At 38.8% G+C, this 131,871-nt stretch overlaps 32 protein-coding genes and 2 long non-coding RNA genes across 51 annotated transcripts in view; 13 read left to right on the top strand and 21 right to left on the bottom strand.

Annotated features, from left to right (window-relative positions):
• LOC111596978 (solute carrier organic anion transporter family member 4A1) overlaps positions 1-10,370 on the bottom strand; it is a 15,376-nt gene extending 5,006 nt beyond the window's left edge. Inside the window, exons 1-3 of the mRNA XM_030224457.1 lie at positions 9,995-10,370; positions 5,049-5,356; positions 4,802-4,955 (exon numbers count right to left, since the gene is read on the bottom strand). Of these exons, the coding sequence (XP_030080317.1) occupies positions 4,802-4,955; positions 5,049-5,356; positions 9,995-10,292 (760 nt within the window). The 5' untranslated portion in view covers positions 10,293-10,370. The remainder of the gene's footprint in view (positions 1-4,801; positions 4,956-5,048; positions 5,357-9,994) is intronic.
• Positions 10,371-11,576: 1,206 nt separating this feature from the next.
• LOC111596981 (troponin C) lies at positions 11,577-12,535 on the bottom strand. The gene is made up of 3 exons (XM_023311465.2): positions 12,379-12,535; positions 11,859-12,276; positions 11,577-11,791 (listed from the first exon to the last, which is right to left on the bottom strand). The coding sequence occupies exons 1-3, from the start codon at positions 12,379-12,381 to the stop codon at positions 11,763-11,765; spliced, it is 450 nt and encodes a 149-aa protein (XP_023167233.1). The 5' UTR covers positions 12,382-12,535; the 3' UTR covers positions 11,577-11,762.
• Positions 12,536-19,002: 6,467 nt separating this feature from the next.
• On the bottom strand, positions 19,003-41,362 carry LOC111596980. The gene is made up of 7 exons (XM_023311464.2): positions 40,506-41,362; positions 28,730-28,929; positions 28,345-28,663; positions 27,405-28,280; positions 25,101-26,395; positions 20,949-22,512; positions 19,003-19,955 (listed from the first exon to the last, which is right to left on the bottom strand). Exons 1-7 carry the CDS (start codon positions 41,311-41,313, stop codon positions 19,297-19,299), a joined length of 5,721 nt encoding a protein of 1,906 aa, XP_023167232.2. The 5' UTR covers positions 41,314-41,362; the 3' UTR covers positions 19,003-19,296.
• Positions 36,797-38,228, top strand: LOC115483199. The gene is made up of 3 exons (XR_003944282.1): positions 36,797-36,891; positions 37,321-37,467; positions 37,789-38,228. It is a non-coding gene; the product is annotated as an uncharacterized LOC115483199 (long non-coding RNA).
• Positions 41,363-41,461: 99 nt separating the features above from the next.
• Positions 41,462-43,812, bottom strand: LOC111596982. Of its 3 annotated transcripts, none has more exons than XR_002751277.2 (2): positions 43,636-43,812; positions 41,462-41,619 (listed from the first exon to the last, which is right to left on the bottom strand). It is a non-coding gene; the product is annotated as an uncharacterized LOC111596982 (long non-coding RNA). The 3 variants fall into 3 exon arrangements; XR_002751278.2 differs by lacking the exon at positions 43,636-43,812 and adding an exon at positions 42,812-42,886; XR_002751279.2 differs by lacking the exon at positions 43,636-43,812 and adding an exon at positions 42,765-42,842.
• A 103-nt stretch (positions 43,813-43,915) lies between these two features.
• LOC111598786 (transport and Golgi organization protein 1) lies at positions 43,916-49,960 on the top strand. The gene is made up of 8 exons (XM_030224422.1): positions 43,916-44,249; positions 44,401-46,376; positions 46,455-46,794; positions 47,273-47,697; positions 47,758-47,890; positions 47,956-48,580; positions 48,767-48,868; positions 48,945-49,960. Exons 1-8 carry the CDS (start codon positions 44,099-44,101, stop codon positions 49,672-49,674), a joined length of 4,482 nt encoding a protein of 1,493 aa, XP_030080282.1. The 5' UTR covers positions 43,916-44,098; the 3' UTR covers positions 49,675-49,960.
• A 500-nt stretch (positions 49,961-50,460) lies between these two features.
• LOC111598782 (retinol-binding protein pinta) lies at positions 50,461-52,728 on the bottom strand. Of its 2 annotated transcripts, XM_023314196.2 has the most exons (4): positions 52,582-52,728; positions 51,333-51,645; positions 50,895-51,267; positions 50,461-50,836 (listed from the first exon to the last, which is right to left on the bottom strand). In XM_023314196.2, exons 2-4 carry the CDS (start codon positions 51,641-51,643, stop codon positions 50,576-50,578), a joined length of 945 nt encoding a protein of 314 aa, XP_023169964.2. In that variant the 5' UTR covers positions 51,644-51,645; positions 52,582-52,728; the 3' UTR covers positions 50,461-50,575. The 2 variants fall into 2 exon arrangements, with proteins under 2 accessions (XP_023169964.2, XP_023169965.2); XM_023314197.2 differs by lacking the exon at positions 52,582-52,728 and having other exon boundaries at positions 51,333-51,814.
• A 1,300-nt stretch (positions 52,729-54,028) lies between these two features.
• Positions 54,029-57,496, top strand: LOC111598785 (ubiquitin conjugation factor E4 A). 2 transcript variants are annotated; one of them, XM_023314198.2, is made up of 4 exons: positions 54,029-54,121; positions 54,208-54,994; positions 55,047-55,435; positions 55,510-57,496. In XM_023314198.2, exons 2-4 carry the CDS (start codon positions 54,217-54,219, stop codon positions 57,382-57,384), a joined length of 3,042 nt encoding a protein of 1,013 aa, XP_023169966.1. In that variant the 5' UTR covers positions 54,029-54,121; positions 54,208-54,216; the 3' UTR covers positions 57,385-57,496. The 2 variants fall into 2 exon arrangements, with proteins under 2 accessions (XP_023169966.1, XP_023169967.1); XM_023314199.2 differs by having other exon boundaries at positions 54,079-54,145.
• Positions 57,497-57,819: 323 nt separating this feature from the next.
• LOC111598780 (ZZ-type zinc finger-containing protein 3) lies at positions 57,820-59,216 on the bottom strand. Its single transcript, XM_023314193.2, has one exon. It carries the CDS (start codon positions 59,175-59,177, stop codon positions 58,065-58,067), a length of 1,113 nt encoding a protein of 370 aa, XP_023169961.2. The 5' UTR covers positions 59,178-59,216; the 3' UTR covers positions 57,820-58,064.
• A 278-nt stretch (positions 59,217-59,494) lies between these two features.
• On the top strand, positions 59,495-60,659 carry LOC111598781 (hydroxymethylglutaryl-CoA lyase, mitochondrial). 2 transcript variants are annotated; one of them, XM_023314194.2, is made up of 3 exons: positions 59,495-59,594; positions 59,648-60,106; positions 60,167-60,659. In XM_023314194.2, exons 1-3 carry the CDS (start codon positions 59,544-59,546, stop codon positions 60,644-60,646), a joined length of 990 nt encoding a protein of 329 aa, XP_023169962.1. In that variant the 5' UTR covers positions 59,495-59,543; the 3' UTR covers positions 60,647-60,659. The 2 variants fall into 2 exon arrangements, with proteins under 2 accessions (XP_023169962.1, XP_023169963.1); XM_023314195.2 differs by having other exon boundaries at positions 59,526-59,594; positions 59,653-60,106.
• A 21-nt stretch (positions 60,660-60,680) lies between these two features.
• On the bottom strand, positions 60,681-63,453 carry LOC111598778. Of its 2 annotated transcripts, none has more exons than XM_023314191.2 (4): positions 63,353-63,453; positions 62,637-62,995; positions 61,161-62,437; positions 60,681-61,063 (listed from the first exon to the last, which is right to left on the bottom strand). In XM_023314191.2, coding segments are annotated over exons 1-4 (1,884 nt in total). In that variant the 5' UTR covers positions 63,355-63,453; the 3' UTR covers positions 60,681-60,817. The 2 variants fall into 2 exon arrangements, with proteins under 2 accessions (XP_023169959.2, XP_023169958.2); XM_023314190.2 differs by lacking the exon at positions 63,353-63,453 and adding an exon at positions 63,168-63,343.
• Positions 63,454-64,085: 632 nt separating this feature from the next.
• Positions 64,086-65,504, top strand: LOC111598779 (oxygen-dependent coproporphyrinogen-III oxidase). Its single transcript, XM_023314192.2, has one exon. It carries the CDS (start codon positions 64,197-64,199, stop codon positions 65,355-65,357), a length of 1,161 nt encoding a protein of 386 aa, XP_023169960.1. The 5' UTR covers positions 64,086-64,196; the 3' UTR covers positions 65,358-65,504.
• A 725-nt stretch (positions 65,505-66,229) lies between these two features.
• LOC111605027 (small ubiquitin-related modifier 2) lies at positions 66,230-66,919 on the bottom strand. Its single transcript, XM_023323358.2, has 2 exons — positions 66,806-66,919; positions 66,230-66,697 (listed from the first exon to the last, which is right to left on the bottom strand). Exon 2 carries the CDS (start codon positions 66,624-66,626, stop codon positions 66,354-66,356), a length of 273 nt encoding a protein of 90 aa, XP_023179126.1. The 5' UTR covers positions 66,627-66,697; positions 66,806-66,919; the 3' UTR covers positions 66,230-66,353.
• Positions 66,920-68,247: 1,328 nt separating this feature from the next.
• LOC111605009 (U1 small nuclear ribonucleoprotein 70 kDa) lies at positions 68,248-71,005 on the bottom strand. The gene is made up of 3 exons (XM_023323324.2): positions 70,827-71,005; positions 70,290-70,757; positions 68,248-70,181 (listed from the first exon to the last, which is right to left on the bottom strand). The coding sequence occupies exons 2-3, from the start codon at positions 70,705-70,707 to the stop codon at positions 69,241-69,243; spliced, it is 1,359 nt and encodes a 452-aa protein (XP_023179092.1). The 5' UTR covers positions 70,708-70,757; positions 70,827-71,005; the 3' UTR covers positions 68,248-69,240.
• Positions 71,006-71,371: 366 nt separating this feature from the next.
• Positions 71,372-83,701, top strand: LOC111605039 (protein cup). 2 transcript variants are annotated; one of them, XM_023323374.2, is made up of 7 exons: positions 71,372-71,512; positions 71,582-72,115; positions 73,100-73,996; positions 76,672-77,280; positions 77,341-78,361; positions 78,414-79,256; positions 79,427-79,458. In XM_023323374.2, exons 2-7 carry the CDS (start codon positions 71,585-71,587, stop codon positions 79,441-79,443), a joined length of 3,918 nt encoding a protein of 1,305 aa, XP_023179142.2. In that variant the 5' UTR covers positions 71,372-71,512; positions 71,582-71,584; the 3' UTR covers positions 79,444-79,458. The 2 variants fall into 2 exon arrangements, with proteins under 2 accessions (XP_023179142.2, XP_023179143.2); XM_023323375.2 differs by lacking the exon at positions 79,427-79,458 and adding an exon at positions 83,597-83,701 and having other exon boundaries at positions 71,373-71,512.
• LOC111605042 (probable galactose-1-phosphate uridylyltransferase) lies at positions 74,439-75,707 on the bottom strand. Its single transcript, XM_023323378.2, has 3 exons — positions 75,689-75,707; positions 75,202-75,577; positions 74,439-75,135 (listed from the first exon to the last, which is right to left on the bottom strand). Exons 1-3 carry the CDS (start codon positions 75,705-75,707, stop codon positions 74,478-74,480), a joined length of 1,053 nt encoding a protein of 350 aa, XP_023179146.2. The 3' UTR covers positions 74,439-74,477.
• LOC111605041 (serine protease inhibitor 27A) lies at positions 81,069-82,777 on the bottom strand. Its single transcript, XM_023323377.2, has one exon. It carries the CDS (start codon positions 82,577-82,579, stop codon positions 81,227-81,229), a length of 1,353 nt encoding a protein of 450 aa, XP_023179145.1. The 5' UTR covers positions 82,580-82,777; the 3' UTR covers positions 81,069-81,226.
• Positions 83,702-84,119: 418 nt separating the features above from the next.
• Positions 84,120-86,111, bottom strand: LOC111605040 (protein cortex). Its single transcript, XM_023323376.2, has 7 exons — positions 85,942-86,111; positions 85,748-85,876; positions 85,465-85,693; positions 85,224-85,406; positions 84,674-85,051; positions 84,466-84,615; positions 84,120-84,406 (listed from the first exon to the last, which is right to left on the bottom strand). Exons 1-7 carry the CDS (start codon positions 86,059-86,061, stop codon positions 84,147-84,149), a joined length of 1,449 nt encoding a protein of 482 aa, XP_023179144.2. The 5' UTR covers positions 86,062-86,111; the 3' UTR covers positions 84,120-84,146.
• Positions 86,112-86,903: 792 nt separating this feature from the next.
• On the bottom strand, positions 86,904-87,893 carry LOC111605034 (non-structural maintenance of chromosomes element 1 homolog). Its single transcript, XM_023323369.2, has 2 exons — positions 87,869-87,893; positions 86,904-87,790 (listed from the first exon to the last, which is right to left on the bottom strand). The coding sequence occupies exon 2, from the start codon at positions 87,637-87,639 to the stop codon at positions 86,941-86,943; it is 699 nt and encodes a 232-aa protein (XP_023179137.1). The 5' UTR covers positions 87,640-87,790; positions 87,869-87,893; the 3' UTR covers positions 86,904-86,940.
• Positions 87,894-88,450: 557 nt separating this feature from the next.
• Positions 88,451-97,649, bottom strand: LOC111605010 (sodium/hydrogen exchanger 6). 8 transcript variants are annotated; one of them, XM_023323325.2, is made up of 15 exons: positions 97,345-97,649; positions 96,936-97,234; positions 94,268-94,392; positions 94,000-94,179; positions 93,648-93,937; positions 93,076-93,217; positions 92,683-92,991; positions 92,510-92,621; positions 92,297-92,450; positions 92,184-92,235; positions 91,274-91,309; positions 90,823-90,998; positions 90,657-90,765; positions 90,473-90,589; positions 88,451-88,543 (listed from the first exon to the last, which is right to left on the bottom strand). In XM_023323325.2, the coding sequence occupies exons 1-15, from the start codon at positions 97,491-97,493 to the stop codon at positions 88,466-88,468; spliced, it is 2,328 nt and encodes a 775-aa protein (XP_023179093.1). In that variant the 5' UTR covers positions 97,494-97,649; the 3' UTR covers positions 88,451-88,465. The 8 variants fall into 8 exon arrangements, with proteins under 8 accessions (XP_023179093.1, XP_023179101.1, XP_023179095.1 ...); XM_023323330.2 differs by lacking the exon at positions 88,451-88,543 and adding an exon at positions 88,977-89,061; XM_023323331.2 differs by lacking the exon at positions 88,451-88,543 and adding an exon at positions 89,181-89,202.
• Positions 97,650-97,832: 183 nt separating this feature from the next.
• LOC111605011 lies at positions 97,833-98,902 on the bottom strand. The gene is made up of 2 exons (XM_023323334.2): positions 98,473-98,902; positions 97,833-98,412 (listed from the first exon to the last, which is right to left on the bottom strand). The coding sequence occupies exons 1-2, from the start codon at positions 98,669-98,671 to the stop codon at positions 97,844-97,846; spliced, it is 768 nt and encodes a 255-aa protein (XP_023179102.1). The 5' UTR covers positions 98,672-98,902; the 3' UTR covers positions 97,833-97,843.
• A 52-nt stretch (positions 98,903-98,954) lies between these two features.
• LOC111605012 (glutathione S-transferase 1-like) lies at positions 98,955-99,745 on the bottom strand. Its single transcript, XM_023323335.2, has one exon. It carries the CDS (start codon positions 99,685-99,687, stop codon positions 99,025-99,027), a length of 663 nt encoding a protein of 220 aa, XP_023179103.1. The 5' UTR covers positions 99,688-99,745; the 3' UTR covers positions 98,955-99,024.
• Positions 99,746-100,388: 643 nt separating this feature from the next.
• LOC111605026 (acyl-coenzyme A thioesterase 9, mitochondrial) lies at positions 100,389-102,296 on the top strand. The gene is made up of 4 exons (XM_023323357.2): positions 100,389-100,523; positions 100,627-100,947; positions 101,006-101,245; positions 101,305-102,296. Exons 2-4 carry the CDS (start codon positions 100,764-100,766, stop codon positions 102,276-102,278), a joined length of 1,398 nt encoding a protein of 465 aa, XP_023179125.2. The 5' UTR covers positions 100,389-100,523; positions 100,627-100,763; the 3' UTR covers positions 102,279-102,296.
• LOC111605024 (mini-chromosome maintenance complex-binding protein) lies at positions 102,294-104,359 on the bottom strand. Its single transcript, XM_023323355.2, has 3 exons — positions 103,062-104,359; positions 102,760-103,003; positions 102,294-102,699 (listed from the first exon to the last, which is right to left on the bottom strand). Exons 1-3 carry the CDS (start codon positions 104,258-104,260, stop codon positions 102,316-102,318), a joined length of 1,827 nt encoding a protein of 608 aa, XP_023179123.2. The 5' UTR covers positions 104,261-104,359; the 3' UTR covers positions 102,294-102,315.
• Positions 104,360-104,393: 34 nt separating this feature from the next.
• On the top strand, positions 104,394-106,432 carry LOC111605025 (zinc finger BED domain-containing protein 4). Its single transcript, XM_023323356.2, has 3 exons — positions 104,394-104,702; positions 104,768-105,751; positions 105,810-106,432. Exons 1-3 carry the CDS (start codon positions 104,466-104,468, stop codon positions 106,413-106,415), a joined length of 1,827 nt encoding a protein of 608 aa, XP_023179124.2. The 5' UTR covers positions 104,394-104,465; the 3' UTR covers positions 106,416-106,432.
• Positions 106,433-106,811: 379 nt separating this feature from the next.
• Positions 106,812-107,222, bottom strand: LOC111605037. The gene is made up of 2 exons (XM_030224488.1): positions 107,060-107,222; positions 106,812-106,997 (listed from the first exon to the last, which is right to left on the bottom strand). Exons 1-2 carry the CDS (start codon positions 107,159-107,161, stop codon positions 106,827-106,829), a joined length of 273 nt encoding a protein of 90 aa, XP_030080348.1. The 5' UTR covers positions 107,162-107,222; the 3' UTR covers positions 106,812-106,826.
• A 2,987-nt stretch (positions 107,223-110,209) lies between these two features.
• On the bottom strand, positions 110,210-112,935 carry LOC111605043. Its single transcript, XM_030224560.1, has 6 exons — positions 112,670-112,935; positions 112,431-112,604; positions 112,215-112,373; positions 110,701-110,997; positions 110,471-110,644; positions 110,210-110,409 (listed from the first exon to the last, which is right to left on the bottom strand). The coding sequence occupies exons 1-6, from the start codon at positions 112,925-112,927 to the stop codon at positions 110,236-110,238; spliced, it is 1,236 nt and encodes a 411-aa protein (XP_030080420.1). The 5' UTR covers positions 112,928-112,935; the 3' UTR covers positions 110,210-110,235.
• Positions 112,936-114,150: 1,215 nt separating this feature from the next.
• Positions 114,151-114,882, top strand: LOC111605018. The gene is made up of 3 exons (XM_023323348.2): positions 114,151-114,408; positions 114,469-114,642; positions 114,709-114,882. Exons 1-3 carry the CDS (start codon positions 114,151-114,153, stop codon positions 114,880-114,882), a joined length of 606 nt encoding a protein of 201 aa, XP_023179116.1.
• Positions 114,883-115,598: 716 nt separating this feature from the next.
• Positions 115,599-116,308, bottom strand: LOC111605044. The gene is made up of 3 exons (XM_023323380.2): positions 116,066-116,308; positions 115,831-116,004; positions 115,599-115,772 (listed from the first exon to the last, which is right to left on the bottom strand). The coding sequence occupies exons 1-3, from the start codon at positions 116,306-116,308 to the stop codon at positions 115,599-115,601; spliced, it is 591 nt and encodes a 196-aa protein (XP_023179148.2).
• A 766-nt stretch (positions 116,309-117,074) lies between these two features.
• On the top strand, positions 117,075-117,790 carry LOC111605045. The gene is made up of 3 exons (XM_023323381.2): positions 117,075-117,323; positions 117,385-117,558; positions 117,617-117,790. Exons 1-3 carry the CDS (start codon positions 117,081-117,083, stop codon positions 117,788-117,790), a joined length of 591 nt encoding a protein of 196 aa, XP_023179149.1. The 5' UTR covers positions 117,075-117,080.
• A 1,643-nt stretch (positions 117,791-119,433) lies between these two features.
• Positions 119,434-123,913, bottom strand: LOC111605030 (cohesin subunit SA-1). 2 transcript variants are annotated; one of them, XM_023323361.2, is made up of 11 exons: positions 123,692-123,913; positions 123,315-123,630; positions 122,957-123,130; positions 122,597-122,896; positions 122,105-122,538; positions 121,213-122,048; positions 120,723-121,081; positions 120,371-120,661; positions 119,751-120,291; positions 119,625-119,692; positions 119,434-119,500 (listed from the first exon to the last, which is right to left on the bottom strand). In XM_023323361.2, exons 1-10 carry the CDS (start codon positions 123,766-123,768, stop codon positions 119,631-119,633), a joined length of 3,390 nt encoding a protein of 1,129 aa, XP_023179129.1. In that variant the 5' UTR covers positions 123,769-123,913; the 3' UTR covers positions 119,434-119,500; positions 119,625-119,630. The 2 variants fall into 2 exon arrangements, with proteins under 2 accessions (XP_023179129.1, XP_023179128.1); XM_023323360.2 differs by lacking the exon at positions 119,434-119,500 and having other exon boundaries at positions 119,615-119,692.
• A 76-nt stretch (positions 123,914-123,989) lies between these two features.
• Positions 123,990-124,880, top strand: LOC111605031 (YEATS domain-containing protein 4). Its single transcript, XM_023323363.2, has 2 exons — positions 123,990-124,619; positions 124,684-124,880. Exons 1-2 carry the CDS (start codon positions 124,094-124,096, stop codon positions 124,839-124,841), a joined length of 684 nt encoding a protein of 227 aa, XP_023179131.1. The 5' UTR covers positions 123,990-124,093; the 3' UTR covers positions 124,842-124,880.
• Positions 124,881-125,290: 410 nt separating this feature from the next.
• Positions 125,291-128,619, top strand: LOC111605016 (interference hedgehog). Of its 3 annotated transcripts, none has more exons than XM_023323346.2 (2): positions 125,291-125,591; positions 125,730-128,619. In XM_023323346.2, exon 2 carries the CDS (start codon positions 125,739-125,741, stop codon positions 128,445-128,447), a length of 2,709 nt encoding a protein of 902 aa, XP_023179114.2. In that variant the 5' UTR covers positions 125,291-125,591; positions 125,730-125,738; the 3' UTR covers positions 128,448-128,619. The 3 variants fall into 3 exon arrangements, with proteins under 3 accessions (XP_023179114.2, XP_023179113.2, XP_023179115.2); XM_023323345.2 differs by having other exon boundaries at positions 125,727-128,619; XM_023323347.2 differs by having other exon boundaries at positions 125,712-128,619.
• A 734-nt stretch (positions 128,620-129,353) lies between these two features.
• LOC111605020 (FGFR1 oncogene partner 2 homolog) lies at positions 129,354-131,071 on the top strand. The gene is made up of 2 exons (XM_023323350.2): positions 129,354-129,511; positions 129,571-131,071. Exon 2 carries the CDS (start codon positions 129,656-129,658, stop codon positions 130,694-130,696), a length of 1,041 nt encoding a protein of 346 aa, XP_023179118.2. The 5' UTR covers positions 129,354-129,511; positions 129,571-129,655; the 3' UTR covers positions 130,697-131,071.
• Positions 131,072-131,871: the final 800 nt, after the last annotated feature.

Here is a 131,871-nt window from a genome sequence, read left to right as displayed (position 1 = left end):
AAAGTATAAAGTGTTGGGCCTAGAACACTACCCTGTGGTACTCCAGCCATAATTGGTCTAGTCAAGGATACTGTTTGCCCCCTTGACACTTGGAAGGTTCTTCCAATAAGGTATGAGGATAGCAACGCGAAAAATGGGGCTGGAAGGGTGGTCCTCACTTTCTGCAGCAGTCCCAGGTGCCAAACTCGATCAAACGCCTGTTTGATGTCTAAAAAGACGGCAGAGCAGTACATCTTTTCTTCAAAGGCTCCAAGGATATGGTGCACAACTCTGTGAACCTGTTCCGGTGTTCCATGCTGTCTCCTGAAGCCAAACTGATGGTTTGGAATGGCCTCCTGGCGTCCCAGATGTGTCAGTACTCGTTCCAGAAATATTCTTTCGAATATTTTGGAGAGTACTGGCAACAGGCTAATTGGTCTGTACGACTCAATTTCTCCCACGGGTTTGCCAGGCTTAGGAATCATCACAATCACGGCGCGCTTCCAGCAGGCTGGAAAGTGCCGGATGCGGAGCATGGCGTTGTACACCATAGTTATGTAGTCTATGGTGGAGTCAGGCAGTGCTCTAAGGACTCTGCCGTTTATTAGATCATATCCAGGGGATTTTTTTGCCTTCACTCTTCTGATGTGTTCAAGAACCTCTTCTTTTGTACATCCAGTTATCTGGTCTTCAGCTGGGAGGGGCGAGAGAACGATGTCTTCTGTTGCTTCGATTTCTGAGGCCTCTGCGGTAATCACCGGCGTGAATTGGTCTTGAAGGTGGTTTGCAAAAGCCTCAGCTTGAGCTTCGTCTCCAATGTGCCAGGAACCAGAAATGCTCCGAATGGGATGACGTCGTATTGGCTGCCGTTTGAGCTTTCTTGTAAATTTCCATAATTGAAACTCTGCGTCAGTGGGCGATTCAGCTCGTACCAGCGCATCGCTGATACACCTCTTTTGAAGCAGGGCGAGAGCAGCTTTAAGATGCCTCGTGGCTTCGTTGTACATGGATTTGGCATCAGGCGTGCGTAATCTTAACCAGCGTCTCCTGGCCCATCTTTTGTGTATTAGTAGGTGTTGGGCCTCCAAGGTGAGGGGGATGTTGTACGGAGACTGTTGTCTTGTTTGGCAAGATGGTGGGGCGGCTTGGTGCGCAGCTTTGACTATTTCTTCCTGCAGTTTGTTTGCTGCGTAGTCCACGTCTTCAGGAGTGTTAAGTTCCATTTCTATGTGCAAAGAGTAATGGAGCTCGCGCCTAAAGACTCCTAAATCTGATCCTGCTGGCAGTAGTTGTTTCCTAATGGGCAAGGGCTGTGGCTGCGCGTGGATTGTGACTATTAGTGGCAGGTGGTCAGAGGATAGGTCCAAGGATTCTTCAATGGTCAATTGCCGGTCACAGATGCCTTTGTAGACAGCGAAGTCGATTGCCGAGGGCCTGTGTCCATTAATTGGGTAACGGGTGGGGGCTCCAGTCGCCAATATGCTGAATTGTAAGTTTTGAATCGCCTCAAATATGACTTCTCCGCGACGATTCGCACTATTGCTTCCCCAAAATGGGTGCCATCCATTCCAGTCGCCGCCGATGAGGGTCTTATTCAACCTTTGGCCTAGAACCTGTTCCATGTGATGATCACACAGACCAGTGTTTGGCGGAAGATAAATTGACGCAACTTCGATCGCTCCAATAGACGTAGGCAGGGTGATGGCTGAGACCTGCATTGTTGCGTTGCAAATTGGCAGTAAAGGTGTATGCGGTATTGTTGCTCGTATGAGGATTGAGGATCCACCAAAGCAGTTTGCTCCTTCACCATGAGCCTGATAGTGTTCGTATCCGAAAATTTGTGTAGTGGGGCACTCATGAGTTTCTGTTATTAACATTATATCTATGTTTTCTTGTGAGAGAAACGCAGCCAGTTCCTGAGTCTTGTTTCTCAGGCCATTGGCGTTCCAGATACCCACACGTAAAGCCATTATTTGTAGGCAAGCTTGGTTATGATGGCCATTAAACTGTTTAGCATGGTTGCTTGTTGGGATTGTACTTCTCGCATCGCTTTGAGCTCGGCATTAATTGCGTCAAACTGACGTTGTTGTTGCTGAAGCATTTCAGTGAACAAAGTGTCACTTGTGGTATTCTTATTTGACGGTCCACCTCTAGCGGCCTGTGCGTAAGAAACACCACTAATAGGCGTTGCAAAGCTCGTGGCTTGGGTAATGCTCCGGGGCCTTGTAATTTCGGAAGCAGTACTCGGACCCGTAGACGGTGTTTGTGTGGGACTCCTTTTTTGTGCTGGGGATTGCAATTTGCGCAACCGCTTGTATACTTGGCAGCCCTTATAGTTGGCTGGGTGCTGTAACTCACAGTGCACACAAGTTGGTGCCTGGTCCTTTTCGCGGGTGCAGTCTTTGGATGCGTGTTTCCCGGCGCAACGCACACATCTGGGAGCTTTGTGGCAGTAGCGTTGTGTGTGTCCAAATTCTTGACAGCGATGGCATTGTGTCAGGTCGTTGTATCTTCTTGGCAGTTCCACTGTGCAGCGTTGCCTGCAGACAACTCGAATGTCCAAAATTTCTTTGTTGTTGGGGGCCTGAGCCACGTCAACAAAAAATATATTTAGCGGTGTTTTGTCCATACGGCTCAGTGGGTTGTGCACATTTGTAATTGTGTGGCCTTTGGTTTCCAATTCCTTTTTAATTAGTGTTGTATCAGTGCTGGAGTGAAGCCCTTTGAACACGACTCTATATGGTTTGTCCTCCTTAAGCTGGTAGCAGTGGAACTCCAATTCCAGCTTAGTAAAGTGGTCTATAACTCTGCGATAGTCCTCACTGCATTGGGTTAATACACCTATGTTATTCTTCTTTGGCTTAATTACGTATGATTTAGCATCAATTACTTTATCTATTATCTGTTGAAGTAGGGCCACAGACTTGATGTTTGGACACCATATGGGGGGCGGACGAGGTTTCGGTGTAGTTTGCTGGTCGGTCAATACTGGGGCTTCTGGAGCTACAGGTGATTCGCTGTAGTCTTCATCTTCTTCTACGAGCAGTGAAAATCGATTTTCTGATATTAATGCTGCATTGCTGGTGCTTGGTTCGTCGAAGATGAGCCTTTTCTTGATGGTTTTTGGTGAATTTGGCTGTTTACGTTTCGTGTTTTTGTTGTTAGTGATGCCTTGCACGGAGGCGATATCTATTTTTGAGTTTATTGGCATGATGGAGGCTTGCCTATTTGCCATCACAACGTTAAGCTGGGCTTGCATTTCTGCATTTACCTTTACAGCTGTAGCGAGGTTATTGACATTAGATGTCATCGCGGATTGTGCTTTTGAGTGCAGGCGCACTCGCGCCAAGCGACGAAATTTCGTAAATTGCAATTAAAGCAATTGAGTTACGCGGAAGCAAGCGATAAGAAAACGCTGCGTGTGCGGTTTTTGTTGCTGTTGCGTTGAAGAATGCACCGCAAAGTTCTATTTTTAGAACTCTGCAGCAGTAGAGCTTAAGCGAAGGCTGTTCGAATTCACGTCTTTACAGGTCGAACGACTGATCGCGATTGTGATCAAATTTGACTATATAAAACATAAAACATTATGATATCCTTAAAGCACGACTGGACTCTTGAGCTGGCTAGAGTGCAACCTTTTTACAGCTTGGCAGTAGGGTATAGCCAGTTGAGTGATACTCTACACAAAGTCTTAGATAGTTGAGAGCAACTTAGAACTGCAACGAAGCAAAAACTCTTTGCATAAAACTCTAAACTGAACAATTTTGATAGATAAAAGTTCTACAAGCTAGAAGGGAAATATGAAACTAAATTTATAATATTTTAATCAAAAAATGAGCTGTGCATAGATCTCCCAGAATTTGTTAAGTAAATGAGACACTTTTCAGTTGTGCCACTATTTGTTTGCGTCGTTTGGCATCAATTATTTTGTCAGGCCACAAAGAGGCTGCCTTCTGCCTGCCAGGAGAATGAAGGGCAGAGGGCTGACTAGCTGGCTGGCTGACTGTTTTGGCAATAAGTCGATGCATGTCTTATCATTTGGCTGCATCTTAATTTGCATGACAATAGCCAAGAAAGGAAGAGCAGGCACGAGTGTCATGGCAGAGGCAGGGCAAGGGCAAAGGCAACTGTGAAACTAATAACTTGGCTGCTCTGTGCGAAAGTGTTTATCCTTTTCGAATGCTGCTGCTGCTGCTGCTGCAGGCGGAGTAACAAATAAATAAATGAAAAACGAGCGAAAAGAAAAATATTGAGAAAATCCCCAAAAACGAAATTCAATTGTTTCAAAGGGCGCAGACGACGTAGCTGGACGGGCTTTGATAATTCCGAATCCTGTCGGATGGGAGGCACGATAAACTTAACTAAGAGGCAATAAATTTCGCCTGCTGTCTTCAGGCTTAGCGCGTGTCCTGGGCCCTTGGCTGACATCAGGTCCTGGTACTGGTCCTGGCCCCGCCAAATTGCGCCTGACTCAGCTTTAAAATTGGGTCAACAAGCGACGTGGAGGCGGCCAGGGGTGGGGCAGGCGGTAGAGGCCAGACGCAGATGTGCAAGCAGGAATGGGGAAGATACTGGGGCCTGGGGTGCAAATAGTAAATAGTATATTCACTTCCCTTTGTAGCTGGCATCGTTTGGAATATAGCAAATAAAAATAAATATGCATGTGTGTGCGTGAGTGTCTGTGCGTGTGTGTGTGGAACTAATAGATCCTTTGATATGCCCGCAAGGAGCTGGCGTTTTGCTTATTTGAGCAGACAGACTGCGCAGCAGCCGTCTCAAAGTTTGCCCAAAAATGTCTTATCAATGCGACAGTTAAACTTACCCAAGTAAACAGATGACATCTTTGTGGATACGTTCTCATCCAGATAGGTTACGCCCAGCGTAAAGAGCGGCGAGGCGCCGGCGCCATGCAAAAGTTGTGCCGCAAAGAACAGCCAAACCGTCCAAGTTAGACTCTCGCCCAGCTCCAGTTCCGCCTCATCCAGGCCAGCGCCGCAACCCAGCTGCAAGACGCATCGCATTTAGTGCTATTTGACCAGCCCCCAACACAAACCTGTCGCATTGCCCACCATCGTCTCATTCGCTTGGCCATCCCGTTCGCATAGATTCGCCTCGGCTATGGTCGCTCGGTAGCTGCCGACCAGAAAGTGCGGCAGCGAGAAGATCAACGAACCGAGTCCCATCAGCAGCAGCCCAATGGCAATGAAGCACGGCTTCGACGCGCCCTTCCGCCCGCCATAGTACGTCACGGGCACCAGGCACACAAACGACGCCAGATCGTAGCCACTGGCCACCAGACCCGTCTGACGCGAACGCAAGCCAAATCGTCGCTCGATGGTCGAGATGTTCACGTTCACAAAGCCATTCACAATTAGACCTGAAATGGATTTGTGTATAATTATTTATTTATATTTTATATTTTTAAATTATTTATATATATATTTATTTTATATATTAAACAAAAAATAATTTCGACAATCTATATAAAAATAAATTTTAAAAATCACAAAGTTGTTTATAAAAAATAAATTTAATATAATATATTATTTTCTAGGACTTCCCTTTAAGATATTTATTAACTTAAAAGGAAGTCTTTACTATTATTTAAAATTTTACTTTAATATTATATAATTGAAAATATACAAAAAAATCTTTAAAAATGCACAAAAAAAATAAATCAAATATATCAATATAAAAATTTTTTGCACAGAGTAAATCATTGTGAACTGTGACGAATTCGGAATTGTATTTGAAGCCAGTCGCATTTAACCTGGCTCAAGTCAGAGCCCAAAACCCCCCAACACTATTCAGGACTATTACCAACATCATCCCTCAAGGCGGATGTCATAAAAAATAAGACCAGCTAAGATGATTTTATGACTCGATTTGTTGGCAAAAGCAACAGATTGAAATACAATATGAAACGGGGATAAAGTAGCAGCAGGGGGCAGGCTGGGGGAGTTATAAATTAAATATCTGTACGACAAATTGATTTTACACATAAATATATATACAAATATATATATATTTATATATATATTTATATGCTTATAGAATAGATATTTGTAAGGTGTTTGAGCTCATTGTGTTGACAACAAATTCAATTTATTTTCCAATAATCGAGCTGCTTGAAAAATGTCCTTTTAGTCACACACGCTGGACACACGGACGACAATTGGGATGAGCCCCCTGCAGAGTGGGCAAAAGTGCCTCGGGTTGAGGATTGGGGAGACTTAAATGTCTCAAGCACTCATAAGTCATTTACCCCTGAAAAGTGCTGTAATATGGATCAATTTCCCTATGTCTAATGCCCCTTCCAGCTGGAGGTGGGCCTCGATTCGGGGCGAAGTCAAGTGAAGTGTCCTTTGTGTCGACTTTGCTGCATACGTGACAATCAACCGATTGGCCTTTGAGCGTCTTTAGCTGTGACAGCCTTTAATTAGCAGAGTTTGCTTAAAAAAAAAAAAAAACAAATTAATTTCCTCACGAAATTTACATTAAATTGTAACTGAAAATGAATCTTAGGCTGTGCAACATTCAGATTGCATTAAAGCCAAAAATGATTCGAGTCTTAAGCGGCGAAATTCTCTGAATATTTGAAACTACGAATTTCCATAGAATTTATTAACAAAATAATTATATAAAAAATATCTCTAATTTTGAGAACAAGCAAAGCCGTAAACACATCAAAACTATTTCCTTCCTTCAATATTAAAACTCCCTTCAAAAAATATTTTTAAAAATACGTTTGAAATGTTTTATTTATAAAAAATTATAGAAAATTAAAAGTCTTCTTAAAGCACATTTAAGAAAAATTCTTTTAAGTGTTTAAAAAAATTATGAAAAATAGAAACAAAAATTTAATGGAAATAAAATTTGAAATCTTCGAATGTTTTGTATTAAAATTATGATAAACCAATTAAAGTTAAAATTTATAAATAAACATATATTTTTGCTAACTAATAAAATATAATTCACAAACCGTTTAAAACTGTTTTATATAATTTCTAAGCTGAACAAAATAATAATTTGCTTTAATATTAAAAAAAAAACTAAAAAAAAAAACATTTTTATTATTCATATTTTCGTCTCTCAAGCCTAACTTATTTTTTTTAATTGATAAATTTTTAAAACAATTTAAAAGATCTTTAATCTCGTTAATTTGATTGGAGTTTGTATAAATATTCTGTCTAAGACTTTAAATCCTGGCTTAGTTTTCCCAGCTGAAATCTCACAGCAAACACTTATTTCTATTGCTATCTACTTAGGTATAGTTATAAGTATTGGAAGCCGGCTAAACACACAGTGAGCACACGCTTTGTAATTAAAACAATAAAGCGTTAAAAACTGTTGTGATACAAGAGCAAGTGGAAATGGGAAAAGCCGTAGAGGAAGCGAGCGATGGCTGTAATCCCAAATCGTAGCGGATGATTTATGTTAATGCCATGTCAACTGATTAATATTTTTGGTCACGTGCCGCCATTCATAACCGAACTGCACTGTACTGGACAAACACGACCAAAAAACCAGATGAGAGAGAGCGAGGGGTGGGGAGAGAGAGAGACGCAGAGTGGAAGGGCTGGCAGCAGGGAGATTTATCGCTGCACGCGACCTGGCAAACACTTGGAGGCTGGGCGTTCAGCCTTGTCATCACTTTGACACCAGTCCAAGAGTCGACAGAGAGAGAGAGAGAGAGACGAAGGGAGGCCCAATCCAAGTCGGAAATGCGCTCACGTAGCGCAATGTGCAACAGATGCCAAAACTGTGGGAATCCATGCATATAATCTGTGCGGGCTTGTTTATGGCACTAGCAAGACATAAATACAGCAAGCCCCTGTAGCTGGGGGCAACCCAAATGGCCGAGCTAATCCCTGGAACAGTGCCTAATCCGTGCAGCCTTTCGCAATTGCTGAATTTTAATTAACCACATGAATATGAAGCTGCCGTAGCGTTGTCATGGCTACCAGCTCCACGATTTGCATTGCCCCGATTTACGCCTATGACAACGCGCACTCAGCTAGCCAGCGACAGTGCCAGCGCCAGGCAAGCTTCCCCGTTAGACATATCCTTTCAAACTATTCACAGTCGACAGTTTCTTCCTTTTTTTGAGGTTAATGCATCCTCAGGCTAGATAGAGAAAAAAAACAGTGTCTGTTGACTGCTTCGGGGGCTGATATTAATTATTAACTCGTTTCCCATTCAGCAAAATGCTTTTGCCTCGCCAAGGCGCTTATCTGTTGCACACAGCCTTCGGCTGGGAGCCCAAACTCCACGGAAAGCCGGAAAATTGCCCGTGCAATGCTCAGCGATGCTAATGAAGCGTTCCACTTGGCCCAGCCTCCGGGCTCGCGTCACACTTTCAGTTTATCAACGAGTTCTAAATCCAGCCTTTTGCCACGAAGTCTATTTAAGACTTTTGGGCTCGACCAAAGCTGCCAGCCTTACACCCAATTACTGCAGAGCTTTAATTAAGCTGGGCTATACTTTTAACTAATTGATATAATTTGTGGATAAACAATTTAATTGAAATTGAAATTAAATGTGTTTCCCATATTATGATAATTATTTATGAAAATTGATTTAACTTCCTTAATGTCATTAAATGATAGCAAGGGCAGCTTCTTGAATTAGTTAAGCAGACTATCAGCTTTCATTTATTTCGTAGCTTATTATTGAATAATATACTTTACTTTACTTTATATAAAATCTCAGTATTTCGAAATACTTTAAAGTGACTTGAATCGTCTAACCATAATTTTTGAAGGCTGCGTCCTTTAATTTTGACATTGAGCACAGTCCCAAGCACAGGAAGACAAAGTGGCCTTAACTTAAAAAATCCCAAGAAATATTTCTATAATGCTCTTTAACATTTCAGATTTGAAATTTGAATTAGCTTCAAAGTAGACGCTGTTCTGTACTTCTTTTTAAGCATCCAGAACTTATATATATTTTACATATTAAATATAGTTAAATAAGAATATTTTTTAATATTCAGCATTTTCAAAAATAAATATATTTAAGTATAAATACAATTTTAAAAAATTTTAAAATGAATATGTTTTAAATTTAAAATATATTTAATATTAATATTAATATTAATATTAACTCAGCATAAATATATTTAATATATGAAATATATTTAAATATGAATATATTATAAATATATTTCAAAAAAATTTACATAATACAAATTTAAAAATAAAGATTTATTAATTTTCTAGCAATTTAGTTGATTTTCAAAATAATAATTGGGGACAGAAGAAGGTGCGGCAGACGCCATAAAGTATATACTTCATATAAATTTATGATACTTAATGATTTCTTTCTATATATGTATATAATAAAATATATATAATATAATATAATAATATAATATGATATAATATATATATATATTATAAATACATATATACATAATAATTTCTGCGTATAAATGCATATATCTGTTTATATATAGGAATTATCTAAAGTCCTGTCACCTGTCACGTGCAAGAAATCGAATAGTTTTTCCACGTTTTCAATTGCAATTTAAATAAATGCAGCATTTCACAGCAGCAACTTTATCAACTTTAACTTTTAATAAATTTGCATTTTATTTGCATAGCAATATGGCCCAATTTAATTAAGCACGATAAGATAATATTATCAGATAACTGATAAGCTTGCATTGCCATCACAGTTCATTGAGTTGCACTGGGTAGAAATTTTCATAAAGAACTGCACTGCCTTAAACAGTTCACAAAAATAATTGCTTAATGAATAAATATTTAAATTAAATTTATGTTTATTCAATTGAAGTTTTTAACTATTATAAATATTATGTACGAGGTGTTTCACACTAGGTCTTAAGACACAAAGTTTATCTTTGATTCTCATGCTAAAGAAACAAAAAACTGAGAAGCATGTGGGCGGATCAGCGAGACAGAGCTATTAAATGAATTAAGCCCGGGCCACAATGAGAATTTGTGTGCCAAATATCCCCCATCCCCTTCCGACCCACTCGACCCCCACTTACCCTGCAATGCGCCGCCCCAGCAGAGCCAGAAGAGCGCCCACTTGGCGGTGCAGAAGCGTTGCAGCCATTGCGGCTGGAATCGTCGCCAGCCAAAGCGTGGCTCCTCCAAGCATGTCGAATCCGTGCTCATGCTCGTACTGTTGCCCGTGGAGCTGCCCACGCGGCTGGACCGAGCACTATTGTTGTTATTCATGTTTCCATTTCCATTCCCATTCCCGAGCTTTGCCGCACTCGCGTCCAATGAGCAAATGGTTGACATGTTACTCGAGTCCTCATCAACTGCCTGAGATGTGGACATCTTCTATTCAGAATTTGGATTTGATAACTGTTTGATAAATTTGACTGGAACTCGCGACTGCTGCGATCCGCATCGAACGAAGCGCCAACTGCAACTGAACGCACAGATTTGAATTGCGCCAAGCCAGAGCTCAGCCTCTGCCTCAGCCTCAGACGTTTCCTGATGCTCGCCGCTTAACAGCGCAGGACTTAACAGAGCTCTGTTAGCTAGCCAAAAGCAACCCCATTCACACACACACGCGCACACAGCCACTCACACACACACACACACACATCTACATTCACATCTGCTGGCGTAAACAAACTTTATGAATGAAATTTTATGCCTGACGCTCGCCTTCCCCTGCTTCCGTATGGTTCGCATATCAACAGTTGTCAAGATATTTAATTTGATTCTAATTTAAAAATATCTTAATGTGTGGCGGCAAATATTATTTGAAGAGCTCGCCAAGTATTTGTAAAATATATTATTTTTGTTTTATATCTACTACGAATGACTGAAATTTGTTTATCTAATTTAAGTGCTACTTAACATTGGCTTAGTACTTTGAAATTTAGCTATTAGTTGGGCTGACTTTTTTAATTTTTGCTGTTGAGTATGTGCACTTGCATTTCTATTGGCAGCAGCTTACTAAAGGGTATATCTGACATCTAAAGAGCTAGTTCGCCAAACTGAAAATCTCAAGCTTGAGAATCTTTAAGCTTATATATAAAATTGACCAGAATTTAGGAGTACTAAGGGAACAGCATTCCAGATACTTTAGTTCTATATCCTATATTAAAAACAAATAAAAGATAATAATATATATATATATATATTTTTATATATAGGATATATACTATATATATATATATATATTATAGTATACGAGCTTAATCTTGACATGGCATCTACCAAGAAATTTCTATACATTTATGTTAATTTATATAATTTATTCTTTATATTTTCTTCAAGTTTACATCTTCCTTGAGGCCAGCCTCGTATAAGCGCACTATAGCGGACACTATAGTACCCGAAAGCTAAGCAACCTCATAAGAAATATATGTGAATTTAACTAAACTATTATTTGTTTATTTGGAATATTAATTCCAGCTTTGTTTATATTCAAATAAAGTAAGACACTTCTAAGACGAACCTAAATCTAAATGTTTTATAGACATTTTCCACACTGCTGCACTAGTATACCATATCTGGGCTTTGTCTATATATATCTATAAATACTAATTGAAGAATTAAAACTTAAGCTTAAGTTTAGAATAACTTTAAGATAAACTTCATTGAAAATTTCAATAATATTTGATTTAATTCCACTGTACGACGCACTGGCAAGCCACAAGAGCTAAAATCTTGAGTTAATTTATTTAAATATATTAAAAAGCTATTCTCAGCAAGGTAGAAGAAGAACAAGAAGAAGAAGAAGCAGTTCTTAGATTGTCTTTCTCTAGAATGGGCCTCAATCAAATGGAACCTCTAATCGCCCGTCATCATTTCCATGAACTCTGCAAGCGGAATAGATATTTATATATATATATATATATAGATTAATTATTCAGTTTTAAGAATTACCATCAAAATCGACGGTGCCTGAGCCGTCGGTATCAATTTCGGCAATGATGCCATCGAGATCGCTGGATGATAGCTTGTCGTCGAGGGCGGCTAGAATCTCTTTGAGTGTGGATGTGGTTATGTAACCGTTGCCCTCGCGATCGTACAAGCGAAATGCCTCTTTCAGCTCCTTCTGTATGGCCTCGGCGTCCTCCTCCTCGAGGAAATGGGCCGCTATGTTGCAGAAGCCATCGAAGTTCACTTTGCCCGTGTCCTCCGGATCGTTCTCGTCGATCAGATCCTGCAGCTCGCTCTCCTCGAACATCTGACCCATGCTATTCAGGATGGTCTTCAGCCGCAGCGTTTCGATGAAGCCCGACTTCTGGGTGTCAAACATCTGGAATGCCTTGCGCATAATGTCCATTTTCTCATCGTCCTCCTAATATCGAATACATAATACGCAAAATATGTGTGCTCACTATATACATATTAAATGATATAATAGCCGACGGCAGGCAGGCAGCGGGCCTGCGATTCGTACCATTTTAATATTATTTCGCTGCCGGTTGTTCCGTTTGGATGAGCGATGCGACTATGAATGTGGGGTATACCGAATGCGAGTGGTATTTGGCCAACTGACTTTGTACATCAACGAGTTGCTGCTGCGTTGGACCGCGAACGTGCACTAATCCGTTCGTCTGGCCAAGATCATTATTTATAAACAACAAAAAAAAGTTTTTTTTCGTTAAGTGACTACGTCATCAGCACGCAGCACGCTGAGCACAGAGCGCACAATTCAACCCCACCCGCACTCACACACATACACACACAAGCACACACACTCTCACACCTTAGCCATTTGGCCATCCTTCATGTTGTTGGGGTTATTGTTGTTTGTTAGGCTTTCGGCCGCAACGCCTTATTGAAGCTGACCAAAAATATAGCCAACATGCATATAACTGTTGGAATGTGCTGGCGGAGGCTGGCCAGACATTCGACCAGATCAAAGTGGTGCATGACCAGGTTGATCGCTCGATCTTTCGATCTTTCTATCGGTCAGACTAAGGTCGCCCACTGCCACCAGCCCGGATGGCGACGTCATCTACGAGTGCCGGAAAAAACCAAACAAAATGCAGCGAAAACGAAGCAAAAACAAGTGAATCTGCAGCAACATCGAGCGTATTCGATTGCCTAATACTCGTTCACGATTCAGTGACTTCAAATTGAAATTTGTACTCAATTGCAGTGGGTACAAAGGACTTTTCTTTCGAGCTCTTGTGATGTCTGCACCAATGCCTTTTGAATCAGTTTTCCAAGCAACTTAAATCTCAGTCGAACTAATTTCCAAGGACTTGAATCGTCTGAGCACAGTTTCGGTCGACTGTTGACTGTCAGTTGTAAAGTTGTCTTTGAGAACAAACAGGACGAAGATCTTTTTAGCTGGCTGGCTGGCCCAAGTAAAGCTCTCTCTATGTCTATGTGAAGAACTTCTTAGCGACCTATGCCGTAAAGGAGCTAACTGAAAGTATACCAAGATTTATTTCTCTTTAAATTAGAATCTTATTTAAAATGGAATTCAGCTTCGGCTATACATCTGTCGACTATCTAACTGTACTTGGGTCCAAGCATCCATAACATGAATAGAATTTGGCGCATATCACCTACATAATATTTGCCTTATTAATGTGAAGTCTTCTAGGCTTAATTTATATAGATAGATAAGCAATATTTATCATTTAATGAAGATTTCATCAGTAAACTTTGTTGTAAATTGAAGCCTTAAATCTAGCTTTAAATAATTCTAATGACAAATGGAGAAGTCAATTGCATATCCTTGAAGGCTAGATATATGATAATTATAAATAAGTATAAAATATATAATATATTATAGTCTAGTATAGCATAAAGTAAAGTATGCCCGAGCTTAGCGCTTATAAATTCAAGCTTTAACTAATCAAATTTCTCCACCAGCATTAGAGGTATTATCGATTCTAGTTACAACTCGAGTTCATTTGAATAAATGGCTTAACGATCGAGGCATAGAGATTGCATAATCTCAGCACAGTTAGTGGACACTGCAAATATACTCATTTTACAGTTTGTTCGATTTATGAACGCGTATAAAATTCTACAATGTCGAGCCGAAGAGGCGCAGCACAGATTGCCCAGAAGATCGCCCCCAGAGTCAGTCACTAAAAATCGGCTATAAACGTCCTCACAATCAGTCACAAAATCAGCGCAAATTTCTCACGGTAATTGTATTTTTAGTACTTTATAGCAATTTTTGTCCAAATGATCATGAGCAGTGGGCCAGATGTCGATGACGATGCCGATGCTGATGGCGATGGCGATGGCGATGCTCTTGCTCTGCCGCCATAGTTACGGAGCGCTTAAAATTCACCTCTCCTCCGGGCGCGTAAATTGTTTTCAGAAAAAAAAAACAACAACAACAAAAACATACACAAAAATGTTGATGTGGTTTTAGATTTTTGCGTTAAAATAAACAAACAGGCATTTCAGCTCTGGCAAATGGACATCAGAATTGTTGGACGTGCACCAAGCCCAGTGGACAGGTCGAGCGGGAGGCATGGTGTTGCAGGCGGCCTTAACGTGTGTGTGTGCGTGTGTGTGAGTGGGTGGGTGTGTATATGCTCTATATAACCTTCTGACGAATTGGTTTGGTTTCTGTGCGGCATTTTTGGCAATAGCCAAAGGCAATTTGATTTTTATTATTTATGACAAAACGTGAAGCACTTTGGAAAGCACTTGTATGTAGTTGGCTACGTATGTGTGTGTGTGCGCGTGTGCGTGTGTGTGGGTGTCGATGTATGTGGCATGGCAATGAGTGCACTTATACACAAACCCACTCACACTCAGACAACGGACTGTGTGTACCTGCCAGATACTTTGCTCGATTGTTTTTGAATATTTGTGTTGAAATATATCGTATAAATATAGCACATTCTCGGTAGATGTACATATGTCGAAAGTTTCTAATTTGGCCGCTGACAGTTGGTGGCTAAATTTGCGGTTAATTAACAAAAATAAATTGTATAATCCAGCGGCGTTTGCGTACCTTTTGAATATTTCACAACATTTCACACAGTTCAAGCGTCAAATCGTTTCTTAAAGTAATACAAAAACTGAACAACTGTAAAACTATAAATATCTCGTATATATATTTTAATACCTTTTACTTACATCCTCGTGCAGCTTTTGAAAATGTGAATTTTTCTTTCACTTCTTGACTGAGTTCATATGAACTGGGATTTCATATGCATATTTATTGATTATCCAAAAACTAGATATTAATATAGTACAAAAATATTTAAACAAAAAGTTTCAATAAAATAATAATAAAAATGACAAATTTAATAAAATAATAAAAATAATAATAAGCTAGAGCAGCTTGTTTAGATTTAAAAAATTATATAAAAAATTGACAAAAATATAAATTTTTTTAAAGATTTTTAACAGATTAAAAAATATATACAAATTTGAAAAATTAAATACATTTAAAAAATAACAAAACGCTTTATTTATTATTATTAATAATTTTTTTTTATATATTTTATTATTAATAATATTTGTATAATCTCATATATAAAACGGTATCTATGAACTATGAATTCTAAGACTTGCAATATAGAAAAACTCATACCAACTATATAGAAATTTTCCGCTTGTTTTCAGCTTAAGCTAAAAGATGAAATCATCAAAGGAAAATTTGAAAATGTTCAAAAAAGCGACAATGGATAACAACAGAAACTAATAAATGTTTTTGTTTCTGCATCTTTCTCTATTTTTAAAATCATTTCGATATTTAAGTTGCTCTTCCCATAGAATCCTCATGGAATCCTAAATTTATGGATTTTAAAATCATAAAAATATATTTAATATATAAAAATATACAAAACAATTATTATATAATTTAATAATTTTTAGAAATAATAAAAACAAAAAAAAATTTTTAAAACATTTTTGAAAACATTAAAAAATAATTGATAAATAGTAATATTGAGATAAATTATTAAGATTTGATAGGGAAAACTTAAAACTGTTTTTTTGTGTTTTCTCAAGCTGTTCACTATGGCATTATAATTCGACTTAAATAAATACACGATTTTTACCACGCACAACATACGGCATTTGAAGGTCTCCGAGAATCCAGTGCTGCTATAATCTCAAATCGTAGAGCATGATTTATGTTAATGCCATGTCAGCAGTTTAATATATTCGGTCACGTGCCGCCATTCATGAAAAAACACACACATAAGCACACACACACATAAGCACACACACACATAAGCACACACACACAAATTGAATACTTTTTATTTTCCTCTAACAAGAATCTTGTTGATCTTTTATTAAAAAATGCACATGCTAAAAGAACAGAATTGAAACAGAAACGACATGGATGTGGGCGGATCAGCGAGACAGAGCTATTAAATGAATTAAGCACGGGCCACAATGAGAATTTGTGTGCCAAATATCCCCCATCCCCTTCCGACCCACTCGACCCCCACTTACCCTGCAATGCGCCGCCCCAGCAGAGCCAGAAGAGCGCCCACTTGGCGGTGCAGAAGCGTTGCAGCCACTGCGGCTGGAATCGTCGCCAGCCAAAGCGTGGCTCCTCCAAGCATGTCGAATCCGTGCTCATGCTCGTACTGTTGCCCGTGGAGCTGCCCACGCGGCTGGACCGAGCACTGTTGTTGTTATTCATGTTTCCATTTCCATTCCCATTCCCGAGCTTTGCCGCACTCGTGTCCAATGAGCAAATGGTTGACATGTTACTTGAGTCCTCATCAACTGCCTGAGATGTGGACATCTTCTATTCAGAATTTGGATTTGATAACTGTTTGATAAATTTGACTGGAACTCGCGACTGCTGCGATCCGCATCGAACGAAGCGCCAACTGCAACTGAACGCACAGATTTGAATTGCGCCAAGCCAGAGCTCAGCCTCTGCCTCAGCCTCAGACGTTTCTTGATGCTCGCCGCTTAACAGCGCAGGACTTAACAGAGCTCTGTTAGCTAGCCAAAAGCAACCCCATTCACACACACACGCGCACACAGCCACTCACACACACACACACACACATCTACATTCACATCTGCTGGCGTAAACAAACTTTATGAATGAAATTTTATGCCTGACGCTCGCCTTCCCCTGCTTCCGTATGGTTCGCATATCAACAGTTGTCAAGATATTTAATTTGATTCTAATTTAAAAATATCTTAATGTGTTCAGAAGAGGCAGCAAATATTATTTGAAGAGCTCGCCAAAAATTCGAAATGAATTATTTAAAAGAAATTTATTTAGGCATAAAAAATGCAGAAATAAGACATTCATCATAAAATCACAATTTTGCTAATTAGCTCAAATTATTTTTAAATTGAAAACAATTAAGATTGTGACAGATTTTGATGCAATCAGTTGAGGTTTAAGTTGAGTAGAATTCAATTTTTAGAAACAAAAAAGTTTAACTCTTACCCATTCATTTTATTAGTCTTTTATAATTGTTATTAGGTTCTTTCAGCAAAATTCTTTCAAATTGAATCAACTACTGCTCAACTCTTTATCTTCGCAAGCCCAAAGAAAACGCATTAAATCTTGACTTCATTTTAACTTTCAAAAGTTTATTCAGTAATTTTTTAGTAGTTTCTCTTGGTTTCACTAAACATGATCTTAAATTATACAAAAAATGTATGCACAATTATTTAGCCAATCAAAGTGTATTCGTTTTCAGAATGGTCGATCTAGAAATTATATTTAAATTTATATTTTCTTAGGAAATCAATGAAATCAAAACAAAAAACAATTAATTAATTCATTAATTTACAGTGTCCGAAGGTAGGCAATGAGCACCAAGGAAAAATTAATATAATTTGTAAATTAAGTACGAATGAAAGTAAATCGATTAAACAATAAACTGATAATAAAAAACATAAACAAAAACTTCGCAACATTAACAACAAATATATAAGAAAAACTAAAGAATTTATTTTGTTTTTGTTTTAGTTTAAATTTGGGGCATCATCTAACACATGTATCAGTATTTACAAGATCTTTTTTCTTTTTATATATATATATATCATTCTAATTATGTATGAATATTTTATTCAGTGTTAAGTTTTTCATAGAATTTTTTCAATTTTTTTATTGACAGCTTGAAAAGTTGTATTTCGCTTGTTGTCTGCAACAGGCTGCGCTCAGGCAACAGTTTATTGAACAATTTGTGGAATATGATTTAATATATATTATTTAAGAAAAACAAGAGAACATCGTTTGCTTCTTCTTGGGTTCTGTTCGCTTAGAGCGTACTTAATTCGTATGCTTGGTTTAACATGGATACAGTGAACGCTTTGGGCACTACGACAAATATCACATAATGAGATCAATTGGATTTATTTTGGGTTTTTTGTTTGTTTGTTTGTTTTTTTTTTTGTTTATATATATGTGTGTAAGAATGTACGATGTCATTTGAACTTAACATTGCCTACTGATTGACTGGTGGGTTTATCATTCAATTATATTATTCTTCTTCGAGCAAACTGTTCTTGTTCTCTTAAATAAGGCATATGCACGTTGCCCAATAAAATGTCAATTGTTTGGGGCAGCCTGTGGCAGACTGAACAACAACAAAAGTCTCGTTATAAGGTGTGAGGTGTAAGTATATATAGGCTCTCGTAAGTAATGAATTTGGTGTTCCTTTTTGAACTTAAGTAGGCATTACAATCTTTTCGATGATCATCTTTTAGATAAGTACAAAAAATTAACAATAATCTTATACAACTTTTCAAGTGTCAATCAACGAAAGTTTGCCCGAAACATTAGATATATATATTTATATAATCATATAGTTGTGTATTTTGCTGGCCTAATTTATACATACATATATAAGTAGTTGTTTCATAATTCATTTCATTTCATCTCATTTCAAGTTTGCATCTTTCACTTGCCATTTGATATCATAGTTAAAATATATTGTATATATATTTCGTTTTGTATAATTGGTATATATACGTATATAAAACTTAAAAAGAATTTAACCAAAAAAAATATAGATATATGTATATATGTATACATACATATACATATACGTGTACGTGTATGGGTGTGTATGTGTATTTGTATAGTAAAATAGTAAAATAAAACAAAGTTATGTTTAAAACTTGTGTACTTTTTGTTGTTTCTTATTGTTAACAGTTTATGTGTGTGCGGTTGGGCTGAGGAGAAGCAAAGGGGCACAGCAATAATATGGCCTTTGCTTTTTAGTATCTTGACAGAGGGTGGGCTACAGAGACAGACAGAGAGAAAGATAGAGAGTTACTTGTTAGATAGATAGAGAGAGAGAGGGAATGCTGAGGTGGGTGTTTGCTGATTTGCTGATTTTCCTGCTCAACATTGTCAAATTGCACACGTCATTTTTGTTGCTTTCATTGGGCCAAGTATTTAATGACCCAAACCTGCCCCCAGATCCTCCTGCTGCTGCTGCTGCTGTGGCTGCTGATCGGCTTCTGGCATGTCGGCCAGCTCGCTGTGCATCACAATCTCAATGTCACCCAGCTCGGCGGCAGCCTCTGCTTTCAGCGCCATATCCTCCACACGCGACAGCTTCTGCAGCGTGTGCAACGTCTCCTCGTTGATGGTATGCTCCGGCGAGATGTTCTCCTTGAGTTCACGCTTCAGGCACAACGGCATGTGCACCGCATTGCGTTCAGGTGACGACGGCGACTCGGCAACATTGCTCAATATTGGCGATATCGTCATGGCAACCGCACTGGGATTGACATCCAGTTGGCCCGCACTGCTCACGCTGTCGTTACCAATGTTGAACGAGAGGTTCGGCCGGAACATTTGTTTCCTCAAATCACGCAACTGACGCGACGCCGTGTCCAGGAACGAGCTGCCGCCACCGCTCATCTCCAAGCCAAATGCACCCGTCGCTGCCGACCCTGCACCCATCCCTGCTGCCAAAGACGCTGCTGCTCCCATTGTCGTGTTGCTGCTGCAGCAGCTATTGCTTCTCGATGGCGGCGTTGTCTTTCGCGACGCCATAAACGTTACGTTCACATCGCCGCTGTTACCCATTGCGGTGTTTGTTGTTGTATCTGTAAAAAGCATAAGGAATTAAACAATGCAGCACAGTGGCATATAGAGCATGCTAAATTCTGTTGCAAACATATGGCTTAAAGGTATATTTCTTCTGGCTCTGCTACGCGGGAATAGTAAGTGAATTCTATGAGTTAACTCTTTAACCATTTGTGATAGTTAATAGTTTAATAACTTTTGTCTAAAATTATAGCTACATTATTATAAGTTATCGCCCAGTCTTAGGAAAACCTTTGTATAAACTTTAACTTCGTATAACCATTTGAAGTAAGTTAACTGTTCAAGCATGAACATAGAACTGAGAACAGAACCAATGATTGTGCCAAACTAATAATGCCTGTTGCATAGGATAAGTATACAAACATAGCCGAAGCATATCGCTTTACTCACTGAAACCAAAGTTAGCTAGACTATCTAGAATAGTAAGCAAAAAACTTAATTCAATTTATAAATTTAGTTAATTTTCGTTACAGGCAAAGATTAACAGTTGCAATATATTCTGACAATTACTATAATAAATTTAAAAAATTATAAATTCCTCTCCAATTGAATTTCAAGCATTTACTACAAAATGCTGAACTATGCCTTCAGTTGGTACTGTATTTAAGTAATTTAATAAGAGTAGAATTTCTCTCATGCCATTTGCCACCCAAAAATGCGAATCAACAAGAATTTTTAAATATATCTCTAAAAACCACATCAAATACGAACTCATTGTATGCAAAAGAAACTTTTTACAAACATTTTTTTATACATTTTCTACATTGGGTAAAAGTGCATTGTAACAAGGCCTAGTTCTCAGTCAGAAAACCTTTAAATATTAAATAAATTCTTGACTGCATCATTATTCATGTTCCTTAACAGCAAATGCCAAAATGTCTTGATAAGAGGCAAACGGACAAATTATAATATAATCCTCATATAATCTCATTTTTGCTATTTGTATTGAGCTTGAGAGAAATTCGATATATTTGTAGTGACTTTGGACTAACTCTGTGCGTTGTTTGCGAGCGGAGCCATGGCTGAGGCCGGAGCTGCCGGCGGCTTTGATTCCGGTGATGAACTGCGCTGGAACATGGTGCTCGGATTGAACAGTTGATTGAGCAGCTTGTGAGCAGTGGTTGGATTGACAATTCGTGATGATTTGCGTGCACGTATCGCCGGTTGCAGTTGCTGCTGTTGTGGCAACTGCTGCTGCTGCTGTTGTTGACCCGTTGCTGGTGTAGTCGCTGTGGAGTCTACCTCATTAACAATTGCTGCAACTGCTGAGAGTGCCGCACCGGCTGCCGAGTCTTTGGTGAGCGTGATATCATTGTCACCAAACACAGCAATGGGACAACTCTTGACAGCAACTATTGCCGCTGGCTCTGTGCAGCCAGAGTTATCTGTTAGATCGGTGGAGGCCCCGCTGCTGCTGCTACTATTTGTTGCACTAGATACGGGCGAGGTGCTGCATGAACTAGATGAGGTGCTGGGTGAGTTGGGCGACAGCTTCTGTATCGCCTCCTGCTCCCCATTTGTACTTTGTTGGTGTGCGTTGTCGTTGTTGTCGGCGTCCGCGTCGGCGTCGGCGGCGGCGACGACGGTGGGTGGCGATGGCTCCACAATAATCACGCTGCTGATGGGCATCGCTGTTGTTGCTGTTGTTGTCGCTGTGGCTGTTATTGTGGTCGCTGCTACGCTGCTGGTTGCCTCAGCCAGCTGGGCGGCTGCCTTGCGCGCCGACTTAAGCATCGGCGTTGGGGGCAAGTTAACTGGTGACGTCTGCGGATCCTCGTAGATGCGCGAGACATGAAAACGCGAACGCGGCGACACGGATAGCCGCTTGATGGTCTGTGTGGATGAGGTCACGGATGCCATCGATGGCAGCGAACTGGACGTTGGCAACGGCGACGGCGACGGCAACGGCAACGTGGTAATGGCATTCAGACTGCTCGGACTGAGTAGCTGGCCGCTGCCACCGCCGACGCCTGCGTCACTGCCGCTGCATCCGATGCCGGCGGTGGCCGTCGGTATGGACATGCAGCTGCTGGCCGAGCGCGGCGTGGGCGGATGCTGCGGTGGCATTTGGGCCAGCGGCGAGGTCAGCGGGCTATTGATCTCGTTAACGCGCGACACATGAAAGCGGCTGCGATTAGGCGAGGAGGACGGCGATATCGTGGGCGGACTGGGACCCGGCGAGCGCAGACGCGCATTCGTCTTGCGCTTCACCTCCAGTTGGGCAGCCGGCGTGGGCATTGCGGTTACTGCTAGCGCAGCGGTCACAGTGCCAGTCGCTGCGTCCACCAGCGGCCGACTGTGGCACGTCAGCGATATTTTCCGCGAGCCCAAGTAGTAACCGCCGCGACACCGATTGATGATGCTGTTGCCGCCGATGGCACCGTTGCTGCTGCTGTTGCTGCTGCTATTGTTGTTGCTGCTGCTGCCATTACCGCCCACGTTCGCCGCCTTCTCCGCCAGCTCCAGCTCCTCCGCCTGCATCTTCTCATTGCGTGAGCACATGGAGCGCACCTTGCCCAACACCCGCGTATAATCCAAATGCGCATCGCTGCCAATCTGCAATAACAAAAATCAAAAATATAATTCCATACGGAACGCATTAGTTTTCTTTCTTTCCAATTTGTTTTCGGTTTATTTTTTTTTTCAAGATTTTACATAACGTTCGTCTCAGCAGAGTACGAATATTTGTAGTAAGCATGTGCACAACTAAAGTAAAGATCATTCTGTCACTTGAATGTTTTCGATGCATTTAATTCTTAAATATTTTTAGTAATTTTTGTATTTGAAAACTCTAATTGGAAGTTAAGCAGACTCAACTGCAGCTCAAGAAACGGAGAGAAGTGATATGGAAGTTTAAACCCTAGAGATGCATTGAATACTATTGACTCTCAGATACTCCGTTTCCACTGAGTCATTCGAAAATTCAGATTTGTGTGAGTCATAGAGCTGCTCAGAGTTTGTTTCACATGCAGTCAATAACTCAGATTTTTGTAAGGGAATATCATTGTGAATAAAATGTAACCATTAAGCAACTTCTTAGTGACTTAACAAATCAACTCGAAAATATGAATTCTTGATTCATAGACAATCCCCACAAATGAGTTAACAATAGCTGGATTTTGTTACAGTTCGGCACTGTTAACTGTAAGATATGCTGTTTCCAGTTAATAAACTAATCTAATTTATCTGTTGGGCAGCTCATAAATGACTCAAGTTCTGCTAGTTCATCTCAAGAATTCAATAATCTTTAGATTTTCTATATTTGATTTTTCATATGTTCAATATTCAATCGATTCAATATATGAGCTAGACGAAAATTTGTTCAATTTTTTGTTTTCAGATATTGTGCATATCTAAGCAATACGATTTGCAAACAGAATTTGTAAAGCTCACTTTAACGAACCAGTTTTATGAACCGAAAATTTAAAGTAGCGGTTCAGGTTCTCAATTGAAATTTTTTCGCTTATTTAAAATATAGACAAGTTACAAGCATAGAATATTTAAAAGAAAAACTAGTTCATGGAACTAGTTTTATTTAAATCAAAAATAAAAATTTTTTAAGCAAATTAAATAAAAAAACATTTCGAACTTCAATTTAATTGAATTTGATATCGAGAAATATGATTTTGTGTTTGTCATATGCATATTACTAAACATCAGGGTTAAGTTTCTATTATTTCTAGCTGTTCAGGAAGCGTGTCCTTCAGTTATGCACACTCACAAATAGTTGTCAAAGGAATAATGTTGATCGTGCTCAGTTTTTTGTTTTTCTATTAACTAAGGTGATTTTTAATAAACGAAGTTGCAGCTGTTGAACTATTGCAATGTTAGCATTGTTAGCGGGTTTTTATTAGTGGTAGCAAAGCCAATTTTCGTTGCGATTATGCCTAGCAGGCGGCAGAGAAGTACAGAAAGAGAGAGAGAGAGCAAGAAAGAGCGAGAGCGAGGAACGAGAAAGAAATTGCTTTGATGTTGTATGGGATTTACTTACGCTATCCTGGGGCATTGGCGTTGGCGGTATAACTTTTACTATCGGCACTATTGGCAACTTTGCGATGAAGGAGTTGGTAATATAGTATATAACAACAATAAACAGCACGAAATGAAAATGATTCAATTATAAAAATCAATCAACAATCAACGCAACGCTCAAAGCGCACAACTGCGCGCAACTACTACTATTTGTTCGACAACGATTATCCAATCTTCGGCTAGAGCCAAAGTCTGAAATGTCAATTACACGGCCTGAAGAGCGAACATAACTCTTATTAACTCTTACTAAAACTTTAAAACTATCCTAATTACTAAGCATTGATTATGTTTAGACTTGAGTAAAAGAAACTTTTTGATTGTGATATAAATTCCTAACAATAGTTGTATAATTTATATAAATTTATAATTTAAATTGAATATGATTTTAAATTATAAAAATGTGATTTCAACAATTATCACAGTCCAAAATTAAATTTGTACTCAATTGTAAATATATCTTAATTCCATTTTATCTCATCTTCAAAAAAAAAAAGAAAATATTAAATAAATATTTTTAAAAAATTTAAAGCTGCATAAAGCTTTTGAGAACTGAACTTATAGAGGATATGTAAGAAAACTAAAATATATGTTATCCTCTTTATATGAAAAAAAAAAAACTTCTGGAATTTTTTGAAATTTCAAAAGATGTTTTTTTAGAATTTAGAACTGTTACAGACTTTTTTAGAAATGTATAGAATTTTTGTTAGAATTCTTCGTAGTTATGAAAAATAGAGAAACGTTTATACTATACATTTTACTTACATTTAAAAATAATTTTAAACTTTTTTATATTGTTCATAGAATTATATACCATAAGAAACGAACTTTAAACCAGAGATTTGATTTAGCTATGATCAAGATAAATTATTTATGTCTTACCAAAGAGTTACTTGAGCAAAGCTTTAGACACACTTGATTGTAGATCGTGTAATTGACATTGATATAGACGTAATCAAAAACAAAATTAAACATATTCAACAACTCAGCTTCAGCTCCTGCATTGAAATCGTATCAAAGTGTGAGATATTTATGGCTTATATATTAGGCTGTTCGTTGGGTTCGGCGAGCGTTCAAGGAGAGCTTCATTAAACAGTTATGTTTGGGTGACTTACCGTTAGACGTTTGGGCTCATCGTTGATATCAATTTGGGTGATCGTCTTGTTGGACTTGAGCACCTCGGCAATTATGTTCAGACTTTCCACCTCTAGTTTATTGTCACGAATGTCGATGCGCTGCAGCTTGCTGTTGCCGCCAAAGGTCAGGATGGAGGCGAGCGTCTCGATGCCCTTGGCACTCAGATGGGCGCTCTGCAGGCCGAGAGTGGTGAGCGTTGTGTTCTTGGTCAGGCTATCCTTGATGGTGGCCACGAAATCATTGGACAAGCAGTTCTTGCCAATGTTGAGCAGCTCCAGCGACGAGCTGCGCGAGAGCAGCTCAGCGATGCAGGGACCGCAATCCTTGGTCAAATTATTGCTCCACAGGGCGAGCGCCTTGAGGCCGCTGGGCTGGCGATTGGCCGCTTCCAACATGGGATCGACCAGTTGGCGGCGCGACAGTGTATCGTTCTTGGTCAGCTTCTCGGCGAGATGTGGATCGGCAGCGGTTGTGCTGCAGTCCAGCGAATTCTCGCTGTACAGGCTATCCGAGCTCTGGGAACGATTGCGCGTCGACTGGTTGAGGTAGGTGCAGCTGGTTTCCACGCGACGCAGACCGCTGCTGATGCCGCCCGGTGATGTTGATGGCGGTGGGGGCGTAGGTGTTGGACTGGGGCTTGGACTGGCACTGAGCTCCTTATCAATAGCGGCAATCTTTACCTTTGTCCCCGCCGCCGCCACAATCACTTCGGGTGCCACCGGCTCGACCGGCGGCTTGAGGTTTACAGCTGGTGCGGGCTCGGAGGCAACCGTGGCAGCCGAGGCTGCCTCCTCAGCCACCAGCAAGCACTCTGTTGACTCACTGGCTATAGTTGCCGTCTCAATGGCCATCTCCTTAGCCATATCATCTAGTCGCGTGCTCTCCAGCGACACAGATAGTCGACTAAACTCGTCTGGCAGGTGGCGACTAATATCGCCCTCCGATGCACTCTCAAATGCCGAATCCATGCTGTGCGTATCCTCGAAATCGTCTCCAGTCTTCGCATTCTTATTCATGTCCAGCGGTCGTGAGCCACTCGGCCCCTCGATGCCATTGATGCAGTCGCTCTCTTCGGCGGTTACCTCGTATATGGGTGCTGCTTCGCCGGCTGCGACGTCGGCCTCAGCCGCTGGTATTTGGTTTATAACTTGATTATTATTATTATGATTGTTGTTGTTGTTGTTAATATTATTGTGGGAATTAGCATTGTTGTTATTCTGTACACAGGTTTCATTGGGTTCAACGGTTTTAGCCTCTGTTGAGGGAGTAATATCTGAAAGAAGAAACCATATTAGAAATTTATGAATAATAAGACGGAGCGGGATGAAAGGGTGTTAAAAAAACATTAAAATTTAGTGGTGTAAATATATATGGGAATATAAAAACAATACAATAATATGCTACAATTATCTAATTTGAATATCTAACAACTCTTAAGGTATTTGGGAATATATTATTTAAAGCAAAATTCTCTAAAAACAAATAATTTACTTATTTATAATTTTTTGAAATTTATATTTAGACTCGTGGACAAGTGCCATGTTTGAAACGTGTGTGGAACATTTCCATATGTATTTATATTTGTTTAATATTTCATTGTTCAAGCCTTTTTATGATTAATTTGAATCTTTTCGTACAAATATTATAAGTAAAATGTGTCTAAAAATATTAGTGTTTTGCTCATTGTTTTTAAATATATAAAAATGATTTTTTTTACTTTTTCCTTTGATTTTTTACTTGAATATTTTGTTTAATATATTACCGAATTTAAGAATATTTTTAAAATACATAAACATAAATATAAATATATTCATAAATATATATATGTTTTTAATACTATAATTTTTACTTTTTTTATGAATATTATTAAATCTTTTTTCTAAATAAAAAATATTTATCAAAGCCGAATTTTAAATTCTTTGCAAGCTACTATTACCGTCTCAAAGCCAACGTAATCTATTTTCAAACAGTTACTAAAGCTTATAAACGTCTTAGTGAAAACTTTCAAATATGCTTCATGCATAAGCTTTTGCCACAAACATTACATACATAGAAACTGCTCAAAGCCACAATTTTAAATGCTATTGAAATGTTAACTAATTTGTACAATCTAGGAACAGTTAAAGAAGATAATGTTTCAAAACCCAAAAATTTAAATAGAAATAGGCCCAAAGTGACCTGCAAAATCAGCTGGAAAAATGTCAGTTTCATTCTGTTAGTATTATTATGAGGTATATAAAAAATGTGTCTTGAAGAAACCTTCAATAAAATGCATATATTACCACATAAGTTGCGTTCAGTTTGGGAACTTTGCTGTTGTTGCTGTTGGGTTGGTGGAGTTATTTGCTCCAGGCTAGGGCTAACCAGCGCCACAGGCGACATGCAGTTAGCAGTTAGCGGCATCGCTGTTGACTCATCCATGGATGTTGTCAATGTTGCTGTTGAGGACAATTTGTCAGCCACATCGTAAATATCATTGCTGATCTCGCTAATGTCCTCGGAGCAGCAGGCGGCCAGAGTGTCGGTGGATATGTTGGATGGCGCCTCCTCGCTGCTGCTATCGCTGTTCATCGAAAGCAGTTTGTCCAGCATGGATTGTCCAGTTGCACCCTGACTGCCGCTGCCCCTCAGAGTGCGCACCGTGTCCTCTGTATTGTCATCATCAACATCATTCTCTACATCCACATCCACTAGAACGGCAACGGCTGGTTCACAGTTGCTAAGCTCCTCAGTTGCCAACAGCGATGTCGCCGAAATCGCCGGCGTTGGCGGCAGCTGCTCCACTACGGTCTCCATAATTTCAACGGAATTTGGCGCTGTACTGGCTATTATCGTCTTTGCCTCTGACTGCTCGATGTGGCTGTCCAATGGCACCGGCGCTGTAGTCTCCATGGGCGACACAAGTTCGTCATCCTCAATGGCTCGGGCACGCTGCAGCGGCAAGCCACTGCGACGCTCCAGTTCGATGGCCTGCAGGATCAGTGCCTGCACCAGGTACATGGCTCCTTCGTCTCGTATGTTGTTGTTGCTAATGTCAATTAGCTCGATGCTGTGGTTGAACCGCAGCATATCCGCAATATGTTGCGCATCGGTGCAATCCAAATCGTTGTAGCCCAGCCACAGCTCCTTCAGTACCTTGTTGTGGTACAGCTTGCAGCCTGAAAATGGTTGAAATGTTAAAACCCATTTAACGCACACAGATGCCAATGCGCACACACTTACAGAAATTGGTGAGTGGACGTCCTTTAAGGCCGCAATGCTCCAGCTTAAGCGTATGCAGATTGGAGGTGTTCAGCGCTTTGCCCAAATTCTCGGCGCCCACCTTTGATATCTGATTGCCTTCGGCATTCAGCAGCTGCAGCTCCTGGCTGCGGCCAACCATGTGCGTGCAGAGGCCCCAGCCACGAAGCGTCATCTGTTCCTTATTGTACGAAATATCCAATTCATTGGCAGCCTCATAGTACTCAATCATCTGGCAGAGCGCGCTCAGGCAGCTCTCGCTCAACGGGCACTCTGACAAATCGATGACCTTGTATTGTACCTGCGGGTTTCATGAGGAATAAAGCATTAAGTAATTGCATTCCAAAATGAAAGCTTCGGCACCCACCCGCATGAATATCTCCTCCAGCGGCTCACAGTCGTTGGGCGTCAGCGGAATGCCTTTGAGCGATAGCAGCGGTTGCCGCTGCAGGTGTAAGTCCAGCGCATTCAGGTGTTCCAGAATGTTTTTCAGCGGCTGTGTGCGGTGCTTAGCACAGGATTTCACATACAGATCGGCGATCTCGGCTTTGCTCGACACCTGACAAACTGCAATAAACAAGTATTCATCGTTATTATTAATTGTGTCACTATTTTTCTTAGTTATTTCTACTATTATTATTATTATGACTAACATTAGACAAAGCCAAGCTACTTGATGTTGCTCAAGTGGAGACCTACAGCAGCTATTCCTGCATCTGTCACTTCAAATGGACACACGATTGGGCACTCGTCCAATTGTGAATTGATTCAAAAGTATAAAAGATAGAGAGAACTCTACACAGTAGCTTTTGGGCTACGAAAAGATATCTGGGCTGACAGGCGTGGCATGCGGATACCTCGACTCAGGTGTAACGTCGTTTGGAAATGGCTTCTAAGACAAATACTAAATAAATATCAACAGCCAAAGTCGCCAATACAGAAGCTATAAAATCTTATTTTTGATTTTTTGCTGACATAAGATTTCAATTCGAATCACAAATCAAAAAAATCTTGAAAGCCACAAAAGTAATATGAATATTCAAATGAATTATTAATATTGTATTGTCTAAAAGAGAATTTTTGTCAATTAAGAACTTAATGAGAACATAAAATTGCACTCATAATTCTATAGTTCAAATCATTGTTTAAAAATTTTACAGAGTCTATTGCATTTTCAATAAATCGTATTTAAATTTTTAAATATTTAAATATTTAGTTAATATTTGAATGGTATTCAATAAATGCTTGAAAATGTAGCAAGTTGAGACACATTTCCATTGCTCGCGTATAAAATACAATTTATATTTGTATTTTCTATTTGGCTCAGGCACGCACACGTCATAACTGGAAGTGTATATATGCATATTAGTAATAATATATATATATATATATTATTTATATCTATATACATCTATATATATATCTCAACAGCCGCAGCTGATCAAAATTCCTCAATTTCTGATCAAAAATACATAAAAAACAAAGAACATTGTTGACTCTTCCCGTTTGTCATGCAATGTGACAATTTCAAAGCAACTACGTCGAAATATATACATGCCAACATATTTACAAGCATAACTGATCGACTGTGGAATACCCAGTGAAATGTGTATGACATAATTAGTTAAGGTTTATAAATAACTTTAATTAATTAATTATTTATTACAACTTAAAATTTTTTTTGGCTCAACTGCTCACATATATGCCCCTTGTCGCTTTGGCTGCAGGGTAGATGAAGTCATTCAAGCATTTGTCATAACTAAAACATATTTACACACGAATGTACACGAGACAAGTTGATGGCGCGTGCGTGTCTACCCCAAACAACCAAGCACATTATAATCATCTCAATCAACATCATCATCATCATCTAGATGAGTCGTAAGACGCAGACAAATTGTCCGCAAATGTCAAAAAAAAACAAATATATATATATAAATATAGATAAATGAAATTGCGGCATTTCCAAGTCGTGAACTTGTAATTTGCAAGTCCGAAGAACCTGCTGCTGTCGTCTATTATTTGGTTAGACAAGTAATTTCCAGCTAAATTTAGATACTCTTTATGATAATTTGACAGACGATAACGAAACTTGAATGCAAATGAATATTTCCCCTTTGATAAGAGTGTAGGTGGGGCTCATAGCTAACGTATAAACTATATGTTTGTATGGCACATTGGCGAGAGAAAATGTTCAGCTTTTGGGGGCGTATCAAATCGTATTTAATTTAAACATTTCTAGGCGACAAAGAAACGTAAATTGTGCCAAATGCCAAGTGCATTGAAAGACATAACGACACAAAGCCATGTTAAAAATAGTTCTTCTTGAGAAATGTAAACAGATTAATCTATCATTGCATTATCTAGCCTCAAAGCACAGGCAATTAAACGATCCATTTTAAATCAATGACAAAATTTGATGCCAACACGAAAAATGCTCGCACAAATGTTGTGATACCCTGTATAATGGCGATGCCTAAGCAGGGTATAATGTTATTGCTCTCCAGAACTTGACGATACCAGGAAGTAAATATGTCTAATCAATTTCTATGTGGATGTAATGAAAATATATATAATAAATTTTAAAAAATATTAATAAAACTGGAAATTTTGAGATAAATATTTACTTTTTCTATTTAATCTTGATAACAATTGATTTTGATAACTAGATACCACAAACTTAATGTAAAGGCTATTCTTCCATTTCTTCTATTGAATTTTCGCAGACTAAATATAGTACATTTTCGATATTTTCATATTGTATATAAAATGTATACAGCCACCATATTTCTCAGGCTTGAACCGCTGAAAATTTGTCTACATATTTTACTGATGAATAATTTGTTAATCTACAATATCTTCATACCTCTGCCCATTCAAATGTTTACATATTAAATTCAAATCTTTTTCTTTGACCTAAACTCAGGGTATCTTTTAGTCCTTTACTTCTTGTCCAAATGCACTCTTATTTATTCTTAGTTGGTTTTTGTTATTCTTCAAACAAAAAATATTTTTTTTTGGCAATCATTCAAAATGTGTCTCATACCGCTCAGTTTTCATAGCTTGTGGCATACGAGACGGACATCTGTTAAATGATTCATTAGTGCTCGGATGCACACTAAAAACATCAATTCCTCAGAAACATTATTATATATACATACGATATATATATAAATATATATATATACCATATACTGCTTTTTCATTTTGTGCTGGCAGACAATGTGTCGTCCGGCTTCAGCATTGCGCTTTTTGTGTGTTTTCAGTTAATTGTAAATAATTTTTTTCAACTGATAAAATATTTTCCATGAATGCCTCGAGTGCTCCCGGCGGTTTACGTTTGTCAATTTCACATGGCATTAGTTTGTATTGTTTGTTAGCAATTTTTTTGTTTAGTTTTCGTGTAATTAAATACACCAAATCAAGTAAGAATGTTGCTGTCGGCCGTTATCTACTGCACAATACTCGCTCACTGTCAAAAATCTTATTTTCTCTCCAAAGCTTTAGAAAATATAATTTTTGCCATTCCTACATTGGACGTAGATAGATGTACTATACATTTTTTATCTGGAGATGTTTAAATGAGTATATACTTCAAGTCTCTGACATCTTAGATAATACATGATAAAGTATTTGACAAGTATGTTTCAAATTTCAATTATCTTTATGGATATACGAACAGAGGAGCATCAAGAGAGCACTCCACAAAACCAATATACTCTTTTTACTGTGAGAACGAGCATAAAAATGAACAAAATTTCATAAAACCCATTAAATGATATCCTCGATGTTCATAATAAATTATTCATGCATCAACTAATTTATTAATGTTTAACTGCTTTTGTAGAGGTTTCTAGTTGACTATGATAGAACTACCAATCGATATTTTCTCTGTTTATGGAATAAGTCAAATGAAATGGGAAAATTATAATGAAATTATTCTTCCTGAAAGATCAAGATTAACTCAACTGAGGAACACAAATCTGGTTTGATTAAGCTAGAAATGGTAATCAAACATACAAATATCATGAATATATAATTTATCCAACTATGACGTCATATTTGTTAATTTGTTTACTTTTTAATTATATTCAAATAGTTTGAATAAAGTTTTAAGCAGTATAAACTAGTTTCTTTTAACACTCTAATAAGTGACTTACTAAAAAGAAATTTTGATGTGAAACTCAGTGCTAACTAATAGTTAATAATAGTTTAATTAATCATATTTTGCTCTGTCAACATTAAGTGTATATTTGATTTGATTTGCTCCAGCATTTCAAATAATTTCCGAAATTGTACTATTTGTTTCATTATCAATCATTATGTGCGCAAGGCCTGACTGCCGTCTATTAAAAAGTTATAAAAAATTTGGAATATTTACTATTTAACTGGAAACCAAGTCGTTTGGCATGCCCGCTGCCCGCAGACTCTAAAATACAGGGTATGAGCAAAAACTGGGCCTACACGGCCCAAATAATGCAAAATATATGAAAACAAGATGAAAGTATTTCGCATCGTAAACAGCTTTCAAATGTAAATAAACTATGAGAATTTCAGAAATTAGACTCGAAACACACTTTCAATTCAATTCTACAAACAAAAATACAAAACAGAAAATTAGTTTCTTCTTTTTTGTTACGCTCCTATCGCATTCATGACGATAAAATACATTTTGTTTACTTAAATTAAAATATAAATAAGAGAACTAAAATGAACATAAAAAATAAACTTAATCAAAAAGTTTGCTTACTTTTTGGTTTAGAATATACGCCTGAAGAGGGTAGCATAATTTGATGAGCAAATATGTGACGCTTTGACTCTGATGACAAAATATATTTATACATATATATTTAAACAGTTTCAAAAGTTCTTGAAATTACTACAATTTGAAAAACTTTAATCAGCGATAGCTTGTGGGAAATGTATTAAAATCGATCCATATAAACTTTATGCTTTATTTCTTTTAATGAGAGCTTGACTCACTACATATAATTTGGAAGATTCTATCAAAGTATATAAATATACATAGGAAATACTTCTGTTATTGAACAATTCACATAATTTTGATGACATCAACCCGCTTAACTACGCACAAATATAATCGAGCATCTTTGTAACAGCTGCGCATCCTGCACTGTGAGGTATTTTCTAGTCGAGCATTTCACGTAAAACTTTTTTTCTGCGCTGTGTTTGTTAGTCAGCATTCGGACTGTATATAGCTGATAAATGTCAAATAAATTATTGTTGAATAGGTATAAATATAAGTGTATTTAAGTGCTCATTTCTATTTTAATAGCAGGTCTATTTTTTGCAATTGTTGACGGTGCAAACAAATATTTTTTATACAATTATTTAATAGAGGAAATCACTTGAGATATATATATATTTATATACGATATATTAACATATGTGTATACTTATATTGGATCCTTTTGCTACACTTGACTAAGCCCTGTCGTCTGATTTAATGATTCAATTATCGATCGAATGCGAATTAGCTCATCCAACAGTTCCAACTTAGAAAAGAGCGCGTGCCTGCGGGCAGCTGTTGTGTGTGTGTGCGTGTATTTATTTATATATAAATACGTGTCTGTGTATGTGTGTGTGGCAATTGGCGTATTAAATGCTTTTCAATTTTTTATTATTCTATTGATTTTTATGCGTTATAGACAGGCGCTGCCTTCGAAATGGGCGGACAAAAGCAAAGGCAAAGGCAAGGCATAAAACAAAAGCCAAAACAAAAAGACGAGCGAAAAATTGTTTCAATTAAATTGCTGTTAATTTTCTGCTAAACATTTACAATGTCGGCACAATTCGAGCGAATATTCGTTCTCGAAACTTGTTCTCAACGTTTTTGCCATTTATTGAAATTTGTTTATTTTCAATTTTTGTTGTTGTTTTTTTCGGCCTTTGCCAAAATCAAATTTGAAACTGAGATACAAAATGTGTAGCTGTAGCAAGCACCATTTGAATAAAAAACAAAACAAAATTGGCATCAAGTCGATAATTTCTTTAGGTCGTAGCCAAAGCAAATGTTAAAGCAGCTGAATGAAAGCTTCAATAAAACGTGAATAATTCCGTTTAGATCATAATAAAAACTCTTAAATGTCGTATTCACTTCTGCCACCGAATTTGTTTATCACTCGAAAGATAAGTTACTTCCCTTAATGCAGACTGTAAACCTTGAGAGAAAACAAGTCAGATCGCAATAGTCGGGCGTATCCGACTTGCAAATATCGTGAGCCTAAAGATTCATTCTTTCTACAGCTCATTTTAGTTAGGCTTCAAGCATTTTACGCCTTTATCAACCGTATTCAATGACATATAGCCTCTCATCGCTTTATCTTAAACTCAGGTTCGATTTCCTTTCCTAGAACTAATCAAAGCTTAATAAATCGAACTCGCCTTATCAAACTAACAACATAATTTGTATTTTTTATGCCCCCGAACCGCTTCAAAAAGTGATTTTATTTTTATATTCTTCGTTCGTTATGCAAAATTTCTGCTAAATGAAAACAAATTGTGTACAAAACAATTCTTATCGCGTTTTTTTTCTACTTTTTTCTACGTAAGCAGTTGCTAATCAGCTTGAGTGCCGATGGACTACGAAATTGGGATCGTTTATCATTGTTAAAGAACAAATTCTAAGACAATGGCACAAATAACAAATGATATATGACCTGATAAATAAAAATACAACAAAAATAATGAGAAATTATGGACTTAATACAATTAATTCCAATGTGTTTTCTTCTTCCACCGCTTCTTTAATTAGTTAAGAGAATGGAATTATTTCCGCAACAAGTGACATTTTAGCTAAATGCAAAGATTAGCATTCATATTTGTTTCGTTTATATTCGTGCATGAAGTCAGAAAAGAGAGTTTATTGGATTGATATATTCTCGACAAACTATAACTGGAACTACAACTAGAAGTTAGAGATCGAGAGCTAGAGAATTCATAATTTATACTCAGTTGTTGTCTCGCCATAACAAGTGTATGCCTATCGAGAAGTGCTATATATTTTTCGAAAGGAACAATATTGATTGAAGCTTAGGAAGGATTTTGAAGACGTGTCAAATCGTCCAATTGTCTCATAGTTTTTCAGCAAAAAACTCAGCATATTGTGTACAAGTGTATTTAGTAGATCATCCCATCCAAATAAGCACTTCCACCCAAACTCAAAAAGCTATATCTTTTAAAGCTTTATAAGCCAGTAATTGAGCTGCTCTACAGTCACTATAATATATATAATATAATTTTGCTTATACATTTCTTTTTCTCTGCAACCTTGAACGAGTATTGTGCAGTTGCTTACAGCCGTCTGCAACGTTCTCAGTTGTTTTTCTTTGTGTGTTTGTTTTGTTCTTTGTTGATTTGCTTTATTATGCTCGCTCTTTTCCTTGTTTTGCTTTAGTTTGCTTTGCTTTGCGTTGCTTTGCTGGAATTGCATTAATTAATTACATCGAAATGTGCATTAATCGAGCTCGTGACATTTTTATCATCTTTCATTAGTACTTTGGGTGCCTACAGACAAATATACACACTCAGATATATATATATATATATATATATATATATATATATATATATACATATATATATAATATAAATATTCGCACTTAAGTCTCTTCGGCAAAACGCTGGATTTGCGTTTCAGTTAAAAATGTAACGAATTACAAAAATGCTTAAAGTTTTTTCTTTAAATTTATTTATAATTTTTTTAAATTCAATTTCAAGAAGAAATAACTTCTAAATAGTAAGCAATAAATAGTCAACTAAAAAAGTTGAGATATTGGCAATTTAACAGCCTGTTGAAAGTCTGGCAACGCCATGCATGCAGCAGTTCTTGTTGCTATTATATGTGGTATATATAAATATATATAAATAGTAGTTCAATCTGATTTGTTGCTTTGTTAAAATAATAAGAAATAAAACCTAACACGTGCATGCTTGCATAATCAAAATTGTCACAGCGTTGCCACCTTGTAAAAGTTCTATAAATTTGTCAAGCAATTGAAGTTCAAGCACAAGTTAATAATACGTCAACTATATTTTAAGCACAGTGTTTCTATCGTTTTAAGTCTCTAGTTTGCTAAACTGCTTGTCAAAATTTGACATGTTATTCAAGCAACTCGTTACGAGTTGCCAACGTCTTCAATTATTCTGTTTGTACACAGTAAATATAAATATGAATATAAATATTTACTTTTTGTTTTAACAGCCAGCCGACACGCCCAAGCTCGCCTCTTCAATGCTGATGGCGGTGACAACTCATTCACTTGACGTTCAATTTAAAAGCTTAACTTATTGTCAACAACAACAAAAGAGAAATGACAAAATCCCTATAGATTACTGAAGAGATATAACAAAAATTTTCTTAGCTATTTATCAAATAGCTTGCTTTTCTTTTAACCAACTGTAATGGCCTTTTAGAACTAAAATATTCTACTCTTTTGAGTTTGTTTGGCAAATTTCTTGTACTTTTCATTCAAAAAGTCTCTTCCCTATCAAATGGCATTCAAAAAGGTAAACATAACATTGGCATAGAGTATTAAGCAATGCAAACTGTTTGCAAATCTGTATGTATGTAAGTATATAGAGTTTCAAATATGCATAAGACAATATTTGCATACTGTAGAGCCAGTCTCTATCATAGTTTTACATTGCAAATGGTTAGAAATGGGTATAATGTGTTTGGAACTGACGTATGTAACTGATTATATATATATTCTTCTGTATAATTGCTGATAGATGCGCTTTAGACTTGAAATCTAAAAAATATATTCCTGAAAGGTTTATAATCTTTTTTTAAGCCTCATATAATACAACAATTTGATAAGTTTTCTAAGATTATAAATACGATTGTGGATAACTTTCTTTTCAAATAAAATCAAATCTATCTCTTTATAATAGTTGACTCTTTAGTTTTGATACCTACACACAATTCCATTTCAGTTTTAGTGCTTGCAAATAGCATTACTAATACCCATAGTGGAAAGAACAAGCGCAACTGCGGCATAAGTTGCACAGCCTTTAGGTATTTCCCAGTCGAGCTGGCTACTACTGGAGCACTCTTACTTGTGACAAGGATGACATCACATGGTACGAGTTATTACACCTACAAAGCAAACCAAAGGCGAAAAGGCAAAAGCAAAAGAAAAAACTACTGCAAATCTAGTAAACAAGATATAAACAAAGACAACAGACGAATTCAGGCAAACAAACAAGACATAGAGCTGACACACACATGCTCAAAGTATTTACACGCACACTTATAACTAAATATACATACAATATAGATATATAACAAAAAAAAAAAAAAATATATATATATATATATATATATATATATATATATATATATATATATATATATAGAAACAAACACGCTGAACAAATCGTAATTGTTTCTACAATTTATAGCATTTACGGTGAGAAAACAGATAGCAGACAAATGGCAGACAAAAAAAGTAAGCCTACAAATGGAGCCGGTAAAAAAGCGACAACGAAGTGAATGAGAAAATGAGAGAATGAGTGAACGAGGGAGAAGGCGCAAAGCAAACAAAATTAAAATTTGAGAGCTTTTTGAAGAGAGCGCAAATCTAAACCGTAACCGATCCGAGCCCCAAAAACCGAATCGCTGAAATTCACGAATCGCACAAAATTCGTATCTTATCAGTGATTCTGATGTTGTTCATCTTTATCGCTAACTAGGCAAAAACTAATACGAAAGCGAGTACGAATACGAATGAAGCGAATAACAAAATCAAAGGCAAACCAATAACTCATGGCCAATAACAATAGGAATGGCGACAGAACTTAACGGCTATTGTTTAAATAAGGTATACCAGATAAATACAGATTGTTCAATTGCCGAGCATTGAACTATATAATTTATTTATAAAGGCCTGAGACAGTTCTTTTCACAGACTTGAAAACATTTAGCAGGGCAAAACGAATGAAAACATTCTAGATAATATATTTTCAAAAAGAAAATAGATTGATTTGATAATTATAAAAATAAGTCTAGAATATATAATTAAAAAATAGAAAATGTATATATATATATATATATATATATATATATATATATATATATATATATATATAAATTTTATTTTAAATAAAATAAACCCTAAATGTTAGACAAACTAATTTAAACGAATATTAACATTATCATATTTTTTTATTCATTTATATATCATAGATAGATATATATTTTTTTTCTTCAAGTATACGTAATATTTCTGAACGTATACGTCATACCTACAAGCTGCCCTTAAATTAAAACCTTTTCAAATCACAACTCCTATATAATTATTAAGCTTTTTAAAAGCGTAGAAATCCCCCGTGCTATACACATGTATATGTACTTATTAATATCTGTGTAACGGAACAAAAAACTCGTGAACTAAAAAATCAATCTACTCTAATGCATCGGCAGTCAGACCATTGTATAATGTTTGTGCACACGCACACATATACACAAACAAGAAACACTGCAACACTGCAAAACGGTGGCAACGTCGCCGTCATCATCATCAACGTCGTTGTTACCCGCCCGCACGCAAGTGTCAACTGTCAACAACTCGCACTATGATTGAATTGTGCGCATCACTTCGGCACTGGACAACTAAGTTGGAAAGAGAGCGCAACACAAGAAGAAACGTCAAAATGAAATGCGCTTGGCAACAAACGTCATCATCGCCATTTATTGCGTTCCGTTATTTCGAGTGCAGTGCCATTCAGACATTCACTTAAAGCAAAATGCATAAATATTTGTGCGCACTTCATTGAATTGGCTTCGTTTTTTGCTCTCTTGTGGGGTTTGGCAGCCACCCACACATCGTTCTTGCCGTCTGTTTCTTCTTTACCCCACTTCCACACACTCTCTTTCTCTCTCTCTCTCTCTGCCATACAGTTTTTATTTGTGTTTCGTGCTTTGCGCACTTACCGGCTGCATGATCAATCGCAGTCTTTGGTTGATTGCCTATCCGAATCCTTTTCGCACATTCTCGCATTGCTGTTGCCATCTCTTTCTTGGCTCTCGTTAATGTTCCTCTTACGGTTTCTGTATTTTCTTTAACGTTTCTTTAATTTCTCAATGCATTTCATTCATTTTTGCTTGCAAATTAATCGGTTTAATTGAATTAAATCACAGGAAGTGTAATTTACGAAATGTGTCTCAAGTTTAACTTCCGTTTTTGCACAAGTTCTCGCATAATAAATAAAGTAAAGTAACACAAGTCCAATAACTGAGCGTTGCCTATAAAAACCTAGGGAAATGTCTATCGTATCACGTATGATTCCACCTTTATCTATATATGCAAATCGGAAGCAAAGTAATTAAGACAAGTGTCAATCAAATTAAGCATTCATTTCTTATAAACTTTTGATGAATCGCGAATTGCATTAATTAGCTTAACGAAATTGGCAAAGTAATATAAGAAAATCAATACATAGAGTTAATTTACTATCAGCTTAAAGTACACATTTTATAGGTTTATTAAACAAAGTTATTTATTATTTTAACTTTCGACATTTATTTAAAAGGACCAACGTTAAAATTTCCCAAATATTTTCAAACAATCTAATCTATATCAATATACATATATGTCTATAACATATATAGTCTATAACTGTATTGTTCAGTTAACAAAAAACTAAAGCAAAAAAGTTGATTGATGCTTTTATTATTATTCTATTATTTGTGTATTTTTTCTATTATTTGTATTTTTTATTATTTTATTTTTATTTTTATTTTTTCAATAAAAAAAACTTACGTAATATTTGTTATGTAATATATAATAATTGTTTTGAATAAAATTTCAAAGATATTTCTTTACCAATTTATAATATTTGAACAATTATTATTTAATGTCAAACCAAATATATAAAAAAGTCACATTTTCTCATGAAAAAAATTAAAGTTTTTTAAATAAAAGAATTTTGTACCAAAAAAAAAGTGCAACAGATCTTTTTGTGTTCTGAATACTTTAATACTATAACACTAAGCGCAAGTAAGAAAGCTCTAGTTGGACCCGACTAGGAGATACCCTGATACCAGTCCTATCAGCGTATCGAGTATTAAAAAAACAAAAGGAATAGGCCTAATGAGATTTCCGTGTAAGATGACTTACCTTTTTCCCATGGATTGGCCGGCTCGAGATATCCAGTAACAAGCTCCTTATCACTTTCTGGGAATGAGACGCGACGCGGCATCGCTGCTGCATTGAATGAGCTGTCCGAGAATTTACGCTGCAATAGACTGGGCGCTGTAGAATAGGCGCCGCTGCCGCTGTAGCTGCTTCTGCCAATGCCAGTAGCATCGATCGAGCCGGCATCACTTCTGTTCGAGCTGGAATTGGATGCGAGCGAATCGGTGAGCCACACGGCGCTCTGTTTGGCGCCGTGATAAATTCTTATTTTCTGTTGTTGCTGCGTACGCATCTGAACATCGAATGCTGGCTCTGTCTCTGCCTGCGGTTCGTTCGCAACGCTAACTGTGCTGGCACCGGTTGTAGCAGCGACAGAGGCAGAGGCAGCGGCAGCGACTGAGACATCAGCTGTTGTTGCTAATTCGGTGTGCTCTGTCGCCGCTGACAACGGCAATGGCGTCGATGTATTGTTGGCTGTCACTGTCATTGTTGCTATTGCTTGACCCTCAACAGCTGCAACAGCAACGGCGACGGCAGCAGCGGTATCAACAACTGCAGCGACTGTTTCTTGTTCCGTTGCACTTGTCGATGCTGCTGCTGATGCTGCCGTTGCTCCCGTTGTTGTTGTTGGTTCTATTGTTGCCGTCGCGTTTGCAAGGTGCGTTGAAATTGTTGGCTCCGTTCCATTGCCAGTTGTTTCTGTCGGGGCCATTATTGTTGTTGTTGATGTTGCTGTTGTTGATGTCAATGTTGCATTTGGCGCGACATTTTCATCAATTTTATGCAACATGATAACTACACCACTTTGTTTTCTTTATAATTTTTTATTTTCAATTTGTTATAAATGTTCTTTTTTTCCGTTGATTTATTTAGATAATTAAGTTTTCTTTCCTTTTCTCTTTACATGTGCATAAATTTATTTAAGCCTGCTTTTTCTGTTTTTTTTTTTCTTTTACAAACAATTTCCTTACGTCTCTTTGGATGTGACATTTACATTTTTACGGCAATTACAAATGCAATTGTTAAAAAAATCAAATTTTGATTATCTGTGTGTGTATATATGTAGTCGTATGTGTACGTATATACTTGGTCAGCACTGCAAATAAAATATTGAAAACAGAACCCTTTTTATATATATTTCAATTCACATATCACCAATACACTCTAATCAGAACATTACAATCACAAAATTTTCCTCTCTAAAAAACGCACACACAAAATTTTCCATGTAAAAGTGGTTTCAAAACAAAAGTCAAACGAAAACGAAAAAAAAAAAACAGCGGCATTGAAATGGGCGCTCGTTGCTCTCTTGCTATTTCTCTCTCTCGCGCTCCCTGTCAAAGTGAACGAAAAGTCGACGCAAAAGAGAATGGTGTAAAAACATTACCTAATTGTTGTTATTGTTTTTGTTTTGTTGCTTTTGTTTCACATTTGCGAGCAAGACCATTGGTCGGGGGCTGACAAGTAGTAGGGCGGCTGTGTTCGTAGGTACGACAACTCTGCCGCTATTTTGTTATTTTTTTCTTCATTAATTCCATGCCATTGTCGTTGTTATTGTTGTTATCCGTTTTCCCCATGCACATTTTGTATTTTTGTTTACCACACAGCCTGCCTTTCTCTCATGAGACGTTTTGTCGTGTATGCGTGTACATGTGTATGTGTGTGTGAGTGCGAATAACACGCGCCCTGTTGCATGCAAAATTCAAATTAAAAGCCAATTGCAATTGGTAATTACAAACTGTCAAGAGGGACGGACAATCGCACACGCTCTTGATGTTGTTCCTATTTTTTCGTATTTTTTTTTTGGCAATTTGCGTTGGGTATTTGTTTAGAATAAATATAAATTACGTCACATTGTATATCGCTCTCTCACTCTTCTCCCTCTCTCTCGCACTCTTTTGCTGGAGAGTGAACTTTAGAAAAAACAACAACACTTCTGTTGCTGGCATTTGTATGTGAACAAAGGATTTTATTACATTTAACTTTATTTCAGTGCATAGAATTTTGGGCGCAATAGAATATTCTTTATTTTTGCTTTCAGTCGAGAATTAACTTTTGTTTTGCCTTAGGCGCTATGCGTTTCATTTTGTAGTTTAACATGTTATTGTTTTTTGTTACACTTTGGCATTTAGTTGCTTTTACTTTTTGCTTTTTTTAACACATAGCAGATTTACAAATATACATATATATATTATTGGCGCATTCTTGTACACATATATTTTGATTTGTTACACAATATACATTTCACTCGCAGCGTGCTACTTAATTGACGAACAAATTAAACATACAAAATAACTAAATCGCATCCGAACAACAACCAACAACAACCGATCACAAAGACGTTTAAAATGCAAAAGGTAGAAATCGAAAATAATGAGCAGCAGCAGGAACACGCACTGCCACTCTGCTCTCCTCTCTCACTCTTGCTCTTTTTCTCCCTTGCTAGTAGTGATGAGCGCTGTAAGTCACGACCAACTATTTATTTCATTTTTTTAATCTAATATATTCTTATTTAGTTGAAGAAAATCACGTCAATAACTACACACGATTCAAGTATATTTCTATTTTATGCATTTATTCAAATTCGATGGAAATAATTTTGGTTTTTTTGTCGCGAAACTTTATTTAACATAGCAAACACGACACGCGCACAGATCTAATTTTGACAGCCCGCACAGTGTTGCCAGAGTGACGAAAGCGCAGTTTCGTTTCTTATCACAGCAAATATTCCACGAAATTATGTACTATTATGTTTTTTTATGTATGCAAATCTTTAGTATTCGTTAATGGTTTATGTTTAAAACTCAACGAGCCATTGTCAAAAAAATATAAGCCATTACTTTGGAATTATACATCTGGTAGCGCACATAATGTGGCGCTCTTTTTACGCAGTCCTCTCCCAACATTTTACGCACAAAAACGAAAATAATCAAACTATTTTTCTACATTGATAATTTACGCAAGTTAAATACACCATGCGAGTATATTGAAAGAATGAAATTGCATTCATTTGTAAAACCAACACGGCACGCGGGACACAAACTATTCACAGTTCTCATTTTTAGAACCACAGCACACAACTATACAAAATTGAAGCAATAAAGACAAAAACCTTTTTGTTGGAGTGTCCTTTTTTGCTCGCTTAACTGTCGCGTGCACACTCAAGCGCGTTTCATTTTGCACATTCGGTTTACAAAAAGCAGACTAAAGCGTTTAAAATATAGCTATGCCAGAGACCATGCAGTGTGACCGCTGCAGGTAAATGACAAAATATACCCAGTTTTTTTTTAAATTACAAGATACCATAAGTCTTAAGGTGAAGAGTAAACTGACCGAGAAGTGCTTCTAGAATCCATTAGTATTTAATTTATAAACACAAACTTATCGAGAAACCGGGTTATTTCTAATATGTGGCAACACTGGCGAGCAGCTGTTATGACGAAAAGCCAACTCAGCTAATGTGAAGAAATTTTTTATACACAAAAAAAAATTTTGCCCACAAACCTTTCTATAATTAAGGCCGCGGATTAGTTTAATTAAATTGTAAACAGTGCAGACATAGAAAACAATGCAAAATGCGGCCAACAAACGCAAATGCCCCAACCAATACGCTGTGGAGTGACTTGCCCCTCTACTTGGCCATTGCCTTAACACTTTCCCTTTCAAGTCTTCCAACGACGTGGGCTTTGTCCGACAAAAGACTGTGCGCTGACGAAAAATGTGAACGTAAGTAATGCGCGATATGCGTAAGCAGGAAAACATAAACTAAAACTTAGAAATTTAGCTTAATGCTAAATGCAGTTAAATAAATCAGCCCTGACCCATTTTCTGAATTACATTTCATAATTTTTCATTTCTTTTCTTCAAACTTGCACAGAGATCATCTCTTTGGGTAATGCCAAGATCAGATATGCAACTGCAGAAGATGGCATGCTGTCATTTAAGATCAATGCGCCGGTTCGCGTTTTGTCTAAGAGCGCCGGCAATAATCCAAAGTTGTGGGGCGTGGAGATTAGTGGAAGGCGCGGCTATGCCAACAAGGATTTCATCAAGGAAAATAAAATTCTAATTAAAGAAACGGATCTAAAATATGAAGTGCCTGTGGTTTGGCCAAACAAACCAAAAACAGCAGCAGCAGAAACAGCAGCAGTAGCTGCACCAGCAACAGCACCAATCGCCAGCAATCCACAAGTAGAACAGAAGCCAGAACAGCCGCTGGAACAAACGCAGCCAGTGCTCAATTCTTCCGAAACTGCTGAAGATATAGCAACAACAACCACTTCACCTTTGGACACGATTAAGCTGGCCATTCTGACGGAACAGGAGCAAAGCAGCAGCAGTGAAGTGCCTTCACCTATAACCCCTGTGCAGCCCAATTTACAGCTAGTCGATGGCACGGAATTGCCGCTGGAAGCAGTGCCTGCTCTTACAGAACGAAATCAAAATGTTTCCCACGCAGACGAAGTCAAAACGGCAACCAATAGCCACAAAGCTGAGTTGGAGGACCCAACGACAGGCGATGAAGAATTCGACTACGAAGATGACGAAGAGAATATTGAAGACGACGACAACGACAACGAGGCAACACTTGATAGCAAGGTGAACGACAAACAAAACGACTCGAATGCAGATAACAAAGCAACTGTTGAGGCGATCGCAACATCTGCAGCTGCAGCTGTAGCTGCAGAGGCGAGCGGTCAGCAAGCAAATGGCTCAAATGTATCGCACTCAAAGCCTGAAAATTTGACTGTCAAGAACGAAGACGCCCCGCCAAAAGTTGCTGCCAAACCAATTGAAGCTTCGCTACTTGTAGAAACGCGCAACGTAAGCGCAGAGCTTGATGAGGACAAGCTGCGCTCAGATTCCAAAGCCGAAACAGTTGAAGAGGACACACAGCCAAGAAAAGAACCAGAAATGCTACCCGCCCCAGAAGCTAATGAAATTGATAATAATTTGCCCAAAATCGAGCCGAAAATTCAGTTGATGTCACGGCAAATACCGGAATCGAACGATAAGGAGAAAGCCGCAGCAGAGGCCTTACCCAATCAAACTGAAGCGACAACTGAACAGCAGATTGAAATACCAAACCAATTGGAAGAGGCAGCCAAAGTAAATAGTAGCAATGTCGTAGTTGAAGCAGAAACCAAAGCGCAGCAAGCAACAGAGCCACAGGCCGTCGTAGAAGCAGCCCTACCAAGTGCGAATGAAACTGTTAAGGCGGCTGAGGAAGCACCAATTGCAGCTAAAGTTGTCGCTGCAATTGTGCCCAATGAAACGACTCAGCAGGAAGTGAAAGCAGATGCAGATGCAGCACAGCCAAAGAAAGCGGAGATTGCGATTGAGTCACCAGAGCCACAGGCAGCCGTTGAAGTGGACAGCTCTACGCCCAGGCCCACTGAGGAACCAATTGGGGCAGCCACTTTGTCACCACTATTTAAGCAGCAGCATTTCAATAATCCCAATGAATACTACAAACAGCTGCAGGAACAGCAACAACAACAGAAGCAGAAGCAGGAGCAGGAGCAGAAGGAGCTTGATAACGAACAGAAGCCACTGGACCAACAACAAAAGGAACAACTGGAGAAACAAGAGCAAGAGAAACAACAACAGCTGCAGAAGGAGGATCAGCTGCGGCAGCAGCAGCAACTGGAGGAACAACAGCGACAACAAGCGCTGGAAGAGCAGGAGAAACTGCGTCAACAGGAAGATGAACAGCGACAACAACAGTTGGAAGAGCAGCTGCAACGGGAGGAGCAACAACGACAACAAAAACTGAAAGAGCAGCAGCAGGAGCAGGAGAAACTGCGACAACAGCAGCTGCAGGAACAGGAAGAACGGCGAAGACAGCAGCAAGAGGAGAAAGAACAGCAGCAGAAAGAACTGTTGGAGGAGCTGCAACGTCAACGAGAGAAGCAAAAGCAACAGCAACAACAGCAACAACAACAAGAGCAACAACATATTCAGCACACGACGCCCTCTGCAACCGCCTTCGATCCCTATGATGCAATAGATCAGGCAGAGCCAACACCTGCGCCAGCAACACGCGACCAACACGTTGCAACTGGTTCAGTGGAACCAGTTGGGCTACCGATAGTGCCTGCCGAGACGCCCAAAGAGGAAGTTGCACCCGGACCTGGACTGTTTAGCACCATTATGAACACTGTCAACTCATTTATATCCAATGAAGATCAAAAGGTGCCCAAAACCGAGCCGCTGACGGGCGCCGATGACCTGCATCGTTTGCTTTATCCAGAAGCGCCTAGTCCAAAGGGTAAGCACCTTGAGATTATATCATATATACGCTAATAATAATATTTACGAACTGTTAACATAACTTGAATTAAAAAATTTTTTTAGAGCTGGATTTTGAAGGAAATGTGAAAGCATTTCATGATTTTTCTTCAAATTTCTACTAAATCACGTACATAAAAAAAAAACAAAAAAAAAATTAATTAATTCTATTTTAAAATATTATTATTTATGACAATTCTAACTTAATATTTTGTTTTAAAAATATATTTCATTTTGGCTTCATACATATAAAGCTAGATTAAATATAGTTTAAAAATGTTCTTGCCTATGCCAGTGTTGGAAATAAAGCAAGGTTCGTGCTCCAATTAAGATTAACCAGCTTAAAGAAACGATCTCAATTCTATAAAAAAAACATATAAAGTTTATGTGAACAATCAATTTTCATATCGAATTTCTGATTAAATTTAATCTTTAAATTATATATATATTTTTTATAGACGATACTTACTCGGAGGGTTATTGCACTCGACCATTAGATGGCAATTGCCATGCCCCCATTAGCCTGGATAATTTTGTGGATGTGTTGGCAGCAAAAGTGTTGGATAATAGCCTGTTGTTGCTTTGCGTTGTCATTGCGGCGGCCTCATCACTGTTCTTTCTGTTCACCTACTATTGTTTCTGCAACAGCAGCCAGGAGGGTGCATTGTTGTCCAAGCTGAATCATCTGGAGCGCAGTCTGTTGGCGGCGCACAAGGAGAACCTGATTATAAAGCATGATCTGATGGCTACTCGCACCAAGCTCGCAAGCATTGAGGATAATTCCTTTGGCTCAAATGACATGGTCGCCGCCTTGAAGAAGCAGCTCGAAACGGAACTCTATGAGAAGGCGCAACTGCAGGAGCAGGTCAGCTCCCTGGAGAAGGTGAGTTTCTACAGCAATTTGAACTATTAATTAAAGAATAATTGCATGTTTGTTAACTAGGATCTGGATAATGCAGCCGAAGCAGGCTTGGAGCTGAATAAAATGCTGTCCGAGGTGTTGAATAGTCAGAATGGTGACGAAGCCTTTATGAACACCGTCGACGAACTGCAGCGACAGCTCAATGATCAAGAAAGTGAGTGAACATCATCTGAACATAAAATCAAAAACGAAATCATTTTCTATATTCAATTCTTACAGAGATCATCATTGACATCAATGCTAGTTTGGCGGAGAAGAGTCGCGAGAATAGCGAATTGCAATATTCGTATACGGAGTCCACAACACGCTTGAATAGTGAAATGAAGTCGCTGCAGCAGGACAACTATGAGCTGGAAATGGAGAAGTCCAAGTTGCAGACGCGCCTTGGCGAAATCCAAGTGGAGTCCGAGCTGGAGCTGTCCAAGGCTCTGGAGGCGCGCAACTTTGAAATGCAAAGGCTGCAGAAACAGATTATGGAATTGAATGCCAAATACGACAAAGAGCATAGCGAACTGCAGACGAGCCTGTCCAAAATAGAGGCGCTCGAAGAGTGCTTGAAGACGATCAAGAAAGATGGCAATGCCAATGTTAAGGAGTTAATATCAATGGCCAAAATGCGGGGCGAACTCAATGCGGCGCAGAAAAAGTTCAAGTCGCTGCAAACGAAACTGGAGCAGGAGATGGAAAACAAAGCGAGGCTTGAGAGCCAGCTGCAGGCATCCAGCGCAGACGTCGAACAGCTGAAACAGGACTTCAATCAGTCTGAACGAGACAAGCTTGAGGCGCAAACGCGTCTCGAAGTGCTCTCTGGCTATTTCCGTGAGAAGGAAACTCAGCTGCAAAAGTAGGTGTAATGAATCCGTTAATAGGCATTTGTCTGAGTTGTCAAGCTCAAAACGGCGCAATGACCTGACAGAGATCTCAATTACGTTGACCACAGGCTAAAATAATCAACAGGCAGAACATAAATAACTTAACAGTAGCTCTAAGCTTTCAAAATCTTGTTAATCTTACCTTTTTGTCTTTTCAGAGAGCTCAGCTTGCAGGAGTCCAAGTGGCTGCAGCATCAGGGCGAAAATGCCAGCACTGTGGAGACGCAAACGCTGATGAAAAATGAAATTCAGCTGCTAAAGTAAGTGAACTTCAGCTTCAGCAAATATATTATATATTATATCAATATTAATATATTATATTATTATAATTGACAGATCTCAAAATGATGAGCTGCGCGCTGAGATTGAGGCGCAGATTGCCTCGCATAAGGCACAGATGGGCACGCTGGAGAATCGTGCACACGAATCGTGGCTGGCGGCGCGCCAATCCGATCGACGCCGCGAGGAGGCGCAGGCTGAAGCCGCCGGCTATCGGCGTCAGATGACAGCCATGGCCAGCGGAGCAGGCGATGTGGCGTCGGATGTGTTGCCAGCCAATGGCGGACTGGGCGCGTCTGAACAGGCAAATGCACCGTCGCCGGTGCCATTGCCGCTGCCGTTGCCGGGATCGCCTGGCCTGCTTAACATGCCCAATCCACTGCCATTCCTGCCGGCGCCCTTCTCACCGTTTATGGGTCTGCCGCCATTTTTGCCACCACCAGTGGTTGCTGGCGTTGCGCGTCCTCCGCCGCTGGGCCGCATGCGTTCGCCACCGCCGTCACGGGATCGGTACTCACCGCATCGAGATGATCGCGACGACTACAGCGACTATGATGACTACTACGACGACGACGACGACGATCGCCACAATGATCGGCACCGGCGACACAGCGGGAGCTGGGGTCGCACGCATAGCGACTCCTACAGGCATTCGCCGCGCACGTATCGCTCGCTGTCGCCATCGGACAGTCGCTACAATTATAATGAAACGGAAACTGACTTCAGTCCGCCGCCGAGCCCAACTCCCCCGCGCAAGAACAGCTCACGTACCGTCAGCGAAGTATGAAGTATGAAATACGGCACTCTGTACTTCACAAATAGTGGACAAACGTATCCTAATATATTATGTACGAGTAGTTGCAGAAACTCAAAACTAGTTCAAATCTATGTATATTTATTAATGATCATCGGATTAACTACGACTTAGGGCGACTCACATACTTATATACAAACACGATTCCCGTAATTCGAATTTGAGGCATTGTCAAATCCAACATCAAATTAATGGCTCAATGGTAAAAATGATATCAAATGGAAAACTAAAATAAACCAAACATTTAAAACACCAAAAATAACATGCACATTTTTAATTATAAGCGATGATGTAATTAAGAATTCTACCAGGGCAGAAGTTGTTGTAAATAAGGTTGTTAAAAGTTTATTGGTTATGAACGTGTTTTACAAATTGGCAATAAGAAATTTATGCCTTAGGTCTGGCAAAGTTAATGTCATAATCATGTAAGTCAACTATTTATCATGTAGTCAAACGAAATACGTTGAATCAAGCAGCATGAGAATCGCATAGAAAAGCTATTTTAAGATACTCTTGAATCTAATAGTAGATTTTTTTAACTTATTTTGGGATTATGTGTGAGACGCGATTCCAGTCGATTTCAAAAAGATGTTTTATAGATGATGGAATCGTTAAGAATGAAGTTTCCATACGACACTTACCGTTCAACTACTCTAAAAATGAATTCTGAAATTGCAAGACCATCCACAGCAGAATCTTAACGCATGATTCCATAAGAATCCAAAGTAGAACAATTTATTATTCTTATTATGATTATGCGATTAGATTAACGTAAAGCCAGTGCTCATAAACAAATATCTGAATGTAAGAGTTCAACTTGTAGTGCTCAGTTGTAAAGCTAATTTTGTCTGTTGATGTTGCTGATAAGCCAACTCTAATCGATTTCCAGCTTACGAAATGAGCCGACTGCACCGAACGTGCAGCATTTGTCCTGTGGCTGGCTGTTCACATCGCGAAACTTTTCCACGGTGCCAAAGTGCTGAGAGGCCAGAAAATATTGTGCATAGGCGGAAAGCTTTGTTTCCATGGCGTGACTGATGTCCTCCATAACGCCATGGTTGCCACCATATTCCAAGGGCAAATAGTCAGGCGAAACTATATTGAAGATGGCATCCGGCTGTGAGCTCACGGAAATCTGAAGTTTCAAGGAAATATATATGGATATATATAGAGTGTTCAATAGGCGAACTCACTCGACTCTTGATCTTGGCGGGAAAGAACGATTTTAGCGTATTGAAGCCAGCCTCAAAGGCGGGCGGCACATTAATGAAATGGATGCCCTTCTGCCGTGTGGGCATCGCCTCGTCGGCATAGGCCGAGAACTTGCGCAACAGCTCCGGCTGCAGGGCAAACAGATGTGTGCCCGTAATGCCCTTCATGTCCATGATTTCGACATAGCCGGAGATCGTAGCATTCTCATCCTCAAACATCATTATCTCGCCGAACATGGAGCCAACGCGTATAATGTCCTGAAACTTGTATTTGCTCGTGTCGTAGCTGCCAGCGCGTATGATGGTCACACAAGGACCTGTATCGTCTTCATGTTGAGGTATGCGCAGCAAGATGCTATAAGGATCATAAGATTTAAATAAATATATATATATGTATATATATATATATGATCTGCCCACCCCGAGCGTATGATATCCAAGACCAATGGATCTGTGGCCAAACGCCGCTCATTGAACACCTCCGGTATGGAGGCCTGCAGCGTATAGAAGCGATCGTATTTCTGCTTGGCCCGCTCCAAGCTGAATTTGGTGCCGCGCAGAAAGGCCAAGAGGAACTGATCCTCTGTGCAGCCGCGCAAATGCGGCTGCCTGACCACCCAATCTCTCAGCGCCTCCACATCATCGGCCACCCGGTGCGGCACCTCGTTCAACTCCTGCACGGCAATCATTTGCAATGCCGGCTTCAGGGGGCGTATACGCAATGTGCACATAGCTAGAGGAGCAACAGAAGCAGAGAAATTGTTAACAATTTTCACGTTAACTATGTCTGATAAGTATATAGATTATAGAATCGGTTATTGTAACAGTAATCAATATATATATACTGCGTTTGTTTGTTGTGGCCTTTAAGATTATCACGCATACGACATGTTAACCTGCATATGAAATGCATTTAACTTCTTTATTTTACTTTATAATTGTTTTAAACTATTTTTTTACTTTATAACTTCAGCATTTTTTACGTATTTATTTTTATAATATAATTTTTCCAATATTTTTATTTATTTCAAATTGTTTTTATAACGATTTTAATTAAATTTAAATGTTTATATCGTTCAAGTATCTCTGTTTGATTTTTATATATTTATAATTTATATATTTATCTTAAACATTTTTTCAATTTATTTTTGTTTATTTACACATTTTATAAATATTTTCTGCTTTTATTTAAATTGTTGAATTTCCACTGAGTCCCATATTTTTTTCTTCTACTTAATTGAAATCCAATAAGTCGATATAGATACAGTGGTGCGCACCACAAGTTAAATAAAATTGAATAAAAACAAGAAAGTAAATATATTTTTGTTTTATAGAAATTCGTCATTTGACACAAATATTTTATATAATGAATAATTAATTGGCTAACTATTTTTTATTGTTTCAAATATTGTTTGTTATTACTGATTGAGCATTCTTTACTTTAATTTAACTTAACGCTCAATCAAAATTTTTAAATATGTTTATTATGATCAATTTATTTTAATGTTTTTTTTTGTCAAATTTTGTTTAAAAAATTTAAAACAAATTGTAATTTTTGTTGAAGGTATTTATATTTTTTAATTAGAAATGTGTTTTATTTTTATCACAAAGCGCTTCAGTTGCGATTTTCATTTGGGTTTTTTTTCCGGTTGCATCAGCGCGTGTTTACCTTTTGAAAATGCAGCACGAACTGATACTGAAGGAAAAACATCAAACGACCAAATCAACGAACTTCGAGTGTTTACTTTTGTTGATCAGAAGCCGATTTAGCGGCACACGAAGTCTGTTTGTTGTTTCCCATTGCCAATCGGGTCTTCAGGGTATATTGGTTTTCTTTAAATCTAGGTAACAGAAAAAAGTCGTGCTCGATTGCAAACAGTATATTTATTTATAAACAGCATTACTGTTAGGGTGTTCAAGCTGTCTGAATATCCGTCCGTTCCTTTGTCTATCCGTTCGTTCATTTGTTTATCCGCTCATCTCTCTGTCTATCCGATCGTCCATCTGTTTATCCGTTTGCTTATCCGTCTGTATATTAGAGTTGTAATTTAAATACCAAATTAATACCCAAAGTCTTCTTTGAAGCCGATCAATAAACACCCCAGTTTTACCTAGGTTTTGGGAAGAAGAAGCACAGCAACAAAGCGATTGACTTACGTGGCCTTACGCACGTATGAATGTGTACATAAGTATCACAATAAAACTTAAGCTGCTTGTTCCGGGAGGGCTTAGGGTATCTGTTGGTCAGTCAGTTGTTTTCTTTTTTGCTATTGGGAAACGATTAACGGGGTAGGAAGCAACGATTTACTTGCTATGTTGAGTGCCAGACGCCGTTAGTCACATATAATTTGCAGTGGGTGGCTTTTCGACAATTGATTGTCTTAATTGGCTTTGGATTTGGCCACATACAAATGCACGCAAACACATACACACACACGTGCATTTTTTTAAGTGCATGCACCTGCGCCCTTCCTCCATTTGGATTTTGATTTGTTCCAATTTTCTTAAATACTGGACGTCATGTTAAATTATTTAAATGTTATTGGCGAACTAATTTGTTCAATTCGCTTTTTCTTTCTTTTTTATGACTTAACAATTAAATGAATGCTGATAATAGAGACAGGTTACTTGAGTGCATCTTATTTATATGTGATTCTTGGCGGAAAACAAAGATTGATAATTTATTTTTACTTCTTAACGTTTGCCTGACATATATTATTAATTATTTAAATATAAATTAAATTTGACTGATTTGACTTAACATATTTTTACTTACTATCTTTTTCTTTTCATTTTCGTATTTTATATCCATTAAATGTACTTAATATATTACAAATTGTGTCGTGCAAACTACACAATATATTTATTTTTTTAACATGTAAAATTAAATATTTTAAATTAAAAACGTTTACGCGTATCCCATCTTTATCCAATTCGGTGCTGTTGCTATAAAATTAACATTTTAACTATCACGCAACTAAAATACGTTTATATTGATATTAATATTTGACACATTTTGTTGTATTACATTTTTAAATTTTCAATTTATAAAACAAAATTTAGAAAACGGCAGTTTTTAAAAACTCTAAGAAAAATACTTCAATTAATATACAAAACTAGTTTTTTCGTTGGTATTATATAGTATTTTCTGTTTCGATAAATGTATTCGATATCTTGATTTGCTAATTGGCATAGTGACACAGTGACAGGTAGCAGAAAATATATAGAAATTTGTAATATTATTTATTGTTTAAACAATTATTAATGTTTAATTCAACAAATAAACGTAATGCAGGTCGCAACAATGTCGTCCGTTGGAGACTCCGAAAATCCATTTGCAGCTTTGTTGCAGGGGAGTACCGAGGCCAATGGTGTATCCAAGCAGCTGATCGAATCTATTTTGCTCTTTACACTAAGCAAAGATGTGGACACTAATCGCAATAAGACGATACTATGTTTGGCCGATGTCGTTGTTGCCGACAATAGCAGTGAGGACACCCTTTGCATTGATCTGCTGGCACATGCTCTATTCGAACGATTGATGCTGGACGATACTGCGAAATATCTGCTGCCAGCTGAACAGGTAAATCAAAGGCAGCAGGAGCAGGCGCTGGAGAGTCGGGCCATGATCTATCTACACGGTGCGTTCGCCAGATGGGAGCAAATGCAGCGCACTTGCAGTATGCAAGACAAAAAGCATGGCAATCAAATAATTGACCTAATTTTAAACAATGCCAGCACTTGCATGCGCCAGCCAGATCTGTTTGCCTCCCAATCCTTCTCCGGCCAGTGGCTGGAGTTATTCGAACAGGCGGACGAGCATGATACTAGCACGCAGGAGTTTCTGGTGCGTGTTGCGGATAAGGTGCTAGAAGATGTTGAACCTCTGGAAGCGCTGGGCGCTCTCAAGGCCATTTTTTACCCCATGCTAAGTGATCTGCAAAAACAACTGGCCAAGGACAATTTGATCACAATACGAAAGAATATATTCTGGATTTTTGGTTTCTTTGTGCGCGAGAAGCGCGCTGGTATGCTCGGTGAACTGCTCATTGATTTCACAACACCCAATCCAAGGGCAAAAGGTAAATCTTTATAGCTTCTTAAAGGTTCAATATTCATAAGTATTTACTGTAGGTGGCGAGTATATGGATACACTCTTTGGCCAATTGCTGTGCATGTCAATTATGCCCAAGACACAAACGGCGCCCTATGAATTCTTTCGCGATATTTCATTGATCTCGCAGCAATCGGATCCCACGCTCTGGCAACTGCTAGCACATCATCAGCAGGCCATGTTCACGCTGATCAAACAGCTACTGGTTCAATCCTCCACAACCAAGAAAAAGACACTGCAATGGATTGCCAATTGTCTAGATGCAAATGTGGCGCGCGGACATTTATGGAGCACCATCAACTTAAACTTGGAGCAGACCGTGCATAGCACAGCCAGCGATGCATTTATGACTAGCCTCAGCGCCGTGCTGATGCGTCTGTGTGCACCGCTCTGTTCACCTGCCCTGAAGGTAATTGCTTAAATACAAATGCTGAGGCTTTGTCTGTTTAATGATATATTTATATATTTGTAATTCCATTGCAGGTGCTTTTGGTAGATCCCACATACTGCGCTGTTTCAGACGCAATGGAACGCCATACGAAGGGCGTTAACATGCTGAAAGCGTTCGAGGAGACATGTCTGCTGCCTGTGGGCGAGGGAGAAGAGCGCTTAACAGCCGATAAGTATAATTTTATCTCCGAAATCTTCTATATGACGCACAAGGCATTCGAGCTGGGCAATCGAGCGTGCATTGAGCGGTTGACTCACATGATGCGTGAGCTGCAGAACACTCAAACCGCTTACCAAGATGTGGCAGCCAGTGATCCCAACAATGATTTAACTAAGAATCTGTTTCGCATGCTGCAGGATCAGATGCAGCAGGTACTTTGCATACGCAATGGTTTGGCTGAGCCAGAAAATGATACAGCGACACTGAAGTTCTTTGAGGCTTCGGCTATTTGGCTGACGGAAATTGCAATGCTACCACGCGAATGCTACGAAGCGGGACTGGACAAAAAGGACTTTGCGCCGCAATTGTTGCGCAATCTGGAACTCTTGTCGGAAACGCCGCCGTTCGTGGCGCCGTACATGAAGTCGGTGCCAGAGAATATCATCGATAACATAGCTGCATATTTGAATTTCTGTCGCAGCTTTCCGGGTGATCAGTTTATACAATTGCACACCAGCTCACACGATGCGTTCTTTAAGATGATTCTGTTGTTTATGGGCAGCTCGGAGCTGGTGAAGAATCCACATTTGCGCGCCAAGCTGGCGGATGCTTTAGAATTTCTATTACCCTCACAGATGTCCGGCAGCAACCGCAAGGCATTCAATACGCACGTCTTCGACAGCCACCCGGATCGCTTGCAGGTGGTGCGCAGTCTGTTAAATGTGTTTGTCAGCATCGAAATGACCGGGCAATCGGTGCAGTTTGAGCAGAAATTCAACTACCGTCGCCCCATGTACGCTATCATGGAGTTCCTTTGGACCAAGGAGGAGCACGTTGAGTGCTTCAGACAACTGGCCAAGGATGCCGAAGACAGCATGGAGGCTATTGAACCGCCGATATTCTTGCGCTTCATCAACCTGCTTATCAATGATGCTATATTCTTGTTGGACGAGTCGCTCTCTAATCTGGAGCAAATCAAGCAGCTGCAACAGGCTCAGGACAATGGCGAATGGAACAACTTGTCGCACAATGAGCGACAACAGCAGACCACCAATTTGCATCATCTGGGCATGCTGGCACGCTTTGACAATATACTGGGTCGCGATACCATCAATCTGCTGAAGCTGCTGACTAGCGAGATCAAGAGCATCTTCTGCCACAACAGCATGGTGGATCGTATTGCGGCAATGTTGAACTACTTTCTATTGCATTTGGTGGGACCACAGCGTGAGCGGTTCAAGGTTAAGGACAAGAAGGAGTTCGAGTTTGATCCAGCACAAATGGTGCTTGAGATAGCGCACATCTATATAAATCTAAGTACAGACAACACCTTCTGCCTGGCTATTTCCCAAGATGGACGCTCCTATAGCGATCAGCTCTTTGGCTATGCCGAAAACATCTTAATACGCATTGGTGGTGGTCAGCTTATTGGTGACATGGCCGAGTTTGCGGCCAAGGTGCAGAAAATGGGCAACGATTACAAGGAGGAGCAAGAACTGCTGGCCGATGCACCCGAAGAGTATCTGGATCCGATTATATCAACGCTCATGACCGATCCGGTGGTGCTGCCCAGTTCCAATGTGACCGTGGATCGGTCCACAATTGCCCGCCATTTACTGAGCGATCAAACCGATCCCTTCAATCGCGAACCCCTCACCATGGACAAGGTCAAGTCGAATGAAGCGCTCAAGCTAGAGATTGAGCAATGGATCGAGGGCAAACGCAGTGCGGCGCGTGTCAAAGGTTGAAAAGTCAAACTGGGCTAGGGCAAACGCGCTTAACCAAAGAATTAGCTCGTTTTTGGGGGTAATCGGATTAGGCTTTAGTTTAATGTAATTTTCTTTCCTAACAATTCCAGTTTATTTATATATATATATATATATATATATATATATATATATATATATATACGTATACATATACATATACATATACATATACATATATTGTGTACATAACGGCATTTTCAATTTCCAATTTCCAATCATTTCTTCAACTCTATGGGTGAGCTGGTTTGCTCAAGTTTGTGTAGATTCAAGTAATACGAATGCGTATTTAAATAAATAAAAAATGTAAATATTTTATGTCAGCCTTCAAAGGAAGCGCATTTAAACAAATTATGAATAAATAAATAAATAATTCTTCGTGCCGTTGCATTTGACAAAATATTTATTGATTTTGGTAATATGATAACAGAAAATGAATGATATCTATACACATTCAGAATATCGTTATGTATCAGTTCGATATCGGACACAGAAAGATAGCGTCAGACTGTCGAAGACTTAAAGAAATATAATCTCTATAAGGCAGGTGGAACATAACATGTTCCCCTATTATAAACTTTATCTTAAACTAAACTCTACATGTTTATCTTATGTTCTTAGGGTTTATTTACAATATTTGATCGTCAGTGTGATCATTGATGTTACACCTCCTGATCCTCGACCACATCATGACTCATATGCTCAAATTGTTCGGTGACCAATTGATGGGCTAGGCAGTCACCGCATAGATTTAAATAGCTATAGCAACTGTTGCAATGCCAACGCTTGCGCGTTACAGCCGACTCCTCACATTCGGCACACTTGGGCGCCAGTGGGTCGGGACTGTAGCCATCCTCCGTTTGCAGCTTCTCGTCTCGTATGGCCGTTAGTATTTTTAGTTGCAGCAGTTTCTGACGACGCGTCTCAGTTTCCAGCGTATCTGGTTCCAATTTTGGTTCAATTTTTATTTGCGGCGGTGGCGGCAGCGTGGAAGATGGCGCAACAGGCATGAGCTCATCCAATGTGTATTCATCCTCGGGCATTTGTATCTCTATATTCTGGGCCGGAAAGAATGTTGATCGGCGCACGTTGAACTTTGGCCGGCTTGGGCCACCAGAACGGCGATACTTGGGCAAACGACCGGGCACGGGCATGCCGGCATCATGAAGCTTCTGAAAGTACTTTTGCACACGACTGAAGACCTGTTGAGGTGTGCGATTTCCTAGAGCTTTGGCGATCTTGCCGAAACGTCGCATTTCCACCTCTTCGGGAGGATACTCGATGAGTAGCTGTTCCAGACGACGCTGCTCCTCATTTGTCCACAAACGACTTTGCGTCTTGCTACCATTTTTATTATTCTTGTCCTCCTCAGTCGGCTGGGAAATGGGCGCAGGCGCCTCGACTTTAACATCTTGCTTAATTGCTAACGTGGGCAACTCGGGCAGGCGAACAGTGGTTAAATAATTGGGCGCTATCACAGGCTCGTTGTTGCGCAATCTTTCCAGCAATAGTTGTGGATTCTCCAGATAGTTATCGCGCGCTTTCTCAAGTTCCCCAATTTGTTGATGCACGCGAATCCGTTGCGCTTGCAGCGTGGCTATAGTGCGTAAGAGGTTGCTATAGCATTGATTGCCACGCAGCGCCAAGTGCTCCGTTTCAAAATGAAACACATCCTCACTGTCGCCATCATCATCTCCGTCACTATCAGTAACATCATTCTCATCCTTAATGTTATTTCCAACCGTTTCTTTCTGTTGATTGTTTTCGGTTTCCATTTGTGTAAGCGCGTACAATTCAAGAGCACTAGAGATGGGCAAGGCTTAATGTAAATGCAACTCAGCTGTTATTGGTGAAATTGTCGATAATTTTTTATGGTGTTTTCAAATAAATATTTTATTTTAACTGCCCATTAGCTAAGTAGCTTAATTGAATTTATATACAGTTCATATTGATATTAATTGATATTTATATACAGATAGTATATATATTTAAAAATTATAAATATACTAATCTAAACAATTATTATCACAGTGATAATAAGTTATCGATTTGTCTTGATCATTTTGAAAAGCAACAGCTGTTTTTTGTCTTCAAGAGGCACTGCACGTAACAAGTTGTTATTTATATGCATATTCGGCATAATGCTAATTCCACGATATCTGGCACGTCCTCTATTCCAATGGCCCTGCTATGTAAGTCGCCGTATGTTATAGATACAATTAGTTTTAAAGCAAATTAATTTCAGGGCAGATCTTCAAGATATATGTCTCAGTTGTCGCATGATAAGGTGCGCATTGTGGAGGTGGGTCCACGAGATGGTTTGCAAAACGAGCCAAAGCTGCTACCCGCTGCTATAAAAATTGAACTAATAGATCGGCTGTCGGAAACCGGACTACAAACAATTGAGGCCACCAGCTTTGTGAGTGCCAAATGGGTTCCTCAGATGGGCGACAATTCGGAGGTATTGCGCGGCATACGCCGGGCGCCAGGCATCAGTTATCCCGTGCTGACGCCTAATCTGAAAGGATTTGAGAGCGCTTTGGAGGCGGGCGCCGAGGAGGTGGCTGTATTTGGTGCTGCTTCTGATGCCTTTTCGCTCAAAAACGTCAATTGTACAGCGGCAGCAGCTATCGAGCGTTTCAAGCCCGTCCTCGAAGCTGCCAAGGAACATGGCATCCGTGTGCGTGGCTACGTTTCTACAGTGGTGGGTATACTCTGATCCAATAATTTAAAATTGTGATTTAATTATTTAATCATCATGTAGGTGGGTTGTCCCTACGAGGGCGCTGTGCCGCCCCAGGCTGTGGTTAAAGTGGTGACAGCGCTGCACGAGATGGGCTGCTATGAGATCTCGCTGGGCGATACCATTGGCGTGGGCACGCCGGGCAGCATGCGCAAGATGCTGGATGAGGTAACACGAGCTGTGCCTGCACAGCAATTGGCCGTACACTGCCATGATACATACGGCCAAGCACTATCCAACATTTTAACTTCCTTGGAGTATGGCATACGAGTTGTGGATGCTTCTGTTTCTGGATTGGGCGGCTGTCCCTATGCACGCGGCGCTTCCGGCAATGCAGCTACGGAGGATGTCGTCTATATGCTGCACGGCATGGGCATAAATACAGGCGTCAATCTGGACAAGCTCATTGAAGTGGGGCGCTACATATGCACAGAGTTGGGCAGATCGTCTGAATCTAAAGTGAATCGTGCCTGGAAGGGTCCTCAGGGTAAAAAGTTATAAACCTATTCATACCCACAAAGCAATCGATGGCATTTACTAGTTACTAATTGTTATTGCGTGTGTGTTATATCGTAATGTTTATTTGTTACAAAATTAAAATCTAATTGCGATTCGCTTTATGAAATTCTTTCGAATCGTTTTCTCTTCTCACCATATTTTCAACAATAATAATTAAAATTTCTGAGCATCCTTGAGCGTATACAAAGAGATGTCGCCCGAGGCCAGCGACAAATCTGCCAAGCTTTGATTAGGACGGCGCGGTATGTGCGATGCATTCTTGTTGATGTTGCTGCAGCTCTGACCAGGCATCTTCATTTTGCCATCATGACGCAGCACTGATGGCTCGGCAGCTGAGTTCAAATACTTTTGAATTTTCGACACACTCGGCATCGGCACGGGAGTACGTTCATCAACGACCTGGGTATACACAAAATGTTTGTTAGAAGTTTCAGATATAAACTATTATTTAAATTAATTTTTAAAATATTTAAATAATAAATGCCCTTTGACTCACCTGCTTCAACTCAGAAGAAATGTATGCCTTCTTGGGCAGGAACGGAGCAGAGGGATTAAAACAATCAAGACTAAGCTTTGATGAGTTGCCATTACCCAATGGGGGTATATGTCCCCTATTAAACTGGCACAGCTGTGACTCTTCCTCCAGTTGCAAGACGCTCAGATTATTTGCTTTCTCGCGGAACATGCTCATTAGGGGCGCAGTGCCGGACTTTTGGGTATAGGTACGTATAGGACTAACAATGTGTGCGAAATTATCTTTCTGATGCTTTAAGAGGCGACGCATGGGTATAGACGTGGGCTGCTTGAAGAATTTGCTTTTCGGCTGATCCATATTTATTAAGTGGCGCGATCTTCCAGAGGCCGTCAGCAGCTTGGAGCTGCTTTGGGGTAGCTGAGACTCAGATTCTTTTTGGGGCGACATCACAAAAGTATTCTGTTTCATTGGCTTCTGATGCAAATGTATTATGTTTGGATCTGATTGGTGCTCTGGTGAATCCTTTTTGGCTTCCATGTATTCCTGAGCTTTTTTCAGCATATATTCCATTTCCTCTATGGTGCCATTTAAACGCATTGACTTGTTTTCCTTATCTTCCTCCGCATTTGAATCAATTAACGATAATTCCTCCTTTTTGATGCTTTCATTTTCCAGCTGCTCTTCATGCTCGTCTTCTTCATTTTCGCTGGATGAGGACAATTCAATAATGGTGTTATCCGCCGCATCGGTGAGTGCCAGATCTAATAAAGTCTCCTGCAAGTCAACCAATAGCTCTTGCTGCTCACCCTTGGATATGCCATGTGGCTTAGCCTTGGCGATGGCCGCATAAAACAAGTCATCAACGTTCAACGTTGTTGTAGCCTCTTTCGAGCTGCTCGCCAATGAATTGTCTGCGGCCGTCTCGTAGCAGCTTGAGCCAGATGCACTCGTCTCATCCTCACCTTGCTCTGTTTTGAGCGTATTGGCAGTCAGAAAGCTGCTGTTGAGAGAGCATGATTCATCAGATTGCAAGCCTGTGAGATCGGCTTCACTGGCCTCCAATATAGTTGAGGGACGCAACAAGCCGACCATTTTTACAGGCGATGTCTCTGTCTTTGGCTGGAAAAGTGAATCGGTGCCATTGAGCAAGGAATCGTTATCCCAGAAACGTGATGGCGCTTCAACATCCTCCAGCTGTGTGCATTCGGCACTCTTTAGCGGACTTTCGTTGCACAATTGATCCTGATCCCCTAGATCCTCCAGCATGCGGCACAAAGCCGCCGTTTCTATGTCACCAGCTGCAAAACAAATTGAGCATTTACCAGTATTCTCTCTTTAGTGAACCACTTATTCGACAACAAAGATTAACAATGATTATCTTAGCCGAACAATATAGAAAATGTTCTGCATGATAGATCATTTACTAGATCCTTGTCATGGTCATGTCCATTGTCTATATAATGTTTATATTCAATACAGATTCCAGAATTCACTTACATTTATCTGAACCAGAGCTGCGCCTCTTGGCTATAGCCAATACCTGTTCCTTATCATCGCTGTGCAAATATTGGAATAGTGTGCTATCTGGATCGGAGGCGGTCTTATCGCACATACGTTCGAGCACATCGAAACTATCATCTGCCAACTGTTTCGTTGTATCCTCTTCGGGTTGAAACATGTTTTCGTTTTTAATCTCTGAATCTATTGACGAACTAGTTTTATTTTGTCGCTGTTGCCGCTTCACTTCCAGCTCAGCTTTACGAGCCTGTATTAGAGCTGGGAAATCCAGAGCAATACCCAAACTGGGACGTCGATCGAATGATTCTGCTTGTGGTTTCGGAACGGCTGGTCGTGGCCTTAAAAAAAACAAATGTTTTAAAATAGTTCTAACTATTTTGCACGCATTTGTGCCTGACACTAAATGAGAAGTTATTTTAATTTTACATGCAGCTCGTTCTTAAATAACACATGCTACGCTGGAGCTAATTTTATTCACTCTACAGTATATACACATATTGACGTATTTACCGATCCTTGAGCAAATTGTTGAGCAATTTTCGACGCCATGCTGGATTGTCTTGAAATTTTTTCATGTCAAACATTTCGGTTGCGTCCTTATTTTGTTTATGATAGTAGTAGTTAATGTATAAACACTAAACAAATGGTCCTATTTCACAATGCCAATCGCACAAATTGTGTGGAAGTTTACTCACATAAATGGGAAACGAATTGTAATTGTAAAGGACAAATAGCGTTTGTGCAGCCGCTTCTGTTCAAATGAGTCGATCGTAGCCGAGTAAGTATCGACGCGCTATAAATTGTCGGGTAATTTTAAAATCGATACTTGTGCACATTTTCCTATAGGGCTGCAGAAATACGAACAAATAATCAAAAAGCAAGTGAAAAACAATTTTATTCATTATTTTAATTGATAATAATTATAAAAACGCAAATTCAGCAACTCATATATGACGGAATTTCTGATTGACTAAACGAAATGTTCGCTCATAATGCGGGGAGGAGTTATTAATTGGTGTTCGAGGACTGTTTATGTCGCGATCACTTAGATCACCCAGGCTTTCGTCTTCGGTTGATAATATATTTGCAAATTGGAAAAATCTAGGCGGTGATAATGTTCTAGATATATTATGATCCTCGGCCATTTCACTTGTATTTTCGAATGAGTTGAATTGATTCAACATTTTAGTTGAGTGATGGTAAGCTTCGTTTGAAGAACGCGGAATTGCGTCCGGCGAGTCCGAAGATATTGTAGAATGCAGTGTTTTATTAGCTTTCATTTTGTATACCAATTCATTAAAGTCTCTATCTAAATCCATATTAAAAACAAGCAAAAAAACTTGGTATGTGCAGGCAGCAAAAAAATGAAAAGTAACTGTTCTTTATCGGAACATGCCGGCCATTTGTTATCGATACAAATAAGTAACATCGATAGTAGTGTTATCAAGTGGCTTTAAATGCCGGTGCAAGAAGAAGATACATAGATAACAAATATTGGTTGTAACATAAAAACTAGTATATGCCATAAATTAAGTAAATATGAATGCATTAAGACACACAATATCACTCGTGGCGCTGGGCACTTTTCAGCTTGGTCGCCGCATGAAAAGTCAGCATTTACATGGACTTCTGCTTGGCACTGGGCTGGGTCTTTCGACCATCGCATCGGTCACGTACGCACAGGCCGAAGCAGCAAAGGTCAGCCGTAAGTTGAACATATCCAAATTTATGGCTGAGCCTATTACGGACTCAGCTACATTGCTAGAGGATAAGGAAAATATGCGCCACCGAATGGAACTGATGATCATGGAGATTCAAGCCGAGTTTTGCCGTGCACTCGAATCGGAGGAGTTTAATGGCCAAAAATTCAAAGTGGATCGTTGGCTACGCAAGGAGGGCGGTGGCGGCGTCACCTGTGTCCTGCAAGATGGTGACGTCTTTGAAAAAGCTGGCGTCAATGTTTCCGTTGTGACCGGCTGGCTGCCACCGGCAGCTGTGCAGCAGATGCGTTCAAGAGGCAAAAATCTAACAGAGAACGTTAAGCTGCCATTCTTCGCTAGCGGTGTCAGTGCTGTTATACATCCGCGTAATCCCCATGTTCCGACCATACACTTTAACTATCGCTACTTCGAAGTCGAGCTGCCCGATGGCTCGAAGCAGTGGTGGTTCGGCGGTGGCACGGATCTCACGCCCTACTATCTGGACGAAAACGATGCCCGCCATTTCCATAAGACATTAAAGAGCGCCTGCGACGAACACGACACCGCTTACTATCCGAAGTTCAAGAAGTGGTGTGACGACTACTTCCACATCAAGCATCGCAACGAGTCGCGTGGCATCGGAGGCATCTTCTTCGATGACATCGACGAGCCCAGCCAGGACAGCGCCTTCAAATTTGTGACCAGTTGCGCACGAGCTGTGATCCCGTCGTATCTGCCGCTTGTGCAGAAGCATAAGAATGCCGACTACGGCACCAAAGAGCGCGAGTGGCAGCTGCTACGGCGCGGACGCTACGTGGAATTCAATTTAATCTACGATCGTGGCACCAAATTCGGTCTGTATACGCCTGGAGCCCGCTACGAGAGCATACTTATGTCCCTGCCACTGCACGCCCGTTGGGAATATATGCACGAACCAAAGGCCACATCCAAAGAAGGCGATTTGCTAATGGTTCTGCGTAATCCCAAGGAATGGGTTTGAGTTGAGTTGTTTTAATTTTTTTATCTAACTGTAATGGGATTGGTGCCTTTCATGATAAAGTTTTGATAGTAGTATAAGAGTTGACAATATTTATGCCTGTACAATCTATTTCCGTTAAAAAATTAAAAAGTTTAATATTACGATAAAAAAGAGAATTTTCTATTTTCTACTCTAAATTTCATATACTTTCGAAAAAAGGAATTATTTTTAAAGTTATACTATATTCACACACATTCATAAGCATACACTCATACGTACGTACCACATGACGTCATCTATGCCATATATGGATTTTGAGGTTATGTTTGTAGATCTTTTTACTATGCTGAGCTATATCTAGATTTTGAACAGATAGTATAATACCTAATTGATTATATACAAACGTAAACATAAACATATTTAAGTATTCGTATGTTTCTTCGTACACATGGACAGACATCTGTCTGCTTCGATTGTGTATGTATACTCGTTTTCACATACACACACATATGCAAACGCAGTTGCTGTACTGTACACGAATCGTGTCCGTGTGTACCAACAATGCTGAAACATGACACACACACACTTGCACCATGTTACAAGCGCTTCTCATGCGATTGTGTGCGTGCTCCAGGGATATAAAGCGGGAAATGCGCGCCATCGGCAATTTAGCCACCAAAACCACAGTTTGCCAAAGAAATAGAGAATTCCTTTTATGAATCAATCTTAAATCATAGTTTACAAAATGCTTTATTTTCCAGTTTTTGTTTGTTTTTGTTTTTTCTTTTTTTAGCAAATATCTAGATGTTTGGGACACTTCCTTTAGTTGTTTTCATTTCAAGTGTATACAACACGAAACTGAACAAGAACAGAATTAATATTTTTTCTTTTTGTTTATTTATGTAGAATAATGCTCGCTTATTTGTTGTTGCTGCTGCTGCTGCTGTTGGTTTTGTTGTTGCTGTTGTCGTTAAAATGAAAAGTAACTAGCTTAACTACATTCATACAAGTATATATTTAATAAACACCGCCGGTCTGCTGTTGGTACACCTCGATAGTATCGCCCTCCTCCATCTCTAGCGAGGTCGGAGTATCGTTCTCATTGATGGGCTGGCCGTCAAAACGGAAGCGCACCACCTGCATGGAGAGTCCGGCACGGTCGCAGTAGGCATTCATCAGTTTTCGCAAAGGTGTGTGTTTCTTAATTTTAAATTGGACCACCGCGTTATCCTGGCCAAGTACTTTCAGATTAATGTGCTCAGTTTCGCCTCCCTTCTTTTCGTCAGACATGTTTTTTTTTCGCTATGTACGCGCTTCACGATATTCACAAAAGTAAAATGCAATAATGCCGGGCGTGCGTGCTGTACATTGAATGTAGAGAATACGCAGAAATTAATGAATATTCACTCTTAATTATATATTTGCTGTTTTTCACTGCAAAACTGCATTTGAAATGTCATTTTTCTTACTTTTTTGATACGTTTCACCACTCGCTTCCTTCTGTTTTAGATTACCAAGCGGCTTGCGCTAGCTACACACACGCCAAAAAATGGTTGTATTTTGAGTGTCTCCCTATTCGCACACGGCAAAAAATTACCAGCAAAATAATGTACTAAAAATGACCAACGACGCCGACAGACAGCGTTGCATATAAATGACACAAGTATTTTAAAATTAAATTATAAGAAAAGTAAATGTTAAAGTTTTAGCTACAAAATTGAAAGTACATAATTTTAAAATTAAAATGATTTATAAATTTTTTAGTTTTATACGCCCTACTTAAGAAAATTTAGCTGTGGTTATATAGATGTATTATTATTAATGAAAATTGCTTGAAAATTTAAATAATCGATTAAGGTATAAATATATATCCATTAAAAATCATTTTTGTGGATATGTAATAGGATATTAAAACATAACATAAAACTATTTACAATAAAGTGGTTTTTTAAATATCAGAGTTGCTTTATTTCGTTGAGGTATCGAACAGTCCGACTCGTCATCGATAGCAAATCTATTTATCGGCGCTCTGCTTAAATCAGCACGTTAAGCACAAATGTGCCCGCGACATACACCAACAAATTTAAAAATTTTATATAAAAGGCGTTTGATAATAGCATTTCCTGATAGATAAATTATATACTCACAATTTGCCGATTGTATTAATATTTAAAAAATAAAAAAAATGGATAACAATTTTATTTGCTTGTATAAAATACTTTATTCCGTTTTTTAAGTATTCATTATTAGCACATCAATAACGTTTTAGCTTTCGAGCAACAAAAATACAAATGCAAATTTAAAAAAGTCCCACATTTGCTTTACTTTACGCTGCTGTAGAAACTATATTTAGAAAATTGAATTCAGAGCTCAAAGCTAATGTTAGAACTATCTGAATTTAAAAATATTAAGAATATTCCCTTAGATTATACATCTTTTTGTTGCATAGTTTTTCCTTTTTCTTTCAAAAATGTATCGCCCTTCTTACTTGGATCTGAGTGAGTAGATGTTCAACAGCAATTGAAAGACAGGAGTATACCCAATACAGAGACATTTACCAGTTATAGCCGCCAAATGAAAACGACCAATAACAAACCTGATCGCTGTTTTTTAGAATAATGTTTATTCCGTGCTGAGTTCAAGTACAGGATCCACACAAACAATCACCAAACCAAACGTACTTGAAAAGATCGAGATCGAAACATGATTACTACGATATCAACTTGATATATAACCATTTCTATGGGGCATACCTCACCCCGATTAAGATCAAAGAATATATACTTCACATATATATTCTTTGGTTTCTTTTTCATTTTGACCAAATTTTGGACAGAAATCTTACCAACAAACCAGCTTACTCAACAACTTACAATCGTCAGATATTTCGAAAGAAATTGAACCGATTTAAACTTACTCACAGACCCAGGTTTGGATTGAGCTATGGTACACCAATTGAATAAGCGGAGCCATCACGTTTCTAGTGTTGGCCTAAAACGGTAAACGCAAGGATTAGTGAGATTTGTGTAGAGAAGAATTACCTGATTTTGATAAGTTTCTAATGGGTCAAGGCATTGAGTACTTTATTTTTATTTTGGGGGAATTATGGCTTTCGGAACTAAGTTTTGATTTTGTTTGTTAAAATACTTATGATTTGTTTTCACACTCTGGACGTATATATTCAATATACAGATTTTCAGATTTTCAATATTGAAAACTGCAAAAAATAAAGAAAACAAAATGGCACGAGTTAGCGCACAGAATTATAATAGAATTGTGTTTTGTTTGTGATTAATTTTAAACATGTTTTGACCAAAACAAACCAATCAGTACTCGCTCGGAATCCGGATAGTCATATATATATATATATACCATATACCATATACCAAAGCATTCCCTTATACCCCCTTACCAAAGGTGGGGAAACAAACACATGTTGATCTCATTTATTTTTACTTACTCTTCATTTTCAATTGTTAAGATTTACTTACATATTTAAACGTATTTAAGCTATGCACAAATATTTCTGTTGATTTGTTCTTTTTTTTCTTTAGTTATTTTATACTTGTTTTTTTTTTTGTTTTTTGTTTTGCTTTCAAGATAAATTTAAAAATAGCAATCGAAAGTGCTTCCAGCTTAAAACGGACTTACAGTATGTCTTACGCTTCGATGATTCCGAACTGTATCGTCCCATTGGCTGTTCGCTATGAATTTCAAATTTCAAATTTCAATTGAATAAATAAGTAAAAACAATCGAGACTATCGATTGTGCCAAATGATGGGTTGGTTACAGTTATAATAGTAGTGTTTTACCAGCGCAGGTTGATTACAAGAAAAAACTCTGAAAATTGTTATCGTGTTCGATTACCAATTGTTATTGCTGTAGTATCGATGGACAGGACTCTTACTGCCGCCACCAAGTCGGATCGCTGGCATTTTGACCACCATTATCTGGATTGTTACTGCGAGGAAGTATCGGTGGTGGAGGCACACTAAACATATTGTGATGTGTAGCGGGCGGCCGATACTTCTCCTCATTCTCATCGTCTAGTTCACGTTTGATGGACGTGTTTTGATAGTCATTCATCGAATATGTTGGATAACCGTCATCGATGGGCTCCTCCTTAATCTTTATCATATCCATTTCACGGAAATCTGGTTTGCGTTCCTTGACATCACGATCGCCGCCACCGCTGCGATCAGAGCCTCCGCGATCCCGATCTCGTCGCTCACGCTTGCGATCGCGCCTCTCACGCGATGATTCGCGTTCTCGTGATTTGGAACGCTTCTTTTTCTTTTCACGCTCACGATCGCGATCGCGTTCTCTGTCTCGCCTGTCCCGTCGTCCATCGAAATCGTCATAGTCACGATCCCTGCTGCTGGCACGACGTTTTCGGCGTTCGCGCGAACGGCTGCGTGAGCGACCAACACGTGCCCCGCGTTCCCGTTCGCGCTCTCTGCGATCTCGGGAGCGCGAGCGACGCCTCTCTCCGCCCACAACCCCGCCGTAGGGGGCACGCCCGCCACGTCCATCGAGACCATTGTTGGCGCCGCCACGAACACCACCCTCGCGATCCTCACGCTCACGCTCCAAGCGATAGCGTTCACGCTCACGCTCATTGTCCTCGCGGCCGGAGTGCTTGATATTTACATCATTGCCACCTCGTCGTGTGCCGCCCAAGCCGCCGCCCAGTCGACGTGGCAGCCATCCCTTAACTGTGCGAGCACGTTCAACATCCACAAGGACACGCTTGCTGTCTATCTTCTTACCATCCGCGTGCTTGTACGCTGCGTGCATGTCTCGCTCGTGCTCGTACTCAATAAAGGCATAGCCCTTCGGTTTACCTGTAATGTAAGCCATGCATTAGTATGATATGATAGTATATGATATTTTACTTAATTTAACTCAAGGAATTAAGCCTAATCATACGAACAAACATCAGAACACTTTACCTGAGTCCTGATCATGAATGAGCACGATCTTTTTGATGGGACCGTAGAATTCAAACTCGCGCCTGAGTTTTGACTCGGAGGTGTCGTAGTTGATACGCGCTATGAAGAGTGTTCGGAATGGATCCTCTGTAGCGTTTTTAATCTCGGTTGGATCCCATAGTGCAATTTCACGTTCTAGCTTATATGCGACTTGTTCAGCCTTTTCACGACGCCTTCTCTCGAGTCGTTCCTGACGCGTTTCCACTGTTTTGGGAGGTGGTGTGTCCTTTGGGTCTTCGAAGTCGCTCATGAATTTGGCTACGCCCAGATACCCTCGTGATTTTTTTTCATGCGGCAACTTATCCACCGGGGGCATAAACGGTATTGGATCTCGGGAGGCGAATAACGCCAAAAGATTTGGCGGCAGATATTGGGTCATTTTGTTAATATATTATTACCTTTGTCTCCGTCGTTCCGTCAAATTTAGTGCTAGACATAGAAAATTGAGGTTATGTTACGCTTGTTTACGACAGTAACAGATTTAATCGATTTACTTACTTTTTGATCCATTCAGTAGGCGTAGTTAGTTTATTACTAGTAAGTTAAATAAGCCTAGTCGCAATTACCGTAATTGTCAGTTTTTGCTCAATCGATTTATAGCAATTAATACTTATAGACAAAAAATATTTTTTCTTGTAGCGTAGCTACTCAGCTACTAATGATGGCATTATGCTAGAGATGTGCAGCTTATTGATATCACAGTGATTGTTACTTTTCAGTATCTTCAGTATCACTTCAAATAAATGTCTATAAACTCATTTATAGCTTTTGGAATATATTTTCAAATTCATTACCTAATTAAATTAAATTTCTTATGATTTTTTTGGTTGCCTATTATTTTTTAATTATGGCTATTAACCTTACACAAATTGAATGTTGTCCACCAATTTAAGGGATGTTTAATTACATGATTAATGTGTTATCGATAGTCCGATATAAAACACTGGCAAGTCATGAACTTTATTACATGGTTTCTCTTTGGTTCAGCACTTGAGTTCAAATCACCCACACAAACATAGCACACACATGCATTCATGAGCCGGTGCACGATTGAAAAGACAAAATAACGGCATCTACGAACTCGCCATAAACGTGATTCCGTTTTGCAATATTTAAAGTTACACTTTGCATTAAGATTTTAAAGTGCTTGGATTATACCCAAAAAATTATTTTTATAAATTATTGTAAGTATAAATTTTAGCTCAGAACACAAAAAAACAAAGATTTGCAAATTATTAATCGCAATCAAACAGAAAATGTCGACTAGTTCAAAGCAAATACTCGAGACTGAAGTGATCAGAGAAGAAAATGGCGCTGGCGCTTTAGAATCAAAGCAATCACCGAAGGAGCAACGCAAATGTAAGCGAAAATATTTCCTTATGATGGATAACGATACTGCTGGTCGAGAAGATATCGACGAATCTGATGTCCAACAAGTGCTTACACCTGTTGAAAAGGCCAAATTCGCAATGCCCCCACCGCCGCCACCCCCCACTCCTGTTCAAGCACCCCAGCGATCAACGTCGGTGGCAGCTGCAACAGCAGAAGCATCTGTAGCTTCGCCGGATACCGAAGATGATGAGGCAAATTCGGAGAAATGGGAAGATCCTTGTGCGCCACCCCCACCTCCACCATTGCCAACAAATTCAAGGGTCATTTGTCAGGGTTATGTGAAATTGACGGCCGTCAAGTTAAAAGATGCCTTGGAGGAGGCCATTATGAAAATGGAGAGTAATAGGCGGGAGCATCAGCAGCAGCAGCAGCAACAGCAACAAGAGAATTTCAATGTGAGTTCAATAGAAAAGTGCTTTAATTTACAGTTACGTGCATTACGTGTTACAGGGTCCATTCGATAAATTTGTCGCTTTTGTGTTGTGCATTTCAAATAAGAAAAAGAAAACATTTTATGAACAATTGGAATTTCATATATTGAGATTGCCGCGTAAAATGTTGATTTATACTTCACAAAATATTTGAAATTTTAAAAGCTCTATGAAAAGAAAAATGAAAATTCTTATTGGTCATGTGAACAGAAGAGCCTTTGCACATATATTTTTTTAATAATTATTTTATTTAATTATTTATATTTCTTTATATTCTTTTTATTATTTTTTTTTTTATTAATTTTGGGTTTTTTTTGTCAACATTTCTTTTCTCAGGTGTAAAACCTAGTTTTATAAGCAAAATCGCAAAAATGAAGGAATAAATTTTTTATTTATTGAATATATTTTTCTCCTTCATAATTTCACTTTGATCAAGTTAGCTTTTAGTTGTATATATATGTTTATATATATATATATATTTATTCTATTTTGATTATTGTATCTATAACTCTGTAGCTGTTCCAATTACTTCATTTTTTTTTTAAAATCTCAACCACATTCCATTTCTTACATTTGCTAGAACAACAATAGGAGCCCTGTTTTATATATGCTCAGATTCTTACAAAAGTTTTCCAAATTTATTTAGTGTATTTATTCATTTTTATTTTGTTAACCTCTCAATAGTATAAAATATTCAATATATAGTTAATGTTTTTTGAAAGAGCTGCAGAATCAGCAAACTGACCACAAACTGTACAACAACCGTTTGACATTTGAAATTTTTGTTTTGGAAATGACATTTAAATTAACGTGTCTGAAATTTGGCTAATATATTCTTGTAGAAAATTTCGCTAGTATTGCTAATTTGTGCTGGAATAAATATTTAATTTTTCTTTTTTTTTTTTTTTTGCTAATTTTGTGGCTGTTGTCAACTGTATTGCCGAACAGTCAATAAGACGGGCTCTGGCTGGATTAGGATCGGATGCTATGCAAATGTCTCCTACGTGTGCAGTTAAACGTCCGATTAATCCGATCACAGCCGTAATTGTGCATCCGAAATGCAATAAGCCGGCTGTCATCCGCAAACTGGAAAGAAAGCTAAAAGTTGGCAAATTGATGGCCAAACAGCTACAAACTAAGAATTCCGTCATCTCTAAGGATGCCATACCCTTGCCGCCAGCAACAGCTCATGATGATGAGGCCACCCAGGGCTTGATGACCATGCAGGTGTTATCGGCACGAGCTTCAACGCCTTATACGCAACCAACCAGTCTGTTATGCGATTTGCATTTGAGTCCACCGACAAATCAGGCCAAGACAATGATTGGCATTAAGCAGTTGCCTGAGATGGCGGAACAGCAGCAACAACAGCATCAACATTCTACCAGCCAAAAGCTACGCAGCACTTCGACTGTCAATGGTCTGAGTGCTCAGCGTCTTCCCAAGTTACGCAATACCCAATCGGTGGGAATATTACCTGTCAGCAATTTGGATGGATCAATGCATCATTATAGCCGTCAGCATCTTCTGGAAATACGTAATGCTATGATCCACGCACTGATACATCGTTCCAAAGAATCACTGACCTTTAGTATGCCGCGCATTGCCACTTGCGATGACATCGAATTAGAGGGGCGACTGCGTCGCATGAATCTGTGGCGCAATGCCGACGGAGCATCTGCTGTGCGCGGCACCAGCAGCTTTAAGCCACGTGTTCATCTACACAATTCCACTGGCAACAATGAGTGCATGCCCGCCTTCTATAAGAATAGGAATAAGCATCAGTTGATTACCGATGAGTCTATCATACAGAGCCAACCACCGCAACCGCAGCAAGAATTTCAGGTAAGGTTTGCACTCTTTTTATGAATATTAGTATATAATTATAATTAATATATATATATATATTATCATGCATTTTAATATAGTATGTAGACAAGCTAATCTTGTGCTCTTTAATCTGATTGCATGTTTGATAAGACTTGTCGTGTATGTCAATCGGAAATTGTAGGTATATAGGATATATAGGAAGTTATTGATATTATGTATCATATTTTTGCCTTGTCGCCTAGGAGTGGTACGGCTAAAATATTTATTTAACAGCAGAGTAAAGTATAATTTGCCATATAGCATATAGTCAACTGAAATGTTATGTAAATAAGCGGGAAACGTAATCTAAAGCTCGCTGACAATTTTCCTATTTACTGATTATAGGAATTAGTTGATTGTTCTCAATACTCGACTAATGAGTTTCAGTTTTAGTTATAGTTTTTGTGCACAATTACAATTGTACATTTATTATTTAGTTTAGCTGGAAAACTTGAAATCATTTGTTCAGATAATGTTTTGTGCCGTCGGATTCGCGTAGTCGCTGTGCCGCCTGCTCTGGCGTCAAGTCGCGCTGAGACATCGCCAGCAGCTCAAATCCGACCATAAATTTGCGCACTGTTGCCGAGCGGAGCAGGGGCGGATAGTAGATGGCATGGAGTGTCCAATGGGCGCTGGAAGCGTGCGCATGCTCTGGGCCAGTGGGCGCACCATGCCAGCCCATAGAATAGGGAAATGAACACTTAAAGAGATTATCATATTTGGTAGTCAGCTGCTTGATGGTCAGCGCCAAATTGTGACGCTGATCATCAGTTAGATCATTAATGCGTTTGTTGTTGTTGCGGGATATGAGCATCGTTTCGAACGGCCAGGTAGCCCAATAGGGGACCACGACCAGCCAATCGGGATTCTCAATGACAATGCGTTCCCTGCGCTGCAACTCACGCTCCACATAGTCGCCCAGCATAGGTCGATCGTGGGTTGCATAATAAGCGCGTAGTCGTTCCTGCTTTTGCTGTGGCTCTGTGGGTAGGAAAGAGCAGGACCAGATTTGGCAATGAGGATGGGGATTCGAACAGCCCATGGTGGAGCCTTTGTTCTCGAATATCTGCACCCAGGCATACTTGCCACTCAGTTCATTGAATTGTTTAATCCATCTATATAATTTATAATAGAATTTAGTGCGATACGAAAGGTATGTGAAATTTTGTGTTTTTACTCACTCATTAATAACTGCGCCGATTTCCTTTGGACTCATGGTTGGCAAGGTTAAATTCGACTTTGGGTGGAAGCACATAACGCGACAATTGCCACGCGCTGGCGCTGCTTGAAATAGCGGATCATCGCTTGCGGGCGGCGACGGCACCTGCTCCAACAGTGCAGGAAAGTCATTATCAAAAACATAGGTGCTTTCATAACGTTCCGTTACGATGCCATTGGGTCGCTTGACGCCCGGGCAGAGAGGATTATTGGGATCAAATTCCGGTTGTTCGTTGAGCTGGGGCTTTTCCTCTTGGCCCGACCAGGGTCTCTGCATGCGATGCGGACTCACAAGCACCCACTGTCCATTCAATGGATTGAGGCGTCGGTGTTGGTGTTCTAAATAAATAAAAAGTACATAAATAGAAATATTTATGTCATTATATATTCAAGTATGTTTACTGCATTTTAAAATGCAATCACATTGGCAGCGCGCCGCGTCGCTCTTACCGGTAGCCACAAACTGCATTTTGTCACTGATTCCAAAAAACTTTGCTGCTATCACTGCATTCACCTACTGCGTAGGGGTTACCGCTGTTGTATATTTGTAATGGCTGAGGTTTACCGTAATCTGTCGCCCGCTCGGCGAATGGAGTCCACGGGACAGCACAATGCCAACTGGCGCTGGCACCGTTTTAGTTTTGTTTTTGTTCATCTCTGACTAGCGCTTTATGCATATGTATGTATGTACCGAAGCACATATGTATGTGTTTTTCGCCTAGTACAATTTTCATTTTACCTACTCTCCCTTTTGTTTTTGCGCTCGCTTCGCTTAGCACGCACATTCGCAAGTTTGCTGTGCGGTTTATCAGCTCACGCTTGCAATCTCTCTCTCACACACAGCTGGGGCTGTAAATATAAATGTGTGTATGTTGACTATGCGAGAGTTTCATAGCTAGCGCCAGCTGCTAGCGATGTGCAATCTCCTCGATAAACAGTGAATGTTAATAAACAGTTACACAGTTGCAGTACACAACAATTTGTTTTTGTCGTCGTTTTGCTGTGATTTGTTGGTACAGTAAAGCATCGCTAATGCGGATACATATTGCTTTTACAAATTTTTAAGCAGTAGTTTGTAATATATAAATATAGTAATTATATATAAAATATTATCTGACCAAAAATCTTTTTTAATTGCTAAAAAATTTTCTCTTTTGTTTAGCAGACTGTAGTAATTGAAAAGATTATGATAGAGATTAGAAGTGTTTATTTACGTATGAGTTTGTCTACTTAATAGGTTTTATATACATATTTGCATAACAAACATTTTAATTGTATTTTAATATTCAAATATTTTCTATGGCTTATCTTGAATAATTATTAATTGTAAATATTTTCGTTAATGTCGGTTGGTTCAAAGTTTTATTTATATACGTGATGTATAATTGAGATAAAAATAAAATAATATAATTAATTATAAAATGTTTGGACAGGATCCAGCGATTGTTAATCAGAGACGTATTGGCAGCGGTCGTCTATCTCATACAAGATGGTCTTTCAACAACAATAACGACTATAAGCCCATTCACTCTTATAATAACAATCACCAGCCAAATTCCATGGGTAAATCGTCCCACGTGGGTGATATGAAGCATCAGAACAATTCGAGCAATATGACTGTTCTTAAGTTCTTCGATAATGGTGAGATTAGCAGTACGCATTTGAATACTACACTGCAGCCGAATGGCCGTCCGAGTACCCCGATAATGGGCATGTCGAACAATAGTCGTTCGGAAAATGAAAGCCTGAAGTCGAATGAATCTATCGAGGATCTGAATCGAGCTAATGAGAATTATGTTAAGCGCGTCATGTCTGGATTTTTGGTCGTCTCCAAGTCTAAGTCTCGTGAATCAGAAGAGCGCCACTATCGTCGCTATAGAAATCAAAATGAGGAACCAGAGTGGTTTAGCTGTGGACCCACATCTAGACTGGATACTATTGAGTTGTGTGGCTTCGATGAGGATGAAGAAAAAATGATAAAAGAAGGTGGAAAATGTGCTACACTTGATTCAAATAGGGAGACCGTCGTGCAGAAGCACAAGGTAAGTAATATGAATGTAATAGGATTATATATCTATATATATGAGACGTTTCCTTTGCAGGTCGAACCAAGCAAATACAAATGGCAGCATCCTGACACAATTGGTCGCAATAATAGCAGCAGTAGCATCGGCGGCAAGTTGATGCCAAAGAGTGATAGTAATAACAATAGCTCATTGGAGAATATGAACAAGATGCCTACAACTGAGCATCACACGCATCAGTATCAGCAACAGCATCAGGGTCATCCGCAGAAGGATGAGAAACGTTATATCAGTCGTTCAGCTCCGTTCGATAGGGTCAAGCACAACTACAAAAGCTTTGATAACAATAGCTATGCACGCACCGACGCCAACTATCAGCAACAACAACACCACCAACATCCACATCAAAATCACAATCAACATCAACATAATCCACAACACCAACAATACAATCAACAACAGCAGCAGGCGTCTAGTAGCAATAACAATTCGAAATTTATGTCCTTTTTTGCTCGCGACCGTCAGGATAAGAATGGCTCTTCTTCATCATTGAATGAATTCTTCAAGCAGGCCATGTGTCACAGCAACAGTAGCAGCAACATGAGCAATAACAATAACAATCACACCGTTAGCAATCAGAACTTGGAACAACCGAAGAGCTTAGGTTATATTAATCAAATGCCATCAGTAGATCAACTCGAAGCCAAATGGCGTCGCAATTCGCTCGGTCATATGAACGATGTTTCGGCAGCAACGGCAGCGGCAGCAGCAGCAGTCGCTGCAGCATCAGTACATACTAGCAACGACAACAATAACAATAATATTAAACAGTCGGATAATTTCCAAAAGTTGATTGGCGCTCTGCAGGGTGCTAAACCGCAAATAGTGCCGCCTCAGATGCAATCACAACAGATCCCAGTAGGAGACGATGCCATATCAAACTTTATTTTGCAGCAGCAGCAATATCAGCAGCAACAGCAGAAACAACACGTTCTCATTCAACAGCAGCAGCAGCAGACAGCCTTCCTGGCAAGCCTTCAGCTTAAGGCCATACTAGGACGTGCGGATACGCAGCTTTTGCTCTTACGTCTGACCAAAGGTGAGATTTAGTATAATTTATATTTACTTATAATAATGTTATTGTCTTGTAGGTGAAATTTCAAAGCATGGCTTGCTGGTGCAGTTGGCCAATCCCCGTTTAACCACTATGGATCGCGAGGCCATAACGGCTGTGCTGCAGTTCACAAATACACAGCAGCAGCAACAACAGCATCAGCAACAACTGGAGATGCTTTCGAGTACAGTGATTGCCAGTCAATTGCAGAATCTACACAATTTGGCTATTGTGCAGCAGACGCTTGCAGCACGACAGCAGCAACAGTTGCAGATGCCGCAACCACAAGTGCAGCCACAGCAACTATCGCAAGAGGATCTGCAGGCGCATGCCAACACCATTATGCGCAATGCGGTCATGAAGCGTAAAATGGAGGAGCAAACCTCTAAGTTACTCAACATGAATGCGACGGCAACAAGCAAACAGCAGCAGTTGCAGCAACATCAGCAACTGCAGCAGCAATCACGAGCTCAATTACCGTCAATGCTTGGACCGAGAGTTGGACGCCAGGATTCATCATCAAATGCGCTGCTGAACGCGCTCATTGCCGGTAAAAACCTACCAGCAGCAATAAACGGGAGCATGATGCCATCCCAGCAGCAGCAACAGCAATTGTCCATTAATTCACGACGTTCTGACGCAAATGTGCGTTTCGCAGAAGGCGCAAATTTCCAAATTGGGGAAATGCCCCAACCGGTTGGACAGTATCTTTATCAGCAGCAACAGCAGCAACAATATGCACACCAGCAAATTCTCAATCAACAAAATAAGCAGAACAACAGCAACAATAACATCAATATTAACTTAAACACCAATTTTAATAAACCTCAAAATCAATCACAGCCGCCTGTGGCAATGTTGTCAACTGGCAGCGGCGGAGGTAAGTACAATATCAATCTATAAATCAATTTATACCTCCATCCATATATCTCTATATACATATTACATCTATTTAGCTAAATTGAATCCAACCGCAAACAATATGGGTTTTTTTTAGCTAGTTATACGGTTGTAAAGTCATGCTAATTCTGTATCTTTGATATATTATAGTATCCTCGTGCGGATGAGTCTCATTGAACAGATTCAATACAGATTCTATGTAGCTTCCAGAGGAATTCATCTTCAAATTTCCAAAGAAATAACTGAATAAGCAGCTTATGTAATTATTCTTGAAGGCATAAAAACCCTCGTCGACTTATCTTCGGTATTTATGCTGTACGTCTGTGGCAGATCGAAAAATGTTAGATACGATTGTTTTTTCAATGAATTTTTTGGATTTTACGTAAATGTTAAACACGTTTGTCATTAAAATATTTAACTGTTAAAAAAAATATTTTAGTGAAAACACGAGGGCGGCGGCTTTTATAAATCGTATATATATACTTGGGATATATACAAATAAAGTAAATGCAGTTTATTTATATTTGCAATGCTTTCAAGTTTTCATATTTGATGTGAGTCAATGAACATTAAGAAACAAAGGGCTGAGTCTGATATTTCAAGATAAAGGCTGAGTGTTTGTTTTCTTTGACCTTATCCAAAATATAATGCAATGAATTCTTCATTAATGAACCAATTTTAGTCTCATGGAAGTATTTTTATTCTCCAATTATCAAGTTATGTTTTGAAGCGAGTTCAGCTAATTTTACTTGAATATAAAAACAAAGAAACATTCTCGTTTATCAACTTCTTATGTTGAATATAAATAAACCTCTGTTTGGAAACACAATCGAAAGTTAGGTACAATAGGTTAGGTATATTATTATGTAAACAGAGATCCCTTTTGTTTCACTAACAAATCGGTATTGCTCCGCGCAAAACCAGTTTTTGTTTTATGCAACCTCATGTTTATATATAATATATATGTCATGTATGTATTCTACATATTTGAGCAGATTTCATTATCTCTCATCGTAAAATAGAATGAGAAGACCTGTTAATACAACAAAATAATATTTATTCTCGATAGATTAACATAAATATACAAGTGTTGCTGGTAACTTGTTTACGGCACGAATATGATGAGAATTGGATAAGTTGAAATCAAGCGCGTCTGTATAGGACTTCCCCCCTAGTAGGAAATATGCGAGATATATAGTTTTACTCAATTTCCCTTAAGGGTCACTCACTCTCTCTGAAAACCAAATATCAAATGTTTATGACGTATGTTAGTAAAGGTTGAATATTCCATGATTAAGGGGAACTGCTTACGTAGTTTACTTATAATTAGCTTTCTCAAAAACTGGAAATACATCATGAATACGAGCACTTTAAGATATTTGTTACTCTGAAATATTTTAGTTAGGGATCGTGCATTGACTCGTCTAATTGTTATATGGTGCTAATTACATCCCACACTCGTGAGTCATGTGTGGCTTAAGTGGGTTTTCATGCTACTTATTTACATATATGAATGGATCTGCGGTCTAAAGTCTTTGAAATGGAATCGTTGAGTGTGCGGCCTAGCTAGGTGTGGAATTTCCATGTTATAGAAAATTAGTTGTCTAAATGAGACAATGAGTAAATAGGTATAAAATGAAAAGCTTTGTCGATAGATCGAATACACTTAATTAATGCTTTACTCCCTCCACACATTGGTAGTCCCCATTTTGATCATAATGAAAATATTGGTTTATATAAGATTTTTTTTATATAATAATAGAACACATTCTTCCACAAGGGAGTTAATCTAGCCCATATAATAGGGCGCTTTGTGTAGATATAACAGTTTATAAAAAAGTATACATAATTTGGTATATATACTATAGTTTTTGTTTATTAGTGATGTTACTCTGTAATCAAATAAGCATATCAAGCGCGACGATTTAGTCGTTCTATTGTCTTAGCTTCTTAGTAGGGTTGATGGACTTTGCCGGCGAACAGAATGTTTCCTGTGGCCTCCTCCTCGATGAAGAATACAAAGGGGCGATTCACATTGAACTCGACAATGGTCTGGGAGCCACCGAATTTGTTTTCGATCTCAACGACAGTGGCGGCATAGGCTTCTGTGCCCTGTTCGTTGACATCGATGCCAGCCTTTTGCAGTATATCCGAAACTCTCACCTTGCCGGAGACATCGGCGCCGCGCGTTAGGCCTGGCAGCGAGGCGGTCGTCTCGAAGATCTCACGTACGCCCAGCTGTTGGAGGGTGTCCTTGAAGCTGCGCTTGTAGTCGAAATGGAATTTCGGTAGCGTCACCTTGACCTTGACCTCCTCCATGGCCCATTGGGCGCTCTTGACCTCATCATTTTCCAGAGCATACAGCAGCTCATTGATGCCGTCCATGGCATGTGGCAGCAGCACAAACATTGAATTCTTTCCCTTGTACGGCAGGCGCAATATCTGTGCCTTCATTTTGTCCGAATTGTGATGATAGAAATATTCCGTTTGCTCCATGTACTGAACTCGCGTCTGCTCGTTTTGGTTGTGGAAAAAGGCGCCATCGTATGTATTGTAGAATTGACGACGCCATAAACCCTTGAAATATATCACATTCGTTAACAGCATTACGCATTCCTGAAGCGTCTCCGGCGTGACCAGATTGCGCAGTCTTCCATCTGTGACATTGTTGGCCCACTCGTTGATAGCATAGGCAGCTGCCGGAGCATTGCTAAAGTCCAGAGCTTCGATATCGCCATCATAGAAATGCTTCAAGGTGGCTGTGAACTTTTGCTGTGTCTCGATGAAGCTGTCAGTGAACAGCTTAGTGCGCACATTCAATGTGTTGTGCAGTTGATTTTCCTTTTTGAATGAGTTGAGGGTCTTGCGATAGAACTCGCGCACATTGTTCGCCGATCTGATGTCGGGCTGAGTGCTTATCAACTCTTGCTGTGTCTTTGTGTTCGTGCCGGAGGCCTCCGACAGCATCGCCAGCACCAATTTAATGGAAAACGGTGATATGATGACATTATTCTGTTGCTCCGTATCATTCAGCAGCACCGCCTTTAGCAGTTGCCATGAGAAATTGTCATGCGAGTCACTGCGAAAGGGCACGAATGTATCGATGTCATCGTAGGATGCTGCGGGCAGCGGCAATACTGCAGCCGTTTCACTTGGCACCTTGTCGGTGCGCGTCTCGAATACACCCGTCGGCGTTGTCACAGTGGGTATGGAGTTGCCATTGACATGATGCGTTGACGCGCCAATTAACAGCATTAGCAATGGCAGCCAAGTATTTGAACTTTTCAATTTGTTTGTGTACATTTTATCTTTGATTTTGTGTGTGTATACGCTTGTTTTCACTCCTTTTCGCAGCAGCAACAGCAATAGAATTGAGCTTAAAGCGCGTCTTGGCGCTCAGCAGCAAAATGATGGAGAACCGTTTGGCGCACAGTTCCAACTGAGAGTGACTCAAAGCTCGCAGCGCGCAGGCCATTTTAAAAACCAGCTTACTGTTTAACATTGCTGTTGCTGTTGTTGTTTTTACTGCTGCTGCTGCTGCGCGGCTTCTGCTTTTTCGCTCTATTGCTTTAAAGGGAGTCCCAATCACGTCATTATCTTGACTGCGCTCTCTTTCATTCCCTATCTTTCTTGTCATTTGTTTTAACTGTTGATTGATATGTAAATATGCACAAGAATGCTTCGATAAACGTAGAGATAAGATTCGTGCAGTTCAAAAGGAAGTCCGAATAATTTCCAATTGCGTCAATAACTTTAAATAAGAAAACCCCAATACAAAGAATTAGTAAGCAAAGATTTTAGCATACGACCATCTAACTGCACACGACTTGAGTGCGTGTGTAATGCTAATGTTTTTAAGTTCTTTACGCACACTTAGCTTAGACAAAAGCTGTTTGGTACGACACGCACTAACATCTGGTAACGCCAAAGGACCAGTGTTGCTAAATGAGCTGAATCAGCTGTTTACGAGCACACTTGCGTTGATGTAACAGTCGCCGGCGAATAGAAAAATTTGAGTGGTTATATTTTATTAATTGTACTAATTAATTGTGCAATGCAAATACGTCGTCCTCGGGGTGTAACAGTACCACAGTTAATGCTTGTAACCGCAATTGGTTTTCTGGGCGGTGTTTATATTTGGAAGCCTCTTATATTGAAATATAAAAACGAAAATCAACCAGAAAATAGCGAAGCACCAACAGCAACAACATCGACTACAGCTGCAACTATAACAACAAACTCAACAAAGTGGGGCAAACAAGGATTCTAATTGAGTATTATATGACTACTAATATATTTCTATTCTTTCAACATTTTCAGATGAGCTTCATTAAACAATTTGCATCAACGACTGTTGGAATGATGGCGATCGCTATCGGTTCGACGGTTGTCGTTTATAGCACTCACCGTTTTTTTATTAAACCGTATCAGAGTAAGAAGCAGCGCTTGGAAGCCGAAGCCTGTGCGGAGTATATATTTAAACAGGAGTCCCAGAAGCGTTTATAGAGAGACCGAGTAGTACGATGGCTTTCTGTTTCAGAATTTCCTATCAATTTTCTATTAAACATACATTGCATACATTTATAATAGAAAATAGATTTAAAACGGTACCCAAATTGTATGGAGAGTTTTTTATATATCTTCAACAGTCAAGTCATACTTTTACTAGCAACTCTTAGGGATCAAAGATGATTGTTAAAAAAGAGAAAAAATAATTTAAATAACCAGATGGAATTTTATTGGATGATTTATGAAATGAATTGAAATAAAACATAAATGAAAAATATAGAATAAGTATACACGTATGTTTAAAATTTTGAAATAAAATATAAACCAATTCAACATTCGACATTTAAAAACATATAAACACTTATCTTATCGGCCCATAAAGTTCCAGAACGCTGCGCTTTTGTAACTTGCGCGTTTGCTTCTTGTTCAATGAATCCAATTTACCGCTGGGATAGAACTCCCATATCGAAAAGGATTCATCCATGCCAGCAGCGGCGAGCTTGGTGCCGTCAGGGCTCCACATCATGAAGACCACGCCTCTGCTCTGATGGGTCAATATATCCACGACTCGATTCAGCGAGGACAGCACAAAGATCTCGCAGCACGGACAACCGTTTTCATCTAGCGAAAGATTATATTGAGCTATAAGACAACCCTCATTCACGTTGATCCAAACTAACCGCATTTATAGATATTGACCAGCAACTCGCCCGTGATCTTGCTAAACGTAATTGAATTGATTAAGATCTTATCGTCGCCACGCTGGTAAAACGAAACAATTTCACGTCGCGGCACATTGAATATATAAATGGATGAAAGTTTCTTTTCAGCTGTAAAGATTTGAATTTAACATATATAATTTAAATTTCAGCATGTTTTGCAGCTCACAAATGGCCAGTTCGACGGCCTGCCATGGATGCCAGTCGAAGACAATGCCGCCCTGCTTCGCGCCCAGACGCATTATCACCTTGTATGTCATGCCATCGAATATATAGATTTGACCCTGGATATCGGCTGTGGCCAAGTAGCGTCTCATCGGTGAGAAGCGCATGCAGCAAATCCCCTGCGTATGCTGCCTCATCACACGCTCAATGGTCATCGTAGAGAACTGTATGACCACAATTTGTCCGGTCTTCGCACCGCACAGAATCTCCTCTCCATCCGGACTCCATTCAATGCAGCAAATCGACTCGAAAGATCGAGGCAAATATTTGCCATTGGCAATCAAAAATTGCTTTGGCGATTGCAGTAGCCAAATCTCTAAAACTAATAAGAGAAGCTTTCAGATGAGTGAGAATTTATAACTATGTAGGTTAGAGATTAATATATGTTATATTGAACTTAGAATTTCCCTGATGAGGCACTTCCTTCGAGTCACTTTCCATTCTGTACACAGCTTATTAATACAGCAAATCGAAAGATCTATTGAGATAATTACCTGGATTTTTGTCATCCTTGCAGCCGATGGCTAAATATTTGCCATTTGGTGAATATTTCAATGAACTCGTGCGTTCGACCTTAAAGAACATGCTCGTATCATCGCGATTTCGCCAGATGATTAGATTTTCGTCAATTGATAGAGCCATCTGATCATTGATTGACCAATCCATCATGTTGAGATCTGCGTTGGTGATGATATAATGAATTGGACGAGAGACACTGATGCCAATCAGTCTTACCAAATGATGTGCACAGCTCGGGCATTTCATTTGTGGTTGTGGCAAAAGCAACTGGTCGGGCTCTTGGCTTGCAGAACCAATCGCTGTCCACCTTCTGTCTGCCCGTCCGGGAGTATTTGCACTGCACATCGCTGAACTGCAGCAAACGATTCTCTTCAATATGGAATGCTTTATTCATGTTCGCAACAAAGTTGCTCTGGCGCCAATAGCTTGATTTGTGTGTGAGACTCTTAAGAAAAGAAACTTTAGACATATTACGACATATTACTTGGTAATATCTGACCATTTTCAAGAGATCCTGCTCTTTAGTTTTGCCCACGTATTTGAGATTATAATTGATCGCTTCTGGCTTGAAGCGCTTTGGTATAAATCGATCAGCGAAAGTAAACTCCTGTTTATTATTTCGCTTATTCTAATTGAAAAGTTGTTTATAGTTAAGCTTCACTTTTGTTTTTTTTTTTGTTTGTTTTTTTGCACCTGATAAACTTCATTGCGCCAATCCATGCGACGCTGTTTCATAAATGGCGGCGCCCAGTTTGGATCCATCAAAGGATTTTTATTAAAACTTTCACACACATCCATAACGAAGACTAACATTTAACTAACTTTAAATATTTATCCGCGCCATATTTAATCAATTCCTCTGGTTCTACGATTTCTGAAAAGCTTTACTTAACTAACTGTAACTTGCTCTCTCTCTCGCTTTCAGTCTTAATTGAAGTGGGCATAAAAGAGCGGCGCTTACATGTAAGCTCATATTGCTTTGCATACCCTTGTGAGAAACCGAATGTAAGCTAGACTAACTAGCAGTTAAGATGTGTATGTATGTATGCATGTGCGCAAGTGAGAATTCAAATAGGTTTGTATGTATGTATGGCGAGCTCGATTTTGAGTGAGAGTCGGTGAGTCCAATTTTGCACTGCTTCAGTCGCTTTGCAGACCTACAGTGCAGTTGAGTCCAGTTATTTGCCACTTAATGAGCGAGTTCGATTTTGAGTGAGAGTCTGAGAGCCCAATTATGCGCCGCTGCAGTCGTTTTTCATACCTACTGGTGCTCAGATCTACAGTGCAGTTGAGTCCAGTTATTTGCCAATGAGCGAGCTCGATTTTAAGTGAAAGTGGGAGAGCCCAATTATGCGCTGGTTCAGTCGCTTTCCAGACCTGCTGGTGGTCGGATCTACAGTGCAGTTGAGTCGTACTTTATATTTCTAATTTTTAATAATAATCGTAGTGATAGTTATAACAATGATCATTTGCTAATGATTAAGTCGTTTGTAATTTATTTTTCTAACACAATTATACAATTATTAAATTGAATTCTCTATTTGTTTTCTATCTTAACAAATATTATTTACACAAGTTTTTTATTTATTCTAGGGGAAATTATTAAATATAAATATAAAACTAAAGCTTATTAAATTTAAATAAAATTATTTTGGCATATTCCTAAATTAAACTTAATATTTGCTAATTCTCTTACTGACTAAGACGCGTGGACCACTTGTTGCCACAGGTGGGGCAGTTGGAGCGGGTACGCAAATATTTTCGTATGCAAATTCTATGGATTTTAGTGCCACAATCTGTGCACTTAATGTCCCAAAGCACCAGCTGTTTGCAGAGGGCACATTCCTTGATCGTGTCCGCAAAGTTGGAGCGCAAATAAAATTCGAACTCGACGATGCTGCGTGGACCCAGATAGAGTCTGTCGCCCGACTCCAGAAAGTAGCCCATTTCGGTCCATAATTGAAGTAGTGTCTGCATGCGCAGCTTCTTGGGCGGCTTGGCTGAGCCTTTAAAATCCAAGTCAGAATACGCCTCGTTCCAGGCTATGTGGCAGTCTTCATGCTGGCCAAGTTTCTCCAACAGATTGGAAAAATAGAGACATTCCTCTGTCGTCAGACCAGGATGATTCTGTTTATCAGGTGTTGCATCCGTGATGGCAAACACCAAATACTCCTTGCCAGTTATTGGATGAATCATAAATTTCAGCGATTGACTAAGCTCCTTTATTGTGTTTTCTATGCTCTTAACGAATTCGTGTAAAGCCTCTTGGTTCGCGGGTTTTGTCACTTGATGCTGTTCACAGAGCGGTGTTAATATCTTATCAATTTGATCATGATCAAGGCAGCTGTGATTTATACAAGCACGTAAAAATGTTCGTTTGACTATTTCCATGTTATCATTTAATTAATAACAACTTTGTCTTTGGTAAGCACGAAAAGTTTGATAAAATGCAAAAGTACGGTAGGTAAGTAAAGCGACGCGCCTAACCAGGGCTGCATTGATAACCACTTATGGCTGATAAGTATTTGTATATGCGATTTCGCTGAAATTTTAAGTTTTCAATAATAAACAAATTAATTATTAAATAATATTATAAATTTATGAATTTATCTTTAATTACCACAATAATTTAAATGCAATGTTTATTTCGATAAGTAAATTATCGATTGACTGTCAGCTGTTAATTTGCAAAGGCAAGTTTTGACCTCAGAAATTATCGATTATTCACAGCGCGTTCAAACGCGCCAAACTTAAAATATATACAATGTGTATTTTTTACGAATAAAAACACTTGTTTGGTAGTCTTCAATTTTTATTGATTTTAAACTTATAATTTAATAGCACAACAATTAATATTTTCAATGTCTATAAGAGCCTTGCTTTAAATAAAATCATATAGATATATATGTATATATATATAGAAAGAGTTTAATAGACAGAGAATATTAAATATGAAAACCAAATATCTTAACGTTTTATGCACTTTTATCGGACAAACAACGCGTGTTACATATCTAAAATACATGAATAAAATATACATTAATAAATTGCAAGATTTTGTATAATTTGAAAACGCAATTACATATCTAAAGCAATTTAAAATATATTTATTTACACTAATTATTGTTCGGCAATTTTGAAAGCAATTTCTATGTAAATAGAAATATAAATCTATTGTCAAAAGAAAAGAAAAAAACTGATTATAATTCTATAGTTCCTATAACTTCTTGCCATAAAATCCTAATAGCCTGATTCTCGTTGATACCGGACTTTGAACATGCTCCAGGATTTCCATCTAAAGTTTTGAGTGTGTTGTTTCGGTACGATTTTGAAGAAGTTTTTAAAAATATTTTAAAATGTGTATACATTGATTTTTTTTTCATATCAGATGTAATAAAATGTAGCAGCGGTTTCAAATAAAAAAAGAGAGGGAATATAATAAAGCTATGAGTATTTTCTTTCATAAACATTTGACAATTTATTTTATTTTTTTCTTCTTTCAATTTTATGTTTTCAATTGGATTACACTTTAAAGCTAAAATTATGTATTTATATCCTTTTGTAGAAGAAATAGAAATAAAAGTAATATTTTTAATATCAAACTTTCAACAAAATTATGATTAAAGTAACTCATAGATCGTTAACTAGAATCCAAATAACAAAACTCTTAAGAACTAAAACAAATTTCAAAATAAAAATCTAATTTGTACGCATTAAATTTTCATCTTAAATGAGACCAATTGCATAAATATGTTTGTATGTATGTAGCAACAAATCAACTTAGATATGAACATTCCCATGTTCGGTTGTAACCTATAAGAGAAAGTTTATAAAGTGGGAAAAACCGAGATGAAATCATATTTGAAAGCAAAACAAAACAATATAAATACTTTATTAAATAAATGATAATTAACTTATAATTTTATACTTACATGGTTAGTCGCATGTTAGATTCTAAGAAATAAGATTGTGAGATACATAAACATAAATAATAATTACAAAATACAAAAAAGCCTCTTCAATATTTTGTGCTTGTGCCACTAATACAAATGCCCAAGCAGTCAACCTCAAGTTAATTGTGGGGGAATACCCTTAACCAGATTATGTTTAAAAGATTTGTGCGATCGGACAGGCCGACAACAAACATACGTTCACGTATCACGGATAGTTACCAAGTCTTTTGGAAGTTAAACAAAAGGAAACGATTCAAATTGAAAGCAAATAATCCAAATGAACTAATTAAATAAATAAGTAGAATTGCTTAATTTGTTGTGTTAAATTCGATTAGGGATTAATTTGATTCGTATAGTTGTTTCCAAATGATTACATAAAATTATTAGTAACCAAGCTGAGTTCGTTTGCAATGTGATTAGTTTCATTTAATATATTTGACTATTGTTGTTTAATTTGTTTGTTAAGAAATATGTGTGGAGAGTGTTTCAGTTGGAGAGGCAGATGGTAACCGTTAAACCGAATATATAGAAATGGTTAAAAAGTCCGCATGAGTTGTTGTTGTTGTTGTTGTTTATTATATATTTGTTAAGATGATTTGTGGGAAAGATATAGAAAGAAAGATGCCGCAGCAAATAAATAAATTAATATTTTGTCGCTGAGAAAGTTACATTTTGCATTTGGTTTCTTTGTACTTATATATTTTGTTGTTTGTTTGGTTTTTGGTTAGCCATGCAGTTTAAACAGTATGTAATATTAACAAAATATGCATTAAGACTAGAAATCGCTTTGCGTATATAAATAATATAATAATGATACTTTTTAATTAACAACACAATAATAATGGTATACAAAATAAAAGATTCCGTTTTTATAACTTTTAAGTTTTTTTTTTGGTTTTGTTGTACAAAAATTAACAGGTTTTAAATTAAAAAGAGTTAAGAACATAAATCACAATTTCGTTTTTAGTACATATACAATATATACATTTATATATACATATATATAGTGAACATATATATATGTATATACATATATACGACGTTAGGTAATTTTTAGTATTAGATTTGATGTAAATCTCGCTTATAACATTGCGTCTACTTGGCCAAAATATCTATTAGATATATATTTATATATATATAGAGTTGATTTTCACTTTGTTTTTGGTTTAGTTAGTTGCTCTTTCTACATGGTATTAGTCTTTGGTGCTTCATTCAAGATTTCTGTAGCTAGCAAGTAGGTTCTGAGTGTCGCCCATGTACCGAATACTTACACGATTTATCGAGTTACGACGCCCTCCGCCAAGGCCATCCTGGCTAAGCCCATTGCCAGTGTCGTTGTCAATGCATATATCCGAGTCCGAGTCGACTCGTCGAAACTCGCTGCCATCCTGAAAGGTAAATGTCTCGAATAAAGCGCTGCTTGCAAGGATTATGTGCAACGAGTTCTTCACTAACCTGCGTCAACTGTTGCGTTGTGGTTAGCAACCTGGCAATGGGATTACAACAGACGGGCAACGTCTCCAGCAGCGTGGGCCGCGAGTGCGTCAACAGCGGCTTCATATATCTGTAAAATACTTCAGCTTATACTCTTTGGCTTTAACACATTTCGATTGCTACTCACTTGGTGTCAAAGTTGCCCCAAATTCGAGCCAGAATCGCCTTCTCATGGCTGTTGCGTCGTCGTCCGCACGCTGTTGTCGCTGCATTGCCATCGATTGGCGTATCCAGGTTCGAGTCAGCGCCACTCGACAGACGTGCCTTGCCACGGCCACCACCGCCACTGCCGCCTTCCACGTCCTGCAAGTAGCCATCAGACTGAACAGATTTCAACAAAACAATATTAGCGTCTTGTGTATGTGTAGGAATGGGATTTAAAAGTAAGTACCAGCATAAACAATAACGATAAATACCCATAAGAGAACGTAAGCGAACTCATGAAAATAAGAAAACTCAATCAATGTATTATGTTTAGTGTTTGTGTGTGCGTGTGGTATGCACGTGGGACAAGGGGACAAGGCACAGGGAGAAGCACACAGAAATTTGCAATTGAATGGATTTGTTAGTCAACGTACCGGAGCCGAATGTGAATTGTCCATGGAATTGTAAACCTTTTTTATTTGATAGATGCAAAATGGCATGAATTGCGCAGAATTGTACAAAATAAATAAGTTAGAGAATATGTTGTCAAATGTATAACAATCAAAAGCAGAGCATGTGAAAATCATTATAAATCAAAGCAATTGCCCATTCATCTGGCGAATAAACTAAGTTATGAACAAGCGACATCTCGAATACCCCATAATACTAGTCGAATACTATTTACATATACTTATATAGGCTTGTATTTCAAACATTATTTCAGACAACTGCAATACCAAAGATAGCTCAAGAGCCAATCTTTACCTGAGCCAAACTTCTTTATTTAAATACTTTTTAATAACATATTATTTTCATACTTTGAAATGGTTTTATATGGCGTTATTCGATCATTATTGTGTCATAATAAAAAAAGGAAATCTTTAATAATTGTTATAAGCAAAATTTGAGGTAAGAGATAGCAAATTAAACTCAAACTAAAAATCTGGTAGTTAGAATGAAAATAAATCGAACTGAAATAAAAATTTATATATTTTTATTAAGCTTTGCCCAACGGCTTTATCTCTTTAAAATGTTCAGCATCTGATTCTTTTAATAAATTCCAAATTTAAGGACAACCATTTGTATTTAATTATTATTAAAATAAATTTAAATATAGCTAAGCTTCTGAGTAGTGAAAGGGCAACTATTTTTAAATGAAATTTGTTCACCTGCAGACAAAACATTGCGATATGCGGCGAATATAATATTGAACTGGCTTTATGCTATATTTATAGTTTATTTAGCCGTGCTTTCTTCAAGTTTTTTTTTATCAAAATAAAACTCCCAAAATAAATGTAGCATAAGAAAAAATGAATGAGCTGATTTTAACGAGTTGATACTCACACTGTGTACCTGATAATTATTTAGTTGCTCAGTCTCCTCATCGACGCCAACGCTGCAAATGGGAATTTACTATTAGCCTAAGGTGAAGTGATAGGAATACAGACACAACTCACGGTATTTTCAACCAGTTGAGGAAAAAGTTAGCCGCACCGCCCTGAATAATGACCGTAAAGATGACAATCAGCGATGTGGCCGTTAGCATAGTTTGACGTGCTTCGGACACGGTGTTTCTGATGGCCAAGGCGAAGGACATAGCACCACGTAAACCTAAATAAAACGGTTTTTACTGCAGAAATTAACATTACAATTTGATTGCTCGTAAATACCAGCAAAGAAAAGCATGTGCTGGAAATTTGATGAGATTTTTGGTTTGCGTTTAATGTTTAACAGCCAGGACAAAGGATAGACGTTGACAGCACGTCCCAACGCCGCGCAAATCTGTGAGAACAAATAGAAGTTCCTTGATAAAAGTTAATTTATATTTAAATAGATAACTCACGAAAGCTGTTGTTATGAAGCCTGCATCGAAATGATGTTTGGGAAAGGTGAACATCGAGACGCCAATGTAGGAGAATATGAAGTTCTCGGCCAAAAAGTTGAGCAGCTCAAAGATCTGTTTGGTGCGCTGTCGCGAGTCCTCGGACAAATTGTTGTACGTGTAATGCGCCTGGCATATGCCGCAAAATAGCACAGCTACCACGCCGGTCAGCTCCGTTGCCTCGGCCAACAGAAACGTGCTGTAGCTCATGAGCACAAACAGCGCCGACTCCAACAGCGGAAAGTCACGAACACGCGTAAACTTGGTCAAGTGTGGCAGGAGTTAAGGAGACAAATGGGCTAAATGTGTCAAAAAATCAATAATATATGGTTTGTGTTGTTTAAAAAAGGATATCAATGCCGTGAAACAGCCCATCACAGCGCCAATCATCAGCGACAAGAAGAAGATAGAGAAGAAGTCGCTCAGCGAACGAAGAAATGCCGTAGTCTCAAATTCTCCCGTGTTTGAATAATGTTCGCCGTAGTTCTGAATGGCCCTGTAAACATTCATTAATTAGAAATATTATATTTGAAATATGTCGGGAGCTGTTTTTCTATTTGGCTTTATGACTGGCTAAAGCTGATAAGGCAAAATAATAAGTTAAGCTGTTTTTCGGGGAATTTTCATTGCAGGAAATTCCGGAAAAACATTTGCGTATTAAAACTGTTAAGACAGATTGACTGACTGTTGTTCCTATCGATATGCCTGATTCGCCTAAAATTCATATTACTTAAGGAGAGATGAAGCATTTCATCTTAAAGATACATTATACAAATTCAAATTAGCTCTTAAGCAGATAGTTTCTACAGCATATATATATATAATAGTAGTGTAAAGCTGGAAATATTCTATAGACTCTATATGCACATAGCATTCTAGAAATAATGTTCTTATCATGTGAGATTAAGTGTACACGCTCAGCTTACCCGCTTAACACAATGGCAACGGCATCGTTCAACACAGATTCGCCCAACACAAGCGCATAGAGATTTACATCGACATGGAGATCGTTGAATATGGCCAGTATGGTGAGCGGATCTGTGGGCGATATCAGCGCCCCAAAATACAGCGTGTCCAGAAATGTGCAACTGCTGCTCAAGTATTTTGGCATCAGTTTCACACAGCCGTACATCAGGCCACCGATTAGGAACGCCGATAAGGTGGTGCCCACAATGGCAAACGTCAAAATTGCGCCCAAATTGCGAAAGAAGTATTTCTGCAAATGGAAACGTACATCAGTTACGATCATATCACATACATACATTCATATGTTCATACCTTCTTCAGGCTGTAGCCAGCGTAAAATATAATGGGCGGCAGTATGATATTGAAGAAGACCTCCGGATCGAATGTGGCCTTCAAATCGATTTCATTCTCCTCGATATCGTACACCTGTCCACGAAACACGTACGCATATGTCGTCTTCACACCCTCGGCATTTGTCTGGTTAACCGGATACTGAACAGCAGCAGAAACAGAAACAAAACAAATTAAATGACAATAGACTCTAATTGCATAAGCAAACGTGTTGAGCTGCGCTACGCACGTTGAACCACAATGTGTCCGGTGGCAATTTATCATTGTAGGTGGGTACGCCCTGCGGCTCCACCTGCATGTGCACCAGGGTGGTGTTTGTGCCAGCATATCGTATGATGGCACCCACAATTAAGCCTGCAATTGGATAATGAAGCAATTCAAGTTAATCACATGATGTGTTTTATTTAAAAGACTTTTACTTTTAATTAAAATCAATTTAGAACTGTTTTAAGTACATAATATTAAAAGAAAACCATTTACAGAAAAAGTGGATGGATAACGCCCTTATTTCATTATCTTAATTCTCAACTGATATATAGGTCCTTGGGAAAGCAAATTATATATCTTGATCCGAAATGTATTTCTAAGCTGATGTAAAGTCTAGCATATTTAAATATTGGTAAAAACTCTATATGAGTCAGTTCTTCAACCCTATTCATATACATTCATGTCAACTAATCTATAGGTCCTTTGGGAAATGCCTGACTATGAGTCAGGCCTTGAACTAGGGGCAAACACAGAGCGCTATGACTGCGACTGCTCTTCTAAGCAATAATTTTAAATTAAAAGCACTTTAAGTAAATAAAATATAAATGCAAGCAGATTCAAAAAGACAAACTGAATCGGTTCAAAGAGGTTTTTTGCTGCTTTAGTCGTAAGCTCACTTTATTATTGCCTGACCTATCACAAAGCTCGTTTTGAAAATGTGACTAATGAATAGAGAGCAGTTGCCGGTTGAATGTGTTATTGTGTGTATTGATAAGATCGTGTAGAACAAATATGGAACATAAATACTCAAGTTGTTGACTCACTTCACAGTCAAAGCAAGAGCACGCTTATCAGCCTAAACGGTTTGCGCACTGCCAAAAAGTCGTCGTCTTATCAGCAGCTGGTTCATGTTTATATATTTTTATTATAATAATATTTCATTGCTAATCAAATCTTGTGTTATGGCTGAGATACGACTGTCTAATTACCATATTAAAAGGAAAAATAAATATTAGAGTTCGATATGGGCTTATCCGACTAGAAAATGCCCTGACATCAAAGTGCTCTTTCTAGTATTTGAAGTTATTTCCTGAAGTAAAACAAGATTTAAACTATTGCAAATAACTTTTCTATATGTCCGATCTCAGGACATAACCATTACGTTCATGTTAAATAATTTGTGAATTTTATTATCGAGAGTCTTTTTAACAATTACGGAATTTTTCCAGCTTTAAGTTGTAATCCAAAAGCCATGTCAACAAATCGATTTTCATTGTAATGGAATTCAATATCGATAAAATATCGATTTCAACAGATCACAAGCTAATAGAATTTCAAATCTCAGCTTTCTAGCTGACATAATAGATAGATAGATAGATTCTGCTTGTCGTCTTCACCAAGATATATATACCTAGATAAGTTAGACATACCAGACGCACCGTCATTCCATAAATGTACAAAAAAAATTAGCAAAAGTTATTTGTAAACACACACACACACACATATATATATATACATATATATATATATATATATATATATATATATATATATACATATATATAAATCACGTGTTGTCAAACTAGTCGTAATTCTCCTCTTCTGCATGACGTATGTATATATCATGTATTTGATTCCCAACTGGTACCGATAGCAGACTTGATTTATTTAAAAAAGTCATAAATACAAACGCAAAAACGTTTATGGGAAAACCCAAAGCAAAACAACAAATTTAAAAACACATATGCGACTCGATATAATAAATGACCAATACTTTGGTTCTGTTTGCTATCAAGGAAAAGAAAAAAACAGCATGTGTAATTAAATTCATAGCCAAGATCAAATGGACGTCTGTTTTTAAAGAAGTAAACTATGAATATAATGATTTAAATTATTCTAAACAAATAATTAGAGCAAAGCCAAGTCAATATTTGTGTGGTATGAAGAACATTTGAAAAAGGCAAATAACATAAAATATATAAGTATCTAATATTTTTGTAGTTTAATATAAATGTGTATAAAAAAGTGTTATCTATTGTTGTTGCATTTCTTCTTACTTAAAGTGCACTTCAAATATGAAGATAAAATAAATCTGGATTTACAATTTTATTGCGCTATAAATTGATATAAAACTTAGATTTGATTTAGCTGACGTTAGCGAATATTCACTGTAATCAAAACATGCTCATTCTATAATAACAAAAATGTCGCTGAATTGCAAATTTCGGAGAAGAATTGTAGAAAACAAAGATAGGAGAAAACGAATTTTTGTGTTGGCATGTGTAGACAGGGTTTTTAATAACAGGTTCGTATATCAACGAAATGTTCATTCGTATAAAATGCGGGACTTAAAAGCATTGCAGTTCCGATTACAAAGGCCAATTTGGGTTTTGTATATGTTTTAGTTTGGGAATGTGCGCGAAAAGTGTAAAAATACGTAATGACCGATGCGCATAAACGTATTTAAATATATTTATATATTATATATAACTATCTATATGTGAGGTGTATTGCGCATATTAGAAGCACAAAGGGGCGACAATGAAAGCTGCAGGTGACAATGATCGAAGAAGAAGGGCATAGAGAAGTGATAAAAGGAATATACGATAATAATAATAATATAAAGCGAACAATTAGCATGTGTATGTAGGTAACCCAAAGCGAAGTTAGCTAACGATTCGCTCACTTACCATAAATGACAGCCAATCCGGTCTCATGTAGCCACGAAACGCGGTGATGTTTGAATAACCAAATGGTCAATACAGTTAGGGCTAGCAGAAATACGAATACCAACAAGTCGAGGCTTTGAATGCGATGATTGAGCGTCGCTCTGGCGTCGAGCGTAATGTCCGTATCGGCTGCAGTGCAGCCAGCGATGAGGGTACACAGCGCGAGCAGACGCAGTGCAGAGCTATTCCAGCTGCAGTGGCAGCAGCGGCGATTCAGCAGTGGCCTCGCCTGGGCTGAGTAAGCGTGCATCTTGCACTTGCTGTGTGGTGGCGGTGGAATAAAATTAATTGTACAATTGTACATTAATAGAAAGTGCACAGCAGACTGCTGGCAACAGCAGACGAAAACTGAAATCGATTTTCACGTTACGTTTGTGTGCGCTGTAAATTGATTTCGCGCACAGCTTTTGCGGCTTGCGTTTGTGCACAGAGGCACTTTTGCGCGGCGTTTGTCGCTGTTTTCCCGTCTTTATCTATCGTTTTCCTTTTTGTTACATAAAAAATAATTATTTTACACATCTAAAATTGTCACAAAAAATGTCTATTTGACATTATGCTCGCCTCTTATACACTCTTATACCAAGAACAATTACACTACACTATGCAGAGAAGGCAGTTTCCTTTGAAGGTTGCTGCTTGCACTGCTGTTAACCACAGCTGTTCATATGTGGTTATCGATATTTTGTAAAGCTTTGCAGTCTATTTGCAGTGCTGTTAAATTTGACAATTATTTTTTCTTGTCTTTTGTTGTGGTTGGCAAATTCTGTTATGTTTTGTGTAAGCATTCTCAACAAAAGAATCAAACTGAGAGCAAGCTGATCAATAAAATCACCGAAAATTAGAAATTTATTAGTTTGAATTTTATTTTCTTAGCTATCGGATTGATTTAAGTACTGTTCTCTCTTATATTTGGCAATAATTTGCATTATTTCCAATTTAGCATCTATCTTATAGTCCTCATCCAGTTGATCCAAATCTTGGGCAATAGTCATACCATAATGATAAAAATACGATTTGTGTGCTTTTCTGGGGCTGCGAACTTCTAAGATTGGCGACTCTTTTGGTCTTTTTCTTATGGGTGGAAAAGGAGCTTCTTCTTCAGCAGGCTCATTAAATGCTGGCGAATCATCAACTGATGGTTCTTCCGTTTTTATTGTAATTGGTGGCTGGCATTCTTGAGTGGCAAGCGGATCGTCTTCTGATAGATCAAAACTACTATTACTTGCAGTCGGTGGTAATGTTGTGCTACATGCGTTTTCTGCCGATGAGTTTTGCTGTGCTCGTGTTGGTGTGTCCAGAGCTGAACTCAAGAATGATAAAGTTAGCCGAAATTTCCAGGTCGTACTAAAGTTTTCTGCATCTGCACCGATTCGTCTCGATTTGCTTTCCTCGAACAAATAGTATGTCTTCATATTTGTCCATTTCTTTTGCAATGCCTCTAGAACCATAATATTTTTACTTTAATATGATAATTGTAGCTTCAATTTATCTATTTTACCTTTCGTAATTGGTGTGGCTGAAAAAAATCCACCATAGGCGTTAACTTTTTCTGCAAGAAGCGACCAGAATTTCGCCTTTTTTGATTTATATGCGAATTGTGGATGCGAATGATCCCAAACGAATGGCGCTGCTTTCACATGTTTTATAATAAAAAGTAAAATTTCATCGGTCCAAACCACTTTGTTATTTTTACTCATTTTGTTTATACTATCTTTCGCTGTCCAGCTCGCTGAAAAATCGATGAGCTTACCCTATCGATAATAGATATTTATATCGATAAGAATCTTCGCGTCCGGTATGCACCTCAATTATTTAGCGCCACTGCAATAAAATGAAACTACAAGTTTTTAATGAATCTGCTTATTCTATAAATTTCGATGACGGAGACAAACAGGCCAGCAAATAAAGTACTTCGTATACTTCGCCTAAAGCTTAGTTACATTTGTATATATATATGTATATGTGGATCCTAAGCGAATATTTAATATACATAATTTTTTTATTACTAAAAACGATAGTTATTCCCATATAGATATTCTTATAAGTTAGTTTAGAGCTCCACTTTGGTCCACTGGCTTCTCATGAATGTTGAATACTCCTTGGCACCCTTATTGTTGAATTCCTCAAAGTAAGGCAACTTGCTGAGACGCGCAAGCCAAGCGGTGATCTTCGGATATTTCTGTGGATCAATGTCAAAAACTGCTGGCATGGATGAGACAGTGGCAGCACAGCAGAAATCAGCAATGGTCAATGCATCGCCAGCAATGTACGGTTTTTCCAGAAGAACTTCTGTCAAACGGAGGGCTCCATGAACGTTGTCTGTCCGTTCCTTGGTCACCTCTGTGATGCCCCGCATCCAGAAGACACTGCTCACATTCCACAGCGCCTTATAGATGACGCTGGCATCGAAGAACAAGCGCTGATTGACTTCTGTGCGCTTCAACAGATCCTTGGGATAAAGTGCATCTGTCTTGGCATACTTCTCGCATAGATATATGCATATGGCATGCGAGTCCGTTACGATTGTACCGTTGTCATCCAACACTGGCACCGTGCCTTGTGGATTCATCTTCAAGTATTCTGGCGAGCGGTTCTCGGCTGTACCCAAATTAACCACTTTATACTCGAACGGAACCTCCAGTGCTTTGAGTGTTACTAAACAAGCCCGCACTGGCGGGGACATGTCAATACCATATAGCACGACCTTTGGCATTTTTCTATAGATGTAATCGCATCAGTGCGAGCAATTGACTGAAAGCCGTTCGCAGCTGATGAGCCTTATATATTTATATGTTTGTGGACCGCATGTGTGGATCATAACTGTGCTAAGCTTTCAAGTGTTAAAAAGAATCGCATAACGATGAGATCGCATATTCATACCCTGGCAGAGAAAATTCTGGTTTGTGTTGAAATTTGTAAGGGCTACGTCTCCATCTGCTCACACACGATTAGAAGGCATATTTTGACTCTAATTGAGGCTAACTTTATAGCTTTACCAAACAAAAAATCATTTTCTTATCATGTAACCAATCATATTAATGTGGTAACGACACGTTATATGATTGAATTGTATCGCATTACTACACAAAAACTAACTTTAATTATTTATTTGGACTATTGTTTGTTTACTTATTCAATTACAATTTTATTTTTAATATTATCTCATATTTTAATTTGATCTAGTACAGAGGGTACAGGGTATATTAAGGTCGAAAACGTATAGCGATTGCAAATTAATTTTCTTCCCCTATCTATTTGTTCTATTATGTTTTCAATTGACCATCGCGTAAAATGAAAAAAAAATGGAATTATAAATAATACAAAGCGTTGTTTGTACTTGCTAACCGAGGTTCTATTGTGTACAAACACGAATAAAAAAAAAACAAATACATATGTATATCCGTCTTAAGGTTCATTGATTTTATGATGATTTTTATGAGCCCAGGCATGAAACTACATATTTATTTTTATATTCAAATATGAAAACCAGGTTTATACTGATAATATAGTTCTATTAGAAATATCTCTGACCTAATGGGGGAAATTTAGGTAAGTCAATTTTGAAATTGTCTAAATTTTCTAACTTTTAATAGTTTTATATAAGTTATTGCGAGAATATTTATAATACTATATTTGTTTTTGTTCTTTCCAGTAAAATCCATCCCGATCCCAACCATGATTTGACCATTTTTATTTCCTTTTTCCCGACAACACTAATCAAAAAAAATATGTCAAAAAAAAAAAATTTTGTTTGGAATATTGTTCAAAATTATTGAATGATTCATCAGGATGGTCAGGTTGCTAAGAACACCTATATCTGTGTTAACTGTGTCCGATATTCTTACATCTCAATGTAAAACATGTGTTGCCTGTTCAAAGAACATACATCAGTCCGCCAGTCGACATGATTGGCATGAAACTTGTGAATTTGATGCCTTTCAGTCTGGCCATTGTTCGGGTACAATGTCGAATGGTAACTGAGGCAGTATCTGCGTCTGTTCTGATACAATTTTTAGCACACTCTTTCCTAGTTAGTGAAAATATACAGAAGCAAATTGGACTGGATCCGGGATACTATACGATACCCAAGTGCCGTGCAAATCTGCTCAAGTATACGCCAAAGCGAGAGGATTTGCCCAGTCGTAGCATGACTGACTCTTTCACTACGGCGATATTGCCATTGAGTTCGAGTTCGTATCGGGAACGTTATGTCAACCATTTGCGTCGAGTGCGCATGGGACGTCTGATGGAGGAACTGGACCTGTTTGCCGGTAAGTAAATGGATGTGTTGGCAACGACTACGCGACGCTTAACTAAGCCAGGCCCTTAGTGTGGATCTGTCACCGTCATACGAATGTGCCGACATTGCCCAAAGGTATACCGCTGCCCTATATATTTGTCACAGTGTTGGTCGAGAGCGTGGAGTTTTCTAATTGTAATAATATCTTGGCATATGAAGACCTTTCTTTGTGTGGCCATGTCTCATGGACTGGCATGACCTCCATGGAGATAACCATTTATATGCAGCAGAACTTTCGAACCGTTCTGAAAGCCATCTTTGTGATGGTCGCACGCAATGCAACAAATACAGCAGCTGCTCCAATTAATCCACTGAGTCCGGCCAACGAGAAGGAGGAATCATGCTATAAGGATTCGGTTAAGAGGTACAAGGCTCGCAAGGCCAAACAATCAAGGACCGTACTATACACACGACCCACAATCGAAGACGAGAAGCTAATGTTCGAGATCTTCAAGCGAACCCAAGGCACAAAGCCTCAAAATATGTACAATCTTGAACTGCCATCAAATTGCAGATGGATGTCCGAATCGAATCATAGTACCCTTCTGCGCGCTTTTCCCGACAATCGCAACGTGCACAATCATATTTTTGGTGGATTCGTACTGCGGACAGCTGTGGAAATCAGTTCGATTACCGCCTGCATATATGCTGGCGGTCGCCCACTGATCGAATGCATCTCGGATGTTGCATTCTATAGTCCATTGAAGGTGAACTCATTTATCAAATTAACTGCCTACGTGGTATACACATATAAAAGGTATATACAATTGTTGACAATCGTGGAAGTCTTGCATGAGAACAGCACGACACATACAACAACTAATTCGTTGTTTCTCATCTATAAGGCTGAGAGAAATGTTCAAGAGGTCTTGCCAACTACGTATCAGGAGTCGTTGTGCTATATAAACGGACGCAATAAATTTCGTGCCTTTCAGAAGCTGAGACGAGATCGATTGATCAATTTAAAAAAATTTCAGAAAACAAGAAAATCTGGCGAACAATAAAACATGTTTTTTCCTTGTAAAACGATTTATATTCAATTTAATTTCGCATTGAAGTGCTTGACTTGGGCATTGCTTGCAATCGCTGACGACGCTTTGACTCGAACTCTGTGGCTAAGTGCCAGGTTTCCTTATCTAGCGTAGCATTGCCGCGCGCAATGCCTAGTAGGCGCGATAAGACCAACAGACAGTGCAGATCATCAGCATTGCTCTTCACATTCGCCTTGCGCATATCCACAAATTCCTGCTGTATCATTTCCGTGTGCTCTTCGCTAACGCTGAATTGAGCAATCCGCGACATGGTCAAATAGTTGCGGAACTGCTGCAGGCGCCCCGGCTGTAGATAGTGCAAAGCAGCTTTCAAAGATTCCTCGTAAATCTGAACAGCTTTTTCATCTGCCTTAATTGGCATCACAAAGTCGCTCTGCAAATAAAGTACGTCCATTAGAAATATGCTATAATTATACCTATTTCAATTCCATACCGGCAGCATGCTGCGTCCCTCGCTGAGCACCAGCACCGGAATATCCACATTGTAATCTATTTGATAATACTGAAAGTCGCACTTCAGCTGCTGATTGTTAATAAGGTTCGCTAGATGCTGTATGGCATGCACACCATTCGCTTCCAGCTTGCCCTGCTGCATGTGCGTCTCGTCGAGTACCAGATGTGTATGGGGCGCCAGCTGCAGCAACCCAGAGACCAGCTTGTTCGTCTCATAGTCCTTTCTGTAGAAAGTAAATGTTTTAATGTTACCCATCACGAATTAATGTAGGTCTGACTTACTTTGGTGTAAAGGCTGCTGTGTTCATGGTTTCTAGGGTTATTGGCAGGTAGTGGCTAGCAGGCAACAAGAGCTCGAGTACCTCATATAGCTTTGTTGTATATTGCTGCAGACACTCTTTGGGCAGGTTACAGATGTTCAATGCGAATTTGCCAATGCTCTGCATCTCAGAACGGCTATAAACTGTAGAAATTAGATGACAAAGAAGATATTCGGCAGCCAGTTCGTCCTCGAACAGGCAAAGTTTGAGCAGCATGCGCAAATCCTTGTGTATGCTTTCCAAAGATTGTGGTGCATGTGGTGCCTCAATTGCAGCAGGTTGCTGAAGACTTTCGTCTAGCAGCGGATTGGCATGGCACAAAGACTTGACGGCAAAGGCATGCAGGCGCGGTATTAGAAATGGCGACGGATTCTGTGCCTGCAGCTCGGCTAGGCTTTCCACATCCTTCATGGCCTCAACGTCCAGCGTGGATGCGTCCAATGCTGGATCCACAGACAGAAAGCCCACAAAATCCATTAGCGAATTTAAGGTGTATTTATCGAATTCCTCGTAGACCTTCACCATGCAGGCCATGCTTGGACGACTGGGCAACGGCGAGTTGAGCAGATAGTCTGAGCCAAGTACTGCAGAGCTGCAGCCCTTCGTTTCTGCTTTGCTCTCAACATTTACACATTGCTTTTTGGCTGAGCTAATGTTAGATTCATCTGTTTTGTCCACTTCCATATCTTCTTGTTCATCCAATGCGCGTTTGACACCACTTCCAACACTTGGCAACTGTTGTGACTGCGGGTTACATTGCTTTTCGTGCTCTTTAGCCCAGTCATTGAGACCAGGTACTGAGACCACAAATAATGTGCGTCGCTCGCCATGCACATTGCTGTCGGCATGGTAGTCCAGTAGTTCATCTTTGCCCAGTCGCAGACAATCCCGATATTTGCCTGGCTGTGTACGTGCACTGCCGTCAGCTAATTTTACCTCATATCGCTCCAAGTAGATTTCTGGATCCATCATGTCCTGCACCATGCCACGAAAACGTACCAGCCCCTGATCTTTCAATTTGTGCAAAGGTGTGTGATTTAGCAGCGGAATAGAGTGCCATTTTGTGGAATCGTTTAGTAACTCTTTCCAATTTTCATTGTCTTGTGCTGTCAGCTCTTCTGGGGAGCTAGGTAGTTCCATGTTGCAAGGCATCGCGCACATAAACAAATAATTATTGTTTCCGAGTCTCGTGCGCGCCAAATTACAATGTTACTGATGGAAGAAACACGATAGAAGTTTATAGCAAGATGGTCACTCTAATTGTATGCTATCGAGCCGTTATCGTCATCGTCTTTTGAATTATCGTAAGTTGTGTTGTAGGGCTGCGATGAAACGGATGTAAAGCGGAGTATCCGCAAAAGAAATAATGAGCAAAAAGAGTCGCGTTTGGAACTTTTTCTATAAAGAAAGCGATATTGTCGCAATTTGTTGCCTGTGCCATAAAAATTATTCACGTAAGGGACGCGGCACAACATGTCTGCGAAATCATCTAAAGAGCAAGCATCCTGCCGAATTTTTAACATTATCCGAAAACGACATCAAGTACATGGTGAAAACGGAAATAAATGATAACGCATCCGTTCACACGAACCTGCAATTACACGTAAAATAAAGGATATACTTCACACAGAGTTCACATATTTCATTTATTTTATTTATTTATTTCAGGATGCTGATCCATTGGAAGTTCAAAGGCTAAGCGACTCGGACGAAACTTATGCTAGCGATGAGAAATTGGCTTTAATGATAGCCCAGCATGATTATTCCTTTAGCTTGCTAAATAGCGCTGGCTTCGTGAACTTTATTAAAGTTCTGCAGCCGCGATATGCAATTAATACTGTTAGTTATTATGAGAATATGTTATGCCAAGACATATATCGACGAATGCAAACGCAACTGAAGCAACAACTCGTCATGTTGGATTCTGTTTCGCTGGCCACAAGCATCTCGTGGGGAACTGGTGGCCAAGGCTTGCTGAGCTTAAGCTGCCACGGAATTTCCAACGACTTCCAATCCAAACAGTTCCACTTGAAATGTGAAGCCCTCGACGGACGACACACAGACGACGTCGCTTGTCGCATTCGTGTAAACATTGCCAATGTCTGCCAGGAGCTACAGCTGCCCAAGGAGAAGATTAACTGTATTATCAGAGATGAGGGCACTTGCATACAGGGTGCCATAATAGAGTGCAACGTTCATCTACTGAAGATTTGTGTGAAATATGCCCTCGAATCGAATGAACATCTAAAACAATTAGATGCCAAATGCCTTCAGATCTCAAAACACTTTCAGCAATCTCACATAGCATACAATCACTTGAAATATATTCATGAGAAGCAATTGAATCGCGAGCCATTGCAATTGATGGAACACAATGACAACCACTTGGATTGGAGCGCGATCTTCCGCTTGAAAGGACGCCTGCTAAAGCTTAAGGATGCTCTCTCTATTTATGCCGAGGAGTATAACATGGTAAAGATTTATCCAGATGAATGGCTGGATATTGATTTGGGTCAACGAGTCATACAACCAATTGAGGAAATTGTCAATATTTGGAGTGGCACCTCTGCGACGGCATCCTCTGTTATACCACTAATAGCCGCACTGCGTGATTCCCTACGCACCGACGTCCACAACTTTGTGTCTTCAGTGGTAAATAGAAATTTTCGTGAGGCAAGGAAAATTGATTCTATTTCCAAATCTCTTACAGACCATTTGCTCGTTTGCTCGAAAGTTGCTCGAGGAGCTAGAGTCGAGATGCTCGACAATTACGTCGGATATCAAGTATCTGATGGCCACGTATTTAGATCCGCGTTACAAGCAGGCTTTTTTTACCCATCAGGAAGCACAGCTGGTAACTGAGGAAGTCTTGGCACAGCTCTGCCGAACCGGGCTTCAGCAATGGCAGCCGCCAATGAAGATTGTCAAAGTGGCCTCGAATGCTAAAAACGAATCAAAAATTGATTCTTTTCTTGACAATATGCTCACACTATCCAACAGTAGTCCGGAAGCATCCACATCATTGCATTCGCAATCGCAATCGCAATTAAAGAATCTATTGTATTTGTACAATTCAGAACCAAGAGTGGAACGGCAAAGCGATCCAATAACTTGGTGGCGATCTAATAGTAAATATAGCGCTTTGTTTCCCATTGTTAAGCGATATCTATCCACCCCCGCCGCTAGCATTGCCAGCGAGCGCCTATTCAATATATCTAAGAGTCTATATAGTGATATGCAATTGGGTCTCTGCCCCGAAAATGTTTCCAAAATATTATTTATCAAAGCTAACTTAACAACTCTAGAGCAAGACTAGTTTTATAATTTCAATGCAACCGATCTTATCAAATAAGTATTTATTTAAATGACACTTAATCGAAGTTATTTCAAATTTATTGTTTTGTGAAAACATTTTTGAGACGTTAGCTATAATTAATAGTGTATTATCCCAATGGGGATTGTTATACATTTATTTATTATTATTTAATTACACATTAAATAAAGATTAGTAATTAATACAGGCGAAAAATATGTGGTTAAGCATACAAAAACCGAAAAATTCTAAACGATATTCGACAGCATTTCCTGGACATTGTGCTCTTCTTTAAGCCCACTATCTATTGAGATACGTAGTTTCAATGAGTACGAAGCAATCTTTGATGCATATTATTTTTATATTTATACAATTATGTATAAACAGTAGTATCTTTTAAGTTGCTGCTATAATTTACAGCCTGTTAAATTCTCCTTCGATTCCGAAGCAGATGCTAGTGTCCCGCTCGACATTTTTCAAGCTAAACGCCTTGATTGTTGCGATAACATTGTATCGTCCGTTTAAGGGGATTCCAGTAAAATCCATTGTGACGCTTAGGTTGAACGGTTCGTAAATCAGTTTAGTCTGTAAGACGCAGATAAGTATTATTCCTCACGAAGATTTATAGCTACATTTGAAAGACATACTCCAGGGTAAAAGCATTCGTTCTTCACGTCTTCTTTGTTAGTTACAAATCTTGTCCAATATTGATACCAGTAGTCAGATTCCTTATACATAACTGAACACATGTTAGGAACAGTCAAACCGAAAGGTGTCTGCACCCATTTTATACGATCAAAGCGATAAATGTTTATTCGAAGCTAAATAACAAAGCAAAGCTTAAGATATTGCTCAACTCTCAGAAGGTTCAACAAAAATACTTCGACTCGATCGCCCGGTTGAATATTCCAAACGTAGGTTAGGTTGCCCGAAATTAAAACGGTGTCGTCATTAGACGTCAAGGTTAACTCGGACATATCGAAGAGTCCTTCAATGTTGAGAACATTACTTGCTGCTGCTTGGCAATCGTCAAAGATGTTTTGATACTCCGGAACGAATAGGTATTTCAAGGCAATCGATAGCCTTGCGACCAAGATCACAAATAAAACTGAATATTGAAGCTTAACTCGGCACAACATCTTTTGATTTCGAATTGATTTCGAATTGATTTCTGTATCACACAGCCGGAGCGTTTTATACCTTCAAAACTACATTTTTTTCCACTGATAAGTTTTCAATAATTAACTGTTCGCGTTTGTTAGATTGCATCTTATTTGAAAAGGGAGGTTCTGGTATCATTCGAGATATATTTTTAACAAGGTTCCATTTATTTGAGTACCTTATTAGTGTAATATATATAATTAATGGTAATTATATTATAAGCGAGCGATAATGGGAATGAATTCATGGCGCATGCATTTTGGTATTATATTCAGTTTACTAGAGTCGTGACTTGCAAGATCTCGGATTCTGTCCTTTGTACCATTAGTGTTTCCATGCAGTTGTATGAATACCTCGCGAAATACATGTTGGTCGTAGTAATCCCCATTCATAGCACCAACTGAACTCCATTCACATCGAAATCAGCAGTGAACGGAACGCATGGAAGAGTGCGAGAGTAGTTGAAATACATCCCCAAAGAACAATAGAACTGAATCTTCTAATAAAATTGCATAGAAAATGATAATTGCTGGATCTAATGCTGAATCGAAGCTGCCTCCTATCGAGCATCAGGAGAATCTCAGTCCCAGAATTGCTTCAAGTGTGCTTTATCGGTGATGATAGAGATGATTCTGTATCTGCAATTGATGTGATACCCCCCAGATTCCACAGCACTCAGACCAATCACCCACTGGAGAACCTGCCCGGAGATACTCAATGTAATGGAATCAATGGCAATAGTCATTGAAGGAACCTCCTCATATCGTTCGCCATCGCCGTCATGATCAATGGAAGCTCTCCGTTGCTACCGCTGTTTTAGTATTTAGTTACATTCTAAACAGGGACAATTCAATTGCTGAAGTTAAAATGAATCAATTGCTATTCTTCCCTTTAACTCAGGGCAAACTAAGCTTTGAAGAAAAGACTCCTAGCCAGTATGAGGATAATACAATGTTGTTCCGTAGTTAGCAGTCTACATTCAGACTTATTTGTTACATTCAGTTACCATCTAACTCCGGAGCAGATAGAACAAATGTTAATTCATAGGCAATCGACCGCTGAAGATCTAGCAAGCAAATGTCATCAAAAGCCGTCTGAATTACATATATATATATTTATATGCACATATGTCTATATAGATATATATATTTATGGTTGCATAGATAGGAAATTAGAAATAATTTGTTGTTTCTCGTTTCCCATTTCTTATCTAGGCAGCTACGATTTCCCACAACAAGGCGTGGCTCTTATACACAAATTTTGCTTAACCAAATATCCAGTATTATTTTATATTCTTAAGTAATAGTGTCTTGATATGTGAATAATTGTATAATCTGTATCTTTAAGCTATAATCTATAATCCACAGTCTATAATATTCTCTAATGATCTGCAGCAGTTGTTAGTTGCCCGTTCCACATTTTTCGAGCTAAGGACCTTTACTGTGCTACTAACTGAGTATCGTTCATTTAAGGCAGAATTAACTTAAAATCCAATATTGCGCTGACGTCTTCCTTATACAAATTTTGTTCAATATTTATGCCAATACTGAGGTTCTCAACATATAATTGGAGAGATATTGGAATGGCGTTTGCATCCAGGTTATACGATCTCACCCATATACGTTGTACTTATCTGAATAATAATGAAATATTATTCCAAATATTTACAAATAATGCTCATCGAAATTACCTCAATGCGATCGCCTGGCTGAATATTGCAGATTAAAGTAGCATTGCCCGAAATCGGTATTACAAAAATAATTTCATTGGAGCAACATCGTGTGATTATTCGGTTTAATTAGGAATGGATTCTGCTGCTTTACGGTCTTGAGTTTTTATACACTCAATAGCTGGTTGCATAACACTGATACATATCAATAAATCTATACACACGTAACTTAGATTACATCTAATTTGAAAGAGGAGGACTTCAGTATCAATCGAGCTAATTATATCTAGCAAGGTTTATGTTCATTTTAATTGACTAATTAGTGTAATATAATTGATAAATGCTTACATTAGCCACGCCTCTAGTGGCAATGTCGGCAAAATCTCAACACTCAACACACGGACCAAGGAGTCTGTGTTTGAAATGTCAACTTCTATTTTGACGGACGGACATGCATGAAATCAATATAAGCTTTTCCATTCCTGAAGAATCCGGAAAATTGGAGTCTTTATCGAAACGTATATACAGTTTTATATATAAATATCTGATGAACAGTAGTGAGAGTGAATTTCCACACAATTATTTTTTATTCGTTTATCCAAGTTCAAATTCTTCAGCTATCAAATTAAGTTTAATGTATAATGTCTTAGTTTATTTTATATTATACACCCTTGAAACCCATGAAAAGCCTTTTTATCTATTACATTTAGTTAAACATATTGAGGTCTACATATTTTAAACACAAATAGATGGATAGCTACAATAGATACAATAAAAAAACTGCTCTAGTTAGGAGTGATCGACTATCAGATACCCCTATTTCATTCCAATTTAAGGCAACCAAAAAACCTCATGTACATATCGATTTATTTACTAAATGCAATCTGCGCATGAAGTATAGAAAAATCCTAGAGTCCCAATGAAAAAGCAGATCTGCCCAAGAGTCCGGGTATATGCCTGTCGTGCACTTCCGACAATAACACTCTTACTTTTCTAATTTAGTCTTTCAAATGCTCCCTCTATCTCGATGCAGACGCTAGTTGTCCGTTCAACATTTTTAGGGCTAAAGGCTTTGAATGTGACCACGATTTTATAACGTCCGTTTAAAGGTAATCCAGTGAGATCGATTATCATATTTATGGCAAACGGCATGTGAATAAACTTTGTCTGAAAGACGAAGATAGAAATTGATACTTATAAAATATATTTTTATAATTGCTAAACATACTCCGGGGTAAAGGCATTCATTCTTCACTTGTTCCTTATTGGTTACGTATTTTGTCCAATATTTATACCAGGTCTGAGGCTCGTCAAACAGAATGGGACAGAAGTTATGAACAGTCATACCAAATGGCGTTTGCTGCCAGTTTATACGATCAAACCGAAAGAGCTGAAAGCTCGCCTAAATGGAAAGTCAATTTTAAATATATTTTAATATGTTGGAATGAAATAAAATACCGCAATGCGATCCCCGTGTTGAATATTCCACTTGAAGGTACAATTGCCAAAAACTAATATTTTATCGTCTTCTCGTGTAAAGCTTAGCTCAGATAAGTCACTCATTTCATGAACATTAAGAACATTATTTGGTTGATTTTGGCAGTCGCCATATAATTCGTCATTTTCAGGAACAAATAGATACTTCAAGGCACTCGACTGCCTTACGAGCAAACTGATGAAATACACAACGTAAAGATACTTTGACTGGAGCAGCATCGTGTGATTATTCGCTTCAATTTTAAATGGATTTTTGTGCTGTAGGCATTGGAGTTTTTATACACTAAAGAGCTAGTTGCATAATACTGATACTTATCAATAATTGCATATACACGATACTTAAACTGCACCTAATTTGAAAGAGGACGTCCTGGTATTAATCGCGTTACAGCCCACTTATTATATCCAACAAGGTTTATGTTCAACTTGATTGACTAATTAAAATAACTACCATAGTTAATTAATGTTTACATATCCGTTGTTATAAGCATTTCCGCTCTATGGATAGGCGAAAACCCGTTTAAAAATGATTATTATAGCAACAGATTGAGGATGCTACGATGTGGATGCAGTCAAGCTAAGAGGGATTAGTGTGAGCAGATTGTCAGATAAAGAGTCATTCCTTGGTTCATCAATACAACTTTACGAAACTTCGTTGATGGCTTCCATTGCTGCAGTTGGCTTCGCTTAGATAAGCTAAGAACTGTTTGTTTATCAGATCAGAACATCTTATTTTACTGACTGTCTGAGGCCTGATGGGTGGGACTAGGAGACACTATTTTAAGATATTAAGAGAGAGTTCCTCAACGACAAAATATTCCATATATACAAAGTGTCTGTTTTCAAAGAAGGAATCAAACTACGCTTAAGACGCGAAAAATATTGATAGTTATCGATAATAAGGAAATAAGATGAGTTATCGATAAAAATAATAGTCATACTGCGCATACAGGAAAATTTTGAAATTTCAAGTCTCCAACTTATGTTGTTTACGAGATCGTTTCGTTCAGCCAGATGTACGTGGTAAGAATATATATTCTTTTGAGGTAAGCCACGCCCAAATTGTAATAAAACAAACATTCTAATAAAATCAGACACCTACTGTGGTTTGAGATACTTTCCTCTGATGGTAATGAAATTTCCACACAATTATATTTTATTCATTGATCTATGTTCAACGGTTTCAGTTCTCAAATTAAGTTTAATATTTGATTTTGCTTTACATTTAAAGGAACAGCTTACTTTAAAGATAACTAGATAGATAGTCATAATAAGGATAGCAATAAACCTGCTTTAGTTGGGAGTGGCCGACAAGCAGATACCTCGAGTGCCAACGGCCCCACACACACAGTGATTTGCACTCTGAAGAAGCACCCAAGCATAATAACAAAACAATATATCTACACAGGAGTCCGGGTATATGCCTGTCGGGCACTTCCGACTAGAGCACTCTTACTTTTCTAATTTAGCCTGTTAAACTTTCCTTCTACTTCGAAACACGCGCTAATTTCCCGCTCCACATTTTCTGAGTTAAAGGCCTTGACTGTGGTCACTATTTTATATCGCCCATGTAAAGGTAATCCAGTGAAATCGAATATCATACTTATGGTAAACGGCTCGTGAATTAATTTACTCTGAAAGACAAATTCAAAAATTTTTATGAAATATATTATTATATTTACTAAACGTACTCCCGAGTAAAAACACTTTTCCTTGACTTCTTCCTTGTTGATTATATATTTTGTCCAATATTTATACCAGTACTGCGGCTCGTCAAACAGAATGGGACAGAAGTTATGCACAGTCATACCAAATGGCGTTTGCTGCCAGTTTATACGATCAAACCGAAAGAGCTGAAAGCTCGCCTAAATGGAAAGTGAATTACAGTTATGTTATTTTACTCGTTGCATGTTCTAAATCCTCCAAATACCTCAATGCGATCCCCTAGCTGAATATTCCATTTAATTGTAACATTGCCCACAACTGACATTTTATCATCTTCTCGCATAAAGGTTAACTCCGATAAGTCACATAGTTCATGAATGTTAATAACATTACTTGCTGAGTTATGGCAATCGTCAAAGAAGTCATCAAATTCGGGATCGAATATGTATCGCAAGGCACGCGATTGCCTTGGAAACAAAATCACGAATAAAACTGCGCATTGAAACTTAGCTTGGAGAGACATCGTTTGATTATTCGACTTATTTTGGTATTGAGTCTTGTCTCTTTCGAGCTGGGGGTTTTATACGCCAAAAATTGAAATATACGAGACAAATCATAATGAAATAATTAAAAATCTATTTTAAATTGCCCCTAATTTGATTATGTATTCAAGTCGGGAGTGTCCGACTAAAAATTACCCTAAGCCCCATCTTTTATAGATTTAACTTTCGATTTTTTCACACAAAGAAACGGATTGACAAATATACGGCTAGCTCTAGACTGAGTCGATTGTTGATACTGATAAGGAATATGTATATAAATAATTTATGCGGTAAACTAGCTCTTTTAATGGAGCTAGGTCACCCTGAGCTTGGATATCTAATAGATTCAGGGTACACAAACGTGATCCTGTCTAATTATGATAAGTTACACTCAACAATGTTTAATTACTAACAGCAAAAACTAATTACAGTAAAAACATCCGCTCTATGATCGAGCGATAAACCAACAAACAAGGGTTACATACGTAGATAGTATACCGTACTACCACATATATATAATAGTTACATAGAGGAGATACCTTAAGCCCTAAGATTGTATAGCATATCTATCTGAAAAGCCTGACTGAATCAAGTCAAGCTCTTCCAATCTACGCAATACTTTTCAATGGGTCGAAATGAGCTTGGCTACAATCTGAGCTACAGTAGGCGAATCTGTTCTTGGTCTTGGCACAGACTAGAGACTTCATAAGTTCAGAAAGTCCCATATGTAGGTCAGCCTCTCTCTTATATTTCAGTACTCCTTCATAATCAAAAAATATTTAAGTTTGTTAATTTATCGACTGTTTCCAATTATTTGTAACTTATCCTGCAATTTAAGAAATCTATTTAATTTCTAGCATTCATCCTCGAGTCTCAATCCAAGAGAACATTTTAATTTTGATAACATGACATGAAACCAATCCATCACGACAATTCGTTACTCTTTTGATGGGCCTATGTCATGTTTATATAACTGAAATATAGTTTGTCACATCTACCTATAACCAGTTATATTAAATACAGTCATTAGATAACTATATGACATTGAACCTAAGCCTTCACAATCTTTATCCAGTTAATCTGACTAACACGTGTTACTCTTGAGTGTTATATAATTCGATTTCTAGCGTATAAAAGCTCCAATGCAGAGAGCAGCCAAATCAATTCCAAAGTGATTCGAAATTGAAACGCGAATAGTCAAACGATGTGGTTCGAGCTCGAGTCCCGAGGCGCATTTTTATTTCTGATCCTGTTCGCAAGGCAAGCGAGTGCCCTGAAATACCTTTTCGTGCCTGAGGATGATGATTTCTTTGCTGACTGCCCAAAATCATCGAGTAATGTTCTAAATGTTCACGGAATGGCTGACATGTCGAAGCTAACCTTAGCGCGTAATAACGGAAAAATATCTATTTCGGGTAATTCTACCATGATCTGGAATATTAAGCCGGGCGATCGCATTGAGGTAATTTCGATGAACATTACTTAAGTGGAAGAATTTCTTAACAAATGCACTATTATTCAGATGGTTGGTAAATTGTATCAGTTTGTCCGTGGCAAATGGCTGCAAACGCCCTTCAGTATGACAGTGCCCGACAGCTGTCCACTTCTCTATGATAAGCCGCAGTACTGGTATAAGTATTGGACACGACATATAATCAATGCAGAAGACATAAAGGACAAATGTTTCTACCCCGGAGTACGTAAATGCCAGCTGCACTCAGCTATTAATAGCTAATTAATAGTTTGTGTCTTCGACTTGCAGACGAAATTGATTCATGAGCCCTTCGACGTAAACGTGGTAATGCAGTTTACTGGATTGCCTCTAAGTGGACGATACAAAATTGTCACAACATTTAAGGCATTTGACCAAAAAAATGTGCAGCGCGACACTAGCATATGTATAGAAGTATTTGGAGAATTCGAAAGGATAAACTGAAAGAAATATGTTTATCGGAAATATATATATAATGTGTAGGCATATTCAGCTTTATATACAGATAAAGTATAATGGAATTTGAAGTCTTAAAGAGTGAAGATCATCTCCTCATGCATCTCCACTCCAACCCCTGACAGCTTATTTAGTGTGGTGTATAAGCAGATATAAATAAGATGTTCAGACTATATTTTATATTTGTCTGGCTTTTTGGTGTTTTACTTGTTTCGGTGTTGTAGGATCTATAGGATTTTGCGACCCTAACTTCATGGGTAGCCTACAATTCTTAAGCTGTTTTCAAAGTCAACTATAAACTAATTTTCCAAAGAAGTTTATTTGCAGATTATTTCTTAAAATGGAATAAGCATACTATAAAATAATTATTAAAGATACATTTTTAATATAAAATAAAAAATAAAATAAATATATAATGAAGACAATATGGATAGATCGACCCAGCTCGTTATTTTAATCCGCAAATATGCTTGTACAGCGTATAGCAAATACAGAAAAGGAATCGTATAAAATTAATGAATCCTTTGATATGTACCAAATGTCTGGACAATATACGTACATACATATATATGTTGTACTGTACAGTAATTATATATATATAAATTTATTTGCAATTTACAAGTGAGAGTACAATGTGTACAATATAATGTATTATCATTTCATCATACAGCACTCTCGTTGTCCCAGTATAACATTCTTTATTTTTAATTTAGTCTTTCAAAGTGTCCCTCTACTTCAACACAGATGCTAGTTTCCCGCTTTACATTTTTCGTGCTGAAGGCCTGAACTGTGACAATACTTTTATACCGGCCATTTAAAGGTAATCCAGTAAGTTCGAATACCAAATTTAACTCAAATGGTTTATGAATAAGTTGAGTCTGGAAGACGAAGATAAAAATGGTTAATTACAAAATATTTTATATTTGATAAACGTACTCCAGAGTAAAAGCATTTGTCCTTCACGTCTTCCTTATTGATTATATTTTTTGTCCAATATTTATACCAGTACTGCGGCTCGTCATACAGTATTGGACAAATGTTAAAAACCGTCATACTGTATGGTGTTTGCACCCAACCTATCCGATCAAACCGAAATAACTGGAAGCTCATCTTAACAGAAATGCAATTGTAATGTTGTAAAGATTTTATTTTTCTCAATGAATTAATATACCTGAATGCGATCCCCTGGATGAATCTGCCATATCACGGTGATATTGCCGGACATTTGAATCACATCATCCTTTTGCATAATTGTGAAGTTAGACATATCAAATATTCCATTGATGTTAAGGGCATTATCTGGTTGCTTCGAACAATCGTTAAAGAACTCATCATTCTCAGGAACAAATAGGTATTTCAAGGCACTCGATTGCCTTACGAGCAAAATGATAAAAAACACAGCGTAAAGATACATTATTCCCTTCAATTTAAAATAGATTTGTGTGGCTTGGGGATTTCAGCTTTTATACTTTAACCAGCAACTGAAACTTTGCATAATAATTACATATACACGATACTTAGATTGCGATTAATTTGAAAGAGGAGGTCCTGGAAATCGAATTATATCTAACAAGGTTTGTCTGCAACTTAATTGACTAAAGTAAATTAATGAATGTTTATATTTTCGATGTAACAGTCATTTCCGCTCCACAAACAGCTGAGATATTGGCATACCTATAAAATATTGTTTTTTTTATTCATTTTTTATTGTTGTCTAAAAAATAAATGTATTTATTAAAAAAAATACGATGCGGTATTGAAAACTTATGATATGACATTTGCGGATGATATATAAGTTAAAAATTTGAATTAGTTTTAGTGCCTTATGACACTACTAAAGGGCATGGCTATACCAATTCAGCTCGTCGTTCTGACCAAGGGTCTTCTACGCCAATTCACTAACCATTATACCCTCAATATATGTATGGAAGAGTATTTCTAAGGTAGACAAATATGTCGAAATATAATATATATATATATAATTAATTATATACATTAAAAGTTGTTAGATACAATTAATGTGTTTAGCCTCGATTTATACCGAAGTTCTCCACTCTCAAATTAAGTGCAATCTATGTAATTATTGATAAGTATCAGTGTTTTACAACTAGCTCTTCTGTGTATAAATACTCCAATCCCCAAGGCACAAAAATCAATTTTTAATTGAAGCGAATATCGCACGATCGATGTATCCTTACGCTGTGTTTTTTATCATTTTGCTCGTAAGGCAATCGAGTGCCTTGAAATACCTTTTTGTTCCTGAGAATGATGAGTTCTTTAGCGATTGTTCGAAGCAACCAGATAATGTCCTTAACATCAATGGATTATTTGATATGTCTAACTTCACAATTATGCAGAAGGATGGTGTGATTCAAATGTCCGGCAATAGCACCGTGATATGGCAGATTCATCCAGGGGATCGCATTCAGGTATATTAATTCATTGAGAAAAATAAAATCTTAACAACATTACAATTGCATTTCTGTTAAGGTGAGCTTCCAGTTATTTCGGTTTGATCGGATAGGTTGGTTTCAAACACCATTCAGTATGACGGTTTTTAACATTTGTCCAATACTGTATGACGAGCCGCAGTACTGGTATAAATATTGGACAAAAAATATAATCAATAAGGAAGACGTGAAGGACAAATGCGTTTCCCCTGGAGTACGTTTATCAAATATAAAATATTTTGTAATTAACCATTTTTATCTTCGTCTCCCAGACTCAACTTATTCATAAACCGTTTGAGTTAAATTTGGTATTCGAACTTACTGGATTACCTTTAAATGGCCGGTATAAAAATATTGTCACAGTGAAACCCTTCAGCGCGAAAAATGTAATGCGGAAAACTAACATATGTATTGAAGTAGAGGGTCAATTTGAAAGGCTAAATTAAAAAGTTAACAGTGTTTTGCTCGGAACTACTAGGAGATACGGCTAGTCGGGCACCCCCAAATATAATCCTTTTTTGTTATCTTAACTCTTAAATAAATTGTAACTAACTATGTATTAAGCTTGTTTTTAACACTGAATAAATATAAGATAATTATTTTAAATGCTTATATATTCGTGATCAGAAACATAGCCAAAGTTGATATTGCATTTTTCGTATGTTCGCATTTCTGACATCCTGTCTATCCGTCTGTCTGTGGGAATCTTTATTGTAAATGTAGATTACTTTATGTTCTTTAATAGCTCTTATATTTTTGCTGTAAACTACTATTACCTTGTCGTTAGGCTACACTTCGTAAAACTCAGTCTGTAGAGATTAGATGTTTGCATTGAAATAACACCACAGATTAGGTCTCCAGGCAAAGGACCGACAAATGAGATATTTAAAGCAGTCTTGACATGGATTGATTAATTTCTCGATCTTATACGGGATATTAAATGGCGACTGAAAAATCTGTTATTACGGGATAAAATGATCCTCCGTTAATGTTGCTGCTCCTAACCATAGAACAGAGTATTCACAATGGATATTATATAAACTTGTTATATATATCTAGGCTGATACCAGGACCACCCCTTTCTAATTGGGCGATATCAGACAACCACGTGTAGTAAATTATATTGCGGTCATCATTGTTATATAATTAAATTTAGCGTATAAATAGCCCAGTTTCTGAAGCTCAAAAATCAATTCGAAAGTGATTTGAAAAGTAAAACGGCAACAATGTGCATTGTACTAAAGTGTCAATACGCCATATTAATCGTGACTTTGTTCGCGAAGCAATTGTGGGGCTTGAAATATAAGTTTATTCCTGACAACTCTGACGTATTCGACGTTTGTCCCAATCAACCAGATAGTGTTCTTGACATTACAGCTCTGTATGATAGTTCTAACTTGGCGCTTGTACCCGATGGCGATCAGATATTGGATTTTGGCAATGTTACTTACATATGGAATATTCAATATGGGGATCGGATTGAGGTAACTTTCATTTAAATGTTTCAACTAAATTATATTTTTCATTTAATTATAATTTAGATTAGCTATCAGTTATTTCGGTTTGACCGTATAACCTGGCTGCAGACTCCATTTGGTATGACTGTACCTAACATTTGTCCAATTATGTATGACAAGCCTCAGTATTGGTACAAGAATTTTTTAAATCACGTAATTAACGTGGATGATGTAAAAGACAAATGCTTTTACCCTGGCGTAGGTTTATCAAATATATATATATATCATATTCATATAAACAAAATGTGGTGTCCTTCTTGCAGACTGAAATGATTTTCGAACCGTTTGATATTGAAATTCTTCTTGATTTCACCGGGTTGCCTTTAAATGGACGATACAAGATTGTTATGAACATGAAGGCTTTCGACTCAAAGAATGTTCAGCGATAAACTAGCATTTGCTCAGAAATTATCGGAGAATTCGTTAGATTGTAAGAAGAATAAGTATTTGAAAAGTGAGAAATGTCATTTTTAAAAATATAAATTAAATGGAATTTTAACGCAAAATTTGATATTTATAAACCGTGCAAATCTATTCAATTTAGTACCAGACATGTCATTCGAACCGGTATTCTCAACTGAATTAATCGACCAACTCACCTCATATTTTCTAGACTGTATACACTGATTTATAATGAAGTTAAGTATATAAAAGCAATATATCAATAATTACAAATACGCTCTTATTGAAGTTACACAAATACACTTTATTCTTAATGCTAAATGAATAGATCCTTAATCTAATATGTATTTAATTGCCTTAGATGATCTCAGCCTCTATAGTCGGGATCATTGTGTTCGTCTTCGTCTTCCTCCTCCTCGTCATCTTCATCTAAATAACAAATGTGTTTTATTTTAAAGCAAAATTCAATTAACGTCTTACTGCTTACCATGATCTCTGCGCTTTCTCGTGTACGCTCGACGTGTGGCCACCGGCGCTTGGTCCGTTTCGCCGTGCAGCAGGGAATTACGATACAGTATGAGGGGCTGCCACTCCTCGGCACGACTTGACGGCATTCCCGGCGGTATCACCTTGTCTAAAAAGGCCATGATTACCTTTTTATCTTGCTTCAGCAATTTGTAGTTGAATTCATTGAGCACCTCCAGAAATAGAATTCTAGTAGGTGCACGAACTGGATCATCAGGTTGCTTGTTGGCAGCAAAGTAAATACCGCCACGATGTATGGAAGCAACCGAGTCGCGATTCTTAAGGGCATCGAAGCCAAAAGTAAGCGCAAAACGTTTAGCTAACTCTTTCAGATCTATAAACTCCTGTGAGCTCTTTGACACAATACCATCATCACTTTGCTCTTGTAGGCTTTTAAACACGGTGATTAAACTTAACAGCAGCGTCATGGCGAAGTTTACCTTATTGATTTCACGTGCCTTTCCTAGCGTAGCCTTAATAATGTCGCCATACTCGTTATAACACTGTAAGTGAGTGGATAAGGTAATTTAAATTAATATGAAACTTTTACTTTTTAATATGAAATTATCAAATTTGACTTACCTTGACATAATATTTGAATATACTGGCTGCTCGCATTGTGGGAATTATGTTGTAGACAATTAGCTTACAATAGCAGGCCAAAAAGTTTCGTTTTTTGTGCAACTCCTCGATGCGGGTTTCATCCTGGGCAACAACCTGTTTCAATGAGAACACGTAGTGCTGCACAAAATTGTCCAATATGAGATGCTCGTCCATGCGCGACTTGTATTCCAAGCTGCGTATATGCTCACTCTCGCTGCGCGCCAGCTGATCAGAATAAATGATAAGCAGATCACAAATGGACTGGTAAGCCTGTCGAAGAATAAAACTGTTTTTTAAAAACAACTTATAAAACAAGTGGTTTCATACGCACAGCTTCTTGAATTTGGACTGTGGGTCCGTCACGTGTCAGCTCAAAGCAGGCGGACATAAAGCTGTCTAAATTGCCGCGTAGCTCGGCAACAACCTGGGCCACATTCAACGCTTCGCAATCATTCTCAACGTAGTAGAGACCCCAGCTAATCGAGAAGTAGCAGGCCTCAATGCAATACGCCAGTGCCTCATTGGGTAGACAACGTTCAACATTGTCTTTGCACTGAGCCTCCTCGACGTCACGGAACAGAGATTTAAACAGATCCCATGGATTCAGATTGTGCGACGAATACAAAATAGACAACACTTTTAGCGTTATGGTTATATTGTAAATATCATCCTCGTTGGGTGTCTCCTCGCCTGCATTAATAATAACATTAATATTAATAAATAAGTGATAAATAAGTATTTAAACACTAAAAAGAAATTAGGCTTTGGTTTCGGGTAACTATCAAATAGCTATTTTTCTACAAAGTAAATTAAGTGCTCACCTAAAATAAGATTGCGCCATTCGACGATGGTATCCTTGTATTTGTTGACCGCACTTTCGATGATGTTGGAGCGAGCAATGTTGCAGCGAGTGTATGTGGCGCTGCCTTCGGCGCAGAGGCATTCCAGGGTCTTGGCACAGGTCTCGAGTACGTCGCGGCCAGTGTGCATACACATTACTTGACTTATCTTGTCCAGTAGTGCCTGCAAGTTGCCCTCCTGCCGGTTGGTGGTGTACAGATTTAGGTCAAAGTACTGCGGTACTGCTAGTAAATTGGCCAACTTTTCGCTGTCAGCCTGGTACTTTTCCAACAGAGCAGGCAACGTCACAATGAAATGCTCTGTTAACTTCACTTTCTCATCCTGTATAGCTTTCAGTTCCTTGGAGCTCAGCGTAAACTTGCGATTGCTGGCACGCCCCACGGGCACCTCACCCGATGCAGATTGCTTAACGCTGCTCACCATGATTTCGATCAATGTGGATTCCTGCTTGTTGTCGAGCACCTCCTCATTCGGACCTGGCTCCTCCAGCAGTAGATCAGTCATGCACTCCCAATCGCGCACCATATCATTGCTATCTATAAAGGAATCTACCAAATATGCACCGTGCTCGTGCAGCTCTGATTCAATGAAGAATTGCACGAGATCGCGAATTAGTGGTGTATTGGGTAGACGCAATTTACCACGCTTTGTCTTAGTTTCTTCCATGTCGGCGGTTAAGTGAAACAATCGCACATTGAGAAACTCTGCAGCGGCCTGAGCAACTCCTCGATGTGAGGAGTAGACCAGCTCATAGACAATCTCGCAATCTTTATCAGCCAAAATCTCCGGATGTATTCTAAAACAAATCCATTCGTTTATATATACATATTTCTGTTTCATTTTAAAACTCACTTTAGTATGCTGATAACCAGCTTAACAGCGTGAACGGACACCTCGAATTCCTTGTCCAGAGTCATCGCTACAATTCTGTCTTTAAATTTGGACGTGAACAGCTCTAGTTTGCCTTTAAGCTCTTCCTTGTCATAGAGGGGCAGTAGCGATTGAAGACAGCGGAGACGCACTTCTCCAATTTTATCGTGCAACGTCCAACCAATATATTTCAAATACGAATCGTCAAGGAAATTTTGTGGATAATTTTCCATCCAGATGCCTATCTCAGCCATACAAATGGCTCGTATATCTGGCAGGGTATCTCTGTAACGATGTACAAATACCGACTTAAACATGTAAGTTAACATGCTTTTGATCTCATCCATATTCTCCTCCAGCTCTGAGCGTTTTGTCATCAACGAGTCCAAGCGATCCGATGCGCGACGATCACGTGACTTAAATATTCAATAATTATTGCAGGTGATAGATTAATTTATATTTAACTCTTCTTACCTTCACGCGCTCAGCTTCAAATTGCTTGGCTGCATTTTCGAAATTATTCGATACTAGAAGCGCAACATCTACTAGTGCCGTCATTAACTTCATAGCAGCTAATGTTGCTGTATGACGAAAGGCACGCACCTGCGAATCGGACAGACCAGTCAATAGCGAGATCACGTTATCCATTAGGAACTGATCATAAATAATGGAATACTGGCATTGTTTAACAAGCGTTTGCACAAAGTCACAAAAGTTATTTTTGAACTTCTTCCACTGTGTACCGGTCATAATTAATGGATACTCGCCGCTTTCCTACAGAAAAATTTAAATTTTAGTAGTGTTCTTGTCTGGTCATAAAAAAATCCTACTTACCTCATCAAATTCTTCTGTCATGCGACGTATGATAGCCGTATGATCAACGGGATATTGTATATCCTCTGATATTTTGCCTTTGCAGCCGCTAGCATTTATAAAGAACTGCATCAAGGCGACTAGCGCTGTTTCCCTATTCGCTTTGTACTGTCCAATCCATTGATCAACAATGCTCTGCGTTACGAATAGATTTCTTGGTTATTAAATATAGTTGAGGGATATTTCAACTGTTCAACTTATAATTTCTCTCGTGGTCAAACGACCCAAATATGTGACATTTCTCTCTTTCACTCTTCCACACGCTCATATACACCCACATATAAACATTCAAAAGCATTTCTGATGTATTCATATTTACCGCAATTGGATTCTTTGAGTGTCGCACAATATAGTATAAACTATTCTCGTCGGTTGTAATTTCACGCTCGTTGTCGATGCGTTCGTGATGCGCCTTCTCCACTGGCTCTTTGCGCGGTCGCTCAATTCGCTCCTTTCGCTCCGCTGGGGGTTTGCGTGTTTGTGGCGTCTTCCGTTTGCGCGAAACTGGCGCAAAGAACTCATCCTCATCGTCATCAATGATTGGTGGTTTGTCACGGACGCCACCGCGTGCTCGCAGTCGCGTCATTCGCTTAGTGGGACTATCTGCATCAGATGTACTTTCATTTAAAGCATCGCTGTTGAAAAACAGTTTCTCATCAAAAAATTGCAATTAGCTCGCGCTTGCTCTTATTTTACCTGTGCAATTCATCGTATTCTGGTGCCGGAGGCGGATCATCCATACGTATACGCTTTCCACCGCGGCGCGCCATCATGTTGGTTTATTAATTCGGCTCTTTATTAATAAAAAATTATTTTTACAATGTTTTTGTGGTCGAAGTAGCGTATTAGCGTCTAGGAAAACAACAACCAGGGATGGCGACGAAAAGCCACTAATACTTACGCAGCATATATCGATATTTACGGCGAAAGAAAGAGATACAGCATTTGTTTATGTTTTACTGCGGCGAAAAAGTTGCTTTCAATACTATCGAATAAGAGTATCGATAGTTCACCGCAAGACTAAAAGAAGCAGCGTCTGTTTTGGTTTTGATCAAAATAAAATATGAAAAATTAAAAACTGAATATAAGACATTCAATATGACTGAATTTAGTGCGGAATCTGGAGGACGCTTAAAAGGCGTCACAATTGTTAAGCCAATTGTGTATGGCAATAAAGCACGCTCTTTTGGCAAAAAGCGAGAGGAGGATGGACACACGCATCAATGGCAAGTTTATCTGAAGCCCTATTATGATGAGGATATGTCGATTTATGTCAAGAAAGTACACTTCAAACTGCACGAAAGCTATGCGAATCCAAATCGCATTGTTGTCAAACCGCCATACGAAATTACTGAAACCGGCTGGGGTGAATTCGAAGTTGTTATCAAGATTTACTTTAACGACCCATCCGAACGGCCTGTAACCTGCTATCACATATTGAAGCTGTTCCAATCGCCCGTCGTGGATGGCGAGCTGACCTCCTCCACGACAATGGATACCAAAAAAGGATTAGTATCCGAATCATACGAAGAAATTGTTTTCCAAGAGCCCACCCAGATAATGCAGCATTATCTTACGCTCTCCGAACAGAGTGCAAATGGATTGCTTAACCATGATACAGATTGTAAGTAAATGCATATATAGTGCTAGCTATATAATACGGTTAATATTGATCTTTACCATTTCAGTTGAGGAAAAGAAAGGCAAAACCTTAGACAACATTGTCAATGTGAAGCAAAAAGTCAAAGGCGAGATCGTAAGTCTTAAGGATAAACTTAAGTTGGCACGTGAGACAATTGTTAAATTCAAGGCGGAACTAGCTAAAGTCCAAAAACCGCCTGCCTAGAAACGAAAATTGTGAAAATACTATTTTTAAGTAAATATAATAAACTAAGTTGTATAAAAAATGAGTATTTCTTTTAGAAGTTAATTGATTCCTAACAAATATTCGTTGAAAAAATGTATTGATAATTTTTTATTCATTGTAAAATGTGCTAGAGCAGCACCGTTGTTTTTCGTTAGAAAATTTCTTTGGTTGCGAAACCGCTTTAAATATTTTATATTAGTACATATTTAGTTAACGTGCTTGCAGGTTCGGCCAGTGAAAAATTTTTAACTTATTCTTTAAATTATGCATCTTATTTCCAACTGGGCTTCGTTGTTTTCTTTCGCTCTCTTTCTCTCGCTCTCTTCTTCTGACATAAACACTGGCATTCACATGCACTTACACACACAGTCACACGCGAGTTATGCCTAATGAACCATTGAACTAGTCAAAGATATTTTTCAGCTGAATGAACCAGTAGTCTTGAACTGGCGTCGCTGTCGTGTTGCAGCATCCAATTCGATGGCAAATAATAAAATGTTATTGTTTATTCCTACAAGTTGTTAAGTGCATATATTTATTTACATGTCGGTAACTTGCAAACGAAACAATTAACTCGTTTCCCAGTTAACAATATAACGAGCATATAATGAGCGAACGTACGACTGTGTAAAATTGAAAGAAGAAAAACCTGCTTCCAGACTCTGCGCAAACGCGTCGGCTAGCTAAGTCGAGAACCGAACAAAAGGAACACGACGGAACCTTAAGCAGGTAAGCATGCGCAGTACCTGTTGCCCGCTGCCAGCAAATCTAATACACAATATACGCTTTGATTTTTTTTGTTTTTATTTCAAGTCGTTAAATTTGCACAGATTTGGCATTTGTAATTAGTTTTACCTTTTGCAGCAGCGCCTCCAAATGTCGGTGACGCGACGCTACAAATCAACGCCACCGCCGTCGCCGCCGCCGCTGCTGCTGTTGGTGTCGGTGCTGACGTCGTTGCTTGCAGCAATTCCGGTTTTACAGGCCAGCTCGCCGTCGGCTGGGCCAGGCGTGCGAATACTGCGCCCGCCCGAATCTACAGTGGCGCCCTCTGGCGACGAGGTGGTGTTTGTGTGTGAGACCAGTTTGCCGCCGGACCATTTCGAATGGAGTTACGCCTCGACCCGCAGCCAAGCGCCGCGCTTTAAGTATTTGAAGTCGAGCAGCGCCAAAAACAATTCGAATATAACCATAACTCATGACAATGACATATCCAAGCTCCGTGTCATTGTACGAACCGAAACTCTGGGTGAGTATCGTTGTGTGGCCTGGTTCGGACCACTGGCTGTCACCTCCACCACAGCCCGTCTAGAGCTGGCCACCATCAGCGGCGACAACATGGCCAATCGTGCTCATTGGCGTGTAGCGGCAGGCAACACTGTGCTCTGGCACTGTGGCCAGGTGATGTCCAATCCGGCGCCCACTTGGAGCTTCTATTATAATGACATCGAGATGCCAGCTGTCTCAACGCTGAGCGACTCCAATGGTACACTGTTGCTGCCACATGTGTCCACGGCCAGCAGCGGCACATACAGCTGCGCGGCCACCAACACAGCCTCGAGCCAGCGCCTGGTAATGCACAGTCGCTTGGAGTTACAGGTGCCGGCTGCAGCATTGCCGAGCGCAGCGCCAGCTCTGCTACACGGACAAGGAGTGCGAACAGAAGTGTTGGCTCGAATAGGCGAAACTGTGCTGTTGCTGTGCCCAGGCGTGGGTTATCCTCCGCCCACGGCCGTTTGGAGCAGCCCCAATGTACCTGGAGCTGTGTACAACAACCGCACACGAGTGCTGCCCTATGGACTGCAGATTTCCGGACTGCAACCAAAGGATGGGGGCACCTACATTTGCTACCTGGACAATGGGATACGACCAGCCTTGGAGCATTTCATTCAACTGGTGGTGCAGCAGGCACCACGCATAGTGCGTCCGCCCAGCGCCAATCTGACCAACGAGGGTGAATTCATGGAGCTGGAGTGTGCGGCCACGGGCACGCCTACGCCGAAAATCTACTGGCTGCTCAATGGCGAGCACAGCGTCTACGATACCGAGGCGGAGCTGCCAACCAATGGCTCTCTAATCCTGCGCAGAGTGCTGAAGCGACATGCCGGCTATGTGCAGTGCTTTGCCAGAAATGTGCTCGGCGAACACAGCGCTGGCACCCTACTCCAAGTCAATCCTACACAGATACAAGCCGGCGAGGGCAACGGCACAGGCATGGGCGGCAGGTCATCATCCTCTCGGCCCACACACAACCGCAAACAAAAGCAAATGGTACCGCCATCTGCACCCAATGTTACCCGACTATCGGATGAGTCTGTGATGCTGCGCTGGCATGTAGTGCGCAACGATGGATTGCACATTCAGTTTTTCAAGGTTCAATACCGCATGCTTACCGACAGTGGCAAACGGAAGACCTGGCAGACCACCAACGACAACATACCCTACGGCAAGCAGCGACACGATTCGGATGCGGCGGTTAGGAATTTCACGTCATCAGTAACGGGTTTGCGACCAGACCGTAGCTATCGGTTTCGAATCATGGCCGTCTACTCCAACAACGACAACAAGGAGAGTAATACTTCTGGCAAATTCTATTTGCAGCGTGGCGCTACTCTGGCTCCGTTGCCTGTGCCCGAGCTGTTGGACATTAAGGAGTATTCGCAAACGGCGGTCGTGCTTTACTGGCATTTGCCCAGCGATGCAGACGAGCAATCGATATCCGGCTACTATGCCTACTATCGCCCCTCGGCTTCGGCCGGCGAGTACCTGAAGGCGACCATAGATGGTGCCAAGACGCGTAGCTTTCAGATCTCTGCACTCGAGCCGGGCACCATTTACGAATTTAAATTGCAATCTTTTAGCGCCATGTCCGCATCCGAGTTCAGTGCGCTCAAGCAGGGACGAACTCAACGACCCAGGAGCAGCACAACAGCACAGCCGACGATGCATACCTTGGACACCACGACACCTAGCCACAACGAAACGTTCAATATGAATCCGCTGCTTACGGGCACCATTGGTGGCGGCGCCTTGCTAATCCTGCTCGTGATCAGTGCCTGCCTCTGCCTGTGTCGCCGTCGCAACTCACGCGGCAACAACTCACAGAACAAGCCACGCCTGGCAGAGCTACGCGAGGATTTTGTGCCGCTGAACACCTGTTCGCCAAACAAGCCGCGCACGCGACATATACACATTACACTGAATCCTCTGGCACAGCAGCAGCAACAGCAGCTGCAGCAGCAGCAACATGATGAGAAAGACTCGCAAGATAACGATTTGGGCTACTTCCAGCGCCAACCCGTTGTCTACGATGCCGAAGCGTTGGGCTTCAATGGTCTTGCGCGCATGTCTTCCTCTTCGCTGCGACGCTCACAGCGCACGCTGGAACGTGCCGCTGCTGGTGGTGGCTCTGGTGGCAACAACAACAATCTTAACCAAGCAACGGATGCCTCACTGGCAGCATCTCTGGACAGCCCACGCCTGCAGGCGTCAAACAAGCCGGGACGTGTTATTCTTAAGCGTGCACGCTTATCCAGCCGCTCCGAGAATCTCTCATCGGGCAGCCTAAACAGCGTTGGCGTCTAAACTCGTGATCTTTAGTCTATGTTCGTATATAGGATATATACTATTCCTCTACCTCTGTTTTATAACTTTTCAAACCTTCAAATGACATTTACTTAAACACTTTGTACTTATATATAAAAATGTATTAGCTGTTAAGTACTTAATTAGTGTTCTAAAATTTATTACCTATATAAGGGCCTATATAGCTCATGTGTGCATTTTATAGTCTAGTATTTACCTACTTATATAGTTAGTCTTCCACCTCTTGATATAAGTTCAAATTCTGTACTGATAGCTTCATAATTTTATACAAAAAAAAAAAACGAATACAAAAATGACAATAAAAATTTGCTAATTCTCTGAAAAAAAAAGCATATACATTTATAAATGCCGAAGCTTCGAAAACAAATTGGAACCATTAGAATTCTTAATTAATTCTCTAAGCTAACTTTTCGACAAATCTAAATCTAAAGGTCAAAAATTCAAAAAAAAAGGCATTAGAATGCTAAACTAGTTTAAACTTTATTGACTGCCAATTTTATTTTTTATTTCCTTTAAATTGCTTCTGTTTTAATAACCCTATAAGTAATAAGACGCAAACATTATGACTCAGATTTCCATATTGATAGCTTGTAACAAAAACTTTCTTTACAAAAATGGTTGTGCGTCATCGCATATTCTAACAGCTGTTGTACATATGAATTAATTAAGGTAAGTATATCATACATTCATACATAGGAAATATTACTTTTAGATATTTATTGTTGAAACAGTTTTCTTTTTTTTGTGTAAGCCACGTAAACTAGTCAAACTGTTAAAATTTCAAATTAAATACCTCAACGATAGACTGTCGATAAATTGATAAATTGCGTTCGATAAATTTTTAAATACATTGCTGTTCGAAAAAAACGATGGCAACCTTCTCAGCTGTCAGCTGTCAAACCACCTATAATAATTGGGTCGTACCAAAATTTCTAATAGTAATATTTTCGATGGTTTAATTTTATTTTAAAAATTCTAATGATTGGCAAACAGAGTGCACAAGACAAATAGGATCAATAAATAAGTCACAAAACTTGTGCAACGTAATTAAAAAATGAAAAGCAGTGTACAAAGCAAAAGTTAAAGATGTTCTTTGTTACAGGTAGCGAGACCCGCTGCAAACAAAAAGGAAAATAGGAATTGGGAAACTTAAGAGAAAGGTAGATTGTAGTTAAAGGATCGGCAAAATGTCGAACCTATCAGTGGGACAGATGATAATGGACGCACAGCGTATGGCCAGTCGTGTCAAAGATTTGGATGCGCTGGGCACAGCTCTGTTGGAAGAGGCTGAGACCAACAATCGTCTTGTTGAAAGCTTGCGTCAATATCAGGAGGATATTGAGTCTCTTAATCGGGTTGCAAATAACAAAACGAATGCGGACATGGTCAATCGCATACAGCAACAGAATGTTAACAGCTCTGAGATACTTAAAGAGAATCGCGAGCTTAAAATCTGCATTGAGGACTATGAGCGAGCCATGGAACTGATGATGCAAAAGTATCGGGAACACACAGTGACCAAGGTGCTGGACAGCAAATTTAACTTCAAGGAGCTCTACAACGAACGCCTTTGGCAGGTGATACGCGAACAGCGTGAAAAGATCAACGAAATGGCGGCAGTCATGCATCGAGCGGCCACTGCGGATGATGAGAATGTGCAGCGGGAACTGCAAACAATATCACAGCTGCGCATGGAAAACGAAACGCTGCGCGAACTATTGCAAATCTCCAAGCAGTATGGCTCAGCGCAGCGGCCAATACGCGAAGGCGATCATCTGCTTGAGGAGAAGGCGGTGCAAACGGATAATCAGGCGGATGACTCTGCTGACGATCTGTCCATATCGGGAGCTTCGGTGGAAAACATGAATAACAACTCAGTCATACAAATGTACAGTAGTCCCGAATCGGCGATCAGCAACAGCAATACCAGCAATAATTCAGCAAACACTGCCTCAGTAAATGCACTCAGCCCAGCTCAGCAAACCAACACAGTTGGTGACAATGTCGATGCTGCTGCTGCTGCTGGAGTGACTACAGTGGAATATACAAATGTCAATGAGAATAACAATGGACCTGCTGTACACGACATGCCAGAAACGCCAGGCAAGCAAACATCGGCGACGTCAACAGCATCAACATCGGCGACGACACCGAGCGATGTTGAAGAGGAGCACACGCTGCCAGTTGTGGGTGGTGCTGTTGTTGTAGTTGGTGCCAACGCAACATGATAGGTGCTGATTGTACAGCATTGTCTGGATTGCATTGTCATCTATCGTCATCGTCTCCAGTCAATCATTGTTAATTTTTATTAGCTTAACAAGCACATCTTTGATTTCCGGCGCAACGCACTCATCAGCACTCTATTAACAACAAATTCAAACACACACAAATACACGTTCATATTTCACGTCACACACATTTTATTCTGCATTAGTTCATAGCAACTAATAATCTCTAAGTAATTTATACATGCATACAATTTAACGTCTGTGCCAAGTGCAACAGAAAGCTCATTACAGATCTAATACACACTCACACTAATCCACGTTGTACTCTATCGACTTATGATTTCTTAATAAATACCATAATAGTCCATAAATTGTCTTTGATCAATTATTAAAACATTTGAGTGGAATTTAAATAGATCTATGCAAGTAGTTTTGGCCTTTCAACATTAGACTTTAATGAAATGTATAATAGATCTATATAATAAGACAAGCGACTACATTTTGAATAAACCGTGGAAAACAAACTCTATTGAATGCCAACATATCTAAAATATTTTTTATTTTTAAGCTTTTATAAAATTTGATGACTAAGTAAACTGTAAACTATGTAAATTGCCAAGAGCCAATTCTTTTTGTTTATATTTATTTAGAGTGCTATGGGTTTTTTGGTACCTTTTTTAATCAGACAAAGCTATACTTAGGTGAATTGTAACAGGGTATCGTGCGTCAATCAAACTCTTTGGGTGCGCGCAAAAAGATGTGAGTTGGCATCCCGGAGAGAGAGAGAAAAGATGTAGAGAGTGAAAATGGATGGATATGGGCAGCATCTGTTGCATTCTCTGTGGCTAGTTTGAGCTTTTCGAATTGATTTAAATTTAGTTTCTCGTCGATTTTCAAAACGTTCGCAACGTTAAGTCTACGGAAAACGCGTCGGCCCGGAAAACGGTTTGCCCTGTGCAATTGGTGGGAAAGAGATGCAACGATCTCTATAAGTATATTTCGAGTGCTCAAGCGATCGATGTTATATCAAAAAAAGAAAAAGAAAAATAAAAGATCCCATAGCATATGTATGTATATATAGCTGCATATATGTATGTGTGTGCGAGTCAAGTGAAAATTCCGAATTGAAAAAGTTTCGTTCGCCGTGAAAACTCGATAAAGGAAAATCGAAATTT

This window comes from Drosophila hydei, unplaced genomic scaffold (genome assembly GCF_003285905.1).
Source record: "Drosophila hydei strain 15085-1641.00,03,60 unplaced genomic scaffold, DhydRS2 tig00008114-arrow-pilon, whole genome shotgun sequence".
Lineage (NCBI taxonomy): Eukaryota > Metazoa > Arthropoda > Insecta > Diptera > Drosophilidae > Drosophila > Drosophila hydei.
The sequence above is the reverse complement of the archived record's forward strand: the minus strand, read 5'-3'. Positions and strand labels throughout refer to the sequence as shown.

Bases quoted from the DNA above. Each gene is read 5' to 3' on its own strand.
- LOC111596981 (XM_023311465.2), bottom strand. The intron at 11,792-11,858 runs GTAATTCTTAAA...TTCCGCTTGCAG, and splicing joins AGGCACCGTCGATTTTGATG to AGTTCATGGAAATGATGACG.
- LOC111596980 (XM_023311464.2), bottom strand. From the start codon at position 41,313: ATGTTGCATAAAATTGATGAAAATGTCGCGCCAAATGCAACATTGACA. The intron at 28,930-40,505 runs GTAAGTCATCTT...TGTTTATTGCAG, and splicing joins GGCCAATCCATGGGAAAAAG to TTTGTCAGGTGTCGAGCAAA. The intron at 28,281-28,344 runs GTAAGTGTGTGC...AACCATTTTCAG, and splicing joins ACGTCCACTCACCAATTTCT to GCTGCAAGCTGTACCACAAC.
- LOC111598786 (XM_030224422.1), top strand. From the start codon at position 44,099: ATGCGGCCAACAAACGCAAATGCCCCAACCAATACGCTGTGGAGTGAC. The intron at 46,795-47,272 runs GTAAGCACCTTG...TATTTTTTATAG, and splicing joins AGAAGCGCCTAGTCCAAAGG to ACGATACTTACTCGGAGGGT. The intron at 47,698-47,757 runs GTGAGTTTCTAC...TTTGTTAACTAG, and splicing joins AGGTCAGCTCCCTGGAGAAG to GATCTGGATAATGCAGCCGA.
- LOC111598782 (XM_023314196.2), bottom strand. From the start codon at position 51,643: ATGTGCACATTGCGTATACGCCCCCTGAAGCCGGCATTGCAAATGATT. The intron at 51,268-51,332 runs GTGGGCAGATCA...TGATCCTTATAG, and splicing joins TTGGATATCATACGCTCGGG to CATCTTGCTGCGCATACCTC. The intron at 50,837-50,894 runs GTGAGTTCGCCT...TTGAAACTTCAG, and splicing joins CCGCCAAGATCAAGAGTCGA to ATTTCCGTGAGCTCACAGCC.
- LOC111598785 (XM_023314198.2), top strand. From the start codon at position 54,217: ATGTCGTCCGTTGGAGACTCCGAAAATCCATTTGCAGCTTTGTTGCAG. The intron at 54,995-55,046 runs GTAAATCTTTAT...TATTTACTGTAG, and splicing joins ACCCAATCCAAGGGCAAAAG to GTGGCGAGTATATGGATACA. The intron at 55,436-55,509 runs GTAATTGCTTAA...ATTCCATTGCAG, and splicing joins TCTGTTCACCTGCCCTGAAG to GTGCTTTTGGTAGATCCCAC.
- LOC111598780 (XM_023314193.2), bottom strand. From the start codon at position 59,177: ATGGAAACCGAAAACAATCAACAGAAAGAAACGGTTGGAAATAACATT.
- LOC111598781 (XM_023314194.2), top strand. From the start codon at position 59,544: ATGCTAATTCCACGATATCTGGCACGTCCTCTATTCCAATGGCCCTGC. The intron at 59,595-59,647 runs GTAAGTCGCCGT...AATTAATTTCAG, and splicing joins TATTCCAATGGCCCTGCTAT to GGCAGATCTTCAAGATATAT. The intron at 60,107-60,166 runs GTGGGTATACTC...ATCATCATGTAG, and splicing joins GTGGCTACGTTTCTACAGTG to GTGGGTTGTCCCTACGAGGG.
- LOC111598778 (XM_023314190.2), bottom strand. From the start codon at position 63,241: ATGTTTGACATGAAAAAATTTCAAGACAATCCAGCATGGCGTCGAAAA. The intron at 62,996-63,167 runs GTAAATACGTCA...GTTTTTTTTAAG, and splicing joins AACAATTTGCTCAAGGATCG to GCCACGACCAGCCGTTCCGA. The intron at 61,064-61,160 runs GTGAGTCAAAGG...GTGTATACCCAG, and splicing joins TTTCTTCTGAGTTGAAGCAG to GTCGTTGATGAACGTACTCC.
- LOC111598779 (XM_023314192.2), top strand. From the start codon at position 64,197: ATGAATGCATTAAGACACACAATATCACTCGTGGCGCTGGGCACTTTT.
- LOC111605027 (XM_023323358.2), bottom strand. From the start codon at position 66,626: ATGTCTGACGAAAAGAAGGGAGGCGAAACTGAGCACATTAATCTGAAA.
- LOC111605009 (XM_023323324.2), bottom strand. From the start codon at position 70,707: ATGACCCAATATCTGCCGCCAAATCTTTTGGCGTTATTCGCCTCCCGA. The intron at 70,182-70,289 runs GTAAAGTGTTCT...CTTACATTACAG, and splicing joins CATTCATGATCAGGACTCAG to GTAAACCGAAGGGCTATGCC.
- LOC111605039 (XM_023323374.2), top strand. From the start codon at position 71,585: ATGTCGACTAGTTCAAAGCAAATACTCGAGACTGAAGTGATCAGAGAA. The intron at 73,997-76,671 runs GTAAGGTTTGCA...ATGTTTGGACAG, and splicing joins AACCGCAGCAAGAATTTCAG to GATCCAGCGATTGTTAATCA. The intron at 78,362-78,413 runs GTGAGATTTAGT...ATTGTCTTGTAG, and splicing joins GCTCTTACGTCTGACCAAAG to GTGAAATTTCAAAGCATGGC.
- LOC111605042 (XM_023323378.2), bottom strand. The intron at 75,136-75,201 runs GTGAGTAAAAAC...TAAATTATATAG, and splicing joins ATCGGCGCAGTTATTAATGA to ATGGATTAAACAATTCAATG.
- LOC111605041 (XM_023323377.2), bottom strand. From the start codon at position 82,579: ATGTACACAAACAAATTGAAAAGTTCAAATACTTGGCTGCCATTGCTA.
- LOC111605040 (XM_023323376.2), bottom strand. From the start codon at position 86,061: ATGTTAGTCTTCGTTATGGATGTGTGTGAAAGTTTTAATAAAAATCCT. The intron at 85,407-85,464 runs GTAAGACTGATT...TCACCAACGCAG, and splicing joins CGAGCTGTGCACATCATTTG to ATCTCAACATGATGGATTGG. The intron at 84,616-84,673 runs GTGAGCTGCAAA...AAATCTTTACAG, and splicing joins GGCCGTCGAACTGGCCATTT to CTGAAAAGAAACTTTCATCC.
- LOC111605034 (XM_023323369.2), bottom strand. From the start codon at position 87,639: ATGGAAATAGTCAAACGAACATTTTTACGTGCTTGTATAAATCACAGC.
- LOC111605010 (XM_023323325.2), bottom strand. From the start codon at position 97,493: ATGTGTAAAATAATTATTTTTTATGTAACAAAAAGGAAAACGATAGAT. The intron at 97,235-97,344 runs GTAACGTGAAAA...GCCACCACACAG, and splicing joins AATTTACAGCGCACACAAAC to CAAGTGCAAGATGCACGCTT. The intron at 92,992-93,075 runs ATATCCTTTTTT...CTCCTGCCACAC, and splicing joins TGGGCTGTTTCACGGCATTG to TTGACCAAGTTTACGCGTGT.
- LOC111605011 (XM_023323334.2), bottom strand. From the start codon at position 98,671: ATGAGTAAAAATAACAAAGTGGTTTGGACCGATGAAATTTTACTTTTT. The intron at 98,413-98,472 runs GTAAAATAGATA...TTATGGTTCTAG, and splicing joins AGCCACACCAATTACGAAAG to AGGCATTGCAAAAGAAATGG.
- LOC111605012 (XM_023323335.2), bottom strand. From the start codon at position 99,687: ATGCCAAAGGTCGTGCTATATGGTATTGACATGTCCCCGCCAGTGCGG.
- LOC111605026 (XM_023323357.2), top strand. From the start codon at position 100,764: ATGGTCAGGTTGCTAAGAACACCTATATCTGTGTTAACTGTGTCCGAT. The intron at 100,948-101,005 runs GTAACTGAGGCA...ACTCTTTCCTAG, and splicing joins TTCGGGTACAATGTCGAATG to TTAGTGAAAATATACAGAAG. The intron at 101,246-101,304 runs GTAAGTAAATGG...CCAGGCCCTTAG, and splicing joins GGAACTGGACCTGTTTGCCG to TGTGGATCTGTCACCGTCAT.
- LOC111605024 (XM_023323355.2), bottom strand. From the start codon at position 104,260: ATGTGCGCGATGCCTTGCAACATGGAACTACCTAGCTCCCCAGAAGAG. The intron at 103,004-103,061 runs GTAAGTCAGACC...TACTTTCTACAG, and splicing joins ACAGCAGCCTTTACACCAAA to AAAGGACTATGAGACGAACA. The intron at 102,700-102,759 runs GTATGGAATTGA...CTTTATTTGCAG, and splicing joins AGGGACGCAGCATGCTGCCG to AGCGACTTTGTGATGCCAAT.
- LOC111605025 (XM_023323356.2), top strand. From the start codon at position 104,466: ATGAGCAAAAAGAGTCGCGTTTGGAACTTTTTCTATAAAGAAAGCGAT. The intron at 104,703-104,767 runs GTAAAATAAAGG...TATTTATTTCAG, and splicing joins ACACGAACCTGCAATTACAC to GATGCTGATCCATTGGAAGT. The intron at 105,752-105,809 runs GTAAATAGAAAT...AATCTCTTACAG, and splicing joins ACAACTTTGTGTCTTCAGTG to ACCATTTGCTCGTTTGCTCG.
- LOC111605037 (XM_030224488.1), bottom strand. From the start codon at position 107,161: ATGTGTTCAGTTATGTATAAGGAATCTGACTACTGGTATCAATATTGG. The intron at 106,998-107,059 runs GTATGTCTTTCA...TGCGTCTTACAG, and splicing joins ACGAATGCTTTTACCCTGGA to ACTAAACTGATTTACGAACC.
- LOC111605043 (XM_030224560.1), bottom strand. From the start codon at position 112,927: ATGTCTCTCCAAGCTAAGTTTCAATGCGCAGTTTTATTCGTGATTTTG. The intron at 112,374-112,430 runs GTACGTTTAGTA...TTTGTCTTTCAG, and splicing joins AAAAGTGTTTTTACTCGGGA to AGTAAATTAATTCACGAGCC. The intron at 110,410-110,470 runs GTATGTTTAGCA...TTCGTCTTTCAG, and splicing joins ATGAATGCCTTTACCCCGGA to ACAAAGTTTATTCACATGCC.
- LOC111605018 (XM_023323348.2), top strand. From the start codon at position 114,151: ATGTGGTTCGAGCTCGAGTCCCGAGGCGCATTTTTATTTCTGATCCTG. The intron at 114,409-114,468 runs GTAATTTCGATG...ACTATTATTCAG, and splicing joins AGCCGGGCGATCGCATTGAG to ATGGTTGGTAAATTGTATCA. The intron at 114,643-114,708 runs GTACGTAAATGC...TTCGACTTGCAG, and splicing joins ACAAATGTTTCTACCCCGGA to ACGAAATTGATTCATGAGCC.
- LOC111605044 (XM_023323380.2), bottom strand. From the start codon at position 116,308: ATGTATCTTTACGCTGTGTTTTTTATCATTTTGCTCGTAAGGCAATCG. The intron at 116,005-116,065 runs GTATATTAATTC...ATTTCTGTTAAG, and splicing joins ATCCAGGGGATCGCATTCAG to ATGAGCTTCCAGTTATTTCG. The intron at 115,773-115,830 runs GTACGTTTATCA...TTCGTCTTCCAG, and splicing joins ACAAATGCTTTTACTCTGGA to ACTCAACTTATTCATAAACC.
- LOC111605045 (XM_023323381.2), top strand. From the start codon at position 117,081: ATGTATCCTTACGCTGTGTTTTTTATCATTTTGCTCGTAAGGCAATCG. The intron at 117,324-117,384 runs GTATATTAATTC...ATTTCTGTTAAG, and splicing joins ATCCAGGGGATCGCATTCAG to GTGAGCTTCCAGTTATTTCG. The intron at 117,559-117,616 runs GTACGTTTATCA...TTCGTCTCCCAG, and splicing joins ACAAATGCGTTTCCCCTGGA to ACTCAACTTATTCATAAACC.
- LOC111605030 (XM_023323361.2), bottom strand. From the start codon at position 123,768: ATGATGGCGCGCCGCGGTGGAAAGCGTATACGTATGGATGATCCGCCT. The intron at 123,631-123,691 runs GTAAAATAAGAG...GTTTTTCAACAG, and splicing joins GAATACGATGAATTGCACAG to CGATGCTTTAAATGAAAGTA. The intron at 119,693-119,750 runs GTAAGCAGTAAG...TTTGTTATTTAG, and splicing joins GAGAAAGCGCAGAGATCATG to ATGAAGATGACGAGGAGGAG.
- LOC111605031 (XM_023323363.2), top strand. From the start codon at position 124,094: ATGACTGAATTTAGTGCGGAATCTGGAGGACGCTTAAAAGGCGTCACA. The intron at 124,620-124,683 runs GTAAGTAAATGC...TTACCATTTCAG, and splicing joins GCTTAACCATGATACAGATT to TTGAGGAAAAGAAAGGCAAA.
- LOC111605016 (XM_023323346.2), top strand. From the start codon at position 125,739: ATGTCGGTGACGCGACGCTACAAATCAACGCCACCGCCGTCGCCGCCG.
- LOC111605020 (XM_023323350.2), top strand. From the start codon at position 129,656: ATGTCGAACCTATCAGTGGGACAGATGATAATGGACGCACAGCGTATG.